The sequence below is a fragment of the Danio rerio genome, chromosome 11 (assembly GCF_052040795.2).
Source record: "Danio rerio strain M-AB ecotype USA chromosome 11, GRCz13ab, whole genome shotgun sequence".
Lineage (NCBI taxonomy): Eukaryota > Metazoa > Chordata > Actinopteri > Cypriniformes > Danionidae > Danio > Danio rerio.
In genome coordinates, this window is record NC_141031.1 from 40,035,303 (window position 1) to 40,139,545 (window position 104,243).

A 104,243-nucleotide genomic window follows, 5' to 3' on the forward strand; every position below is an offset into this window, starting at 1 on the left:
ACTGTTTTCACAGAAACAGCCATGCTGGGGGCAGTGGAGCAATGATGGATGGCCCAACTTGCCAGATTTCAGTTAGAGGTGTGCTTTAGACTGGGGTGGAGAAATGGAAATGCTGATGCTCTCTCTTTAGATGGCCTGTAAACAACACATTTGTCAGGCATATAGTAGATTAAGTGGCCCCCTGTGGTGTGCTGGGATATGTGCCATCTGAAGTGGTCCATGCCTATGGCCATACCTTTTTTTTACAGCATTCAAAGACCAGGAGGAAAGGCAGATCATTGCAAAGAGATCCAGTGAACCCAGGAAGATTTAATTGGCCCAATGACTGGCTGAAAGCACAGCTGCTGATCCAGTGATGTCACAATAATGTATGTTTATGTATAGAGGGGGATGACTTAGACCAGGAGTGGCCAGCCCTGTTCCTGGAGAGCCACCTTCCTGCAGATTTCAGTTGCTACCCATATCAAACACACCTGAACTAATTAATTAGGACCTGAACACCACATGATAATTACAGGCAGGTGTGTTTGATATGGGTTGCAACTGAAATCTGCAGGAAGGTGGCTCTCCAGGTACAGGGTTGGCCACCCCTGACTTAGACCAAAGGAACAAGTAGCAGAGGGTCGACCAATTCCAATTGTTGCTGCAACATTGGTGCCACTTCAGTGTGGATCAAAGATTGTTGTGAAGGGAGGTATGTGATCCAAAGACATTCAAAAATATTGTGCCTGGTCTCTGCAAAACCAAGTCCTGGAATAGGTGCACAACCATCCAGGATAGCCTACCTTGAAATGGAAAAAGCCCTGGGCTTGACTTGTTGCCATTTTTTTTGGACTGGGATGACAAGGACTGGAGAAGTGATTTCTTGAATGTGTTTAATGTATTCTGCATGAGACTAATAAAGTGAACACCCCTCTTGCATCTATACAATCGAAAAATCCTTTACAGATTGTCTCTGTTGACTTCCTAGTCATAAAAGACATACTAAGAAAGTCTCATACGACACCTAATAACCCAGCAGAGATGGTACAGGGCAACAATAATACACCCTGCCGTGCTAAAGGGCATGCCCTTATTTTTGGATGTTTGGACAATATGCCAAATTGCTCATGGACAAAGTTGGTCTGCCCCGAGGAGATAAGTCTTCAGGAACAGTTGGCTGATGTGCATTATCATCATAAAAGGTTAGTAACTGTCTAATAATCAAGCAAGAAAAGACCCTCAACTTCACCAAAATTCATAATAAATGGTGCATAGATGGGAACGAAATACAAATATTGTTATATCTCAACCTAAACTTGACATTCGGGTTTCTGTTGTAAATAAGGAACGTGCTGTTGGTGATGAGAGGGTTTTGGACCATAATATGTTAAGTCTTTGTATGTCTGAGGTAGCCTTGCACTTGCCGAATGAAGTAGAGGTGCAATCATCTTCTCTTAAGAATAATTCAAAGAACAGTAAGAATCTTACAGAAGGATGGATGAACTGCTTATTGTATGTACACTGCTGAAGCAACTCCACAAATTCTACAGGATGAATGGCCAGTTGGGGACTTGAGGTGGTCTGCATGGCCAGGAAGGGCCTGTTGCCTCATCTTTAGAGAATGTGAGGTATTTAAGTGGACATGTGTGGACACATTTAGAGTAGAGGTGGTGGATGTAAGCTGTGCCTCCCAGATGAGGGTTGGGCATGGTGGTGTCGTCCACGCTAATGTTTCCTTGTGCTGTGCCGGCAAGTGACATCAACACCTGAGTTGAGTTTGGAAGACCAAATCTATAAAGGGATTGGCCTGTTGAGGTTGTGGGAGGGGTTTTTCCTGTCTGATTGTGGGTGCTGCCAAGTTTCTTGCCAAGGCTACTGTGCCGGCATGTGGGCATATGAATGACTGGGAGGGATATTTTAAACTGCTGGAGATTTCCCAGGACTAAAGTTCGGCAGCCATTATTGACTGATGTATTGAATGATGCATCCCACATCCGGTAGCAAGTAAGAGGGCCAGCAGTAAATTGTTTGTTATAATTGCTGCGTGGTCGATACTGTGTAATATGTATATTGTATATAAAGGAGACTCATTTTGGGTATGATAACCAAGTACGCTTGGTCCTCTGGCACTTGTTTTGCGTTTGCATGTTTGTTTATGTGAGTAAAAGGCAGCGTGAGCGCAGATTGTTATCATTCTTACCTACAGGATACACCGTAGAGTGGCGATGGCTAGATATTTAGCTTAAATAGTATCAATTGTATGAATGGTTTTGCGTATTGTTAGTATATTGTTATTGGATTGATTAACATGTCTTACATGATTTTGGTGTTTGCTGTGTAATACAGTTGTGTATGTTGGTTATGTGAACAATTACTTTTAAGACTCCCATGTTGAATATCTCATAGTTGCCATTTTAATTGTCTTTTTAATCAACGTGCTACAATCCACCAGAATTATCTTCATGCAATATGAACAGTTTAGCTCCTACACACTTTTCTCCTCTTTTGACATTTTAACATTTGTGATCATTCTATAAAACTAAATTGATTTGTAGGAGTTTTTACGCTAATTAAAAATACATATTAATTGTAAGTCAATAAAGACAGTTCAATTGTAATAAGAAGCATTTAAAATACACACTTCCCCATTCCCTTACTGGTCAAGGCAAAACTATGCAAACAGATGTGTTTATTTTAAAATGATCATTCAAAAATCATTCTAATATGCTTATTTGCTGCTTTAGAAACATTTTTTAAATATGTTGAAAAGTCATAGCATACAGCGTTTTGTGTGTGAAATATAACAAAAGTCAACATTTATAAATATAACCATTATAAAGTAACATGCACCAAAATATTTTTCTAAAAGACACTAAAGACTCTTATTTTATATATATCCACAGCAACTATATTTCATTGTTTATAACTTAACATACATCCCATTGGCGGATTGTGTAATGTCAATTTAAAACTGTTCTCTTCAAAGTCACTCACCTCTGCAGAACCAGCTCGATTACCAATTAGCAATTCCATCCCGTCTGAAGCCATAATCCTTGCTTTGATTATATCTAGCAGTCTGTAAAAGTGTTTGTGGTACATTGTGATCTCATGGAAGATGAAAGGAAAAGGGGTTGGACAAACGACTGCCAATCACTGCAGTAGCGATGTAGGATTCGTTCTTTAGAGAGTCGGATCTTTTAACAGAATCAGTTTACAAAACCTGTTTGAACAATTCGCTTACCAACTGTCTAGCAGTTTTTGAAAACCGTTCTATTAACGATGATGATTCGTTCAAAGGAATCGATTCCATGATTTTGAATCCCTTCACTGCAGACCAGATACTTTGCCACAGATTTACCCTCAATCGTCTACAACATTAGAGCAAGGTTCGGGTTACACTTAATCCCATTAAAGGGGGAAAGTTCAGATTTAAATATTTAGAGTAGCCACGAACATGGAGTGTGTTTCTGCTCCCATCTAGTGGTGACTGAAGGAAACTCAGAATTCACGTTTATTGACAGGGCACCATCTCAGTCTCTGTGCAAAAGACATTTGTTTTAATGGGTAAGAGATAAGAAAATGTCTCTTCACAAAATGCTGTGAAGCAGTAGGCCTAATGTAGGCTTGTGGAATAACACTTGCTGGATTATTTAGCAGATTAAAAGATTATTTAATAAACTCTGCTACTCTTTCTATTATCGCTTCATCTCCTGATTCTCTTCTCTGGCTTTCTCTGTCAACTTCGTGGGTGATACAAGACTGTTTGGGAATCACACAGTAGCAGTGATTAGAGGTATTATTTACTCTTTTTTTTTTTTCTCTATTTTCTCACTTGTTTGTGACAAGTGAATGATGAAGTTGACAGAAATGTGTGTGTTTGTTTGTAAAATTGGTAATAAATCTGACATGAACAGTTGGATTTGATAACTTTCTTAAAATGTTGTTAATAGATTTACACTCTTGAAGTTTCCTTTGTACTTCTAATTCTATTATACAGTGCATCCGGAAAGTATTCATAACGCTTCACCTTTTTTGTTACAGCTTTATTCCAAAATGAATTGATTTGTTTCCTCAAAATACTACACACAATACGCCATAATGACAATGTGAAAATATATATTTTAAAATTGTTGCAATTTTATTAAAAATAAAAAACCTAAAAAAATCACATGTACATCAGTATTCACAGCCTTTGCTCAATACTTTGTTGATGCACCTTTGGTGGCAATTACAGCCTCAAGTCTTTTTAAATATGATGCCACAAGCTTGGCACACCTGTCTTTGGGAATTTTTGCCCATTCCTCTTTGCATTACCTCTCAACCTCTATCAGGTTGTATGGGAAGCAACGGTGTCCATCCATTTTCAGATCTCTCCAGAGATGTTCAATAGGATTTAGATCTGGGCTCTGGCTTGGCCACTCAAGCACATTCACCGAGTTGATGTGAAGCCACTCCATTGATATTTTTCCGGTGTGCTTTGGGTCGTTGTCCTGCTGGAAGATGAATTGTGGCCCCAGTCTGAGGTCAAGAGCACTCTGAAGCAGGTTTTCATTCAGGATGTCTTTGTACATTGCTGCATTCATTTTTGCCTCTCTCCTGACTAGTCTTCCAGTTCCTGCTGCTGAAAAACATCTCCACAGCCTGATGCTGCCACCACCATGCTTCCCTATAGGTATGGTATTAGCCTGGTGATGAGCGATGCCTGGTTTTCTCCAAACATAACGCCTGCCATTCACTCCAAAGAGTTAAATTTTAGTCTCATAGGACCAGAGAATTTAGTTTTTTTATGGTCTGAGAGTCCTGCAGATGCTTTTGACAAATTCCAGGTGGGGAGTGTCTTCTGTCTGGCCACTCTGCATACAGGCCTGATTGGTGGGTTGCTGCACAGATGGTTATCTTTCTGTAAGGTTCTCCTCTTTCCACAGAAGAACGCTGGAGCTCAGACAGAGTGACCATCGAGTTATTGATCACCTTCCTGACTAAGACCCTTTTCCCCTGATCACTCAGCTTAGATGGCCGGCCAGCTCTAGGAAGAGTCCTGGTGGTTCCACTTGTAGAACATCTTCCACTTGTAGATGATGGAGGCCACTGTGCAACTTTCAGAGCAGCAGAAATGTTGTTGTAACCTTCCCCAGCCTTGTGCCTTGAGACAATCCTGTCTCGGAGGTCTACAGACAATTTCTTTGTCTTCATGCTTGGTTTGTGCTTTAACATGCACTGTCAACCCTGGGACCTTATATAGACAGGTGTATACCACAGGTGAACTGCTGAAGCATCTCAAGAATGATCAGTGGAAACAGAATGTACCTGAGCTCAATTTAGAGCTTCACGGCAAAGTCTGCAAATACTGATGTACATGTGATTTTTCAGGTTTTTTATTTTTAATAAAAATTTAAGGTTTAGCAAATTTGCAACAATTTCAATGTCATTATTGGGAAATTGTGTGTAGAATTTTAAGGAATTTAATAAATTTAATCCATTTTGGAATAAGGCTGTAGCATAAAAAAATGTGGAAAAAGTGAAGCGCTATCAATACATTCAGGATGCATGCACTGTACAATGATTTATAACTTGTGCACAGAAAATGCTTTTTAAAAGCGGAAAAGGATTTATTAGATCAAAATGCTTTAAAATATTTACTAATATTTTTATATTAGTATTTAATATTTAATATAGTATTTAATATTTTATATAATATTTAATATTTACTAGTTACTAACAATATATATATATATATATATATATATATATATATATATATATATATATATATATATATATATATATATATATATATTAAGAACTATTTCCAAAAAGATTGTTTTAAGAACCATAAATAGTTGTTAAATGACATAGTGCTGTAAGAAATAAAAAAACTAACATTATATTTTTGGCAGTTTTTATTTTTGGGTGTTGTAAAACACCACATTTTACTGTTTAAGCTGTTTAAGACATTTTATATATTTGTTCAGTTTAAGTGATTTGGTATCCTATTTGTAGAAAGTGTCTGCCTTGGGACAGAGCAGAACAATTTAATTGTAGTAATTTTAGAGAGAGCACTGACAACAGTTCAATATGTCAAGTTCTTAAAGTACAGACTCATGACAGACTAATTAAATGCAGTATTAAAGAAGTGCAGTTTCTATAAATATAAAGAACCTCAAGACAAGATTTCTGACCCTCCCTACACACTTGTCTTTCTAAATCTTTAAATGACCAAGATTATCCTTTTTCTGTAATTCATCTAATGAATGACCTAGTGATTTTAACCATAATAGACTAATAGATTACAGCACACTGTAATGTTGAAGCACGTTTTCAGACTTGTTTACCTTTAATGTAGAGCATACATTAGAGTTCTATTTTTAATCCAGAATTAATCCAGTTGTTACTCTAATGAAAAATATGAGTAACATGTTACAGTACGGTTGTATTAGTTAATGTTAGTTGAATGCATGAACAAACGATGAACAAAATATTTATTAAAGTATTTTTTTATATTAGTTAACAATAGTTGACTCAGAGCCAATTACCTATTGTTAACAAGCATGAATTTGAACCATGCATCAGTATTTGTTGAACTATGATTATTACATGCTTTACTAGAATTACTCATTACTGGTTATTGTTAGTAAATAATGAAACTTTACTTACACTACAGGACAAAAGCCTTGTCTCCTATCCAAGTTTTAGAAACAACAATAACTTGACTTCTAGTTGATCATTGGGTATCAGAAATTTATTACCAAAATAAAATATGAGCATGCCTTGATTTTTGATTATTTAATTAGAACAGTAGGTCTGACTTTGCTTAGACAAAAGTCTTGACACTTAACAGAAATAATGTTCACTCTCAAGAAATAAAGGTACAGGAGCTGTCACAGGAGCAGTATCTTTTCACAAAATACATATTTGTACCCAAGGAGTCCACACTGGTACCTCAAAGGTACATATTACTGCCTAAATGTACCTTAAAAAGGTACCATTATGGACACTTCGGGTACAAATATGTACCTTTCGAAAAGGTACCGCCCCAGTAACAGCTCCTGTACATTTATTTGTACCAAAATCACTGTACATTACTGTGAACCAGCTCACTGTGTGAATTCACACACAGTATTTTACTATGAGGCGAGGCAGTGGCGCAGTAGGTAGTGCTGTCGCCTCACAGCAAGAAGGTCGCTGGTTCGAACCTTGGCACAGTTGGCGTTTCTGTGTGGAGTTTGCATGTTCTCCCTGCCTTCGCATGGGTTTCCTCCGGGTGCTCCGGTTTCCCCCACAGTCCAAAGACATGCGGTACAGGTGAATTGGGTAAGCTAAATTGTCCGTAGTGTATGAGTGTGTGTGAGTGTGTGGATGTTTCCCAGAGATGGGTTGTGGCTGGAAGGGGATCGGCTGCGTAAAACACTTGCTGGATAAGTTGGCGGTTTATTCCGCTGCGGCGACCCCAGATTAGTAAAGGGACAAAGCCGACAAGAAAATGAATGAATGGATTTTACAATGAAAATAATGCAATATAGCCTATAATTTACTGTAAATTTAAGATCTTTTTTTTTTTTACAGTGTGTCTGACTCCCATGAGCTTGGACGACTGCTTCTATACATATCTGCAACGACTCAAATAACTTATTATGAAGTCATCTGGGATGGGAAAGAAAGCGACTCCCAGAGTTCATCAAGATTCTTTGAATTAATCTTCAATGCCTCCTCCATCTTACCCCTGACATGCTCAATAATGTTCATTTCTGGTGACTGGGCTGGCCAATCCTGGAGTACCTTGACCTCTGAACTTTGATGTGGAGGCTGAAGTATGAAAAGGAGCGCTATCCTGCTGAAGAATTTGCCCTCTTCTGTGGTTTGTAATGTAACGGGCAGCACAAATGTCTTGATGCCTCAGGCTGTTGATGTTGCCATCCACTCTGCAGATCTTTCGCACGCCCCCATGCTGAATGTACACCCAAACCATGATTTTTCTTTCACCAAACTTGACTGATTTCTGTGAGAATCTTGGGTCTATACGGGTTCCAGGTCTTCTGCAGAATTTGTGATGATTGGGATGCAGTTCAACAAATGATTCAGCAGAAAAAATCGACCTTCTGCCACTTTTCCAAATGATCAACTGGGATGGACCATGGACGACAAGAATTTTGTCAGGTAGTGTATTTCAAAGTGGGATCAAATAATGAAAATTTCGTTCTTATAAATGAAATCTATATTAACTCTTATGATATAACTTAAACAATCACCTCTGACAGGAAAGTAGCGATCATGTATCCCCCCCTTTAAAATGGTTAAACTGATGATTTCACAGCAAACCCTCTGGCCTCATGAATGCATTATTACTGGAAGGGTTATTGCAGAGGGAATAAACACAACTCTCTCCAGTAGGTGGAACATTTTCTTTCAGGAGCAGAGGAAGAGGAGCAGGGGAGGGGTGAGAATAAAAAAAGCATCGTCATACAACATTCATTCACATTAAATATTCATCAGTCTTAACCAAGTCACGCGGCGACCGTGCATGGATATATATTGAGCCCACTAAAAGACATGCATGCAAAGTTGCTAGAAACTACTACAAACTTATGTATGCTAACATATGAGTCTAATACATCTGACGATTAGTTATGTCTCTGCAGGACAGTGACGCATCCCGGCCGGTCCGTCCTTCAGCCCGGCTCTTGGTCTCACGTCACGTAGGTTTTGGGCGGACCCAGCGTTCCGTGGGGTCCATGACGACCCGTATAGTGGAGGAGAAGGGGACCGCCTAAAAACAGACGCTTTTATTGGACACACAGTGTTGCTAGGTGCTGCAGGATGTCCGTAAGTGAGCATCAGCACTGGAACTATGAACGCTGTAATATAACCAGGGAGCAATCTTTAGGGAGGTGTCGGTGTGCCGTATTATCCGAGATGAGGAGAGCATTGCCGCAGTGAGCAAATAATCTCATCAACTGGCTGTGGATTTCATGTCCCTTACAGACGCTGACATTTATAAGAAGCAAGAAGGGTACTCGGCTTTGAAGCGGCTATGCGCGTGCTCGGTGAAAGTAGACGTCGGAGAGATCGTTCAACACAATGGTAATTCAAAAGGCAGATGCGCACTTTATAGTTTTGTGACGGATTGAACAACGTGACAAGCCCTGTCACCTGCCCGGCATGGTGAGTTTGATTCTGATATTAGTTTCGTAGTGAATAACAATGTTTTTAAAATGTTTTGAAGTAGCTGCACGTTTGCGCTATGCGTTTCTGATGTAAGGGAGCGTGCGTCGTACTTAAAAAAAGAAGTAATGTGTGTAATATTTGTACGTCTTTCATTTTGACTTTGTTTCTAATTGTATAAATAGTTGATTATAATTAATGTTAGCTTTTATATGTAAACGAGGATTCTGGCAGTGGGTCCTCAAATGATGCCGAACTGCGTCAGTACACACTGTCATTGCAGGTATGGCAAACAGTTTTAACATTTATTCTTTTTAAATTAAGTGACTATTATAGATCTAGTTTTATTTTCGCATGCCTTTTTAATGTAATAAAGACAAGCATCTTTTTAATTTCACTATACCCCTACTATTCTTTAATTCCAGTATAGTGAATAACATCTTCTATATACACTGTATATGCTGGGTTCCACACAATTCCTTTATGTTGTCCCAACACAAATCGATTAAGCTAACTTAATCGTCTAATATTAAGTGGACTGAACATGAAATAATTAAGTTGTCCCCCCCAAAAAAAAATTAGGAATTGTGTTGTTTCAACTTATTTTAATATGTAGTTTAAACGAGCAGCAAAGACATTGTTTTAGTGTACACCAGTAGTGGCTATTTAATCATTCACTTGTAATTGTTACTTTTTAAAATGAACTTTTCAGACATAATTATTGTCCCGTTGCTTGTAATATTTCAAGTTTTATAACTTCTATCCAGTAGTCAGTTTAACTAGTAAAAATTGTAGTGTAGGGTATAATGTAGCCATTGTGTCATATGAAAAAATCGTAAAATGGTTTTAACATTACTTCGATTTACAGTTGAAGTCAGAATTATTCGCCCCCCTGAATTATTAGCCCCTGTTAATTTTCCCCCCCCAATTTCTGTTTGATGGAGTGCAGATTTTTTCAACACATTTCTAAACATAATAGTTTTAATAACTCATCTCTAATAACTGATTTATTTTATTTTTGCCATGATGACAGTAAATAATATTTTACTTGATATTTTTGTAGACACTTCTATACAGCTTAAAGTGACATTTAAAGGCTTAACTAGGTTAATTAGGTTAACTAGGCAGGTTAGGGTAATTAGGCGAGTTATTGTATAACAATGGTTTGTTCTGTAGACTATCAAAAAATATATAGCTCAAAGGGTTAATAATTTTGAACTCAAAGTTTTTTAAAGGGTTAATAATTCTGACTTCAACTGTAAATACTGTATGTGTGTGTTTTAGGGTTAGATATTAACTTTTCCATTACTGTTGTAGACAACAAGGGCATTTTTTTTCAGTTTTATTATGATAGGACAAAAGAGAGAGAGAAGGAAAGGATCGGATAAGGACCTTGAGCCGGGAATCGGTTGTCGTGATCACGTTGGTTCTATATGTCAGCGCACAGTTTTTAACAATAATAATCAGTCTCTCTGCTGTTGGAAGGGCATAAACTGTGTACAGCACATGCCAAAGTAGTTGGTGGTTCATTCCGCTGTGGCAACCCCTGATAAATCAGAGATTAAGTCGAAGAATAATGAAGGAATAAATCAGTCTCTCCAGGATTTGTGAGTCCAATGGCTTTTGAGAACAAAAATATAATTATTTTACAAGATTTTTGTGTATCTTTAAAGCAGAACTCAAAAACAGAAACAAATAATGCTATAAATCTTGAGAAAAGCCTTCACAAAATCTATCATAATCTAGAAAAATGTCCCTGTAAATTCCTGTAGGGACTTTATTCTTTCATGTTAATAATTCTGAAAACTTTATCAATAAAACAATAACAATTATACACAGTTTACACACAAAAATAATTGCTCTTGATATCAAAAAAAAAAAATTACTTAAGAGCTTTGTGTGTAAAGAAAGATTTATCTGGCTTTACATATGATCATATTGGTCCATTTTAGTACTTTAAGCATATATAAGTTTAACAAAACTGTTTTATAATAACTAAAGCTGCAAAATATTTTTCGACAAGGTGGCTCAGTGGTTAGCTCTGTCACCTCACAGCAAGAATGTCACTGGTTCAAGTCCTGGCTGGACCAGTAATGCGTGGGTTTCCTCCGGGTGCTCTGGTTTTCCTCACAATCCAAAGACATGCGCTAGAGGTGAACCGAATAAACTAAATCGGCCGTAGTTTATGTGTGTGCATGTGAGAGTGTACGGGTGTATGTGTGTGCATGTGAGAGTGTACGGGTGTTTCCCAGTTCTGGGTTGCAGCTAAAAGGGCATCCGCTGTGTAAAACAAATGCTGGATAAGTTGGCTGTTCATTCCACTGTGGCGACCACTGATGAATAAAGGGACTAAGGAAAGTGAATGGATGAATATTTCAGCACTGTTGTTTATGATGAGAGCATTCGCCGGCATGCAGTCCTTCCGTGACCATGCACTCAACAAAACCCTGGTTTTCTGTGGTGAATGCATGTGATTGGATACTGCAATCTTAAGCTCATCACAGTATGTTTTTGGAAAGGCCGAGCATACATTGTGTGTTTTTTGCTGCTGTATGAGCTCATAATAAGCAATTTTTGAACCCATCAGGAGAAATTCAATGATGCTCATATGGTCATGTGAGAATTTTCAATCCCAGCTGAGTGACTCACAAGCTCCCAATCATTTTTAAACACGTCAAAAAAGTTTAGAAGTCACCTTGAATTTTTGAGGCGTGTGTGATTGAATGAGCCTACCTGTCAATCCACCTGAAGCTAATCAATCAAGAGGAACAACTCGCTGAACGCCTAACACTATTACTGTATATGCTATGCTTGACAGGGTCATCAGAGATGGTACAGCATGCTTTACAATTCACACACATGGGCTGACTAGTCATCCTGATTTTCTGGAGCTGAAAAAGAATCTGTATGTGTCGCAATCATGCACAGCTCATATCAATACTAAACTGTTATGGTGAGTAGAGTGAGACTTTTAAAGCAATAAAAACACTGTATTTCTCTGTTCCTGGTTTGGTTCAGATTTTTATGCAATGGACCATTTGCTAAGCCCCGCCCTCCTGAGATACTGTTGCTACGCCTGTCAAGCTTTCGTGCCTGGCACACTTTTTACTATGGCTGCGTCCGAAACCGCCTACTACTCAGTAGGTACTGCATTTGAATGTAAACGTACTACTCGGCCATTAGAAAAGTGCGTTCTATACAGTATGAATGTGAAAAGTATGAATGGAATTCAGATGTACTACATCCGCCATTTTGTCATGGTCACGCGACCTACCTGCGTCATTTGCGTCGCTTCACTCCCATTCATGAATTCGCTCACAGGGCATCATAAGATAGCACAGGGTGCATGGGATGCGCACTCCAGAATCTCGCCGGAAGTAGTAAGTCATCCGGGTACTTCTCGCATACTGATTTTCGAATTCTATGAATTCGGACATACTACTTGGCTCGCATACTGATTTTAGCGTACTATATAGTATGGAAGTATGCGGTTTCGGACGCAGCCTATGTGTATGCGCCGGTGTCAGACATTGCCAGGGATATAATGTAATTTTTGGCGAACAGGTGAGATATCCGAGAAAGCCAGACAAAGAAGGACAGCAGTATTCATTACAGGGGTATATTCACGACATAATAAGCAACCGATTAGAGAATAATTTAATCAAAGTTGAAGCTAGCTTAGCCTAGCCGCCTCATACGCTGACCATTCAACAGCTTAGCTCATGCTCAGCAGGAGAGATGAAATTTAAAAATGATCTAATAATAACTAGTTAAACCATGATTTCTCTATCTTTAGCCAAAAAGCCTGATAGATTACTTGTTGTGCAATGAAATATAGCCTTACTTACCGACATAGTTCATTCCTAGAAAGAACAGCCAGAAAGGGGAAACTGAGGCATTTGTAGTAGTAGTAGTAGTAGTAGCATCATTGACCCATAACAATGTATAGTAAGTTACCTATAACTGTCAGTATGTTTGTGTGCTCGTTATAAATTAATGAAAAACAGCTGCTGGTAAAGTATATTCATAGCAAGTGCTCAGTTTGTGATCATATTATATCTATTTTGTCCTGTTGATTTGTAATTTCAAATATTCATAGCTTGAAACAGATGGAAATATGAAGTTCATTAAAGTTAGCAACAGATTCGCAGATTCGTATTTTCCGAATCAATAACTCATGTCATTATAACCTATTCGCTATTAGGATGACTAAGTTACTATGGCGATGGCTTAAACGGAGCAGTGCTCATAATATGAAAGTGAAAAAAAAAGGAAAAGACCGCTGGGAAACATAACCTGCTTTGTATTTTTGTAGGAAACAGTGTAGATCTGTTTACGGTAAGAGGTGTGTGAGTTATTGCTGTCAGTCTATCACTGAATGTGTCAGGAATATCAAAACAAAACCAACTTAGCTCCGCTCCTTTAGCGCCCCTCACACAGTTTGATCCACGCTGGCATTTCTCCTCTTGGGTTTTTGGCTTTGAAAAGGGAAAAAATTCCACCATCCCGTCCAAACTTTAAGGATACTGGGTATCAAATTTGCACAATCCATATGCACTGGTTCGAAAGCTTGACAGAGCCCCTGCGCGTAGCTACAGTTGCTAAGCCACGATTGTTGGGTGGCGGTTTTTGGATGTGGCTTAGCGAAGGGTCAATTGCTTCAGAATTCGTCAGGTGATAAAATTGTGTCGTATATCACTGCATCCAGAAGATTTTCTCATAAACTCAGTCGTGATGTGTGCATGCACATACAGTACAATCCTCCTAACATCAAAATTTGCACTGTGTACATCTGCCTTAACCAAAAAAAAGCAAGTAATCAGATGGCCTAATTCGGCTTAAACTCAATTTCAGAGGTCACCACAGTGTAATAAACCACCAACTATTCCAGCATATGTTCCACAACCCAGTACTGGGAAACACCCATATACACTTAAAAAAAGTCGACACACAAAAGTAGACATGATTTGTTGCTGTTTTCAGACCAGCGCAACCCTAATTTTCATGTTTTGCACCACGTTCATTAAATAGCAAATCCATATGCGGACTCATGGGTGTGCCGGTCTTTCAGTTTATTCAAGACAATTTGCATTTGTATAACATATGTTATTATTATAAACTGTATTGTTTTTTTTATGCATTTTTATATTTGTTTTAATAAAAACAAGTTTAGATTTTTCCTCCTGTCAGGATTTGGAGATGTCTGCATCACCATATGGGGCATAAGAACAGGATGTGTGTTTGGATATAACTCAGTTTTTTGACCATACTTAATAGTTATTGTTCATTTTTACTAATTTGCTGGAGATTAGAACTGAACTTAGAAATCAGTTTTGGAACAAATCTTTGCGCTTAACAAATGAAATTAATTATATAGGCTAATGGAAGACTTCAGTGAAGTGTCTACAACATCGTTTCCTTATCCACAAAAGTAAAGGAATAAAGAGTAAAAGTAAAGTAAAGGGGTCGATTGAAGGAGGCTCGTTCTTTATCCTCGTGCTGCAGATGGTCTGTTTAACTGTTTTCTCGCCAGTGAAGCATTCAGTTTTTCCACTTACAAACTCTGCACTCTAAATAGTAAATGTGCCATGGCGCGACGCTACTGATTCTTAAAGGGAATGAGAGATAAGACTCTGATTGGTTTAATGCACGTTATGCTCAAAACACACCCATAACTCATTAAGACAATAAGCACAACTCTGTTAGACCATGCACCAGGGCCCAAAGCGTACTTCTCTGTCCTTAAAATAGCAAAAGTGTATTCGGTGCTTAAGACTTTGCACCTAGATCTTTAAAATCTGTGCTTAATTTGTGAATCGCGAGGTCCTAGAACAGATCAGGGTAAGGGATCCAGCATACTATCCAAGGATGTAGAGGTGTCATGCACAAAAGTGGTTGAAAGCTGGCCATTGGATAGCAGAGGGGTGTCGCGTATGAGGTAGTCGCGAACGTAAGATTTGAGCCGGGGCGGGGGTTGGTTGTCGAGGACAAAGTGAAGAGGGTTGGGGAGTCGCGGAACAAAGTGAAAGTGAACAGTGGACGGAGGAGGGCGGGTAAGTAGGGGGATCGGTAAAATGAGGTGCTGGATCAGATTTCAGAGGTGCCGGATCCGGGATGTTATGGCACAAATTAAGCCCTGGTTAAAATAGAGCCCAATGTATGCAAATCTGAAAGTAATGGTACACATGAAAATTATTTGTTTAGATATTTTGTTTACATGTATATTGTGCTAATGCATTTTTTGCTGCCTTATCAAGATATTGTGTGGACAGAATGTTCTAAAAACATAAAACATTCTAGTTAAATTAAGCTTTAGTTTGCTTTAATGAAGTTTAATGAATAAACTACTTGCCATATTGCAGGTGCATTCATTCAAGAAGGACCACGCAAACGGCTGAATGTCACTGATGAGTGTCCAGCGATTCACTGGTCATGGAAAACCTGACTGGATCCAGCGCTGAGCAGCAGCCTGTGGGCTCCACAGGTCCTTCTGTTCCCTCAAAAAAGACTGTAATTTATGAAAATGGTCATGCACATCCCACTCATACAGACCCTGCAGCTGCAGCACACAGAGGGGCCAGCGATCCAACTGCATACCCCCTATCAGATTACCGAGGCCTGGTCCGGCAGAGATTTATACGCAGAAGTTTGTGGTTCTCTGAGTCAGAGGATCAAGAACTCGAGGTTGCAGAGTGCGACATCACCAGCAGCCCTGTTAAAAGTGCACATATCGCCATCCAGAGGAGCTTTAACAAGGAGAGTCAAGTGGGACAGGCAGACGGTACAAACGAGAACTTGAGCAAAGAGCCAGAGACAAGTGAGACCGAGGAAAAGCAAGATGCTGAGCAGGCTGAAGCTGCGGGGAAAGCTGGGAGTGATGAGAACGAGGAAGAGGCTGAAATGAAGGCGGTTTCCACTTCTCCAGGTGGACGCTTTCTTAAGTTTGATATTGAGCTTGGCAGAGGCTCCTTCAAAACTGTTTATAAGGGCCTGGACACTGAGACCTGGGTGGAGGTGGCCTGGTGTGAACTTCAGGTAAGGATAATGCAATTATGACATATAGTGAACTGCCGTTTTATTCCTCGCAGTGTTTCATTGACTGCATAATAGGATTCCTGTTGGCCTCCTTTCAAATTCCCCAGATTTGTTGATATGCTGTATTTAATATCATAGCAAAAAAAGGTGTCAGTTTGACTCAGGGGAAGTTTATCCAAATATGAAAATAACACTATTAATTACTCACCATCATGCCGTTCCAAACCCCTGAGAAATTTGTTCATCTTTCATATATTTTAGGAATAAACTGAGAGCTCCATCATCCTCCACAGACAGCAAGGTTTCCAATTTGTTCAAAGGCCAGAAAGGTACCAAAACAGCCTTGGTTCATTGTTATAATGGAATATTACTTACTTACTTACTCCCAAGGCCATTTATATTAAAGTTGGTATTTAGCCACACCATATTGGTGTTAGCCCAGCTCTAAACCCCCAACCTAGAGGACCAGGACATACACTATGGAAAATTTAGCTTACCCATTTTACCTACAGCACATGTCTTTGGACTGTGGGAAAACAAGATCACCCGGAGGAAAAATTGGAATATTATCAAGCTAAATTAACAACTTTATTTAGCAGTTTCTTCTCCTCAGTGTCAGTATATTGCACATGTTCATGAGCACTGTGCAGTTATACAAAGCACAGATGGATCCGAGGTAATTCGTCAGATGTGCATCAAATCGAGATACATGAATGCACACACTACACTGACGAGAAAAAACTGTTGAAAAAAGTCTTTATTTTAGTTTAATGAGCACACAAATGTGTTCTCATGTCTTAAAAAATATTCTGATTGAACCACCGAAGGGGTTTTAAGGTTTCAATTTTTCTGAACTTTGAATGAGTTGGGCACTATTGCCGTCTATGGAGGATGAGGGAGCTGTCAGATTTCCAATCACTTTCATTGTCACACCGTCAGCAGCACGTGTGCTATGAGTGAAAAGCTTAGATTTCACCTAAATCATCTTAATTTTTGCTCCAAAGATTATTGAAACGTTGAAAAATTTGAAACGTTGTGATTAGCTAATCGCAAGAGGCTGTGAGAATAAATATATATGTAATATTTAATTCTTCCTGCCCAGAGCAAATGTGTGACTGCCGTCTGTGTGTGATAGTCTTACTAGCCAATTGAGTGAGCACACTTTCGGTCTGCCCAATCAGAATTGAGCAATCAAACTAAGCGGAACGCCCACGATAAAAACAAAACAAAAAAAACAAACAGGAAAGCACTGACAATTGGGATAATGCCGTCTTCTGCTTCAGAAGCATTAATTGACAAATTAAATCAAAGAAAAACAGGACATCGGTAATATGGGAATATTTTGATTTCAAAGTCAGACTCCAAACAAAAACAGGTCATTTTTAAAAGCTGCTGCAGAGTTGTTGCCACTGCTTACAGATTATTGACCTGAAGCTTGACTACTAAATTAAGTTGCAAATGGGAATCGCAATATCTTTCCGAAAAATCGCAATTCGATTTTTTCCCCCCAAATCGCACAGCCCTATTCAACACTGTTAGTGTGCAAGCATAATAATAAGCTTTAGATTTTCACTATATCAGTTATCCATAAGTTAACGCTAAAATGTTAAAAATATGTTGTTTATTATAATGAGCTATTAGCAAAGAAGTCTATATATTTTCTAAATTGATCCTGTTGCAATTCAGAATGCTTCCTTCTACAAGTTTCTCGGGTCATCTGATATGTCCTCTTCCTTTTATCAGCACTATTGATTGTAAAATGGGGAGATTGAATCACCGTGGGCCACTTCTATATCAGATTTCCTATGTTTAATAGTGTTTTCTTGTTGTTGTCTAGATTAATTCGAGGTTCAGCTGAGTTTACATTTTTTTCTAAAATATTCAGAGCTGATTATGAGATTGATTTTAATTGCATCATGCAAACAGCTTTGTGCTACTTCTAGTCTGTTAAAATTTTGAATACATATGAGAGCTTGCTCAAACATCCCAGTCGACATTAACAGACAAAGGCTGAAAGGTGTGGACGCAAACAAACTCTGGAGATCAGCAGAGCACACCCCTGGAGGATAAGTCCCCTCTGCATAGTGTCATGTGATAAGCCCTGGTCATGTTAGCTTACCTTCAGATATGATGCAACAGTGCAATGCTATCAAGCCATTTCTTTGTCAGTTTTGATAAATCCACATCATTTTATGCATATCATATTTAAGAATTAAAGGGCTCCTATTTTACCCCTTTTAAAAGATGTAAGATAAACCTTTGGCGTCTCTATCTGTAAAGTTTCAGCTCAATTTACCCAATAGATTATTTATTATACAATGCAGAATATGCCAATGTTTGGCTCAAAACAAGGTGTAGCTATATTTTTGTAGTCTGTGACTTTAAATGCAAATGAGCTGGTTCTCCGCGCCCACTGATCCCACATGCATGTTTGCTTCTCATGCATTACATCAGTCAGTGACAGAGATAGACATGGATAAAACGGAAATCCAACTCGTTAGTCTTAAATACGAAGTAAGTTTATTAGATGTATTTATGGTGGAGTTTATTCAAGCCTTTCTGAAATGATGAGTCACACACAAATGCTGTTACAAAGTTTGCAGAACACACACATTTATTTTTGGACTGTTTTTGCTTCTGTATATTGTTGCTCCAATATACGCTGTGAGGATTCCAGCAGTTATGAATTACATAGCGAATTTACTGTTTACTTTACTACAAACATGCACTGTAATAAAATACGTTTTAAACTTGTAATGCTTATTCGTGAGGTGCAGATAATCACAGAGAGTTGGAACATCTTTTAATGCCGGTTACTTGCTGTGGACATGTTTATATGTGTTACTAAGGAGATATGCTAATGTGCGCCTCTCAGTCAATTCGGTGCGGTAAAAACCACACTCCTGCATCACATTGTGGTGGGCCTCAGAATCACTGGAATTTGGATCCTATTTTAACAGGAAATTTTAGAAAAAAGACGGTGTATTTATCACTCCAGCATGACAGTGGGCACACTATACCTATACACAGTTCTGTTTAAACAGCTTACACAAGTTCATTTGACATCATATGTGCTAAGGCTGCACGATTCTGGCTAAAATAAGAATCACAATTTTTTTTTTTTGTTTAATCAAGATCACGATTTTCTCACGATTCTTTAGATGTAAAATAAAGGTGAATATGAGTAGGCTATTATTGTTATTTCTCAAAAAATATAATAAAACACTAAAGTAAGGGGTTTACTAAAGAAGACATCACTGGCGGGCATGTGCATGCCCTCTCGGTAGTAAACAAACAGCACTTCAGCTCGTGTGATTTTGCAGCTGTGAATACGTCATTACATTAAGACAGAAATTACATTTAGATGTGAATTATACCTTATAAATACAGTATGAAACACTTTTAACACCATTTGGAGGTGTCCATGTTGCTGAGCAACGTCAATAATACAATGTGAAGACTTGTGCGTCCGCCTTTACGCTTTTTTTTTTGACCTTGATAATATAATTAGCTGGTTGTATAAAAGCAGAATTAAGATCGTGTGTAGGGTCGAATCGAGGTTGTGATCTTTTTTTGATTAATCCTGCAGCCCTAATATGTGCCCTTTAATGCACATTAAAATGTTTCCCCTTTAATTAATCCACATAAACCTTATATTAAGAGATATACTGTAACTAGGACTACTAAGAAGATTATTTTCACTTCGGGTAGAAAATATAAATGTAGTGTTCGCATTCCTGGGCGACGCAGTGGCGTAGTAGGTAGTGCTGTCGCCTCACAGCAAGAAGGTTGCTGGTTCGATTCTTGGCTCAGTTGGCGTTTCTGTGTGGAGTTTGCATGTTCTCCCTGCATTCGCGCGGGTTTCTTCCGGGTGCTCCGGTTTCCCCTGCAGTCCAAAGACATGCGGTACAGGTGAATTGAGTAGGCAAAAATGTCCCTAGTGTATGAGTGTGTGTGTGGATGATTCCCACAGATGGGTTGCTGCGGCTGGAAGGGCATCCGCTACGTAAAAATGTGCTGGATAAGTTGGCGGTCCATTCCGCTGTGGCGACCCCGGATTAATAAAGGGACTAAGCCAACAAGAAAATGAATGAATGAATGAATGTTCGCTGTCCTTTAAAGGATGACTAGGCAGTTTTGATCTTTCTGTTTCCAGTCATATACATGAGGATGGATTGTTTTTTGCTTCAATGTGTGGGTGGTGGAGCATTATTATTACAGAAGGGAGTCCCATTTGGACTATAGAGGTTAATATTTTGAGATTTTTGCTTTGTTTCTCTAAATGAGTGACCTTTTATTGTATCTGAGAGAGCCTTACAGTATATATTACAGGCATTATCGGTGGCTTGCTGTTGGTTTTGGCTGGGATTTATCCTGCTTTATGATTCGAAAAATCACAAGGATGGAATTAGCAAGAAGCATACATTACGACTGCTGTGCGTAGCAGCTCAGCAAGCCAGAAATTTGCTGAGGCTTTCAAATTTGCGAGGAGGAGAAAGAGCAAGGATGAGACAGAGGAATGGGTCAGATGAGGTGAATACGACTGTGTGCACAGGAAAAATGGCTTCCCTTACTTCAAGCAGCAGCATTCTCAAGACAATAGAAAAGATATTCCTGATGGACCATTTTATGTACAGCTGAACACTCAACTTGATTTATCACTCATTCGTCAGATAGCATCAGCAGCTTACTGTCTGTATGAAACAAACCTGTTATCTTCAGCGGTCTCTGATTGAGTCTTCGTCTAATACAAGTGTCAGGAAAAGATCTTAGAGCCACACCCTGGCCATGCATAAAAACAAAAACCTCATTTCCTTTCGTGAGAGCTATCTAATTAGCATACTCCTAAAAATTAATAAATGGCATGGTGTTTTATTTGTGTTTTTCTATATTAGCTATATATTTTTGCTATAATTCAAATGGAGGACAGTTTAGGATAATATTATTTCAACCTATTATGAAAATGAAGAGGTTAGCATTGGTGGCATTGTTTTTTGGTAGTTTTCTAATGTACATGTTGCTTGGTAGAAATAACCTGGGAATCTGGTATCATGTTTGGTCTGACGTGCTTGTGGGTTATAGTGTAAATCATTTGGAAAATTAAGAATGGGGAGGTTGACTGAAATATATCTGTGTGTGTGTCTCTGAGTTCGAGAGGTATTGGATGGTGCAGTGTGGGGGTGAGTCTCGGAGGTTTTATGGGGTTGCACATCGCCTGCTGTGAGGGACAGAGATGATACAGATACTCTCTGTCAGCGTTTAGCAAATTTAGCAGCATGGACGAGGGCAGATGCAAAGGTATTGATTTAGTCAGCCTCTTGACCACAGCTACACATCAGCATGCGAACAACCCAAGACTGTAACTGTAGCATTATACACTAGTTTAAGTACAATTACAAGTGCTTTTTACGCTTTCTACCTGGTATAAAGGTGCATTTTCAGTGATCTGATCACAAGCTCTCTGTAAACATGCATTCAGCATGCTTTCATATAGGGCTGGGCGATAATTCGATATCGATAATTATCACGATATAAATTTTTTCGATAAAACGATAATGACAGTTCGATAATTGCTCGATAATATTTACTCACTATGCGTAACGTTGCGCAAGCATTTTGCAGTCTGCCCTTCCGGATGCCGCACGCTGTTCAAGTTTACAGCCATACAGTGTTAGTTGTACTTAAGAGAGTAAGAAAAAAAAGGGTAAAAAAGGTCAGAGCCACAGACAAGAAACGTCACTAGACATGAGCTACGTAGTTTTTTGCTATCCGACACAAAACAGCAACGTGCACTGCAAACTGCACAGACGACTCGTGTCATCAAAAGCAGGCAACACCACAAGCCTGTTTCACCTTATGAAGATGCTAAGAAATTACAGACCTAAACAAGTGCTGGAAAACCAGGGCAACTACCCAGCAGAGTCTCATGTCATCATTTTCGAAAGTCGTGCCTTAGGAGAAAAAACCCCAAAAAGACAGACGAAAGATATGACAGACAACACAATCTCAAACACATCCCAATGAACACTTGAAGCTTGCTCTACAGCAGTGGTCACCAAACTTGTTCCTGAAGGGCCGGTGTCCTGCAGATTTTAGCTCCAACCCTAATCAAACACATCTGAACAGGCTAATCAAGGTCTTAAATATACTTTAAACATTCAGGCAGGTGTGTTGAGGCAAGTTGAAGCTAAACCCTGCAGGGACACCGGCCCTTCTGGACCGAGATTGGTGACCCCTGCTCTACAGGCTGCATTAAGGATATTTACTCCACAACAGTTTCATATGTGACACTCCTGTATTCTTTCATCACACTCAACATCACTTTTATGGGAGGATGTGAATGAAGAAGATGAATGAATGATAACTAAAATTTTGATTGTAATTTCTGTGTTTTGGCACCTTGTTTTCTTTGGTGCATCTTAATGCCAGGTGTAAGTAAATCATCTTGGCTAACCACTTGTGTTCGGATCAATAAAAATGCATGTTAATATGGAATTAGAGCTTTGTGTTTTGCTGCAGGATGTTTGCTTTAATACTGCTTTCTGCATTGTACTCCATATCAAAGAGCTACAAAAACATTAATCACGCACAGTTTTCTGTGAGGAGCATGAATCTTTTCTCTTTCATGTTACATCAATAATGCTTTAGTAACTGTAATTTGGTTGTTTTATCCTTTGCCTGCTTTTGATCTTCCTGTTGACTTTCTTAGTCATAGCATATTCAGAGACATTTTCCCTATCCCCTGGACCTCAAAATACAATTAAACATATAGTCCGTACTTACAGTACAAAGCAGTTACATAGAATGTCAATAAATTATATAAAGAGATGGACTTTAATTGTTACAATGATTACTGTATTTGTTTATTAGTTGAGTCTGGAACCACAAAAACATTAATGCCTTCCCATTTCCATCCAAGGACCGAAAACTTTCCAAAGCAGAACGTCAGAGGTTTAAAGAGGAGGCAGAGATGCTAAAAGGCCTTCAGCATCCCAACATTGTGCGCTTCTATGACTTTTGGGAATCTCCTCTCAAAGGAAAGAAGTGCATTGTTTTAGTCACTGAACTGATGACATCTGGAACCCTGAAAACGTGAGTCACAAGATATGTTTAGGTTTGATTTGCTGTCTTCTACTCAAACCAGACCTGCTCTTTAGTATACATGCTTCTAAATGAATGCAGAATGTAATGAAGACACATTGGTCTCCCATTTGTTTGTGTTACTATTCAGGTATCTAAAGCGATTTAAGGTGATGAAACCTAAAGTTTTAAGAAGTTGGTGCAGACAGATCTTAAAAGGTCTTCACTTCCTCCATACGAGGACTCCTCCTATTATCCACCGGGACCTGAAATGTGACAATATCTTCATCACTGGTCCTACAGGCTCAGTCAAGATTGGAGATCTTGGCCTGGCCACACTAAAGAGAGCTTCCTTTGCCAAAAGTGTAATAGGTAACGTCAGGAGGGTGATAGGTTTATGATATTAGGCTATATTAAATATAATATTTGAAATGTTTAGACTCCAGAAATACAAAGGCTACATTATATATGTAGTAATTGATTCTCTCTTTTTATGTTTGCTTCCTCTTTTAGGCACACCAGAATTTATGGCCCCTGAGATGTACGAGGAGCACTACGATGAAGCTGTAGATGTATATGCATTTGGGATGTGCATGCTAGAAATGGCCACATCTGAATATCCATACTCAGAGTGCCAAAATGCAGCACAAATATATCGCAAAGTCACTAGCGTAAGCACTGACTCGGCGTTTATATTTTAAGAATGAAACTTTAAGTGAAAATGCAGTATCAGGTCTAACATAGAAGCGTCCTAATCATGAAACGTGTTTATACATGTTTTTTGTACATAAATTGTTCCATCTAGTTTAGTGGTGCATGTATCATGCAATTTCTTTCTCCTTTTATCAGTGACCTAGATAACAAATCTACTCATTGGTTGTTTTATTATGTCAACTTTTATAATTGCAATCAGGTACAAACAAATGATTGCCTTTAAAGAAATCACAGTTTTGGTGGTAATATTTGTGTGTTCCATATTTATTCATTTCATAGGGTGTGAAGCCAGCCAGTTTCTGTAAGGTGGCTGTGCCTGAAATAAAAGAAATCATTGGAGAGTGTATTTGCCATCGCTGGGAGGAAAGGTGAGTCCATCAGCTGAATAGTCCCCTGTCACATACCCATAAAGGTCAGAAGGCCCCTGCCCTTGTCTGATGTGCCACTTAACATATGACCAGACAATTGTTTCTTGTAATGCTGTGACTTCATGATATATTTACAGTAATTTGTATTTTAAGTAATAAAGCACTGCTAATGACTTATGTTGGCATTGATATGTGATTCTAGAGTTGTCTATTTCATGCATGCATTGTCAATCAGTGACATAGTTCATATAATTTGCTATAATACCAAAGCATTGTTGATAGTCCTTGTTTTGTAATTTAGGTGCATTACATGTGGCACCACCAGATTTATCAGCTCTTCACAAACAAAATTTCATTTTTTCCTCCAAAGGTACTCCATAAAGGACTTACTAAACCATGCATTTTTTGCTGAAGACACTGGGGTGAGAGTAGAGCTGGCTGAAGAGGATGATGGCAAAAAGTCTTCCATCGCTCTGAGGCTTTGGGTTGAAGACCAGAAGAAACTCAAGGGGAAATATAAAGACAGTGGTGCTATTGAGTTCAGCTTTGACCTGGAGACAGAAGTCCCGGAGTCAATCGCCCAGGAAATGGTGAACAAAAACAAATATATGCTTATAGTTTTTGATACGTGTTCTGAATGAAAAAGTTACATGATTTCTTCTTGCAGGTGGACTCTGGCTTCTTTTTAGAGATTGATGTGAAGATTGTGAGTAAGTCTATCCGTGACCGGGTGTCTCTAATAAAGTGGAGACGACAACGGATTGTCTCAGGATGTAATGGAAAAACCGAAGAGTGCAGCACTAAGACTGAGACACAGCATCTCCTTCAGGTGCCCTCCACGGGGCCACCAGTCGGTGGTACACCCAGTCTTCCATCCGAAACAGAGGAGGTACAGACTGAAGCAGTCAGCATGGTCTGCAGTGTCCCAACCAGTGAGACTACAGCTACACGTGAGAGACAATTAGGTGTTGTGTGAAAACTAGACTCAGCTGGTCAACAAAAGATATCCACATGAATGTTGACAAGATTAGTACAAAATGATTTGTACTGAAGTAGTCATGTAAATGTATCTAAACTAGGGGTGTCACGATTTCGATTTTTAATCGAAATCGATCGAAATTTATGCTCAATTCCGATTATCGAATCAAAAAATAGAATCGTCGATGCTGCCACGCCCCCATGTCACGTCAGCTTGGCTTGCCAAGCGGGAAAAAAAACAGGCTTGTTGAAGTGCTTGTTAAACTGCAGAAGCAGGAGACCCGTCGACAGAACTTAAACCCTCTCCTCTTTCAATGAAGTCGCCTGTGTGTAAGCATTTTGGATTTCCAGTGAGTTATGTTGACAACGTTCGTTATTTTTGCAAGCTCTGCTATGTACGTATTACGTACGGTTCGTCCGATAGACAACACCGGCATCGCGATCCTCCGCCCGCCCTCGTTACAAATCCGCTCGCGAAAAGTACACACTCAGGCCCTGTTTACACTGTCTTTGTTATTAAATGGCATTTTAGAACGACAACGATTTGACATCCACAGTGGCGTGTAGCATTTCTGAGCAGCCTTCCTTCCTCTCTACCTCTGAAAATGCACATCACGTGACCACACAGACGCACACACAGCCATGCGCTCGAGACAGCAGGTCCAGGCAGTCAGAGGACTGCTTCAATCTTTCACTCACTTGTACTTAGTCATTTTAGCGAACACCCCAGATACTGTTGGCTGGTTCCTGTTGGTTGTGCGTCTTTTTTACAGACGCCATTATAACGACACAGATCACTGCCTATTCACGAGTCCCGCAGAAAAAGTGATTGACAGGTGGTAATTATGTGTGTATCTTGCCTTTATTCATTTACTGTATGATTTGTTTATGGGTAAAACAAAGACCATGCAAGTCAGGTTACAAATAATTAATTGGTCATTAATTAATTATTCATAATCGAAAATCGAATCCTGCCTTTAGAATCGAAAATGTAATCGAATCGAGGATTTGGAGGATCGTGACACCCTTAATCTAAAGGTGCTTTTTCAACTGCATGGTATGATGCGGTTCAGTACGGCTCACTTTAGGAGCTTTTTTCTACTCTGTTTTGTACCCAGTACCTGGTACTTTTTAATACCACCATAGGTGAGGCCCATCCACTTTAAGCTGTACTAATCTGCAGTGGAAATGCAAAATGATCCGAACAAAACTGAAGCAAGCCGACGTTGCACTTAAATATATTATTTGCTACTTGTTTAACCATTCTTTTGCAATATTTACACAATTAAATCATGCAATAATTCCTTTGGTTTAATAACCTGAGTCTGCACTTTGTGTTGTTTGTCCTAAATAATGCAGCAGACAGCAGTGCAGGCTCAACAATGGTAACAGGAGCTTCGGGCAACCAAGACAGCACCTCTCAGCAGTCCCTTTCGGAGTCCATTTCCACTGCCCAAAGGGTCTTAAGCCCTCCAGCACAGCTTCTGACTCAGTTTCCACAGGCTGGCCTGCTGACATCTACTGCACATCTGCCTCTGGGGACTCAACAACAACCTGTTCTACAAATGCACCAAGGTGTCACTCAGCAAACAATAGACCATTTGTTCCATGGAGCCCAGCAACAACCTAGTCCTCGGCAACCCCAGGGAACCCAACAACAACAACCTAGTGCCCCACTGCACCAGGCTGCACAAGCACATGGATTGATGTCTCAAGCACCCCAGCAACAACCCACCGTTCAACTGCACCAGCAATATCAGCAGGCAACTCATCAGCTACATCAAGGGGCTTTTCAGCAATCCTCAGTACATCTGCATCAGAGCGCCTACCAGCAGTCACCTGTAAGTTTATTCCTAAATCATTGCAGTTAAAACTGTAGTAGAAAAGACCACCAAAGACCATTCTTTTCTCCTCTTAGCCTTTTAGTTTTTTATGTTTTGGCTGTCTGAATTTTTAAAATGTTTCTTTTTCTCACATTGTGACTGAACAAGCAGCGACATGGCAGTATTCCTGGTGACTCCCAAGGAATATTCTCTAATAACTTGGCGGGGACCAGGCGCAGCAGCACATCATTCCTCGACACATTACAGAGAAGGGCCGACCTACAAGATTTTTTAGAACGCCTTCATTATCAGGCATATAGCTGTCCCAAACCTGGAGCAAGTTCTAGATATAAAATAAATCAGTCGCAGTCTACAAGTGCCTTTGCAGGGTCTTCATCATTCACAAATGATGATCAGGAAACAGATATTTCTAAAGACATTGGAGACTTAGGACATAGATCAGAACAAGTAAAAATTCATTCTCAGTCAATGTCATTCGGTCGAAGGAATTCTGATATCCCCCCACATTACTGCCAGGCTTGTAGGGCAATGTTGCTGGGTGTAAGGTCAGGGGGTCGAGGGTCTCTTGGCCATGCTTCTTTCTCCCATATCCACCAAAATATGTCCACTGTATTCCCAGTTAAACCACCTTTGTCACCTGATCCGGCTCATCTATATTCAATTTATATGACTCAACAGTCTCCACATATCCCTCCAAAGCACGTTTCTGTTCCTAAGAACATATCAACTTCAATACCAGTTGAAGTCACCCCACCCTCTCCTGGACACGAAGGCCATCCTCCTGCTCAGGTTCCTGTCACAGGATTAAATCATACCACTGCCTTCTCCCCTGTCTATATAACAATACCCTCTCCAGTCCACACTTCTTCCAGACATACATCTATATCTTCTCCAGTTGATTTAGTCTCCCCCCTCTGGCCATCCTCTCCAGTGTCCCCTGTCTCCTTGATTGGGCCACATTCTCCTAGTTTGGGAGACAGCTCAGATTTGTCTCACCTTGATCGCTGTCTCCATCATATCATCAATCGTCGTACTAGCTCCCCTGTGCTAGCTGACAGGGCACAGCCTGGAGATGGCCACGGCGATTCTTCTATTAACAGGTTTCTTGGACTTCAGTTCCAAGCCAAAAGCTCTTTGTGTGTACCTCTATCACATCAGGAAACTTTTTCTGTGCAGGACAGTGAGGTTGGACCAGTTCTTGTGGTAGGTGAAAACAAAACGTGCAAGCTAAGATCCTAGCAAGAAAACGTAGAACAAAATATCGCTTTTGGCTCACCCATACTTTGCTTGGAGAAATGCAGCTTCCTGAATTTGTTGCATTAGATTTAAATGTAAATCCTTCCTAGTTCTAAGTCTATGTAGAATTTAAGAGTACATTTGTACTTTGTAGTTTCTGAACTAAGGGTGCTTTCACACCTGCCTTATTTTGTTCGATTGAATCGCACCAGAGTTCGTTTCCCCTTTTGGTACGGTTTGTTTGGGCAGGTGAGAATGCAGCAATCGTACTCGAGTGTGCACTAAAAGCGGATTAAATAAGCGTACCAAGACCTGCTTGAAGAGGTGGTCTCGTTACGCTTTCAAACAAACCCTGGATCGGTTCGTTTGTGGTGAGAATATGATTCGTACTAAAACAGGTCCAACCGCAAAAAGTACTGCGCGTTTTAGACTAATTCAGCTGCCGTAGGCCGATGCGCTGTGCATTATGGGATATGGAGTAAAAATATTTGTTGACAGTGCTTTACCAACAGAGAGGGGAAAACATTACCTGATGGATCGTTGGTAATATTTCCGCAAGATGACCATGTCGCAGTTTAGCTAAATTAATTCATGTCTCCTCGAGAAGTGATGAGCGATGCATAAACACTGTTTTCCAGCCGCGGCCGCGCTTAATTTTCGTAATGTATAGTTTGTCTAAAGCAGGGATACAATCAGCCAGCGCAGTCGTCCCTCCGGAGTAAAAGGTTTTGTTTACCTGCAGGAGTTCACTGGCATTTTCCCGCACGTAAATTCTGACCAATCAATAAGTAGTTTAGGAAATATGCTCAACAACATCTGGCCAATGAGAGATGTGGATTTTGTCAGATGACTGCATTTTGGTTCGTTTCAACTGGTTCAGACCAAAGCTAGCAGGGTGGCGTGAAAACGACCCAAAGATGGCAGAAAATGCAACAATGTATCATTTATTACCCTTGGTCCGGTCCAAATGAAGCGAACTACAGATGTGAAAGCACCCTAAACTGAACGAATTTCTCTAACCACTGCTATTTGCAAAAGAATAAGAAATAGGGCTGTTTTCAGTGGATTATTAAGTCCTTTTGAAGGACACAGTCTCTTGAAAGACTGCTAGAGGATGGCACAGCAAGCTGACTGAACAATAAATGACTGCTACTGCAACACTGCAAATTATCCTTGTCACCCTTTATGTGGTCCATTTTAGAGCAACATCCCCTGTGTGTAGAGCAAATCACTGCTCTGATGTTTGATATCATACATTTTCTCCTTTTCTTCCCTGTCAGTAGCTGATAATTTACCTGTCACATCAAACCCTGTGCTACAAATATCCTAAAGAACCGTTATTGGTTGAGAAGTGGTTAATTGCAACGGTTCCTGCATTAACATTTGTGTTTGTGCATGTCTTTTTCAGCCTTCTGCACAAACTGTTCCATCTAAGACTGTCTCTGCTCCAGCTACTCCTGTACCGCATGCCCGTCCACAAAGCATTCCTGCTTCTGCCCTTGTAGCACAGCAAAACCAGACAACTGTACCACTAGCCCAGGAGGTAAGTCTGCTGTAGATTTGCCGCCTAATAAATGAGGAGAGATGCATGCCTGTGGCTAGCAAAGAGATAGTTTATAGTGTAATTTAGTTCTTCCTTGTGTTTGTATTTCTCTCAGTTTCATCTCTATTTCCATCCTGAAGCTTTCCTGCCTCAGGTAGACTGTATAAACATCCTCAGTTTTTTTTAAATCTGAAAAAATTCTGGACAAATTTGGTTTTAGTCAAGCCATAATCGTATTAATTTATAAAATGTTCACTGAATAATACACAAATTCAGTTTAACCAACCACCAACCTAGTTGGAGGTAAATATATAACTACCAAAGTGTCTGGGAACAGTTGAATATGTGTTTATGAAATTAATAATTGTTTTTTTTTTCCTTTATCTGTTTGTCCATCCCAGACTTTATCAACTCTCCAGCCACTAATGCAGGCATCCACAGATGGTCAGTCTATTCCACAGCATCTATTACAGTCAGCATCTTCAATGCTCAGTACCCTACCTCCACAACCACAACTTAATATTCAGACACCACTTCTCCAGCCTCTACAAATTTCCACAAAGGTGAGTTTGTGAAAATGGGAAATTGGCATATTTGCACTACCAATTTTTCGGATTTCTGAAGTTTATTCTGTAGCCAGAGTGAAATCTGTTCAACCATAGATGAAACAGTTGATGGATTTTCCAAATTGTACCTGTAAATATGTACTGATTCCTAGCTTACCTCTGGCTGTTTATGTTTTTATGATTTTTGCTCTTTATTCTTCAGTTTCCTTCGACATATCCTCTTTTACCAGAAGGGGGCACATCTACAGGGACAGAACCTATATCTTTCTCCTCAGTCTCTTACTCTTCTCCTTATCCCACAAATGCTCCTCCTGCATCATCCCCCTACTACTCACCAAGCCCCATCAGCGCTCCCCTTCCCATAATACCCATGCAGAATGTACCTTGCATACTAGGATCAGGCACACCTGTATCCACCCCTCTCAATGTTCCCACCCCTATACCTCTCCTGGCTATGGCCCTCTCCCCACCCATGCCTCCACCAGAGCAACATCTGCAACAGATGTTCTCCCCAATTCCAACACCAGAAGGTGCCCTATACCAACCTCAACCCCAACCAACACAGCCCTCCCTTCCCCTTCCAAATCCAGCATCTCTCCCTCAGCAAGACCCGTCTATTCCTGAACCTTTTAAAGAGGTAAATTCTGTGCTTTCTTTCCTGCTTTGTGCAAGGATTGATTAATGTATGGTGAATGTGTGTCAGAATATTTCTATGATCACACAGGTGTTAAAGCACAGTAGTTATTTGGAAAGGGACAGCATAATGGCAATACATTAATCAAGATTGGTGCTTTAGTTAATTGTCACAGCAATCAATGATGCAGGATAATTAATATTATTATGAGACCCTTACAATTGAGGTTAAGGCTCTTCTTGCATAATGAAACACACCGTTTTTTTCACAGGAATACTCTCACCATGAGGAATTGCAGATCCTGGCTCCATCTCACACTGTTATGTCACAGATTCAGTCTCCTCCACAGGACAGTAAGTCAGATACAAAGTTTACCAATGTCCAAGCCTTTTCTGAGACAGTGGAGCATCCTCTGCAGTCTACTGGCATTCAGAGAGCATATGCTGTTCCTGAGAGTACTGGCACAGCTAGTGCAACTCAGCAAAGGGCAGAAACTTCTGCAATGCCCAAACTCCCAGCACCAGAGCCCTGCCCATTTCAACACAGCACTGAGGTAACATTCTTTATCGGACTATAAAGTAGTGATGGGTCGTTCATGAACGATTCGTTCTTTTTGAACGAATCTTCAATATGACTCGGGAACTACGAGTCCTCTCAAGGAGTGATTCGTTCATCCGCGCATGCACACATTTGTGCAGGTAGTATCGTTAATTTCAAGTCTTCATCACATTGGCAGAAGCCAATTATACGCGTTTAGAGCCGGAATAAGAATTGATCCGCTCACCTCTCGAGTCCTTGATCGGGTCTGAGTCACTCGTTCCTCACGGGCCAATCATATGCGTTTAGAGCCGGAAAAAGTATTGAAACGTTCATCTCTCGAGTCCTCTATCGGGTCTGAGTCACTCGTTCCTCACGGGCCAATCATATGCGTTTATAGCGGGAAAAAGAATTGATCCGATCATCTCTCGAGTCCTCTATCGGGTCTGAGTCACTCGTTCCTCACGGGCCAATCATATGCGTTTAGAGCCGGAAAAAGAATTGATCCGCTCATCTCTCGAGTCCTCTATCGGGTCTGAGTCACTCGTTCCTCACGAGCCAATCATATGCGTTTAGAGCCGGAAAAAGTATTAAAACGTTCATCTCTCGAGTCCTCTATCGGGTCTGAGTCACTCATTCCTCACGGGCCAATCATACGCATTTAGAGCCGGAAAAAGAATTGATCCATTCATCTCTCGAGTCATCTATTGGGTCTGAGTCACTCGTTCATCACGAGCCAATCATACGCGTTTAGAGCCGGAAAAAGAATTGATCCGTTCACCTCTCGAGTCCTCGATCGGGTCTGAGTCACTCGTTCCTCACGGGCCAATCATACGCGTTTAGAGCCGTAAAAAGTTTGTGCATTGATCAATTGATCATTGATCAAGACTGTGCATTGATTAAGATTATATGTGACTGTCAGTGTAACGTGAATGAACCCCTGACATTTGAAGACATGAAGAGGTGAGCTGAGCAAAGAGAAAAAAATGCCTTCATACACAAAAGAGCAGGTAAACATTCAATTATTATTTTCTCCTTGTTATATTCTACTTATGACTTATTTGTCGTGTAATCAACCTTTTGGGCTAGTTGTAGATGTGTTTGGAAGCAATTCGTAACATTTTAATAATATTTTGGCAAATTGAACCAAACGAACGAAATGACTCGAAAAAAGATTCGTTCATCTTGATGAACGAGACTCAAAGATCCGAGTCAGTAAAATGATCCAAACTTCCCATCACTACTATAAAGTGTTCATAAAACTAAGACAGTTATAGATCAATTATTTAAGTATTATATTTTCCTTACAGGCACCTGCATCTATTCCTCTCCATGCTTTTGTGTGCGACAGGTAGGTAGACGCTGGTTTGCTCTAAAAAGCTTGCAGACATCAAAGAAACATTATTGTGGTGCTTAAAGTTTTAAATGTAGTTTTATGTAAATGTTTAGCCTACCATCATGCTATGTTTCTTTTTATTCATGTGAATTATTTGACAGACAGCACTCAATGCATTACAACAGTAGCAGATTTCAAATTATTTTGACTTTTTAGCCTAAATCAAGATGCAGGATCTAGTAAAGAAATGAGTGACAGCTATGAAGGATCCACCGGTGGAGGAAAAGGTGATGGCAAACCCAGAAAGCATCACCGCAAATCTGCTCGCACACGTTCACGCCAAGAAAAAATTAACAAGCCAAAACTAAGCATGTTAAATGTAAGTATTAAACATCTTCTATTTAAATACAAATTTTGCGGTTATTTCCTAAATGTCCTTATATTTTCAGGTTAGTAATACGGGTGACAAGATGGTGGAATGCCAGTTGGAGACACACAATCATAAAATGGTGACTTTCAAGTTCGACCTAGATGGAGATGCGCCTGAAGAAATAGCCACTTATATGGTGAGGTTAATGTTCCACCCAGGTTTGTAGAGTATTAAGAAATATTACTGTGGTGCTTAAAGTTTTTAATTTAACTTGATGTACGTTTGGAGTCCACCATCAGATTTAGTTTCTCCTATTTGTGTATTAGGTGGAAAATGGTTTCATTCTACCAATAGAAAAGGAGATTTTCATAGATCAACTAAAAGACATTGTTGACAAGGCAGAGGATATTTTAAGTGAGGACATGGATGGAGAGAAGACATCAGAACTTGGGAAAGGACAGACACCTGGAGATAAAGGAAGAGAGGTAATTAAGGGAGCCTGTTAAAGGTTCAGACATCTTAAATTTGGAATTTAACCAACTAAATTCGGTCTCTTACTGTTACTCTCCAGACAATAAATGGACAGCAACCTGGGATTCCCCAGGCAGTTTATCAGCAAAATGGTAAACCTTCTTCCTAATTTAAAATACATGCACACCAAATGCTCGCTGATTTATTGTATCAGTATGCAAGCCTTTAGTACTGTATCTGTTCAAGTCCTCTGTTTAGTTCTGCACACAGGCAAGAGGTGGTTCATCATCTGCCCTGTAGAAGAAGCTCCTGCAGCAAGTCAGGATGGATGCTCAGATGGAGGTCCATCTACACAATCTCCATCTACAACAACAATAACTGAAGGAACAGCCACTGCTCAGCCTGTAGAGAGTGCATCAGTACAACCACCAGAACCCAGCACAGGATCTGCTTCCGCTTCTATGGGTAATGTCAGGTTACCCATTATGGGTAGTAATACTGCCTTGGGGTTGGTTTAAACAATTCAAACTTGATGCATCACAACACAATAATCTAGACCAGTGTTTCTCAACTGGTGGGTCACGACCCAAAAGTGGGTCGCGGGAACATTTTCAGTGGGTCGCAGAGTGTGTAGTCAAAAAAAACAACAAAAGTAAAAAAAATTTTACTTTTTTTTTTGCTTATACCGGACTTTTATTTTGAAATTAGTGCGCGACAACCCTACCGTTTGACATGTAAAAGTTCATTTAATTATACCAACAAATATGTTGAAGCGCAAGTTCGACCCAGAATATGTAAAGTATGTATTCACATATATTGACGACAAAAAAGACTTAAAGCCTCAGTGTCATGTAGTGAAGTGCTCTCATAAGAGAGCATGAAGCCTTCTAAATTAAGACGAAATTTAGAAAGACAACATGTTTTATTAACATGGTAAGTTCATGATAACTGAACATTTTCTTACCCTAACCACTGTTTACAGTATTTGTCGTTTTTACTTTGTAATATTTCTATAAATTTATCCATTTTTAAAAAAAATGACAGCAATAAAATATTTATTTGTAAGTCTCAGTGAATGTCTTATGATTTATCTGTCACTACTTGTGTATGTTAACAAATAAATACAAATGAATTATAATTCCTAAAATTGTATTATAGTTCCTAAAAATGTGGGTTGCGGCTCATTGACCATGTAAAAATGTGGGTCCCATGGCCAAACCAGTTGAGAACCCCTGATCTAGACCACATATGAGGTCATGCAGAAAAGACACTGTATGTTCATAGTGCTTATTTATTTAGCCTATCTGCTTCTGTTGTGAACTAGGAAACTTTAAGATAAATATAAATTATAAAAAGTATCTGCAATATTGTGAGAAACAATCATGAATATACTAATACAGCTGTTCTCCTTTCACTACACTAAAATGAGCATATATTCTTTATTTTTAAGAAAAGGTTGGCTACATTTTCTGCTTTGTTTCATTCTGCAGATTCAGAAACCTGTGCCACAGCGCCTCCATCTGGAGGAAGTGATCCCTATGGGGTCTGGAGCCCCCTCTCTTTGACAAATACTGATCCTCTTTCTCTGGCTGCTCTTTCCCAAGCTCCTCCTGCCCCGCAAGCAGCTATGATGCCAGCACAGCCTGCTTCACATTCAGAGGAGGGCCAAAATTTGGGCTCTACCCAGGTCAGTGTACAGCAGTCCCAGCCCTGCATAGATCCTCAAAGCTCTCTTTTTGTGGAAGAGACTCAAAGTGGCAGATTAGACTCGGTCTCCGCAATGCACACCGCTCAGCAAATGGCTGAAATTGCATGTGCTGCCTCATTGGTGGAGGACGTGCCCTGCTGTCCCTTGGTCATGCCGTTGTCCCTTGAAGTAAGCAGCGGGACGCAGAAGCCATCCACCGTAATGCCGCCACCATCACAAGACAGTACATCTGCTCGCGAACAACTCCAATCCATTACATCTAATCGAGCGGAGCGTGGCCTGCAACCTGTGGTGCTGCAGCAGCCTGTTTCCACTGTAAGTGGATCTAAGGCTCCTTCCCTGCCTCAGAGCCCTGCTCCTTCACAGCACCACTTTGTCCCTGGTGAGTCAGATGGAGAGGGGCGTAGCAGAGGAGGGTTTGTAGACAGCACTATCAAGACTCTGGATGAGAAATTGAGGAATTTATTGTACCAAGAGTACGCTCCGATGTACCCATCGGGAAGTGCAGCTGAAACTCCAGGATCTGGTACAGAGTATATCCAATCTCCACCAGGACCTGAGAGTGCCATGGGAGGGTCAGGAACCAGCACACCTAGTCTTATAGGAGAGGGACGATTCAGGGCAGGTGAACAGCTGGTAAGTTTAATCTCCAACTTTTAGTCTTGCATATTTCAGAACATCACAAGATTTTATTTATTAGGAATGATACTTCTTTTGTAAGTCAGCTGTCACCAACAGCTATTCCCTTGCTTACAGCATGTCTGGATAACAATTTTGAACTGATAAATGTTTTAAACTTCAGAACTTGAGTATGATGATGAATCATCACCAAAAAGTATTGCCTTTTTGTTTTGAAGCCACAGATCCCAGAGCGGGTAGACAGTTTAAGCGCTCTCAGCGACTCTGCAGTTGGAGGTTAGACAATATTTTGTCCTTTTATTTTCTTGATAAACACTATTTACAAACAGTATAAAAGCCATGTTTCTCTACAGTTACTGTGTCAAGGAGACATGTGATGCCACACTCTACATCTTGTTCTGGATCTAGAAATCGATATAAGGTATACTGTGCACAGCAATGGTTTGATTTCTGCTGGAAAAGGTTTAAAGACCTTTTATTAATCTTCAGTTGAATAATCTGAGAGCCACTTTGTGGTAACAACATAGTTGTTTGCAGTGTTGGGCAGTAGCATCGCCACAAGTAGTGACGCTACTAGCTTTGCTACATTTCTCAGTAGCTTTGCGGTAGCGTCGCTTCTTTCTAAATCAAGTAGCTTTTCAGTAGCGAAGCTATTTTATTAGTCAAGTAGCGCAGTAGCGTCCACAAAGCTACATTTACCAATCGTGGATCAATAAGTGAAGGCACAGACAATTACAGAGCTGTGAAGCCATTAACTGCGTCCCAAATGGCACACTATACACTGTGCACTCATGCACTATGTACTTATGCACTTACACACTCAACAGGATAGTATATGTATGTAGTGTCGTCCCAAATGGCACACTAATGTGTTTTTACTAAGCGGAAATTCAAACCGTTTCCCTGATGACGTTTGACGGTTGCCAAATCAGTGAAATAAACGACCGAATTATCAGATAATACCTGCCGTGAGTATTGCCGCATTCACCATCGGGAGGCGCTAAAATCACTCTCGTAGGAGAATTTTGCTTTCACCATCCAAAATAAATAAAGTTATTCAACATGTGCATCTGATAGCTCCGCCCCTTCCTCTACGTGAGCAAACCTGCGGTCGTTGAGTGCGTGAAGTGTCCATCATTACACACTTCATTTTAGCAGCTGAATGAGTGCATCATCCGGGTAATTAAAGTGCACTTATTATTTTTAGAGTTTTCAGTGTGAACGCACTACTTACACTATTTATACTACAAAATGGTGTAGAATAGTGCATAAGTATGCGATTTGGGACGCAGCTATTGTCTAGCCGATGAAAGTAAATCCATAGCTGCGTCCCAAATCGCATACTTATGCACTATTCTACGCCATTTTGTAGTATAAACAGTGTAAGTAGTGTGTTCACACTGAAAACTCTAAAAATCATAAGTGCACTTTAATTACCCGGATGATGCACTCATTCAGCCGCTAAAATGAAGTGTGTAATGATGGACACTTCACGCACTCAACGACCGCAGGTTTGCATACATAGCGGAAGGGGCGGAGCTATCGGACGCACATGTTGGATAACTTTATTTATTTTGGATGGTGAAAGCAAATTTCTCCAACGAGAGTGATTATAGCGCCTCCCGATGGTGAATGTGGCTATACTCATGGCAGGTATTATTTGATAATTCTGTTGTTTATTTCACTGATTTGGCAACCGTCAAACGTCATTAGGGAAACGGTTTGAATTTCCGCTTAGTAAAAAAACATTAGTGTGCCATTTGGGACACCACTTCATACATATACTATCCTGTTGAGTGTGTAAGTGCATAAGTACATAGTGCATGAGTGCATAGTGTATAGTGTGCCATTTGGGACGCAGCTAGTATGATGGCGAGCCGCGAGAAACATGATTTCTTCTTCTTTCTGTTTTATGGTGGTTGACAACAAACTTTTTGGTGCGTTACTGCCACCTCTGGTAGGTGACGTCGCAAACCAAATTAGGCTAGCACGAGAAACTTCCTTGATGGAAAGATGACTGAGGGAGAGCAATTATTTCTGAAGCAGGATTTTTCATGACCATACCTCGAGAAGTACATGTTAAGATGCAATAACTTAATTTCTGATGCTGTGCTCAAAAAATACTTCAGTAATTTATAGTAAGTACTACTATAAATTACTGCATTATGTAGTGTAATTTATTAATGAAGAGTTGTAAAATATATACAATATGCATAACACTTATGTCAAAATATTTCTCTTCACTATAAATTACTATAGTATTTTAAATGTGTAACACCTGCTTTTATTGGATTTTTTTGTTTTAGCTGTTATATACTATAATGTGTTTTTGTTTAGTACAGCATATTATTTACAGTAAATAACTGAACTGAATTATTATGCCTCATATGTTTCATTGACAGTTTTGATTACTAATATGATTGACTTGGATTTATTTGCTTCGATTAAAAAATAAAAATTGCAAAAATAGCTTAGATGTAGCTAAGCTACTTTTGCCATGTAGCTTTTAGCTTAGCTTGCTACATTTCCCAGGGGGAAGCATTTAGTGTAGTTATGCTACATTTTAGAGTAGCTTATAGCTTAGCTCACTACATATTTCAAGTAGCTTGCCCAACACTGGTTGTTTGTCATAGTAATGTATTAAGTCAATTCTTGTGAAATCAGCATTTTGTCTTCTTTTTTGATTTGATTTACTTTTCTGGATTAGATGGTGCCAAGCTCCACTGACATCTTGACAGGTCAAGGTCGAAAGCAGCGCAGCCTGAGCAGCACGGCATCTCCAGCACACCCTGGTGGATTTTTGGGAGAATGTACCATGTACGAAGAGCCGACTATGTCAGCTACTACAGTTGGCAGGTTCTCAGTGGTCAGCACAGAAGACGAGGTCACGCGTAGAAAGTACAGTAGCAGATATTCAGCTCCACCTGACTTTTATCTGGACGCTCCACCTCCACTGACCAAACGGGGGTCTTTGCCAAGGGCGCAGACCTCGACTTCAGCAGATGCCACAGTTTGCACACGATTTATGTCATCTGACTCTGGGGCAGAAAGCAGCCCTGCAAAAATGGCACCTACAACCCCATCCCGGCATGGCAGGTCTGAAAGGAGAGGAAGCGACCTCATGAAAAGGGCAGTGGCTTTTCTAAAGCGCTCTGGCCGCAGCAGTAGTGTGCAAAGCTCTGATTCACCAAGCCGGAAAGGAGGGGTGTATGGATCCTATGTCAGCAGTGACAATGACTCAGAGATGGAGGACTCAGATATTAAAAAGGAGCTTCAAAATCTAAGAGAAAAGTAAGTTTATCTGTGAGCCTGTTTTTTTGTTTGGTTTGTCTTTTGGATGAATACTAAAAGAAAAACAATGTTTGCATCCTCTACAGGCATATGAAGGAGATAAGTGAATTGGAGGCCCACCACAGAGAAGAGATTGAGCTTCTCTATGTCAGATTAGGAAAACCACCACCTCCAGGTCTATACATCCCACCCACAGTGCCCCCTGCTGGACGCAAGCGCAGGACCAGCAGGCACAAACTAAAAGCTGGCAAACTGCTCAGCCCTCTAGTACAACAACTGAGAAATGTTGCTTCTAAAACTGGTGACTCCAGCAAACCTAATGATTTAACCAAATCTGGTAAGAAACTATGACTCCGCTACTAAACACCTTAATGGATTAGTTTATCCGCTTGTTAAGTGGTGACATGTTTGTGACGGATGTAATACCATTTCCGGGTCCAAGCCGCCACTCATTTGAGTGGTGAAATCATTCGTTTATGATCACGTTTTATTCCTATCACACATTAAAGTTAATTTCATATAAAATCATAGTGTACACAACAATCTCTGGGCTTGCTGCATAACAAATACCAAAGTTTTAACAATTTATAAAAAATTAATCACTTTCTGGTCATCGGATATTAGGCATGGACATATATACTGCGATCGTGATTTTCGAAAGCCTTAAATCGCTTTGTAAACGTTTATTATTACCATTTCATGAGTCTCCGCATTCAGTTGAACAGAGCGCTTGGACCCGGAAGCAGCTTCGCGTGACGTCACACTTAACAAGCGGATAGGTTAGGGAAAGGGTTAGAAATTTTAGAGCTTCCTCTTTCTCCATAGACAGCAAGGTTCCTGACTCAAAGTCCAGAAAGGTACCAAAAATATAATTAAAACAGGCTATATGCCTTCAGCGGTTCAATCAGAATATCGTGAAGCTACAAAAATACTTCTGTGCACACACAAAACTAAAAAAAAATACTTTATTAAGTATCTTTTAACAAGTCTCTTCTCCTCATTGTCAGTATATCACACATAAACAACCAATGAACGAGTCCTTACTGTATAGAGAATGAGGGAGCTTTGCGATTTCACCTAAAATATCTTAATGTATGTTCCACAAACAAATGAAGGGTTGGAGGTTTGGAACGACATAAGGGTGAATAATTAATAACAGAATTTTATTTCTGAATGAACAGTTTAAAATTTGAAACCCTCCCAAAAACATCATAACAGCTAATATCTTTTTCAGCTGAGGCGGTCCCGAGCTTGAATGGATCTCCTGCCAGGGCATCCAACTTGTCTGATGGCAGGCCTTATTCTGGAACCGGGACTCTGCCTTGTTCTGTTTCTGAGCCAGTTCAGACCCAACAGCCCTGCTCTCTCAAAGGATCTCTGTCTTCCGACAATATCTACTATGGTGCACAGGGAGAAGGACCCGTGCCACGCAGCCAGCCTGCCCAAGGTGATAAAAATTCCAAATTTTCAGCATACACCTTGAGAGAAATATCCTTCAGGCAGTAAAATAAAGTTGCCATTGTACCAGACCTTGTATCCTGGCATTATCAATTGATCATTCACCTGCAAAAAACAAAACAAAAATATCGCATGGAATTTACTTTAATAATGATAACATTTAAATTTTAGACATGGATGTGTCTAATTTTCCCTAAATATTAATATATATATATAGTTTATATATTTTATTAAGAGTTTTTAGAATAATCATTTAGCTTTCAAGTAAATTCAATCGTAGTGATTCTTACTCTCTCACCTCTGTACTTGTGTCTGCAGGCTGGCCTCCTTCTCCCCAGGCGTCTGCGCAGGTCACCTATAAATCCAGTAGTAAACCACGCGCTAGATTCCTCAGTGGGCCAGTTTCTCTGTCCATCTGTTTGTATCTCTCTCCTTTCCGCCATTCTCCATATCATATGTTGGGAGTCTATCTTTCTCCCGCTCTCTTCTCTTGAATCTTTCTCCCACTTTCTTCTGCTCATCAGCATTCATGCTTGATCCTTGATCATATGTGATCATTCTGTTATTATTTGTATCATCAGTTTATCCTTAATTTTTTTATTTAATTCAGTTGTTTTTGATGGCGATGCTGTTATGCTTCTAAATACTTTAACACGCTGCACGGCTTCACAGTAATCTTGCTTTAATTATTCTCACTTTAAAGTTTTGCAAGCCCAAACCACCACTGTTATACCATTAATTATTTTCTGTTTCAGTATTTTAATATTTTGGCCTGTAATACCTTACATCTAATTCACGTTTATATTGCAGTTGTTATTTTTAAATGACACATTCCATGTATTTATGTGATTATGCACAGTGATTTTCAAAAAAGAACTAATCTGAATAATTTTTCTTTTGTGTAGGGTCAACACTTAAGCGCCTGTGTCTGGGTAAAGAACGTGGCAGCAGTAAATATTCTCTTTTCTAAATTACTGACCCTGTTAACGCATAATTCTAGAGCATTCACAGTGTAATTTCAGTTTAATAAGATATTCAGTATAATCAAACACGCTGTATGTTGTATTTCAGTTCATTCGTGATTGTTTCATAGGATCTGGAGCATCATCAGGTGCCTCGAATCAATCCCCTATGCCTCCTGGATCCACTCCTCCTCCTCACCAGCCTGTTGGCCTTGCCCAAGCACAGACAAACAACAGCAACAACAAAACAGATGCTTTCACTCAGCAGCTTCACCGACTGGTGGATAACTGGGCAGAAGGTGTGAGGGCTCCTTCACGCTCACGCTCCCTCAGTCTAAGACCACAGCAACTGACCAGAACCAGGATCTGGAGTGCAACAGAGGTGAAACTATTTAAAATAATCGATAAATGACGTAATATACATTTTGGTTACTCACTCTCATGACACTACAATTTTTTTCAGAATGTCTATCAATCAAATTGACACAGATGGAAGCTTGTTCCCACCAAAAAAAGAGTATGTTTACACTTGGTTTGGTTCCGTTAAAATAAAGGGGGCTTTCACACTTCATGGTTTCCGCTATATTCATTCTTCCATGGCGGGGCGACACGCCAAAATTGATCCTGCCACGGCTACATTACAGCTTCTCATTCAAAACATTGTCGTGTTTTTTTAAAGGGTCACGAAACACCCAACACACATTTTTTGAGCTGTTGACATGTGTCCCACACTACTATAAACACTATTAGGACACCTATATTTCACTAAAAAGTGTAAATTGGTTGTTTTTGCGTTATTTCAAGCAAATTCGTACTTCCGGTTTGAAACAAATTTTTGAAGCTGCGTCACGGCCATGACATAATAGCGTGTATTCCAGCGTGCAGACTGGACGTCTGTGCCAGAGTGTGTCTTATTACGTCTTTCAGTGTGATGCATTAATGCATGAGTAAGACTTGGTTCAAACCAATCAGCGCGCTCTATTGTGCAACTTCATTAATATTCATTACTGTCAGAGTGTAGACGGCAGAGACGCCACGTTGTGTTGGCAAAACAAGAGTGAAGTGTTGCTTTTATAGTTTGCTGCAGTTAAGTTTTGTTTTCATTTTCTCTCTGTTAGAGCTCAGCTGGCGTCACTTGTGGATTAACAGTGTACGCGATGCGCAACAACATTAGTTGTATTTTATTCGTATCAAACAAACTATTGCACCGAGTGTAAACAAGTTAGCACTAACAGTTACAACCAAACTATAACCTCGTGTTGGATTTTGTGACCGGAATAACACACGCGGATTTCTGACACTACCTGCCGTGTGCATCTAAGTTTCCGGGAAATGCTGAGTTTTTTTTTTCTCTCATTCGCCGTGCGGTATCAAACGTTCCATGAAAAATACACGCTTAGAGCAGCGCCTCGAATCAAATATCACGTTTGTCGGGAGGGACATGAATGAATTCCCTGAATGAAAGAGCCAAACTGCAGTTAAAGTCCAACATTTAATAATTTGGCAAATAATTCGACTACAGATGTCCATGTAAACACAGTCACATTGTCCGCTGTGGTTGTGTGTTTTGACTCTGAAATTCAGCGCGCCCAAATAGACACTCCCACACCAAGCCTCTTTTCTTCCTCCGACACTCCTCCCTAAACAGAGCTGGACAAGCCCAGTTTTCTGACTTTTTCCAAAGTAGAGGTGTGAAAACACACTGCTGAAACGAGGGGGTTTCATGGCCCTTTAAATAGCGGGTGATAATCGCATCAAAACGTAATAAGATAAGTGAATTATAACAGAACAAACTTTTCTGTAACCGCAGTAGTGCTGTGTGCTGTTTGTTTAACTCTTTAAGGTTACGTGCTGACTGACTGGCTGATGCGTGAAGCCAGCAAACACGATGTAAAGCCGTTTCACTGTACTTCAGGACACATTAATGTCGCTCTGTAGGTCTATTAGAGACTTTCATAAATATTCCTAGCAAATGTAATAAATGTTGGAGACATACTTGTTACATAAACGCACTGAATCACAGCGTTTATTTGAGAGTGCAAAAGAACATGCGCTTGAGCAGTGTATATTTGAGGGGGTGTTCAAGAAGTTTTGTGCATGAGCAAAAGAAATCAGCGCGCAAGCAAAGAGATTCACATGCTGCAGGCTATTACATAAATGCGATCTCGAATTGTAATTCTGCACTCACAACATTTGTCATTGAAATAACACCATAGGTAGTTAGTAGATCTGAGTAAAAAAGGCCTGCCGCCATAGCTGGAAAAAATCCTAGAGGAAACACTGCACTTGGTTCAATTGCCTGAACTGTACCCAAGTTTGATTGTCCCCCTTTGCCACCGTCTCGGTTGGTTTGTGTTCACATTGTCTTTTTTTCTTCTGAACTCTGGTATGCTTGCGTCATCAAACAGCTGTTTTGTGTACAGCGGTTGCTAGGTGACAGACACGAAAGCAAAGCACCAACATGGAAAGACGTCCGCATATCACGGTCATTCTGCTTTTACTCAAACGCACAGAAAGCGAATCGCGTCTATCTGCAGCAAAAATATTACAATCGTTCAGAACATCACGTGAAGCTGTTTTTAGAGGAGACAAGCAGACAGACATTATCACTGTGTTTGCACTGGCTCAGTCCTACCTGTCCCCAAAGTACAGTACGAGATACACAGACACACACATACACATGAATGAACATTATAAAAACGATAGTTTGTTGTAGTGTTGGCAGTTCATTCTGTTATTTGGTAGGATTGCATTCATACCAGAAGTGAATCGGACCAGAGTTTGCGTGAACTGTCCCCCAGAACACCTCTTTCAGGCAGACTCGGATATGGTTTGTGGATGCGCACCCGAGTTCAGAAGACAATTTCACACTAGCTAAACGTACCGTACTCTGACGTCAAACGAACCTAGGTGCAGACCAAAAGTGCTAGTGTGAAAGCACCTAAACTCTGGCTTGCTCTGTTAGACAATTCATTTGAATAAGTGTGAACATTATTGTCCAAACTTCTGGGAACCTAATAAGTTCACAGAAACTGCTGAAAAGATGAGTCTTGACCCGGTTTCAAACAAACTCTGGTGCAGTTTGACTGAAATATGAATCTTACACTGACCAAATATTTTTCAGCAAACCCAAAATTGGACAGAAGCATGTTGCACCATTTGTATGTGCGAAAGAACTGCTAGTGCTCTTTTGACTTATTTGGACAATTTATTATCAGCTGATTAAAAGATTACAGCATTATTTTATATGTTCATATAATGTCTTATTTGTTATATGCTCTTTTGTCTTAAAAGATATGCCATAATTGCCTTTTTTTTTAGGAATTTGGTCTACAGTGTGAACACTTTTTAAACCAGGACTAGACTAGGGCTGTGCGATATGGACAAAAGAAACCTATCACGATTTTAACAAACAGTGTGAATCTGAAACATATTTCCAAAGGAAAATAATTTGATCTTTTTCAAAGACCCTTAACATGTCTTTAAAAACGATAGGCTCTAAAACAGGCATAAGGCAAAAAAAAAAAAAAGGTGTAACAAATTGTCTCTAGAGCAAACCTATGGAAAAACAAATAAATAGACTACTGTGTGTGTCTATGTGTGCACGCACATCGTCAAACTCAAGTAAGGCTCTGATGTTCTGCTTGACCACATATCAGTATTTGCGTGTACTTTTCTACGAGTCCAGATTTTTTGCCATCCATAGATTACAGACCTCTTTGTGATGCTGCTGTGAAATAGGCCGGTCGCATATCGCGTCTTTTACATGCACAATTCCAATAGAGGCGTGCGCATATTAAAAGTGACACATGTGTGTATTCTAGGCTCACCCAGTTAAAAAAAGTCTTTTCAGACAAACTTTCAATTAAATTTTTCAGAATAACGCACCGTGAGTTACGTAACAAGAGCTGATCGAACAGCTTCATTCTCTGTATAGAACACACACATTTTAGTAGACTAATTACCTCAGACAAAAGCAGAACACCCAAACATAGTGCTTTTGAATTTTCTCCATAAATAAATCTTGTGTCTAAGCTGCAGCAATGTTTTGTTAGTTTGCACATTGAATATGCTGAAGGAAACTACGTTCCTCGTGCTTTCCACCCGCTTTTAGAGGCAATATATGATTGACTTACAAATTACCTGGTTCTTTGATAGATCAGCGTTCCTGTTTCCAAAGCAATCCCACACCACAGTCGTTGGCTTTCTTCTGTGCTGAACTCATCATGCAGCCTATTTGTCATGAAGCTTAGTCTCCTGTTTAGAAGTGCATGATACTGTTTGTACTTGCAAAGTTTCTTATAGTCAGTTAAATGTCTGTTGAAGGAGCAGTATCAACAGATATTTAGAAGACTGTCTACTAATACTCAAATGGACCATCAAAATAAAATGTTACCCACACTTTTTATATTGTATATTTATGTGTTCGCATATATTATATCTCAATATGTCATCTATTAACTATTATCTCAATATGTTATCAAGTCCAACAATTATGACGACCCCCCCCCCCCCAGATATAAACCCAGAATTGCAATTAAAATCAATATAATTTAAGGTTTTTGAGATAAAAAGTCACAATCTATTTAACTATGGTAAAAACAAGCTTCAGCGCTCAATGTCTCCCTTATGAACATGTTTAAAAAGGTTGGTGGTAATCAACAAAAAAACTGATGTTCGTGTTTTGTTTTTAGGTTCCAGGGTCAATGGAAAGATTGAATGCTTCCCGGCTGCCTCTTTCATGGCCACAGATTGATTTCCATGCCTCTGTGATGGTGACTGACACTTCACAAGTGCTCCAGCACAGTTTTATGGTGTCCAGTAACCCTTATGAAAAGATGCTTAACTCCACGCACTTTGACAAGGACCTTTGGCCAGCAATGACTGCCAATCTTAACCAAGAAGTCTTTGCTTTCTCTGCAGCGGACTCTCCATCCTGGACAGCACCTTCTTCCCCCAGCGAGGGTCCTAGTTCTAGAAATAGGACCATGTAGCTTTTCCATCAATGTACTTGTAATTGTAACTACAGTATGTCGCCAAAAATACTTTCTTCAGAATTTCTTTAGAGAGCCAGTTAGGCAATTCTGTCCATTGCAGTTTCTAGCATGTAGTCGTTTCCAATGCACATGTAGTAAATCCACAAGAACATGTAAATATTTAGGCCAACAATGTAGGCATTATTTGATTAATCAGTATTATTGTACATATCCATATAGCCTATGTAGCTAACCTGAACTTTGCATAGGCATACTGTATGTACAGAACATATATTTTTCATCGAAATCTGTTCAGCTTGCTTGTGTCTGTTGCAGAATCAACCTCCTTGAGCTGTACACATGTAAATGCTATAATGTAACATGCCCTTAAAATTGTGTAGATGTGTATAGACACTGTTTATACCTCTGTAAATATTAACTCTGTCTGCATATGTGCATAAACTGGACAAGTAAATGAAAGACTGAAGTTTAGGCAAATCAGTGGTTTGGGGTGAGTAGTATCACATCACGGGTGGGTGAAAACACTAGAGCAATGATCACGATCATGACATGACTGTGAATTTCTCACCGTGTAAAGCAGCGATCACTAACTTCCCAATGCAACACACACATTATCGCATGCTAGAAAAGGAACAGCCCCCAACTGCGATGAGAAACGAGAGAACTTTAACAGACTGTACATTTCAGGTAAACAAGCCTGCAAGAGTGCCTTGAACTGCAACTGCGAACTGTGCTGCATATAAGCCAATATACCAAGGGTAAAGTTCACTGCTATTTATAATTTTCTGATACTAATTACTACATTCATTTTTGCCCACTTACAGTTTATGATCCCTTCAACACTTCTACAAATACTGGTATAACTCAGTTATAAGTGTCTTTTTGTTTTGAATGTGTGTGCATTCATAATTATTACATCCTCGGAAAACAAAATGCATTGGCCTAAACCAAAACTGCGATGTGGTTTAGCTGTTGTTTTGAGTCTTATTTTGCAGTGAAGGAAATCTGGCTGCAGCATAGCCTCACAATGCCATCTCTGCGTGCAGTCTGTATTATTGCTAATACTGGATTTGACTATTTAGGGTGTTTTAATAGACACTGCCTAAAGCTTTGAAACATATAAGATTATGTCTATCCTATATTATTAGCAGTTGTGTTTTGAAATGCTGTCATTACTTGTATACAACATGTTCTAGAAACAGTTAGTGTTTTCAGATGGTATTCAAAAGTTGGAGGTAGACATACTGTACGTGACATTAAATCTCTCCATGTGACAGTTTTGTTTTGTGGTAAATGGTGCTATTATGTTTCTAAATAGCATTCCCACTCATGATATGGTGATTGTAAATCTTATTTTAGTTTATATTTATATTTTTTTGTAATTTAGCTATGTAGCAGTGAACCAGATATACTGAAATAAAATAGAACGGGCTAGTGATATTTGGGTCACAAAATATTATGAAGGCATTTTATTTGTTAATTTATTAGGTAAATATGAATACACTATGAACTTGCATAATGAGATTACTCTTCTGTAAGGCTATGTAGGCCAAAAATTGTGGTGGATCTCGAATCTGAGCCATTTAACTTGACTTTCATTTCTAGTTTCCTGCTTCCATTTGCAAATAAGTTATTTTTGGATGAGTGATTTTTGAAGAAATTCATCTTCAGAAATGTCAGCCTTGTACTTACAAACAAATAAGCGACGTGACATCGATGTAACGTTTCGAATCATCATAGAAAATATTGCATACCTTTACTGTATAACTTTTCCATACCACTATTTCAAAAGATTAAAGATACAATCAGCATTTGCATCGGCTGGTTCATTTTTGTGTTTGTGCAAATGCTATAATATAGTAATGCTCATAAGTTGCTCAGATGCTGATGCTGTCATTCCACTATTAAAATTACAATTCAGAATATAACATTTACCCTATTTACTATGGTTCCTTTCATATTTTTCGCACACATACAGTACTTTTTTGGTAATACTTTACAATAAGGTTTTATTGTTAATGTTAATAACCATCTTTTCTAATGTCGGTTAATGTTTTTCATTGTTAGTTCATGAACATGATTGTAGATTTTCAAGCATTAGAAATGTTGAATTATGATTAGTAAATGCTGTATAGTTCATTATTAGTTCATGTTAGACTATACATAAACTAATGTAACCAAGCATATTGTAAAGTGTATTATTGTAAACAAACCTTACCAGCATTTACTGTTTTTTTTTTAACAGGGTAGCAGTGGTCACTACCCTGTTAAAAAAAAAAAAAAACAGTAAATGCTGGTAAGGTTTGTTTTGAAGCTGGTATGCTGGTGTTGCTGGTCTCAATGCTGATTTTGCTGGTCTCAATGCTGGTCTTGCTAGTTTTAGTGCTGGTCTCAATGCTCATCTTTCCTGTCTCAATGCGGGTTTTGCTGGTCTCAATGCTGGTCAGGACCAGCACTGAAACCAGCAAGACCAGCACTGAAACCAGCAAGACCAGCATTAGAACCAGCAAGGCCAGCATTCAAAACATACCTTTGCATAGCCTATACTGTTTTTATTTCAGCTACTTGTCACGGGTGATTCACAGATTAAATTATGAAAAATCTGTATCAATATTGTTATTATTACTTTAGTTATTTTATCCATCTCAATAGATTGTGTTTTTTTTTATTAACTTACCTTAGTGCGTTACAAATAATAATTTCCTCAGATTTTTCGTGAGAACGTCCACTGAATTGCAGCAACATTACAATGCGTATGTTATTATACAATATGTTTTTTAACGTTTCATCGATTTCCATAACGTTAGAGAGAAATGAATACAAATAACATTACCGTGACAGGATTTTACTTCATTTAACTTTAAAACTCACAAAATCCATTTTTAAGCTTATATTACTTTTTAAAGTGTGAAATGTACGTATCAGCCACAAAAGTTTAGGCAAAATAATTAAATAGTCCCATTTACCTTCTGTTATTATTCGACCAACCGTTAATGGCCGCCGCAGTGTTCCTCAGACAAAGCATAATAAAAGCCCCTATATTTATAATTTGTTTCCATTTCATATTTATTACAAAATTGTCTGTTTAATATTAAATTCATTATTATTATTATTATTAATATTTAAAGAATGTTGTCCATTTCTTCAGAATTTCTTTCACGTTTGTATGTTTTAATATCTGCCATATAAGGGCATTTTAAGGGGGAAGTGTCTGTGCCTTGTTTTTCATAACCAATAGCTTCATTGCGCTTGCTAGAATGCCAGTGTTTAGTATTACTTTGCCATTTCATTTCAGGTCACCATGGACAAAGCTGCGCTGAGACTAACTTTATTTGGCCTTCTGTTCACCTGTGTCAACTTGGCTGCAGAAAAGGTAAAATCAATTAAGAAAAAATATATATTATTTGGAAATATAGGCTACTAATTTACATAACTCTACAAGCTGTTTTCTCAAATTTTGTAGATTAAATAGAAGTTAATTGTGAAAGGTAAACAGAATATGGACTAAAAGAAATCAATATTGGATATTGGATATTTTTGTAAAGAGTTTAGAATGAATTTAACCATTCGTTATTATTACTTAAAAGATCTACAGTAAGTATTGACTTGGTAAATAATGACAAATGCAGACTCAACATGTGTAAATAACAGATCATGTTTGAGGAGAAAGTCCACATAAGTGGGATTGTTTTTGTGTTCTGATGTCAATATGCTTAACTTGGGTTCTTGCTGTTATTGCATAATGAGCACTGATATTTGTTCACTTTAATGCAGAAAAAAATAGACATTTACAGCTTCCACATCAACTGTACAGTCACCGGCCGCTACGCAACCACAGTCATCACAAGTCGTGTGGCAAATGTTTTGAATAAGTCTCAAGAGGTCAATTTTGAAGTCCAAATACCCAAGAATGCCTTCATTAGTCAGTTCAGAATGTAAGTAAATGTACAATTAATGTATAAACTGTTAAAACATTCACCCAGTAGTGATACCAAACTTTCTACTCACCTGTAAACAGCCAAACTTATGTATCTAATATGAATGAAACTATTAACAAATATAGAACATTGATTAATAGCTATAATGTGACTATATTCTTATGACAGTATGACACTTAAATTTTAAGCTTTTATCACTATATAGAGCTATAAGGGTATAATATCAATAAAAACATTTTTGTTTGTTGCTTCACGTATATATAGATGTTCAGAGTAAACAAATGTTTAAAAAATTGCACTGCAAAAGGTTTAAAAAGTACAGTAAGTCACACTTTACAGTAAGCAATAGCCAATACTGGTTTCATTCATTTTTCTTTGGCTTAGTCCCTTTAATTACCCTTAATTAAGTTTGTTAGTTAAAAATTCATTCATAAATGTATTCACAGTATTTTGAAGTGGCCGCGATAATATTGCTCATGTTCATCATTATAATAAATTCTATTATTGAATATCAGCACCTTTCTAGTTCTGTCTTAAAATAATATTTCCTGCTTTTAAATGCTAATAAATCTTATTTTTGCTTAGGACCATCGATGGGAAGACATATGATGCAATTGTGAAGGAAAAAGAGGAAGCTCAGCAGGAATACAGTCAAGCCGTATCTCGAGGAGAAAGTGCTGGATTGGTCAGGTGCTTGTAATTTTAAAACAGTAGCATTTTGATAAATGCTATTGTTAAATGTTTTGTTATTATCAATTCCATGTTCATAGGTTTGATTCTTAGGCATGAACTGATTACAAACATGCAGGGTGCGAATTACAGTGGGGTTTTCAGGGTATTCCCCCCCTTAATTAATGCTTGATTCCCACTGAATGACTTCAAATAAAAAAATGAATGTGGAGTTATCCCTTTAAATAGTGAGAAATACTTTGGTCTTAATGCCTTAGTACAGTGACAGGGACTCTATACTGCTCAGTGAGCGCCGTCTTTCGGATTAGACGTTACACCAAGATCCTGACTCTCTGTGGTCGTTAAAAATCCCAGGATGTCCTTTGAAAAAGAGTAGGGGTTTCACCCCTGCATCCTGACCAAATTTACCCACTAGCCTCTGTCCATCACTCTGTCTCCTCTCCACCAATCAGCTGGTGTGTGGTGTGCGGTCTGGCGCAAAATGGCTGCCGTCGCGTCATCCAGGTGGATGGGTAAAGTCTAGATCGGATATGCGGCCGGCCGGAAGTGCGATATGCACATTAGTAAAGCAGCATTTTTTATGACACTGTATAACAATAATTAATATTTTTACAGTACTATGAGGGTTGGGTTTGGGGTTGGGGTGGGGGTAGGCGTTAAAAAATACATTTTATTGGGTAATTTAATAGATAACATAACTAATACTCGGTACAACTACAGTTTTTACATTACTGTGACGGTTGGGTTTAGGGTTGGGGTGGGGGTAGACGTTAATAAAATACAACAAATGAGAAATTTAATAAATAATAGAAATAATTCGCGTTAACTTCCGGCCGCAAACGTATCCGCTCTAGCAACAACCAGGTGGATGCTGCACACTGTTGGTGGATGAGGGGATTCCCCCCCATTGTGTCAAGCACTTTGAGTGGCCAAAAAAGCGCTATATAAATGTAAGGAATTATATTCATATCACAGTAAAACAAAATATTTCAATGTCAGATTTTACCAATATCATGCAGCTTGTCTGTAAAATATAATAAAATGAAAATATCATGAGTTTCTTTAATATATAATAAAAGTAATCAAGATCAATGAAATGGGCTCTGTTTGCAGTGCTGTTGGACGGACTTTAGAGGAATTTAAAACATCAGTGACAGTGGCTGCAAACAGTAAAGTAACCTTTGAGTTGACCTACGAGGAACTTTTAAAGCGCCGTCTTGGCAAATATGAGCTGCTCATCAACGCCCAACCAATGCAGCCGGTGGCGGACTTTAAGGTGAGAAACCATACAAATATGAGTTTATGTTGAGAATTCAGAAAAAAAGACTTGGAAAAGTAAAATTTGTGTCTTTCATGTGGGTTAGATTGACATACACATTCATGAGAGCGCTGGAATTTCACTCTTGGAGGTCAAAGGTGGTCTGAACACTAAGGATCTGGCGAATGCAGTCACTACCACCAGAGCACAGGAAGATGTAAAGAAATAAAAATGATATACATAAATAAAAAAACAAAAAGTTTGCTTGGCTGAAATTTGCTGTTGTTTTAGGCATGGGTGAAGTTCTACCCCACTCGTGACCAGCAAAAGGATTGTGACGACTGTACTAAAAATGGTCTCAATGGCAACCTGGTCATTATGTATGATGTTGAAAGAGTAAAACAAAGTGGAGATTTCAAGGTATGTAGTGCATTTAAATTCAATCTGAGATCCAGAAAAATGTGACTACAACAATATTTACACTAACAATCATTTTCAGAAAGCATTTGTTCAGACTATTTGTTAAATTTTTCTTGGTTTGTTTTAGTCTGGACCAAAAAACAAAAAAAATGTGTTTAAGATTACAGCAGGATTTACACTAACACTCATTTTTTAGAAAGCGTTTGTTCAGACTAGTTGTTCAATTTTCTTGGTTTGTTGTAGTTTGGACCAAAAAAAAAAACTAAATAATTGTCCAGTTTCCCAAATAGGGCTTAGTTTAAACCAGGTCTTCACCAAATTTTGTAATTAAGCAGCTTTTATAAAAACGATCTAGAAAACCACACTACTGGTACTGTATGTAATGAAATTTATTTATGTTTCTGCAATTTTTTTTTTACCTAAGATGCAGATTAGCCTTAAGTTTCTGAAAACAGGGTAATATGTTTAGTCATGGCTTAGATCTTCAAATATGCCTAGCCATATCACCCTGCATCCCAAGACTGGTTACTTACTGAAGCTAAGCAGGGCTGAGCCTGGTCAGTACCTGGATGGGAGACCACATGTAAAAAAAACTAGGGGTGTTAATGAGGCCAGCAGTGGGCACTCAATCTGCGTTCTGTATGAGTCCTAATGCCCCCGTAAAGTAAAGGAGACACTATATTGTCAGAGGGTGCTGTCTTTCGGATAAGACGTTGAATTGAGGTCCTGACTCTCTGTGGTCATTAAATCCAACCCAGGCTCATTCTGAAAACGTAGCCCTGTGGACGTTTCTGAAGACCGCAATTTACGTGGCCGGAGGTACGTATGGCTGCATTTAATTTTTCCAAGCGAATGCTACGGGGCGGTGTGATGCCACTTCTTTTCGCGCTCGCCAGCTGACGGCTCACCTCCGTGTGGAGGGCTTTCCCGCCACAACCAGTTTGTCCGGTTAGCTCGTCGTGTTAAGTCGGTGGAGTGAAGACCTGGAGGGGAGCCGGCCACGACGGTGGCAATGACTGGATTTGAGTCCGGGGAAGAGCAGTTCCAGAAATTAGGTAAGACAAAAACAGAACCCAAAAAATGAAGCGAACAAGTTCATAACAGGGTGAGAATGCGGTGAAATCCGAAAACGTGGTCAAAATCAGACAAGGGCTTTTCTTTTTCTTGATGGCTTTTGTAAATCGTTGCTTGGGTTTAGGAAAGGAGGAGGAGGAGGGTGGGTCGGCCGATTGGCTGGCCTTCCAGTCAATCGTTCAGTCATTCAGTCAGTCAGTCGGACAGACGGTCGCTCGACAGCATCCTCCGTCGGCTTTACGCGAGAACAGCCCTTGAACAGGATTCGCGAAAACAAAAACTGCACAAATACGTACCTCCCCCCCTGTTTTAAAACAAAAACTCACAAGGAAACAGCACCAAATTTAGCAACATCACAACTATGAAGAAATGAACTATTTTCATAGGTCTTGTTCCTCAATGTTCAATGCGTTCACATTTATTCAAATTATTTAAACTAACATAGCTTGTTTTAAATAAACTAACCTGGGGTGTCATGGTGGCGCAGAGGGTAGCATGATTGCCACTGGTTTGAGCCCCGGCTGGGTCAGTTGGCATTTCTGTGTGGCGTTTGCATGTTCTCCCTCTGTTGGGTGCTCCGGATTCCCCCACAGTCCAAAGACATGTGGTACAGGTGAATTAAATGAGGTAAATTGACAGTAGTGTATGTGTGTGAATGCAAGAGTGTCGGGGTGTTAACCAGTGTTGGGTTGCAGCTGGAAGAGCATCCGCTGCGTAAAACATATGCCGGATAAGTTGGCAGTTTATTCTGCTGTGGCGACCCCTGGTGAATAAAGGGACTAGGCTGGAAAAAAAAAATGAATGAATGAATAAACCAACCTGCCAGGTGTTAAACACATTCTGTGAATATACAAATTCTCCAAAAAGTCCCATGTTATGTTTTCTTTTTCAGGTAGCAAATGGCTACTTTGTCCACTACTTCGCACCTACAGATGTTCAACGAATTCCCAAAAACGTGGTATTTATTATTGATCAAAGTGGTTCTATGCAAGGCAATAAAATAGAGCAGGTAAATTTCCATTTCCTTTATTTCTCAATGTGTTTTACTTGCTGAATCATACAAACTACATTTATTTTTGGCATACAGTACACTAATGGATTTCCTGTAGCTAATATGAGCCCCAAATTTTAGACTCGAATGGCAATGCTGAGGATTTTGAGTGACCTTGCTAAAGATGACTACTTCGGGTTGATCACGTTCAGCAGTCACATTCAAGCCTGGAAACCAGAACTACTGAAAGCGACTGCAGAAAATGTGGAAGAAGCAAAGACATTTGTGAAGCAAATTAGGAGTGGAGGAGGTAAAGATATCACCATCAGCTAATTGAACAGAAGTGTCCTAGATTAATAAATGGAAATGTTTGGAGAAAATGCCTTTAAAGGAGAAAACAATAGACCAACTGAGACAATTCAGAGAACATTATTTCAGTGGTTTTATTATTTTTGCCTCTAAAGTGAATGAAAACAATCATTGGCATGTTAGAATTCCACCCCAATTGAATGAAATGATAATAATTTCACACATTTTCTTCCATTTCAGCTACAGACATAAATGGTGCTGTGCTAAATGCTGTAAACATGATCAACCAATTCAGACAAGAGGGATCCGCGTCCATCCTGATCCTGTTGACAGATGGAGACCCCACTTCAGGCACAAAATAACTGATTCATTTATATAGGCACTCTTGTATACAGATTAGGGTTCAGGTTAGGGCTGCGTTTTGAACATGGATGCAAACAAAACGAATGCAATACAACAAAAACATTTGGAAAACTCCATCTATTATACACTTCTACTGTGATTTACAATAGACAGACAACCTCTAAAATGTCATAAGGTGTAGCAATAATTGCTAACACTTTAGTTTAGGTCACAATTCAAAGTATTGACAAACCATTAACTAACACTGCTAGCTTAATAAACTACTCATTTGGATATTTAGTAATAGTAAGGTAGAAGTTGGGTTTAGGTTTTGGATTAGGGCTGCAGAATAAGATCATACTTACCCAATAATTTGTATACCAAAATACTCCTTTCAGATTTGTTTACATGAAGAATAATTTTGATGTGATTTAAGGATTATAGTTTAGACACAAAACAATCTTTAATTACCATTTTACAACCTTTATACTTTGATGCTGGCATCTAAAACACTGGATTTTACCTATTTGTCAGTAAATTGTTTATAATGATTTAAGATATAATGTAATGGAATAAAATAATTTATTATTTTATATATTTTTATAAGTACAAGTCAGAATTAACATCGTTTATGTTCATTTAAACATAAATACTGTATATCTGAATGACAATTATTACACCCATATTTCAACATTTCTTTCAAAAAAGTTATGCTTTCTATGTATATATATAATCACTTTTGTACATTTAATTTAACACAGACACCAAAATGTGTGCAGGATGACCAACTACATTAAATATTATAAATTAAGCAGTTTCTTTTTTTTATTATAATTATGCATAAAAACTATTAATTGTAATTTATTTATCTGTGCAAAAAGGTGTGACCAACCCAGTGACGATTCAGCAAAATGTGAAAACGGCCATCGGTGGAAAATATCCTCTGTACTGTTTGGGTTTCGGGTTTAATGTCCGCTTTGAGTTTCTGGAAAAGATGTCATTGGAAAATAACGGCGCTGCTCGCAGAATTTATGAGGATTCTGATGCGGATCTTCAACTGCAGGTCAGATATAAACAAAGAAACACTGTTATTTTAATGTAGTTTACACATTTGAATTGCTTTATAAAAAATGGTCTCTGCTCCAGCAACTTTTAATGTTGAAAAGTTTACAAATTGACTTTTATTTATGATATATTTAGTAGTTTGAAACAATATAATGTCAGTGTAACGGAAGCCAGCTATTTAGTGCTGTGCAGGTAAACCTCACTTCTCTGACCTCTAAAGGTGCTCTAGCGACAGATGCTAGAGGTCATTAGCCTCCTTGGTAGAGCAACTGACTCCTATGCGGAAGGTCGCCGGTTTGATCCAAGCTGGGAGCGGATTGGGTGATGTAGGACTGGTGGGGGTTACACCTGTATTGGTCAGATAAGATATGGTATAAAAACTCTAATGAACTCTAGTACTTTTTGCTATTCTACTGTTTTATTTCTGTGCACTTTGTTATTTATTATAATCTTTGTTGTTTCAAACTATTGAAAATATCAAGAAAAGTAACTTTGTTAAATTGTAAAGTTATATTTTTAATATCAAAAGTTGCAACCCAGGCTCATTATGGATACATACTGTACCTCCGTCTACATTTCTGGAGAGCATGAAAAACTTCTCAGAATGTACGTTTTTTGTTGTTGTTGCAGTTTTTGTTTTTGCGAATCCACCAGAGGGTGCTGTGTATGCTTTATCAGATCTTCAATTTCTCTCTCGAATGCCATTCGTGCCTGGTCTTCTCGCATAAATCAACCAGAGGCCGCTGTTGACTGACTGACTGACTCACCCACCCCCATCTCTAAACCCAACCAGCAGTGTTTTCAAAAGCAATGCAAAAAAAGAAAAAAGAAAAGCCCTCTCAGCTGCCTGCTTTTTTTTTTTAGTAGTTAGTAGTTTGTACTACTTTCTCACCCTGTTTTTTAGTTCTTTATTTAATTTTTTGGGCTTTTGTTTTACCTACTTTCTAAAACCGTTCTTTGCCGGACTTGAACCCCGCTGTCTTGGTCAACTCCACTGACTTGTGCGGCAAGCTACTGGGCAAACTGGTTACAGCGCTAAGCTGGTATCGCGAAAAGGAACAGAAGCAGGCAGTGTCATACTGCCCCGTTGCATTCATTTTAAAGACATAATGCAGCCATACGTACCTCTGGCTACATAATTCGCGCTCTCCAGAATTATAAACAGGGGCACGTATTCACAACGAACCTGTGTTTAAAAGTTGTTAGAGCTGAGATCAAGATCCCGTAAATCAATTTAAAATTGTAAAAATAAATAAAAGACTTATTCTGTTAATTACATACTAAACTGTTAATTAATGGATATTACTTACAGTGCCAATCTGGGTTTAAGTTCAGCTTTGGTCATTGTCCAGTTTGCTATTTGTTGTTACCAGCAGTACTGAACATCTTAACAAAACTACTAATACCAACACAGGCTCATTCTGAAAACATAGCCCTATATAAGTTTCTGGAGATCGCTAATTAGTCAGAAGTATGTATGGCTGCATTTCTTCTTAAAAACTAACTCTACGAGGCGGTATGACACCGTTTCTTTTATGGTTTACCTGCCTAACGCTTACCTGCATATGGACGGCTTTTCCAATGTGACCAGTTTGTCCAGTAGGCAGACATCAGCGAACTTGAGATGCAGAGCAAAGTTGACCGCAACGACGGGGTTCGAGTTCGGTGAAGAATAGTTTCAGAAAGCAGGTAAAACAAAAGCAGAAGCCAAAAAATAAAATAAAAAAAGTAAATAACTTAGTAAAATCTGAAACTGTGGTTAAAAAACAGGCGAGGGCTTTGAGTTTAGGGAAGTGGGTCGGCTGGTCAATCTGTGCTTTTTAAAACACTAATAGTGTTTAGGGAAGGGGAAGGGTGGGGGATTGGACAGTTGGTCAGTTGACAGCAGCCTTTCATGGATTTATGTACGATCTGCAGGTACGAATGGCATTTGCAAGAGAAATTTGAGAGCTGAAGAATCATACATTGAGGATTCGAGAAAACAAAAAACAAAAAAATTTAGCTCCTGAAATGTATTTTGCGCTCTCCAGAAATGTATATAGGGGTACGTAATCGGAATGAGCCTGGGTTGACTATTACTGCATAAATCCATATCTTTACTCATTTTATTTTTGTAGGGCTTTTATGAAGAAGTGGCCATTCCACTTTTGACCAATGTCCAGCTTAACTACCAAGGAGTGGCCAAAGTAACCCAAACCACTTTCAGCCAGTACTACAATGGATCTGAGATTGTGGTGGCCGGTTATATAACTGATAACAGTTTGGAAAGTTTGACGACTGAGGTCATTGCATTATCGGTAAGTTCACCACTTGTTGAATAACATTTAAAAGAATTGAGTCTGTCCAGAAAAAAAAATATCTGTAATTATTTACACAACCTCATGTTATTCCAGCTGTTATTCAGTTGTAAGATAGTTTTGTTAAGGTTTTTACCGAAAAGCACGTGTGAATAAAAAATAAATAAATATTTTCTGTTAAAATTCACGATTAGAAAGGGTCAATAAATAATTACAGGATTTTTTTTATTTATTTGATTATTGTACAATTTCTGGTTCTTTTATATTGTGCTTTTTAAAAAATTGGACTTATATTAGCTTCCAGTCATTTTTTTCTATGCCATTCAGACTAATTTAAACAGACAAGATATAAATTAATTTAATATGTTGAAGCCATTTAGACTTATTTAAGCTTCCATTCCACATTTCAAACCATTTTAACCTCATACAGTATACTGTAATTCCTGTAAGCCATGTGTTAAATATGCTAACAGTGTAGGGTAATATATGGTGGTCATGCAAAATAAATGTTAATGCTTATAAAACATGCTGACATTTAGAACAAATAACATACATTTACTCTATGACTTGTTTCAAAACATACAAAAAGCATGCTAGCAATAAAACATGTTAGCAGTGTACTATGATGTGGTAGTAAAATGTTGAACATGCTAGTAATGTGCTAAGACATGCTAGCAATATTTAGGAAATAGCTACGATCATCTACTGAAAATACTAAAATCAATGCTAGTAACATGGTTATTCATGTTAGTTCATTCATGTTTGCAAACCTGCATGTAATGTAGTAATATGCTTTAAGGAATTTTTAACCACCCTTCAAACATGCTAAATCATATTAGCATGTTTCAGGACTTAACAACATGCCTTGTTCTAAACAAATATGTATTGTCTACACTCTCATCATTAGCAATTATTGCTATTTTTTTTTTTTCATTCTGCAGTTTATGTACAGCACTTTTGGTCAGCTTTAGCTGTTTTAAAATTGCTCTACAAATTTATTAAACTGAACTTCAAGAGTTCACACTTAGCTGATGATTTACAATAAGCTTGCTTGGCATGCTGTCCCGGGAGAGAGCCAGGAGCTCAAGGAATCCTCAAGCCCAGGGCTCCCTCCCGTTCGTAGGGCGAGATGGAAGACTGAGCTCAGGTAGATCTCAAAAACTCCCCGGCTGATAAGGCTAAGGTGATTTCCTTTGAGAAGGAATAATAGTGATGCTGGGAGCTAGACTATAGTGCCCATTTGGCTTAGTTCACAAATTTAAACTATAAACTATTCGTCAACCATCAATGTATAGTTAATTAGCCATATTTGTGATTAGATTTTGATATTAGCATGTGCAGTATGAGAGGGACATTTCATTATTCTTTGGGGCCGCTGATGACATTAAAATCTTAATGGTTATAGACTAGGGATATAACGGTATCAGAATTTCACGGTACGGTAATACCTCGGTATGAATGTCACGGTACGGTATTTATTGAATCATTTACAGGAAAAAACAAAACTTATGAAAATACTCCAAAAAAGTGCAAAAAGTGTCAATGACATACAAATTAGTCATCTATCTGTAAGCGTTGAAACAGGAACTTCAATTTTAATAACAAAAAAATATTAAACCATGTAAAAAAATTAAGTTTCAATTTAGTATTGTTGAAAACTCATCACATTCAACATTTAATCACTCACTCACTTAGATAGAGATGGGTTTAAAGGAAAATTATCATATAAATATAATCTGGTAAAAGCTGGTATCTCTGGGCATTTACAATGTCCCCTGCAACAGAAAAAAAACCCTCTCATTTGGGACTAAGGTTTCTGGGACAAGAGAGATATGACTTGGCCCAGGTTGACAGCAGTGGGTAACGTTGTGCATTGTCTTTCCCCCACTTGAGAGGAAAAACCATGAGTGAGATAGAGGTCTCATGTCTGCATCAATCTGAACAGTGTGCTGTGTTTCTGCAGTCACCATGACTGATTATTAGTCCTATTCCCCAACTTGCAGGCACGTGCACACACAGGGCTCAACCTGTGCAGTGCACATGCCCTTTTTAGTCTTGGATAGAAAGTTCCCTTCCAAAATGATCAAAAGTGCCCCCGCGGCGCGACATACCCTCCGTCCCGCTTTACAGTACGAACGCGACAACACAGCTGATCAGAACACGCGCTACAACACAGCTGATAAGAACTCGCGCGACAACACCGCTATTCAGTACGCGTGCGGCGACAACACCCGCTTTAGGGTTTTCCAACTCTTTTTCATCCCCGCTTCTAGCAGAACACTCCATTTCCGCATTACTGGATCTGTAGCGACAACAGACCGCAAAGGATTATGGCCAAGCCTGGGCTGATGGGAATTGTAGTTTCCGGTACCTCCCGTTCGCTTCATTCGCCTGAGCAAATTATCTTAGAAGACCTATAGTTTTACCGAGTCATGCGACTACGGTAATATCGAAAAAAATTAATATTGCGGTATGACGGTATTTACAATACCGTTACATCCCTATTATAGACAGATTTTACAACATATGATAGAAAATTTATAAAAAAACTATATTATTATTATAGCCTTCTTGGTATTGGTTGAACCCCCTAATTCCCTGGGGTCCTAAGTGGCTGCTTACCTCGCTTATTGGTTAAGTTTGCCCCTGAACACAGGGGAAACCTATGCAGACATGAGAGAACATGCAAACTATGTACAGAAACGCCAACCGGCTCAGCAAGGACCAGAGCTAGTGGTGTTCTTGCTGTGGGACAACAGTGCTAACCACTGGGCTGCCGTGCCAATCAATCCAGATGAAAAGGGGGAACAAAAGGGAAAGAAGGGGGGTTTCTTCTAGATAAAAATACTTGTGGAATGAAGAATGTGGCTATTTATAGTGACTTAGGAATCATATGATTGGAGGATCATGATTAGCTAATGCAGGACCGGCTGTGGTCAATCATAAGCACATGATCCTCTCGAAATTAGTTTATAAATAAACTTCACTAAGAAATATGCTAGAAACATGCTAGAGATAAAACATGCTAGCAATCAACTAGAATGTGCTAGCAGTGTGCTAAGATATGCTAGAAAGGCGTGCATAGCAATCATCAAAGTTTCAACTTTTGACCTTTATTTTCTTTCCAGAAAAGCACTAAGGTGGTATATAATGACAGTGTACTCACAGACGATTTAAAAAATGACGGACTTGAACACGGCAACTACATTAGTAGATTATGGGCCTTTCTCACAGTGAAGCAGTTACTGGCGAAAACGTAACTATTCGTACATATTCAATCATGCACAAATTGCAGCATTGCAGAGTTTTCATGGTTTCCTTTTCTACCTCAGCATGCTCCTAAAAGGCCAGGAAAAAGACAACGCAAAGAAAGAAGCCCTTGATCTTTCTCTCAAGTACAAATTTGTCACACCACTTACATCGATGGTGGTCACCAAGCCTCAGGGAGACGAAGTGCAGGTTGCGGTCAAACCCAATGAAGAAAAGAGACATTCATCAGGTGAACTGTGTTAGATGGAAATAAAAAGCAAAAAAACATTGCAGGATACTAATGAATATTACGCAATCCAGCAAAGATGCACACAGTCATTAATTTGGCTCTTAGCTAAAACGTTTGTCGTTGCATTATTTCATAAATTATGGAGTGCGGACATTTGGTCATTAACACCAAACTCAGGAAGAGCGCTGTAATTTATATTTGATTGAATATTATGCCATGAAATCTTACTAATGAGTAATGTTTCTCATGTTTAGGAAGGAAACAAACGTCCAAGGACAGCACTAGAGTGCATTTAGCAGCCAGTCCAGGTATAAGCTATATTTGTATTTTTCCTGTATTTCCAAACACTCATCGAAAGGCTTATTTATAAACAACACAAACAGTTTAAAGTGTTTAAAACTGTCGTTCAAATTTTTATATGAACAAGATTGAAAAAGAAATTGAGCAAATGTGATTAATTCATCAACTTTTCATTCATCACACTCTAAAAAAATGTTGAGTTATTTATTTAACCCAATGGTTGAGTTAAACATATTTGGTGCTTTGCTGGGTTATTTTTTTAACCTTTATTAGGTTATTTATTAACAGCTCAACCAGTTAAGTATATATTTGGTGCTTTGTTGGGTTATTTTAAACCTTTATTTAGTTATAATAACTCAACCAGCTGGGTTAAAAATTTGAATTTCAACAATCAACTGATTTAACGGACACAAAACAGCTGTATTATGCACGCGTAATGTTGCTTTTGCGTTATAAAGTTTAAGCAATAACGCAATAATTTTGTTATATTTTAACAGATTACCTCCGTGTCATGCGTTTCATCATCCAAAACCATCTTTTAGAAGCGTTTAGATGTGGTTTACATTTACATTTTACATTTAGTCATTTAGCAGACGCTTTTATCCAAAGCGACTTACAAATGAGGACAAGGAAGCAATTTACACAACCAAGAGCAACAATGAATAAGTGCTATAGGCAAGTTTCAGGTCTGTAAAGTCTAAGAAGGGAAGTATTAGTAGTATTAGTTTTTATTTTTTATTTTTTATTTTTTTGGTACAGTTAGTGTGATATTCAGAGAGGCAATTGCAGATTGGGAAGTGTAGTGGAGACTAAATAGTTGGGTTTTTAGTCGTTTCTTGAAAGTAGCGGTTTAAATGTATTGCACATTGTGGACACTGCGTGAAGCTGCTGCAGGTGCTGGACAGTCTCCATGTCTCCACGGCACACAGCTCCATGTTCTGCACACGATTTTCTGCTTGCACAGTTTATAACTGTCTGCACTTTGTTGTTCATTGTTTGTGATTCTTGATTTATTTTAACAAAAGTGTCTGGAACTAAAATGTAATGGAAATTAAGCATTTTCAATATTTTTGAAAGCTGTATGTTATGTATTTATCCAGCCATAATTATAAAATTAATAGTAGTACTAGTAGTAATAGTAATGCTAGAATGAAAAAAAAAAAACATTTAATTAAAATAAAATAACCCATAGTTGGGAAGGTGCTGTAATAACCTATAGTTGGGTTATATATTGGGGTATTTTTAACCCAGCTGTTTTAACAGAGCATCCAGAAAAACATACTATATTCATTCATTCATTTTCCTCCTGCATAGTCCTTTATTTATCAGGGGTTACCACAGCGGAATGAACCGCCAACTATTCTGGCATATGTTTTTAAGCATCTGATATCCTTCCAACTGCAACCCAGTACTAGAAAGCACCCATACACTCTCGCATTCACACACACACTCACTCATACTACGCTCGATTTCATTCAGTCAGTCATTTTCCTTCAGCTTAGTCTCTATTTCAGAGGTCACCATAGCGGAATTAACCGCCAGCTTTTCCAGCGTAGGTTTACACAGCAGATGCCCTTTCAGCTGCAACCCATTGCTGGAAAACACCCATAAACACTCATTTTCACATTTATATACTACAGCCAATGTATTCAGTTCACCTATAGCGCATGTCTTTGGACTGTGGTGAAAAGCAAAGCACCCGGAGGAAACCCACGCCAACACGGGGAGAACATGCAAACTCCTCACGGAAATGTCAACTGGCCTAGCCAGGACTCAAAGCAGCAACTTTCTTGCTGTGAGGCGACAGTGCTAACCACTGTGCTGCCCAAAACATATTACAATTAACAAAAAATATGGAGCACAATTGTTTACAGCACTGAAAGAAGTAAGAAACGTGTCTCATTATCAATTAATACACAGGTTTAAGAAAAGGGGGTCATTAATGAATGATTTACACGTCATTTTGCAACCCATTAAGGGTAAGTTTAGATGAAAACTTCATATTCATAAACAGCATATTTATTCATTAATGCATTCTCTTGTCGGCTTAGTCCCTTTATTAATCCGGGGTCGCCACAGCGGAATGAACCGCCAACTTATCCAGCACATTTTTACGCAGCGGATGCCCTTCCAGCCGCAACCCATCTCTGGGAAACATCCACATACACATTCACACACACACACACACACACACACACACACACACACACACACACACACACACACACACACACACACACACACACTCATACACTACGGATACACTACATTTAGCCTACCCAATTCACCGGTACCGCATGCCTTTGGACTGTGGGGGAAACCAGAGCACCCAGAGGAAACCCACGCGAATGCAGGGAGAACATGCAAACTTTACACAGAAACACCACCTTAGCCGAGGATCGAACCAGCGACCCAGCGACCTTCTTGCTGTGAGGTGACAGCACTACCTACTGCGCCACTGCGTCACCAAACAGCATATTAGAATTGTTTAAATCTTAGGGATGGCACGGTGGTTCAGTGGTTAGCACTGTCACCTTACAGCAAGAAGGTTGCTGCTTCGAGTCCTGACTGAACCAGATTGCATTTCTGTATGGAGTTTGCATGTTCTCCCCGTGTTCACGTGGGTTTCCTCCGGGTGCTCCGGTTTCCCCCACAGCACCAAGACATGCGGTACAAGTGAATTTGGTAAACAAAATTGGACTCAATGTATGAGTGTGTGTATAAATGTAAGTGTACGCGTGTAAGCCTGATTTGATTTCCGTGATCATCACAACTCACCCCACTGAGCATGATTTCCGCGTCAAATCCCCAACATCAGCCCCCCTAATGATGCCTAAAAAATCAGCTTTGTCTAAGCAGCAATAACATCCATTTTAAATATCTTAAAATAGTACATAATAATAATAGTCTCACTCTATTATTGTTTTTATGGTATTTTCATAATGAATGCGACATTGCAGTGCACAACACAGTTTTCTCAACACATTTCTCAATTGTACAAACTACAGTACAGAATAGAGTTGTAAAATGCACTTTTTTCATCTATAGCAATGCATTGTTTTCATTAGTTGGATGGTAATGTCTGCCTTTACTTTTCTACAGATAATATGCATTATTTTAAGACCCCTACAAGGCATCACCATGGTACTGTACATCACTTCCATTTCTGCTGCTTTAATTTGCCACATTGAAATCTCCACTCTGAGTTGTCTAATTTTGGTCTCATTATAGGTAGCAGAAACAAAATCACCTCACAAAGACCCATTCAACATAGTCAGTTTGAGAAATCTGTGTGTTTATTAATGATAATGAGCATTGAATTAAATATTACAGGTGTTGTACTAAATCAGTTTTTTTATTCTAGGTTTCAGAAAGATTCCAATATTTGCACCTGATTATCATGACTTATTTGATGCTGGTACAACTTTACTTTATATTAACTGCCAATATGTACAGTTGAAGTCAAAACTATTCGCCATCTTGTGAATTTTGTTTACTTTTTCCAATATTTCCCAAATGATGTTTAACAAAGCGAGGAATTTTTCACAGTATTTCCAATAATATTTTTTCTTCTGGAGAAAGGCTTATTTGTTTTATTTCGGCTAGAATACAAGCAGCTTTTAATAAAAAAAATAAAAAAAAACATTTTAAGGTCAATATTATTAGCCTCCTTAAGCAATATTTTAATAATGCTGACTTCAACTGTATATTTGTATAATAAATATATATCATTTATTGTATTTCATTTATTGATTTTATTTCTTTTTGCTCAGAATTAGGTATGTGGTACCAATTACCAAAAACAACTCAGAAACCTCTGGCAACCTCTCCTCCATGTACGTGGGATTTATTCATTTCATACATTGTTTTGTACGGTTACATCATATTGTGCTTTTCTTCCTCTCCTTTCTATCCTGCAGGGAAGAGCATTAGGATCTTGAAATCTTCTGGTAATGCTCAGCCTATTTGTTATGACGTTCCTTTTGCTCTGAATGTCAGACTTCAACAGAATGACCCAACAGGTGAGATATCCACCATTGTACCAGAGCTTAGTTTAATAAACAGTGATATTTTCTTTTATGCACATTCTAATTACACTGTTTGTCTTTACGCTTCAGAATTCTATATGAATGGGGAGCTTGAGGCGATGGGAGGGAAAGGTTTCAAACAAATTGACATTTCTTACAAAACAAATCACCAGCTTCGGCTCAGCGCTACTAAAATTGACTACTCTTATGGGTCGGAGTCAATGACGTTTTCTTGGGATCAAGAACTCACCCACCATGAGACAGAACAGTAATATTTCAACTATGAACAAATGCATATATTGTTTGCATATATTGTGCATGTATATATTGTCTGGCAACCCTCTTTATTTTTATTAATATTATTAAGAGTAAATTATTTTAATTACTATAAGTCCTATTAGCACAGAGTGAAAAGTATGTATTATAGATTTCATCACACCAATGGACTGTAATGTTGTGTTTTTTAAAGGAATAGTTCACTTAGAACTAACAATTGGACAAGATTTTGATGACTTTTTCTCAGTAAAACACAAAATATGACTTTTAGATGAAACTGAGTTCTTTGGTTGCTTATAAAATCCATGTCAATAGTTCCAGGCAACCTTTGAGAGTTAAAAACAATGTTTACAGGCTAAACAAAATTAATACTGACAACTACAGCAGGGAAAATAAGTATTGAACACGTCACTATTTTCCTCAGAAAACATAATTCTAAAGGTGCTGTTGACTTGAAATTTCCCCTGAGGTTGGTAACAACCAAAGAAATCCATATATGCAAAGAAAACAAATCGAATTAGTTTACAAATTACAAAAAAGTAATGTGTAAAAAAATTAAATGACGCTAGGAAAAAGTATTGAACACATGAAAAAAAAATAAAAAATACTAATACCACTAATACTTCCCTTCTTAGACTTTACAGACCTGAAACTTGCCTATAGCACTTATTCATTGTTGCTCTTAGTTGTATAAATTGCTTCCTTGTCCTCATTTGTAAGTCGCTTTGGATAAAAGCGTCTGCTAAATGACTAAATGTAAATGTAAATACATGAAGAAAACAAGGTGTAGAAATGCAGTGAAAGCCCAGACAGCGGCTGAAATCTCTCAGTATTTCTTCATCAACCCGCTGCCCTTACTCATTGTAAGTGAATATTAGCGGTTTCAGTCCAACATCTACATTAGCAGGATGATGAAGATGAAACCAGGGTGGACATTTCAGCAAGACAACGATCCAAAACACAGTCAAGGAAACTCTCAAATGTTTTCAGAGAAAGAAAATCAAGCTGTAGATTGGCCCAGCCGATCACCTGACTTGAATCCAATATAAAATACATATTAAAGATCAGATTTGATAGACGAGACCCACAAAACCATCAAGATATTTTACACTCTATTGAAGTCCGTGAAAAACTCACACCATGTGAGAAATGCATGTGACTTGATTCTCCACCTGAGAGGCAACTTTAAGTCTACTTTTTTGACTCTCAAAGTGCTAGAAGTCATTGACTTCTTTGTTATGAATTGCCACGAACCATGTTTTCAGCCACAAATTCTATGAAAAAAGTAGAATAGGCTTCTAGGAAAATGATTGCAATATTATTCCTGTTTTTTTTGCTATAGTTATAAAATAACACTGTGGTTATTATAACTAATAATAACAATTGTCTTTACTCTGTCCGCAGTGTATCTCTGGTTCTGAGGAGTAATGAAATGGACATTACGATGGGAAACATGCGCATTGTCATTCTTCTTCATAAAGAAGATGGTAGTGTTTTTCTCTGGCCTGCAGTTCTTCAACAGCCAAAAGATGTCAGTTCATCTGGCATTTTAGGTAAGAGAGTCACTAATCAAGCATTTACAGTAGAAGTCAGCTTTATTAGCCCTCCTGAATTATTAACCCCCCTGTATAGTTTTTTTCCACAATTTCTGTTTAACGGAGAGAAGATTTTTTCAACACATTTCTAAACGTAATAGTTTTAATAACTCATTTCTAATAACTGACTGATCTTTGCCATGATGACAGTAAATAATATTTGACTAGATATTTTTCAAGATACTTGTATTTAGCTTAAAGTGACATTTAAAGGTCAAGCTAGGTTAATTAGGTTAACTAATCAAGTTAGGGTAATTAGGCAAGTCATTGTATAACAATGGTCTGTTCTGTAGAAAATTAAGGGGGCAAATAATATTGATCTTAAATGGTTTTAAAATATTAAAAACTGCTTTCTTTCTAGCTAAAATAAAACATAAAAAGAATTTTTCCAAAAGAAAAAATATTATAGAAGATACTGTGAAAATTTCATTGCTCTGTTAAACATCATTTGGGAAATATTTGAAAAAGAAATCAAAAATTCACAGGAGGGCAAATAATTTTGACTTCAACTGTATATGTAGTGTATCAACCCATTAATTGTATGTTTGCATAAAAACAAGACCGTGTCAAACTCATAACCAATCACATGGATATATGAAAGTAATTGCTGTATTGTGCATGTTTATGCATGCAAGGCGGAATATAGTACATTTACAGTATGGTCATTTTGTTAAAATGACAAAAAGGTAAAGAAACTGTTCATGTTTCCACATACAGTATGGTGCTGTTTTCTGGCATTTGGTTTGTATTTACTCATTTCTATAGACTGAACACATGCTACACATGCACACAATGTCACTGTTTTCACAAAATCACATTTTTGTGGTTTACTTTTAAAGGATAATGGCATAGTTTTCAAAACATGCACTTTGAAATCAGTTAAAACTAAAAACTAAAGTTTTTAATATTTAGTTTAAAGAGGACCTATTATGCCCCTTTTTTAGAAGATTTAAAATAAGCGTTTGGTGTCCCTAGAGTGTGTTTGTGAAGATACAGTTCAAAATAGCTCACAAATAATGTTTTCTAACTCCTTGAAATTTCCCCTTTTAGTCTTTGATCATAATTGTGTCATTTTGGTGACTGTTTCTTGAAACTCAAATTAAATTGTGCTCCCAGACTTATTTTAAAAAGTGGGTGGAGCAACAAATGCCTATGCATTATCATAGGTGCAGATTAAAAACAGGACTAATGTTATCTCTGTGAAAAACTGAAACTAGATGTCTAAAGAAGTGGCTCAAAAGAAGGCAGTCTATCAGTGTTCATTGGTGGATCCTAAAATTTATAATGCCTCTTAGTTTTTATTATTGGTCACACTTTACAATAAGGTTCATTAGTTAATGTTAATTAATGCATTTACTAACATGAACAAACAATGACAAATACATTGACTACTGTATTTGTTCATGTAAGTTAACGTTAGTTAATGTAAATACAGTGGTTCATTGTTTATTCATGTTAACTCATGGTGCATTAACTAATGTTAACAAGCATGGACTTGGATGTTAATAATGCATTAGTAAATGTTTAATTATGATCAATAAATGCTGTACATGTGTTGTTCATGATTAGTTCATGTTAGTAAATGCATTAACTAATGAAACTTATTGTAAAGTGTTACCTTATTATTATCTTTAGGAGGCAGTGTGGAACTCTAATGGTGGATAGCTGCTTCTCACTCAGGTCTGTTTATGCTAATGAGGGAGAGATCAATCACTCATGAGTGGGGCTTTCCCCCAGTGATGACACGAACAAAGGGAGAATGTCAATCAAAGTGTTTTTGCAGACTGTTTTTATCAAGTGTGATCATAAAAAAAGGAATTATTTTTTTACCATTAGAGGCTGACTATATTCACACTATTACCACACAACTGTGTTTAAACCCCCTATAATTTTTACATAACAAAAATTTGCACCTTTAAATTATTGTCATGTCATTGTACCTTATATCTTCTCTTTGTTGGCCTGTTAATGATGATATTGTGGGTATTTTACACCTGCACTAGTAACACTGGTCTGTAAATAAACTTTTAAGGAGAAGCTGAGGTTTCATATGAGGTGATTCTGGGATTGCAAACATCAATGCTGAAGCTGAAGGACCAGGTAGTGAAGGCATCTTGGTAAGTAATAAATAAATAAATACAAAAATAAATATCGGGTGAAAATTAAGTAGCCTATAGGCATTAAACATTTTTATAAAATTCAAACTGTAATTGTCAAAAGGTTATAACAACATTTGTTTTTATGTTACTTTCGCTTATTTAAATAACTTAATCATGATTTAACATATTTTTGCTAGTTATGCACATTTTACCTTGATGCTTTAAGTGAGTTTAATTGATGTACATGGAAGTGACTAAAAGGTAATTTGATTTAACTTAAAAATTTAAGGCAGCAAAACATATTTATAGTGTACATTACTAACTATTAATAACCCTGGCTCATTCTGGAAACGTAGCCCCGCGGACGTTTCTGGAGACTGTGAAATACATCCCGGGAGGTACGTATTTGTGCAGTTTTTGTTTTCGCAAATCCAGGAAAGGCTGCTGTGCGCGATTTTTTTCGTGTCTCGAACACCCTTCGCGAGCACGCGCCGTTCACGCCATCCTCCTTCTTCCCTAAACCCAAGCAACGATTTACAAAAGGCGTCCAGAAAAATAAATGCTTGTTCGCTTTATTTTTTGGATTCTGTTTTTTTGTCTTACCTGATTTTTGGAACTGCTCTTCCCTGGACTCGAACCCGGTCACCGAACGTGGCCGGCTCCTGCTCCTCCTGGGCTCCGCTCACCGACGTAACCTGACGAGCTAACCGGACAAACTGGTTGCGGTGGGAAAGCCCTCCACACTGAGGAGGTGAGCCGTCAGCCGGCGAGCGCGAAGAGGAGCGGTGTCACACTGCCCCATACTGTAGTGTTCGCTTGAAAAAACGAAATGCAGCCATACGTCCCTCCGGCCACGTAAATCGCTGTCTCCAGAAACATCCACGGGGCTACGTTTTCTAAGCTTGAGTTGATTAAGCATAAGTGAGAATTGGTCCCCATACTAAAGATTTAATAGCACATCATAAAGCTCTCTAAATGTTTAAAAGACCACTTTCCCCCTTTATTTCTAGTAAATTATCAAAGCATAAGATGAATATTAAAATGTACAGCAGCACAATAGCGTCTTAAAGAAACAAATATTAGACATAAAACAATGGGATATTTAGTCTACACTCTCAGAAAAAAAGGTATACGGTTTATAAATAATGTTCCTTATGTTAAGAAACAGTTTGGTACCTTTGTCAAAAAGTTATATGGTACAGAAAAGACCTCTTATCAGACGTTCTGTACCTTTAATAGTACAATTGAAATGAAGATACACAATTATTATCATAAAAAGGTACAAAAGTGATGGACAACTCCTTTATTACAATATCTATGAAAATAAATATTTCTGAAGAGGCAAAGTGAATTTATGAATAATTTCCATATTAAAACATGAAGCATCATTTAAAAGCAAATGTTTAAAGAAACTCATAAACATTAATTATTAAGTTCCATAAAACAAAACAACTGATAAAACCAAACTATAGGTATTGTAAACTAAACATTTAAGGCATTTTTAATAAACATTTGGTAAGCATGTTCTGATAAATACATTTTCATTATTATTATTTACACCTTTTGGCTTTTGTTTTCCATTACGCACGTAAGCTGGCAAAAGTCCTGCATATGCAAAGTGTTCATGTTTCTATTTCTATTTTAAAATCAAGTAAATTAAATGAACTTTTAAGTGATTAGAAAGGTGTTGTGTGAAAATTAGAGTGATTATTAGATTATTTTTCTCACAATGATGCATCTTGTACATTGTCTTGTTGTCTTTTGGGAGAAGCCTGTGTCATTTGCTATCAAAAATAAATAAATAAATAAATAAATAAATAAATAAATAAATAAATAAATAAAATCACTGGTTGATTAAAATTAACTTTAAGTAGAAAAACTATTGTGAATGGGAGTATGTGTTTCTGTAACATTTTTGTGAAAAGTGTTGTGAAATGTTGAGCAAAATATATATATTTTGATTAATGCTAAAGTATTTTTTATTCTTTATTGTAAATGGAAAAGGTGCATTTACACAAAAAGAAATTTACAAAAAAAATAATATATATATTTGATGTTTTATATTTACTGAAAATAAATTGACACATGTTGGGTATAGCAAAATACCTTTAAATAGTTCTTGAAGGAACACATTTGACATTGTTTAAAGTACAAAGTGTCTTGTCCTGTGGTGGTACCTCAATGAATCACATTTGTACATTTCATGAAGGTACAATATTGTATATGCAGGTTTTAAAAACTAAAGGTACATTTTGGTTTCCCATGGTACAAATCAAGTCCCTAAAAGTACAAACTACAATAGTACAAATGTGTTTCTTTGTCTTAAGGTACAAAAAAGGCTCTGCCCCAATGACAAGGGTTTGTACCTTCTTTGTTATAACATTATACCCCTTTTCTGAGAGTGTATTATAACTTAAGTGGCCAAAAGTATGCTTGGTATTACTATACTGTTGTTATGATTATTCGTGAAATGACACAAAACATTATACTATGGTATTATGCATACATTATAATGAAGTAGGAATACCCTTAATGCATTACAAATAAAGTCTCCATAGAAAGTGTTACTGAAATCTCTTATAATCACCAAGTCTAAGTTGATTTTTATTAAAAATATATTTATTTTCAATTTTAAATTTTTTTTACATGACTTTAACCTAGCACAATTCTTCAGAAATTTGGTGCTCAGTTATTTAAACCTTCAAATTACAGTGGACATAAAGAGGAACTTCCATAAACCGCCATTTTTGCATGAATTTCTTATATAATATATTTAAAGTAGGTGTCCTCTGTTTATTTTAGGGTGACAATGAAGGACTACAGGCTTCCTGCTGCTCCTGTCATTGGATGTTGGCTTGTCCCGTTTGAAGCTGTCACACAGAAGACGATCTCTGATTTTGCCATCACTCAGCCGTAGATTCAGCACAACTTACTACATCATTCGTATCAAGAATTATCATCTGACCTAGTATCTAGTCTGTATTATGGTCACTGTTAATGTTTAAAAAGCTGTGAAATCTGCAGCATGCCTTAATAATGTGAAAAATATCACATTAATATGATATAAAATCTAACATTGCCTATAATTTTTTTGCTTTAAATGTTTTTGCTGGTCGTTCAAACTACTCATTTAAAAAGGGCTGATTCAACACAATTATTAAAAGTTTTGGGGGTCATTGTTTTATGTTCAATCCACTTAAATTTGCTAGTTATGGTAATCGATTTATGTTGGGAAAACATAAAGAAATTGTGGAAACCCAGCATTTTTACAGAGTGGGATGCAGGAATCAAGTGTTGCTTTTTAATTGTATCTGTCAGACTGTATCTTTGAATGTTTATGAATGTTTTCATTGCCCAAACATATGTAACTGGGCTTAATCTTGCAAATGTGATAATACAGCAATTAGCATTACCTATAAAAGTAGTCATGTATACACAAAGTAACATTTTAATTGGTGCTGCTGATATGATTTTTAAAAATATGCATGTTTTGTGGTTCTGTCTGAAAATAAAAGCTTAGCACCAAACATCTAATGCAGAGCGTTTTCAAATTATTTAGATGATTCACAGTTGAAGTCGAATGTAAGTTGAAATGTTTTTTCTTTTTCAAAAATTTCTTAAGTGAAATTTATTGGAGCAAAGAAATGTTCACAGTATTTCCTATGATATTTTTTCTTCTAGTCCTATCTGCTTTATTTTGTCATGGAGGAGTGGAGAGCAAGAGACCCCAGTGACAGATGAGTCTCCGCAATGCTCTCGTGGGCCAGCCTGAAAACCCGCCAGTGACCTACTCACACCTGCAGCTTCTCAATGATGGACATGCAGTGTTCTCCAGCCTCCAGCGCCTAGACTCTGCAAAAGAAGTTTGGCCAGAGGAGAAATGGTCACCTGGTTTCTCTTGAGGTTTTTCTTCCCTTTTACATCAATTGGTAAAGTTTTGTTCCTCGCCACTGGCTTGCTTGGTTTGGGACTTGTGAAGCTGCGCATCAATGGATTTGCTCTTCAGTGTTTGGACTTTCAGCAGTGAAAATTAAACCACACTGAACTGAACTAAACTGAACTTCAACTCTGAAAACTGGACTGATACAGTTTCAGTTTACTAGAACTTCTATGTTAGGCTGCTTTGGAACAATCTACATTGTAAAAGCGCTGTAGAAATAAAGATGAACTGAACTGAATTTTATTTCGACTAGAATAAAAGCTTTTAAAATGTTTACATTTTATAAAACCATTTAAATGTCAATATTATTATCCCTCTTAAGCAATATTTATTTTTAGTTGTCTACAAAACAAACCATAGTAATACAATGATTTGCCTAATTACCCTAACCTGCCTAATTAACCCAGTTACATCTTAAATGTCACTTTAAGTGGTATAGAAGTATCTTGAAAGATATTTAGTAAATATTATGTGCTGTCATCATGGAAAACATAAAAGTGAGTTAAAAATCAGTTATCAGAAATGAGTTATTAAAACTATTCTGTTTAAAAAAGTGTTGAAAAAATCTTCTTTTCTTTATACAGAAATTGAGAAAAAATTTACAGGAGGGCTAATAATTTTGACTTCAACTATGTTTTTTTTTTTAAAGCATGCCTCATTATTGATTTCTGTGGGGTTCAAGAGCCTCTGATTGTAAACAGAAGGGGAGTTTTCTCCAGCGGGTCAATGATAGCCAATAGAATGACGTGGACATGAGTTTAAAAGCAGTGTGTGTTTCGAGTTGTGTTTTCTGTCATGGTCATGATGGATCGAGTTGCTTTCAGACTGATTCTCTTTGGTGCTTTTCTCATCTCAGCCACTTCAGCTCCAGTTGAGAAGGTGAGGGTCAAATTTAAATGAGGGTGCAAAAGTGATTGATTTAAAGTAGAAGTAAATCAATTTTAATATAATAAAAAAATTATATTTCTGAAAAATCCTGTTTTATTAGAACATTTCTTATAACTTTTTCACATTGTGCTAACATTGATTGTTATTTATTTATTTATTTATTTATTTATTTATTTATTTATTTATTTATTTAACCAGGAATGTCCCATTGAGATACAATATCTATTCTACCAGGGAGTACTGATCCAGACAAGATTGTTCAGAAATATCTATTAGGCTGCAAATCAGGATGTCATAAAAATACATTTCTTAAGGATCATGTGGCATTGAAATCAGGAGAAATGGATTCTGAAGATTCAGCTTTGCATTATTTTTTAATGATATTTAAATTGTATGTCTACAGTCAAGTCCAAAAATATGCATATCCCTGGCAAATTTCTACTTAAAGTTAATTTTAATCAACCAGTGATTTTATTTATTTATTTATTTATTTATTTATTTATTTATTTATTTATTTATTTATTTTTGATAGCAAATGACACAGGCTTCTCCCAAAAGACAACAAGACAATGTACAAGATGCATCATTGTGAGAAAAATATATATATTGCTGTACATATTTCTCAGTTTTGATTTACATAAAAAAAAGATTTCTGAAGGATCATGTAGCATTGAAATCGGGAGAAAAGGATTCTGAAAATTCAGCTTTGCATCATATAAAAAAATACATTTTTAATAATGTTTAAATGGTATGTGTACAGTCAAGCCTGAAATTATTCATATCCCTGGCAAACCTTGATTTAAAGTTTCAACCAGTGATTTAATTCATTTATTTATTTTTAATTTTATTTTATTGTATTTTTGACAGAAATTGACACAGGTTTCTCCCAAAAGATAATAATTAGACAATGTGCATCATTTTGAAATGAATATAATATAAATATATATTACATTTTTAATAATATTTAAATGGTATGTATACAATCAAGCCTGAATTTATGCATATCCGTGGTACAATTTTACTTTAATCAAACCATGATTTTATTTTATTTATTTATTTATTTATTTATTTACTTATTTTTTTACAGGAAATGACACAAAATATAGTAAGACAATGTACAAGATTCAAATCATTGAGGAAAAAAAAAAAATTTCCTCAGATATGACTTACACTTGAACAAAATCTTTAATTGAGAATTTGCCTGGGGTATCGATAATTTCATGCTTGACTATATATAATTTGAACATTTCAGTAATATTTCACAAAATGTCTTCTGTTTTCAATAAAATAAGAGCAGTGATATTTATAGATTTAGTATTATTTGGCTTGCGATATACTCTGTCGAGATAGATAGCACTGTAATTCAATTTAGTCGTCAATAATCCCATGATTGATGTAAAGAAATGTTGTCTCGGTTAACAAACAGAGCTATCTATTGCCCAACAGTTTACACTGAGATGTACACATCAAAACTTATTTGCCTTTTAGTCCAAAGGCCTGTTATTTTCAAGCTGTAAATATTTGAGCAGTCCCACATAAAAAAGGAGGAGTACACATGCTCCAACCAATCACATGTTATACAGCATGAGCATACTTTAATATGTGCTGTTTATGTTTTTACAGAAACAAAATGTGGATATATACAGTTTCTATATTAACTCCACGGTGTCCAGTCGCTACGCCACAACAATCATCACAAGCCGTGTGGCAAATAAACTGAGTGAGCCTCAAGAGATCCAGTTTGAGGTCAAGATTCCCAAGAATGCCTTCATCAGCAAGTTCAGAATGTGGGTAAACATGAGTACTGTTTTATACTGTAAGTAGAGATAAAGAGATGTTGTTTAGCTAGTGGGCCTCATGTCAGGTCAATCGGATAATGTAAGGCAAGTATATTTATATAGCACATTTCATACACAATGGTCATTCAAAGTGCTTTAGATTAACAAGAATAACAGAAACAAGTATTAGAAATTAAATTATTATTATTATAATATTATATTAATATAATATATATTATTAAATTATTATTAAATAAAAACCGCAAAGAATAAAAATGTTTAAAAACAGATTAAAATGTGTTAAAACCAGCCTGATCTCACGAGAAAACGTAAGTATTTTACGTTTTGCCAGTTTGGTGGCTAATTCGTACGAATTCGTACGAGTTCAGTCGTACGAAATGGTACGATTTTAAAAAGGAGGTGTGGCACCTGACCCCACCCCTAACCCCAACCGTCATTGGGGGGTAAGCAAATCGTACTAAATTGTACGAATTAGATCGTACGAATTCATACGAATTAGCCTCTAAATGAAAAAGTTATGAATTGCTGTGAGATTGTGTTGGTTAAAACAGGTTTTAAAGGAATAAAAAAGAAAAGAAAGACATAATAGTGCAATCTGTGGGACGTAGCACAGTGCTCATTCAGTAAATGCACAGCTAAACAGATGTGTTTTCAGTCTTGATTTAAATGTGCCTAATGTTGGAGCACATCTGATCATTTCTGGAAGCTGATTCCAGCATGGGGGCGTAGTAGCTGATTCACCCTGCTTTGAATGAACTCTTGGACTTTCTCATTTCTTTACTTGATCCTAATGACCTGAGTGGTCTGTTAGATTTGTATTCAGTGAGCATATCTGTAATGTATTGAGGTCTGAGGCCATTTTATAGACAAGTAATAATACTTTAAAATCTACTCTGAATGTAGCTGGGGGCTGTTGTAAAGACCTGAGGACAGATGTGATGTGCTTTGATTTACCTGGTTCTGGTCAGAATCCTGGCCGCAGCGTTCTGGATGAGCTGCAACTGTCTGACTGTCTTTTTGGGAAGGCCAGTGAGGAGTCCATTACAGTAATCCACCCTGCTGCTGATAAAAGCATGAACGAATTTGTAGCCAGGAAAACAACCAGCATGTACTTTTTGAAGTGTTTGAAGAAATAATATCTTCAAAATTGGTTAAAAAACATTCACTTTTAAAAAAATATTGATTTTTATTGACAGTGCTGGTTCTTAGACCCTTTAAATTTGATAAAATCCATTGCAGAAAAAGGTAAACTTTTCTTAAAACATGAAAAACCTTGTTATATTTAAATGTTGCTATGTTTATCTATTATATCTATTTGTTATATTATATCTATATTTATTATTTTAGGGCGTGATTACTGAAAGTTAATTTAGCAAAGTCAAAATAGTTCTTCTATAAAAATTGTTGCAAAAAATTTATTTTAAAAATGTTTATGATTCCATGAAGAATATATATATACATTGTTCTTTTAAAAAATCATCACTGAAAATTTTTTCAGCTTTAACTTTCATAAAGACTCTCCAGTACATAAAGTTTATGTTTTGTAAAAAATTTATATACACTACCTGACAAAAGTCAATCGATCCCAGTTCTAGCTGATCATTTGGAAAAGTGTCAGAAGGTCGATTTTTCTGATGAATCATCTGTTGAACAGCATTCCAATCATCACAAATACGGCAGAAGACCTACTGGAACCTGCATGGGTCCAAGATTCCCACAGAAATCAGTCAAGTTTGATGAAGGAATAATCATGGTTTGGGGTTATATTCAGTATGGGGGGCGTGTAAAAGATCTGCAGAGTGGATGGCAACATCAACAGCCTGAGGTATTAAGACATTTGTGCTGCCCATTACATTACAAACCACAAGAGAGGGCAAATTCTTCAGCAGGATAGCGCTCCTTCTCATACTTCAGCCTCCACATCAAAATTCCTGAAAAAAAGAAGGTCAAGGTGCTCCAGGATTGGCCAGCTGTTACCAAACATGAACATTATTGAGCATGTCTGGGGTAAGATGGAGGAGGAGGCATTGAAGATGAATCCAAAGTCTAAATGAACTCTGGGAGTCCTGCAAGACTTAAACTTTGTCTAAGCAAAGCCAGAACTTACTGTCCTTATTAAAAATCAAGGCATGATCATATTTCATTTTGGTAAAATAGGTGTAATCTAGAGGTCTTTACCTTTCATATAAGCCACTTCTGATACCAAATGATCGACTAGAAGTCAAGCTATTATTTGTTGCTCCTAAAACTTGGATAGACGACAAGACTTATGTTTATTGTTGAATTTTTACACACTGAGAAAGTTCATTTAGGAACCAAGAATGGTTCTTCTAAAGCATTACTGCAAATAAAACCAAAAAATATATTATGAACTATTATATTATTGTGACTGTAGTAAAGGGATAGTTCATGCAAAAATTTAAATTTACTCACTATTTACTCTTTCTCAAGTGCTTTCAAACCTTTATTCTGTTAAACACAAAATAAGAAGAAAGCTGAAAACTTTGATATCAATAGTAAGAAATCAAAGGAAGTCATTGGTTTCCAGCTTTCTTTAAGATATCTTTTTTTGTGCTCAACAAAAAATTTTTTGTGCTCAACAAATTTTTTTTTGTGTTCAACAAAAGAAAAGAAAGGTTTAAATCAAGAGAAGGGATAGTAAACGATGACAGATTTTTCTTGTCTGGGTGATCTATACCTTCAATTAAGATTGACATCTTGTCATTTTCTCCATAGGATCATTGAGGGGAAGACATATGATGGAGTTGTGAAGAAAAAAGAGGAAGCTCAGCAGCAATACAATAAAGCAGTGTCTCGAGGAGAAAGCGCTGGACTGATCAAGTACTAGACTTTTTAAAACCCAAATAGGTCTAACGGCATGCATTTTTAGAATGATTAGAAATGTCTTGGGGTTAATTTCTATTTCAGATCTGTTGGACGGACTTTGGAGGACTTTAAAACATCAGTGACAGTGGCTGCAAACAGTAAAGTAACCTTTGAGTTGACCTACGAGGAACTTTTAAAGCGCCGTCTTGGCAAATATGAGCTGCTCATCAACGCCCAACCAATGCAGCCGGTGGCGGACTTCAAAGTATGAAACAAAACAAAACAATTAATAAATTAGGTATTTAAATTAACAAAAAAATGATATTTGTCTCACATTAGATAGATGTGCACATTCAAGAGAATCCAGGAATTTCCTTCTTGGAGGTGAAAGGAGATTTGAACACCGGTGATCTGGCCAGCGCTGTCAAAACTACAAGAGCAGATAAAGATGTAAGAGTTTAAAAAGTGGGGTCAAATCGCTGGTTTAAAGTTCTGTTTACACTCCTATGCCTCAACAGATGACCAAAACATTTGTTTTAGGCGTGGGTGACCTTCTATCCCACTCGAGACCAACAGACCAAGTGTACAAACTGTGCAGAAAATGGGCTGAACGGAGATTTGATAATAACATATGATGTCAACAGAGGAAATCCTAAAGGAGAAGTCCAGGTATGTTATAAATCTCCTAAACAACATTAGGGAGAATAAAAATATAAAAGGAAAAATATCTCTAAATGTACTAGGTATGTATTTAAATGAAATGTTGATATTTGTTGATTCTAGATCTGGTAACATTTGTTGCAACTTTCAATGTGTTTTTGTCTGTGTGACTTGTATTCCTTAAGTTTTGGGGAACAAATATCCCCATAAGTATAGCAATAATATTAGATGCTGACCTTGTATGTGCACTTTTTTTTGTCTCCATGAGCAAAATGGCTCATAAATCACACAGTATGAAGTATTTTGAAAAAAACATGGGCTCTATTTTAACAATCTAGGCACAAAGTCTAAAGCACATTGTCAAAAGCATTAAGGGCGTAATTGAATCCACTTTTGCTATTTTAAGGACAGAAAAATACACTGCCACCAAAAGCGGACAAAAAAAAAGTGTACCGAGACCTCCTTGAAGAGGAGCTTTCAAACGAACCCTGGAGAGGTTAAATTTTAGTGAGAATATGATCCGAACTAAAAGTATTGCGCCTTTTAGACTAATCCAGTTGCCGCAGGCCGATGCGCTCTGCATTATGGAATGTGGAGGAAAAATATTTGTTGACAGCGATGTATACAAACTATATAGTATACTATGAGTAGGGATACAATCAGCCAGCAGTCGTAGCTCCATAATCAAAAGCGACATTTTGTGTCTGCCTGTTTGTTTACTTGCAGAGTTTCATTGGCATTTCCTGCCCGTTAATTTTGACCAATCGATAAGCAGTTTAGAAAATACATTCCATAACATCTAGCCAATGCGTGATGTGGATTTTGTCAGATGACTATATTTTAATTCTCCTTTTTAAAATCGTACATTTTCGTACGACTGAACTCGTACAAATTTATACGAATTAGCCACCAAACTGACAAGACATAAAATACTTGCACTTCCTCGTGAGATCAGGCTGGAACTACAGATGTGAAAGCACCCTAAGAGTCAGTTGCGTCACGGCATGGCGCATTTGCTATTTACATGGCGGACTTTGTAGATTTAAAAACTAAACGCTTCACTAGCGAGAAAACAGTTAAACAGCATCTGCAGTGAGAGGATAAAGAATGAGCCTCCTCCATTCGGCCTCTTTACTTCCTCTTTATTGTTACTCTTTACTTTACTCCTTTACTTTCTCGGATAAGGAAACGGTGTTGTATGCACTCCACTGAAGACATCCATTAGCCTACATATTTAATTTTGTTTGAGTGCAAAGATTTGTTTCAAAACTATTTCTAAATTCCGTAACATTTTAATTCTTACATTTTGTAAGGATGTTTGTGTATTGTTGTACATCCTGTGTGTATAAAACAATGTGTGCACAAAACGTGAAAATTAGGATTGTGCTGGTCTGAAAATAGCAACAAATCGCACCAAACACATCTTGCGCCTTATTGCGCAGGGTTTATGATAGGGCTCTATGTCTATGGGAAGTCTCCATTAAGATTCATATGTTGTGATTTAAGGGGTGGCTCAGTGGTTAAAACTGTTGCCTCACAGCAAAAAGGTCGCTGGTTCAAGTCCTGGCTGGACCACTTGGAGTTTCTGTGTGGAGTTTGCATGTTCTCCCTGTGTTTACATGAGTTTTCTCTGTGTGCTCTGGTATAAGCACAATCCAAAGACATGAAGTATAGGTAAATTGGGTAAACAAAATTGGCCTTAGCGTATGAGGCAATGAATGTTAAAAGCTATGGGTGTTTCCCTATACTGGGTTGCAGCAGGAAGGGCATCTGCTGCGTAAAACATATGCTGAAATAGTTGGAGGTTCATTCCACTTTGGTGACCCCTGATAAATAAGGGACTAAGCTGAAGGAAAATGAATGTTGTGATGTAAAACCAGGTTTTTTTTTTTCAAATCTTGATTTATTATCCATTCGAAAGTTAAAATAAGTAGTTTGGTCTAAAAATTTACATTAAAATGTCTGAAGCCATTTCTGTTTTAAATTTAGAAAAAATATATAATCAGGAAGTTTGCTGAACAAAACCAAAAAGGTGTTTTTATTGATATCTAATTATAATTTGCAACTCCAGAGGAAATTAGCATTTGCTGTAGAAGTTGCTGTAATAAAAGTATATGATCTTCACTATTCTTTTCTCTCAGATATCGAATGGCTACTTCGTCCACTACTTTGCACCTTCTGATGTTCCACGTATTCCCAAAAATGTGGTGTTTATCATTGACCGGAGTGGCTCAATGCACGGCAGAAAAATACGTCAGGTAAATGAACGCATTTCAGCCAGTTGAACCAAACAAGCTCTTGATGAACTCTTGCATCCTTCTCAATTTCCATGTCAAGTGGAGAATGCAATCATAACTTCCACATTCTGACAAAAGAGTGTGTTTTTTCAGACTCGTTCGGCACTGTTGACGATTTTGAATGATCTAGATGAGGATGACCACTTTGGATTGATCACCTTTGACGCTGAAATTGACTTTTGGAAACGGGAACTCCTTCAAGCTACCAAGGCAAACCGGGAGAACGCAGAATCTTTTGTGAAACGGATCCAAGATAGAGGAGGTGAGCTGCTGAAGTAAAATAAAGAGCAACTAAGTTGTAACTAATAATTGCTGCGTTTCCATTACCCTTCATGTTATGCAAAATTATATAGCAAATTTAAAATATGCCTAATGGAAACACATACAATTGAATTGATTCTAGCATCAAAGTCAAATAGGAATAATTGTCACATGATTACATTTTTAAGATATCACTATAAGTTTATTTGTAGAAAATTGGATACCCCTTGGGAATCAAAATGATTATCTGCTTATCTGAAACTTTGTTTTACAACCTTTCAGAAACACCTCACATGTAGTTGCATTTAAATAAAGACATAATATTCTTTCATTCATTCAATTTCCTTTGGCTGAGTCCCTTTATTTATCATGGGTCGCCACAGCAGAATAAACCGCCAACTATCCCACCATATGTTCTACGCAGCGGATGCCCTTCCATCCACAACCCAGTATTGGGAAACACCAATACATTCTCATTCATACTCATACACTACAGCCTATTTAGCTTATTCAATTCACCAGTAATGCATGTCTTTGGACTGTCGGGAAAACCGGAGCACCCGGAGGAAACCCATGCCAACACAGGGAGAACATGCAAACTCCACACAGAAATACCAACGGGCCCAGCCAGGATTTGAACCAGCAGCCTTCTTGCTGTGAGGCGACAGTGCTGACCAATGAGCCACCATGCTGCCCTAGGCATAATATGTGTTTTAATAAATAATGAATACAAATAAATTAGCCATTAATAGATAACAAATGTTCATCTCTGCTGGTTGCCATTCTAAGGGATGTAAACAATAACAATGGTCTCAACGTATTTCCTGTTTCCTATTTTTAATTTCCGAAGGTTACCAAAATCCAAAAAGGTCCACATATTGATAAATATTGATATGATAGCTATTTTGGCGTTTAAGTTATCATTGAATTGCCTTTTTTTCTACAGTTTTGAAACAGTTTGACATGGTTTAAATGTATAAACCGACATCATGATTTTTGAAAATGACATTCACGTTTTGCGTAAAATTAGTTAAACATTGTCATTTTTCACAAATCTTTGTACAAACCTGTAATGGAAACCACTTTACTGATACAACTATGTTTTTTTTAATCTCTCTTTAGCCACAAACATAAATGATGCCGTTCTAGCAGGAGTGGACATGATCAATCGAAATCCACGAAAAGGAACGGCCTCCATCCTGATCCTGTTGACTGATGGAGATCCCACTGCAGGCACAGATTCACACTGACAAACACAAGCTCAAAGTCTTTTACTGTAGCACTACCCAGATAGCATATGTACGTCTGCAAGATGTATTTTAAAAATAATTCAGTCTTGGAAAAATCTGCTATGTTCAAAGGTGTGATAAACATCTTAAAAAGGTCTGCTGAGGGAACATGCTAAATTTAAAACATCTAGAAAACGTTTTAAGCATCTGCAGAAATTAACATCTAATAGACATTTGCAGATGAGGAAATGCTTGAATGCATGTTACAGATGTAATCACAAACATCAAAGCAACCCAGGCTCATTCTGATTATGTACCGCTATATACATTTCTAGAGACTTCTACGTTTTTTTTGTAGTTTTTGTTTTTGGAAATCCACTAAAGGCTGATGTGTGAGGCTTTTTCAGATCTCAAATTTCTCATACGAGTGCGATTCACGCCTGCTGTTCTCACGTAATTCCACCAGAGGCTGACCAACCGATTGATCCCACCACCTTTCCTAAACTCAACCGATAGTGTTTCTCAAAAGCAATCCAGAAAAAGAGAAGCCCTCATGGCCGCCTGAGTTTTTACCACATTTTCAGATTTTACCAGATTTCCACCCTGGTATTTACTTGTTTGATTTATTTTTTGGCTTTTGTTTTACTTGCTTTCTGCAACCGCTCTTCACCGGACTTAAACCTTGTCGTCACAGTCAACTCCGCTCTAATCCTTCTCAAACCCTCCAATGTACATGACGAGCCGCTGAACAAACTGGTAAAAGTGGAAGAGCGGTCCATACAGAGATAATCGGTCAGCTGGTAAGCGTGAAAAGGAAAGGCATCATACTGCACCATAGCGTTTGTTTTAAAAACCATACGTAGCTCTGGCTACATAATTTGTGATCTTCAGAAATGTATATAGGGCTACGTTTTCAGGATGAGCCTACTGTATGTTGCATCAAATAGATGTCTCTGTGATGTACAGGTCTTGCCTCCTTGTTAGAGCAACCAACTCCCATACAAAGAATCACTGGTTCGATCCCAGCTCGGACCGGGTTGGGTGCAGTAGTACCGGTGAAATACATGTGGGAGCTCGTTCGTGTTTTTGAACTAATGAAGACAGCAGAAGTCAATGATTTATTTAAATTATTTAGCCTGACATGTTTACTGCTCCAAAATATTCAAAATGTTTCTCAAAATAAAATATATTGGCTGTATCTGAAATTGCCTAATACTCAGTAGGTACTGCATTTGAGGTTGAATGTACTACTTGACCGATAAAAAAGTATCTTCTATAAAGTATTAGTGTCAGTAATTTGAATGGAGCTCCGAAGTACTACAGATCTAATCATCATGTGTCCTACCCGCTTCTCTCCCATTCATGAATTCTCTCGCTGTGCATCATGGGATAGCGTAGGGTCCATCAGATGTGCACTTTGGAATCTTGCCGGAAGTAATGGGTCATCCGGGTACTTCTCGCAAACTGTTTTTCGAATTAGAATTCAGACATACTACTTGGCTTGCAGACTCTTTTTAGCATACTATATTGTATGGAAGTATGTGATTTCGGAAACAGCCATCGTGTCCAAATCGGAAAAAAGCTTTTGTTTTTTACCCAGACATTTAAAATTAATTTATTTTACTCCAGTATTCATAATACCGTGAAACCCTGATGTTTTTATCTAAGGTTATCATACCGTTAGAATCTTATACCGGCCCATGCCTAGCTACATCAGTCAAAAATCTAATTAAAACATAGGGGTTTGGATGGGATGTGTAAAAATCTAGTTGGGAGGAGTTTGAAGACAAAAACCTGACAAATGTCTTGAAATACAGTATCTGTATTAATTAGTTGTGGTTACTGTAGTATAAGTAAAATTATTGACTCTGGTCCATTGAGTTAACTGAAAATTTATTCATCCTTTGGCCTAGTCCCCTATTTATCAGGGGTTGTCACAGTGTAATAAACGGAAGCCCTTCCAGATGCAACCCAGTACTGGGAAACACCCATACACTCTCACATTCTCACACACACATATATTCTACAGCGAATTTAGCTTATTCAATTCACCTCTAGCGCATGTCTTTGGTTTGGGGGGGAAACCCACACGAACACAGAAAGAACATGCAAAAACTCCACACAGAAATACCAACTGGCCCAGCCGGGACTCAAACCAGCGACCTTTTTGCTGTGAGCTAACCACTCAGCCACCGTGCCGCCCTTACAATGGAACATATTTACAAAAATTTTCTAATACTTCAATGGGTCTGAGTCATTTATTTCTTACTGTACATAGTATTCCAATCTAATTAGCAGGCCTATGCTTAGACCTTATTAAAGTAGCTGTCTTACCAGTAAATCAGGACCAATTTAGTTCCTGTGTGTAAAAGACAGAATTACAGAATTGTGCCCACTGCTTTCAGATCACTCATAATAATGATATTCATACATGTAGTGAAATACTTTTCCTCTCTAACAGGTGAAACCAACATAGAGAAGATAATGGCCAATGTGAAAGAGGCAATTGGGTCAAAGTTTCCCCTCTATTGTCTTGGTTTTGGATACGATGTTAACTTTGACTTCCTGACAAAGATGTCACTTGAAAATAATGCAGTTGCTCGCAGGATTTACGAGGATTCAGACGCTGATATACAGCTTCAGGTGGACTATAGAGAATCAGCTGGAGATACATCCTGTTAACTATTTGAGTGTATGTAAATCCTTTATTTTACTTTTTTTTTTAAGGGCTTCTATGATGAAGTTGCCGTCCCTCTCCTCACTGATATTCAGCTTAGCTACGCAGGAGGGAAACACCTTACCAAGTCCAGCTTTGGCCTGTACTTCAATGGCTCTGAGATTGTGGTGTCAGGACAAATTACAGACAACAGTGTGGAGACTTTCACAACTGAAGTCATCGCAGTTTCAGTAAGATCATCATCATCATCTCGTTAAAGTTGCAGTACACTGAAAATGTGAAACTTCTGTGTCTTTCATTCAAAGTCCATCTTTATATTGGATTAAATGGAAGCATTATGGTTTATGATTTTAACCTGTTTTATTTAATTTTACTTTAAAGCCAAAAAAAAAAGACTAACCCTCATTTGTTTTTCTCAAAGTAGTATTTTTACTTTAAACCAGCAGGTTGATCCAAAGCAAAACTCTACGTGAAGTTTTATAAACTAATTTTGAGAGTAGCATGTGATTTGATTGATGATTATAGCCTAAGCATTGTCACCCTGCAGCCCAAGAATGGTTACTAAATGAAGCCAAGCAGGGCTGAGCCTGGTTAGTACTTGGATGGGAGACCACATGGGAAAACTAGGTTGCTGTTGGTCTGTGTGAGTCCTAATGCCCCAAGTAGTGGGCGCCGTCTTTTGAATGAGATGTTAAACCGAGGTCTTGACTCTCTGTGGTAATTAAAAATCCCATGGCACATCTTGTAAAGAGTAAGGGTGTAACCCAGGTGTCCTTACCAATTCTCTTCATCAATCCTTACCCATCATGGCCTCCCAATCATCCCCATTCCCTCCACTGTCTCTCCGCTTGACCCATAGCTGATGTGTGGTGAGCGCACTGGCGCTGTTGTCCTGTGGCTGCCGTTGCACCAACCAAGTGGATGCTGCACAATGGTGGTGGTGTGAAGAGACCCCCCCTCATGATTTTGAAGCACTTTGGGTGTATGGCCATACATGATAAATGCTCTATAAATACACATTACATTACATCGTGATTGGTCTCTCATATGTAATCATCAATAAACCAATCAGATTAAACAAAGCCTAAAATAAACAGCCCTTTTCACCTCACTTCCCTTATCTTTGTTTTTGAAGAATTCCCCCATCAACCCCATCTCCCCCTTTTCTCCTTTACCAGGGGAGCTCTCGAGAACTACCTGATCTCAGACCCTCTAACATGCTAAATGACCAGGCAGGAGCCCTAAACCCAATTATCTTTCAGCTCAGGGTTCTCTCCTGGGTTAGCATGCCAACCCTGCAATTAGTATCAAGCAAAATCTAAGTGTGAACTCTTGAATTTGTTGTAAGTAGGGATCAAATGATTTTGTTATCCACCCCTTTTCTAGTTGTAAGGGGGAAAAAATGTTGTACATTGTTGTACCAAAGTTTAAAAAAAAAAAATACAAACATATATATATATATATATATATATATATATATATATATATATATATATATATATATATATATATATATATATATATATATATATACAATATTTACTTTGTGTGAATGACATTTTTTCTGAATATTTTAACCAAAGTTAAGTTATGCTTTGTGGAAAAACTATTTTTTTTTTCACAATTTTTTCAGTTTTTTAAACTTTTTTTTTTTGCTGTTACAAATTACAGTATTTTTAAGTTGGTTCAAAGTACATATATTTTTCAGGATAGAATGCATTTACAATATTTTAAATCGGTATCTACATAGATGTTACGTGGCTTAGTTTATAAGTTTAAATATTCTCCATATTACAAAGCCATTTAAAACCTTACAATTTACCCCTAAGAACGAAAAGTCTTATTTGATCATATTTGGAATGGTCATGACTCATGAATATTAATGAGCTCTTATGGATACGCTTAATGAAAACACACACAAATATAGCGAGATGTACTCTGAAATTGACACATGGAAAATAATAATACTTAAGTTGTCACATGGTATTTTGTTTTTTGTATAAATTTGTTCTTTGTTTAAACTGTGGTTAATTGATTTGCCAGCACAAGTTACCACACATAACATTGTGTACAAGCTGTTTTAGTGACATTGTTTTGCAGCTGAACTTTTACTGTTTGTTTTAACATACCTTATAATGTTCCTTCATGATTTTGTTCATCAAAATATAAGGCCATTATTACTGTATCTACCATTGATCAGGCTATTTTCACATGACTACAAATTTTAGGAACAATGAAATATGGGACAAGAAATTTTTTAAGTAAGTTTGAACATTTAAAATAGAGTTCAAATACGGGATCGTCCTTCCGGTTACTTAGGCTTCCACAACCGTATAAAACAGGGGTGCCCAAACTCGGTCCTGAAGGGCAGGTGTCCTGCAAAGTTCAGTTCCAACCCCAATCAGACACACCTGGGCTAGCTAATCAAGCACTTACTAGATTTTTAGAAACATCCATGAAGGTGTGTTGAGGCAAGTTGGAGCTGAAATCTGCAGGACACCGGCCCTCCAGGACCAAGTTTGGGCACCCCTGGTCTAAAGACATGAGATATAGGTAAATTGGACTAACTAAATTGGTCATAGCATATGTGTGTATGGGTGTTTCCCAGTACTGGGTTGTGGCTGGAAGGCCATCCGCTGCATAAAACAAATGCCAGAATAGTTGGCAGTTCATTCCACAGTGGCGACCCCTTGATAAACAGGGACTAAGCCTAAGGAAAATGAATGAATGGGAGAGTCTCTGGAAAAACAAGAGTCACACAAAATTTAACATAATATACTCATGACAGCATTCCTGATTCAGCCATTTTATTTCTGAGCAGAAAGGCAATAATGTGATGTATCAAGACACTGTAATGATGAAAGACGCCAGTGACGTCAAACCCGAGAATGAAGATTTCATGCAGCGACTTTGGGCCTACCTTACAGTGAAGCAGCTCCTGGAAAGACAGTATGTTTATGACAATTATATAAAATTCTCTGTTTAAGATGTACACTGAAGGCATTTATCTGTCTTAGGGTGCTTCTCAAAGGAAAAGAGCAAGAGGATGAAAAGGAACAAGCTCTTCAACTCTCCCTGAAATACCAGTTTGTCACTCCTCTTACCTCTATGGTTGTTACTAAGCCACAGGAAGGTGAAGTGGATGTTGCAGACAAACCCAAAGAGGGTGGAGAATCACCCAGATATCCAGGTGAGAAGAAGTTATATGAACATTTTCAAGCCTGAATACAACTAAATACACTCTCAATACTGTAATAAAGGTGCCAGGATTAACATTTGAGTTAAAAATGTGAATGACATAAATAATTTTCTCTGTGTTTTTAAAATTAGCAAGTCAACCCCGTCTGGTACCTTATGGTCGAAGTGGAAGTAAGTGTAAAATGATAAAACTAGAATTATTGCTTTGAATTTAAAGTAGAGAGCTGTCTTATGTATTGCAGACTGGAGTGAAATGGCTTTAATAAATATACTTAAATATATTTAATAAATATATATAAATAAACATAAATATATATATATATATATATATACATACATACATATATATGTGTGTGTATATATGTATATGTGTGTGTGTATATATATATGTGAATATATATATATATATATATATATATATATATATATATATATATATATATATATATATATATATATGTATATATATATATATATGTATATACAAACACACACACACACACACACACACACATATATATATATATATATATATATATATATATATATATATATGTATGTATGTATGTATGTATACACAGTGTATCCGGAAAGTATTCATAGCACTTCACTTTTTCCATATTTTTTTCATGTTACACCCTTCTTCCAAAATAGATTAAATTCATTTATTTCCTCAAAATTCTACACACAAAAAATTGACACTATTAAATTGTTGCAAATTTATTAAAAATAAAAAGCTGGAAAATCCCATGTACAGAAGTATTCACAGCCTTTGCCCAGTACTTTGTTGATGTACCTTTGGCAGCAATTACAGTCTCAAGTCTTTTTGAATATGATGCCACAAGCTTGGCACACCTGTCTTTGGGAATTTTTGCCCATTTTTGCGGCAAAGGCTGTCAATACTTCTGTACATGTGATCTTTCAGGTTTTTTATTTTAAATAAATTTGCAACAATCAAAAAAAAAACTTTGTTTACATTGTCATTATGGGGTACTGTGTGTAGAATTGTAAAGGAATAAATTAATTTAATCCATTTTGGAAAAAGGCTGTAACATAAAAAATGTGGAAAAAGTGAAACGCTATCAATGCTTTTTAGATGCACTGTATGTATGTTCAGTATATATATATATATATAAAATAAATGTAAAAAATAAATGAGTATACCCTCTTTTGAAAAGGTCAGTAAATATAAATACATTTTGGAGCATTTAAACAATACAATTTTATTAAATTAATAGTGTGGTCACTAAACATTTGTAGTACTAAAAAGGACATTTAGTGCAAAAACACTATTTTGTTTTAGGATTTTGAAATGAAAACCAGATGGGTTTAAGTCAAAATTACAAAACAAATAATTAAAGTAATAACTGTAAACAAAAATCTTTTTGATAGACTTTTTGTTTTTGATAGATAGTCAACTTTACACTGCTGATTTAAGATGGCTAAGCAGGTCTGTGTCAGCTTGGAATTCAGTGTGAAGACCCTACAAGTGTGCTGCATTAAACTGTTAGTGTAAAGGCACATTTTAATAAGTTTATGCCATTTTAGGTTTGGTTTCTGTGCCATCTTTGCTGTATAAAGATGATTATAGATACTTTTTCTTTGCATGCTGACTTTAGCTGCATCTGCATTGATTTGTTTTATTTGTTTTATGAAACAGCACCAGGATTTAGTCACCACCACTATACCACTAACTCGGGTCAACCTGGTTTGCATGCTCTACCTGGACTGCCTGGTCCACCTGGTCCACCCGATGCAAGTATCAGTTATGGAAGATTTTCTGGTATGCACACACATTTTGAAAGAAAACTAATTAATAGACCTACTGTATGATCTACTGTACGCTATAATTATGCAACAAAAACCCATTTTTTTTTAGGTGGATCAAATCGCGCGTTTCTTCAGGAAGGTAATAGCTTCATGTCTTTTCTGGTCAGTGTTTGTCATCAAATATTTTAAAACCAATAGCAAAAAAAAAGAAAACAGCAGCAGTCATGTACATATCATGCGTCCCTTGTCTAATTAGCAATTATTAAATGAGTGTAAGCTATTACATTTTCTAAGTAATGTAAAAAAAAACCTTTATTGTGTGTAAAATGACTAAACTTTCATCTTTTCTAGCTTCTGTTGTTCCTAAAGGTATGTATTTAATTTTTTTAACAACAACAACAACTACTACAACAACAGTTATAATGATAATAATAATAATAATTCAGTGTCAGCCTAAAGAAATAAGCTGTTCTATGACTTGCGGTGATTTCTTGCAAGTGTGTTTATAAACTTTTTTTAATGTTTAATTTTAGTTAATTTGCTTTATTAACGTCTAAATCAATAGTAGTCAAAATGAACTTATTAAATAAGGCATAATGTATAAAAAAATAAAAAATATTTTGAAATATATTTTAATGTGGAAAAGAAATGATGGAAATGAAATGCTAATTATATGAAAATCTTTGTTTTTATAATCTAGACACTTTTTCTTTTCTAGGTTTTTTCGACCAACATGGTACGTATGACAATGTTGCTGTAATAATAACAATAATTATAGAAATAATAATTATACAATTTCAGTCTGAAATCAGCTGTTGTTTGACTTTCAGTGACAACCTCACAATATTTATTAAGAATGTGTTTATAATAGCATTCGCAATGCTTTGTTGTTAATATGCTCAATATGTCAAAATCAATAGTTGTCAAACTGAAAAAGTCAAATAAGGCATTATATATATACACAAATCAACCACAATGTTTGAAATTATAATCTAGAGAAAAAAGATCATCTTGTGTTTATATTGTTTAAACCTTTTCTTTCCTAGATGTTGTTGCTCATAGTGGTGGGTATGACAGTGTAGCTGTAATAATAATAATAACAACGACAACAATAGAGTGGAGGAACTATGATGTCACCTTGTAGGCTAATCGGCTGCTAGCATAAAACTGGTTTCCTCGATAAAATCCCTATAGGTTTTTCTCATAGGCTTTTCAAAGATTGCAAATAATAAGCTCTGTGTTCAAAAACTGTTTATTACGCTTACACGGATAATCTTCACATGAAAATACAACTTTTAGCACTTTTGGATCTTAAATACAAACGGATGAAAAGCTGACATTAGGCTATAAACGGACTACAGTACCTTGTGACGTCAGCACCACCCTGCTACAGACAACTTTTCAAGCATATTTTTAGAAATATGGTCCATGACAAAGTTTTACTCTCTCGGTTTATTATATTATAATCCACGCTATATATTATAAACAAATAAATACACAAAAACACATAGACCTACATGCCTTTTGGATCGTTTTTTTATGTGGGAAAAACAGCCCGCTTACCTTAATAACAGACGACAGAAATGAGGCTTGAAGGAAATGTCTAAATGCCTGCAAGTTCCATCATGGACACAGAAAAAGATTCTATATTCTATTTATGTCACGAAGTACAGCGAAAAGCAGCCCATACTGTCACATATGCTATACATTTTAAGGAGGAGTGTAAATACTGCAGTTATGACAGACTTAAATGTGTTCAGATGAAGAAAAAAAAGACGAAAAATGTATTGATCTCGTTAAAATGACATAGGTATTGTGATGGGCTGAAGAATCACACGACAAGAGAATACAAGTAATAATAATAATACATTTTATTTAAAGGCACCTTTCTAGCAACTCAAGGACACCGTACAATCAACAAGAGCAATAAAACAACAAGAGAAATAATAAAATATACAGAGCAATAGTGCAGATAAAATTAAGTATTAAAAGCCATCTTAAATAAGTGGGTTTTGAGTTTTGATTTGAATAGTGTAAGGGAGTCAATATTTCTGATGGCAGGTGGTAATGAGCATAGTCGCAGAGCAGAGCGGCTAAATGCTCTGTTGCCCATAGTTGAAAGGCGAGAAGAGGGAACAGACAAGTGGAGGGAGGAAGAAGATCGCAGGGTGCAAGAAGGAACAGAAATGTGGATGAGGGCAGACAAATATGGAGGGGCGAGATTGTGGATGGCTTTGAATGTTAACATCAAGATTTTAAAGTCAATTCGAAAATGAACAGGTTACCAATGGGGTGATGTGATGAGAAGAAGGGGTTCTGGTGATGATACGGGCAGCTGAGTTCTAAGTTTAGATCCCAGAGGGTAGATTTATTTACAAAGGTGCATGAGTGCAAGATCCAAAGGGGTGCTCCAGCGGGTGATGTTCTTTCATCTGTGGGGTGCTCAGTGTCTGTGAGATGGGTCTAGGAACCCGATCCGTCACCAACTGCTGTCTGGAGGTAAGAAAGGGAGAATAGGTGTTACTGCTCTGTTTCCTTCGTATGCTTCTCCCTTTCTCATTCTTTCGGTGTGGCTTATGTAGCCGGTCTTGGATGAGTTGCAGCTGGTGCTGATTAGTTAGGACCGAGAGGGCCCAGGTGTTCCTCGTTCCTCTCCAGGACGACGCTGATAGCTCCATGGGATGCTCGTCACAGTATGTTTACACATTTATTTATACGTTTGCATTACTGAGAGCAGGGAAGAGAGAGGCTGCACTGGTAAGCAGAATCTCCATAATATTGCTTAATTAAGATAAAGGATCAACAGATTAATGTCTTGACGGTGTTTACAGGTGAAGGCATTATCCACACACAGTAAGAATTCCTAATTAGAAAAATACTACTAACTGTAAAATACTATTCATAAAAATACTTAAATCACAGACAAATCCAAATGCCAACGCAAATGGGCTGCGCTCCAGACAAGACCAGATCAATAATGTATAATGTCTCCGACACGGCCTGTAGTCCCATTTGGCAACTTGATAGCAACCGTCTTTTTAAAGAAGCGTAAGTGATTAAAACAACAATATAAGGTATAAATGAAGTGTTTTATGTCATAGAATATAACGTGAAAGTATCTTGAGTTTGTGTCAGCCACGAACCTTATTTAAGCAATTTAACTGAAATGCCATTCAAAATGTCCATTGGCTTTGGGACGAGGGAACCAGATCTGCTAAAATGCTAACTCGCTTCCGGGTTTTTACATAGGAATTGACGTCATAGTTCATCCACTTTGTTTAATTTCAGCCTGAAATCAGCTGTTGTTTGACTTTCATTGTTAAAACCTCACACTGTTTCTTGATAATGTGTTTATAATAGCACTTACAATGCTTTATTTTTTTAATTGCTTCATTAATATCAAAACCAATTGTAATTGAACAACCCACGCTCATTCTAAAAACGTAGGATATTCGTGCACATTTCTGAAGACCGCAAAATATGTCCCAGGAGGTACTTATTTTTCCAGTTTTTGTTTTCGCGAATCCGCGAGAGGCCGCTGTGTGCGCTTATTTCGCATTTCAAATGTCTCTTTGTGCCTTTCGCTCCTGCGCTGTTCTTGGGTAAACCCACCAGAGGCCGTTGTCGACCGACTAAATGATTAACTGGCCGACCGACCTATCGACTGACCCACCTTACTTCTTCCCTAAAACCAACCAATTTTACAGATTGATCCGCCCACCCACGTACTTCCATAAACCCAACTGACGGTTTAAAAAGCCATCCAGTAAAAGAAAAGCCCTCGTCTGATTTTTACCACGTTTTCAGATTTTACCAGATTCTCACTATGTAGTTCACTTGTCTATTTTATTTTTTGGATTCTGTTTTTGTCTTAACTAATTTCTTGAACCGCTCTTCCCTGGACTTGAACCAAGTCATCGTCGTAGTCAACTTCGCTCTGAGTCTAAAGTCCGCCGACGTACACGACAAGCTAACTGGATAAACAGGTTGTGGTGGAAAAGCCTTTCACACAGAGGTAAGCGGTCAGCCGGTAAGTGCTAAAAGGAACAGCGTCATACTGCTCCGTAGCGTTCACTTAAAAAAAATTAAATGCAGCCATACGTACCTCCTGCTCAATAATTTACAGTCTCCAGAAACGTCAATGGGACCATTTTTTCAGAATGGGCCCGTGTTGCAGTTAAATTGGAAAAAAAAATCAGCAATGTTTGAAAAGAAAATGATTGAAATCTAACACTAGTTTTGTCAAAGTAATTATTGTGGAATATTTAGGAATTAATCATTGTATTTTTGAGAAATACCGCTACACTAATTTAGTTCATCTTAATTACTGATGACTGCATGCTGTTAAGCTATTTCAAAATGAGTGCTTTGCTCAATAGCTGCTTTTACTGAACTGTATTATAAAAACTTTTTTAATTACAAATTTAATTTGTTTTAAAAACAAACCTCTCCTCTTTTTTAGATCTTTTATTGAGTTCTGCTGGTAAGTAGACTTGTTTCAGGTAAATGTACCCTAGCTGTGGGGATAGTTCACCCAAAAATGAATATTTACTCACTGTTTACTCACCCTCAATTGGTTCCAAGCCTTTATTAGTTTCTTGATTCTGTTGAACACATAAAAAGGTATTTTGAAGGCCTGTAACCATTGACTTCCATAGTAGGAGAGGCCAATACTATGGAAGTCAATGGTTACAGGTTTCCAGAATTTTTCAAAATTTCCCCCTTTGTGTTCAACATATGAAAGAAACTCATAAATGAAATTGAAACGATGAAATTATGAGTAAATTATGACAGAATTTTCATTCTTTGGGTGAACTATCCCTTTAAGTCTCATTTAAATGCTTAAACTCTCTCTTGGCCTTAGTGATATTGCCCACACATATGCCAAGGAGAACTTTGCCAAAGGCTACAAGTGTTGCTGGTCTTGTGCCAGGTATGTAAACATCTCTCAAATAAAACTATTTATTATGCCATTTTATAAAACACGGTTCCACATTTGATTGTTTTCCAACAGTTAGTCGGTTCCTACTTCCTGCTGTTGGTCAGTCTAAGCCGCTTTGTTTTGACGTTCCTGTTCCAAACAAACTCAAACTCTTAGAAGATTCAGCTTCAGGTTATTACTACACATTTACTCCATAATACATGCATTTATGGTTTGCTATCATTTGGATTTTGCATATTTACTGTGTCGGTTTACTGATTTCTAGAGTTCTCTATGAATGGAGAGTCCACACATAGGCACAATGGATTCCGAAGGATTGCTTTACATTACAAATCAAACCATGACCTGGTAATAGACAAAAGGTCTATTAAATATAACGACGGCCAGAATAATGTCGAGTTCTTATGGGACCAGGAACTGACCCAACACAACGCAGAGGGGTAAATGTTCTGTCTTTTCTTCTTAACATGCAATAACTTGATTTGAGGCTAAATGAACTCTTTAACAGTTTGTATAGTAATATTTTTAATGTAGCGAAGACTAAGCAGATTTGTTTTATAATTATCATGCATTCTTAAGATTTCCTTCTGAACAATTTCTTTGTTTAAATCTTGTTCTTAACACCAAGGTTTCGTTTTAAAGTAGATATTATATTGGTATTCGTTTTAAATTAGCTATTGGGCGTTGAATGAATTGTCCTCACCAATATCCACCGATTATTGAAATGTCTCCACCAATCATTTCAATTGATTGGATGAATATATCTTCATATATAGATATATGAAAGGAAACAAGTGTGGAATATTACAATTCCAATAAAATACTTATGAAAATGTAAACTGTAAAGACAAAAATATCCACAACACTGCACAAGGGTAAAAGCTGAAAAGTATAATAACTTTCAGTTTCGTTTTTAGTCCATTAATTGAACATTATGCTAATCATTAATGCTGCCTTTTCATGCAGTTTAAATCACAATAGTAAATGTACAGTTGAAGTCAGAATTATTAGACCAATTTTTATTATTTAAATTGTGTTAAATTGTTTCCAGACATCACTCAAAGCTAATTTTATGTTTTTTGTATTTAATCATAGCCTATGGACCAAAGATTAACAAGGTGGATATCACGGCTGTTAAAGGCTTATTATATGTCATGGATAAATAAATGATCAGAAACTGATTTCATTGTGATGCTTTATTAGTATTACTGACACATAAAACTCCCGACCCTACAAATTTTATGATAGGCATAGAACAAACTCTGATATCCATTGCTCATACCAATAACCCACATACTCGTGATTACGTAATATGAATTGATTTGGCCAGTAGTGTTTAAAAGCAGAAAACATAACAAGAAAAGTATTTTCTACCCAAGCTAAACTTTAAAAACAGGACAAAATATTAAAGTTTTTATGTGTTTGACATTTTGCTTAAACATTTCAATTTAAACTGGGACATCTTTGTCCTGAGAATCACTTGTTTTTTGTACCTAGAGTAAATCAGATGTATGAAAGGAGGGTGGAATGTTAAAAAACCATTAAATTACTGCCAACATTTATGCTGTTTGAATCAGCACACCCAAAATTGTTTGAATTATAAATTAAAAAGACAGAAATGTACATAAGGATGCACACAGGTTAAAGCTGAAAAGTATTATAAATGACAATTTTAGTCTTTTTCTGTTATGCTTATTGAAGGCAATTAGTTAAACATTGTACTGAGCATTAATATGGTCATTCTTCAGTTTAGATAAATTATATGCAATGTTTTACTAATTTATTTTTGATTTTTTTTAATTTACAAACAAATCAAAGCAAAAACACATTCAAATGAAAGCATAAAAACAAAAAGACATACAATATAAGTACCAAGGCCACTGTATACAATCTTATTTACATTCATAAGTATTTATGTTTGATCAGATCCTGCCATATGAAGCTCTGTTAAGGATTACATATCAAAGATCGAAAAGCTCTTGAGGGGAGATTCCAGCTACATATAAACAAAACCACCACAATAATATTCATTCATTCATTTCATTTTCGGCTTAGTCCCTTAATTAATCAGGGGTTGCCACAGCAGAATGAACCGCCAACTTATCCAGCACATGTTTTACGCAGCGGATGCCCTTCCAGCTGCAACTCATCACTGGGAAACACCCATACACTCTCATTCACACTCATACACTACGGACAATTTAGCCTACCCAATTCACCTATAGTGCATGACTTTGGACTGTGGGAGAAACTAGAGAACAGAAATGCCAACTGACCCAGCCGAGGCCCGAACCAGCGACCTTCTTGCTGTGAGGCGACCCAACAATAACATTAAAACATCATATTTCTTTTTTCAACCACTTTCCCCAATATAAAGAAATTTTATAGGACTGTTGTCTTAAGGGTCAGTACTTCCATATCATACACCTCTTTTACAATATCATGCAAGAAGATTGCTGGTTCGAGTCCCGGCTGGGCCAGTTGGCATTTTTGTGTGAAGTTTGCATGTTCTCCCCATATAGGAGTGGGTTTCCTCCGGCTGCTCCAGTTTCCCCCACAGTCCAAAGACATGGTGAATTGAATAAACTAAATTCGTCGTATTGTATGTGTGTGCATGTGAGAGTGTATGGGTGTTCCCAGTACTGGGCTACAGCTAGAAGGGCATCCGCTGTGTAAAACATATGCTGGATAAGTTGGCGGTTCATTCCGCTGTGGTGACCCCTGATTAATAAAGGGAATAAGTCAAAGAAAAATGAAGGAATGAATGTCTTAAGGGTCAGTACTTCCACTTCTTTTACAATATCATGCCATTCAAATACAGATGGAGGGTCTTCCTTGAGCCATTTCTTTGTAATGTCCTTTTAACTAGTTGTTAGCAGTGTATTTAGTAGATGTGTATCATTTTTTGGTATTTTTTTAAGAACAAATTCCCTAAAATTACATTTCAGATTCAATCCCATTTTTCCATTTATCTCTTTATTCAGATCTTGCCAATATTTGTGAATAGTATTACAATCCCAAAAGGTGTAATATTTTACTAATGGAATAAATTGTTTGTGATATAATCCTTCATAATCAAAGAACTAGAATTCACTTCTCAGTTTCTGTGTGTCAACAGTGTGTTTCTGATTCTGCAAAGCAATGAACTGGACATTACCATGGGAAATATCCGCATTGTGGTTCTTCTTCACAAGATAAATGGTCAGGTGTTTCTGTGGCCTGCTGTTCGACAACAACCAAAAGATGTCGTTTTGGCAGGGATTTTAGGTATGAGAGCTTCCCTGCGTAAATATTCAAAGTATTCAAAGTAAATATTCAAAGTAGCCAATTCAAGATGTATTTAGGAATTGTCATGTCACTTTCATCCGCTTATCCGGGGCCGGGTCACGGGGGCAGCAGGCTTAGAAGAAAACTTTAGACTTCCCTCTCCCCAGACACTTCCTCCAGCTCCTCCGGGGGGATCTCAAGGCGTTCCCAGGCCAGCCGAGAGACATAGTCCCTCCAGAGTGTTTTGGGTCTTCCCCGAGGCCTCCTCCCGGTGGGACATGCCTGGAACACCTCCCTAAGTAGGCATCCAGGACGCATCTGAAACGGATGCCCGAGCCACCTCAGCTGACTTCTTTCGATGTGGAGGAGCAGCGGCTCTACTCCGAGCTCCTTCTGGGTGACAGAGCTCCTCACCCTGTCTATAAGGGTGTGCCCTTCCACCCTGCAAAGGAAACTCATTTTGGCCGCTTGAATCTGAGATCTTGTCCTTTCGGTCATGACCCAAAGCTCATGACCATAGGTGAGAGTAGGACTGTAGATTCATCGGTAAATTGAGAGTTTTGCCTTTCGGCTCAGCTCCTTCTTTTCCACCATGGACCAGTACATCGACCGCATTACTGCTGTTGCTGCACTGATACGCCTGTCGATCTCACGTTCCATCCTTCCCTCACTCGTGAACAAAACCCCAAGATACTTGAACTCCTCCTCTTGGGGTAAGGACTTTCCTCCAACCTGGAGATGGCAAGCCACCTTTTTCCGGTGGAGCAGCCTGGCCTCGGACTTGGAGGTGCTGATTCTCATCCCAGCCGCGTCACACTTAGCAGCAAATCACCACAGTGCATGCTGAAGGTCCATGTTTGATGAAGCCAACAGAACAACATCATCTGCGAATAACAGGGAGGAAATCTTGTGGTCCCGAACCGAATCGCCTCCAGCCTAAGGCTGCGCTTTGAAATTCTGTCCATAACAATTATAAGTGAAGTTTCATAAACTAATTTCGAGAGGAGCACGTGATATGATTGTGCACCGCTGGCCACTCATCCGTAATCAGTAATAATCCAATCAGAATGATCCTAGCTTAGTATAAATGGATCACTTTCTTCCCATTGCACTATCTTCATTTTGGAAGAATCCCCCCTTCCACCCCATCTCCTCCTTTTTCTCCCCTTCTAAAGGGGGAGCGATCGAGACCTACCTGATCTCGGTTCTCCTGATATGCTTCTAGACCGGGCGGGAGCCCTGGGCTCAAATATCTCCGAGCTCAGGGTTCTCTCCCGGGACAGCATGCCAAACCTGCTATAAGTGCCAAGCATATCTAAGTGGGAACTCTTGAAACAGAATTGGTGACAAAGGGCAGCCCTGCCGGAGTCCAACATGCACTGGAAACAAGTCTAACTTATTTCCAGCAATGCGAAGCAAACTCCTACTCTGTTCATGCAGGGGCAAGACAGCCCTTAACAAAGCGCCTCTTACCCCATACTCCCACAGCACCCTCCACAAAATGCCATGAGGGACACGGTTGAATGCCTTCTCCAAATCCACAAAACACATGTGGACTGGTTGAGCATACTCCCATGAACCCTCGAGCACCCTGGTGAAGGTATAGAGCTGGTCCAATGTGCCACGGCCCAAACAAAAACCACCTTGTTCCTCCTAAGTCCTAGGTTCTGGCCAGATCCTCCTCTCCAGTACCCTGGCATAGACTTTCCCAGGGAGGCTGAGGAGTGTGATTCCCCCTATTGTTGGAGCACACCCTCCGGTCCCCTTTTTTAAAAAATGGGAACCACCACCGCGGTTCCCCAGTTCAGAGGTACTGTCCCCGACCTCCATGCGGCATTGTAGAGACGTGTCAGCCAAGATAGCCCCACAATATCCAGTGACCTAAGATACACTGGGTGAATCTCATCTACCCCCGCTGCTTTGCCACTGTGTGTTATTTAATTGTCAATTGTAATCTTCCCACCTTTCTTTATTTAAAAAAAACTATATGGTGCATTTTTTGTGAACGACGATGAAAGCGCAACTCTCACAGAGTGCAATTTAATGTTATTAATGTTCATAATATCTTAACATGAATGGATATTCCACTGAATTCAGGTAAATCAAAATGACCAATTCGCATTGCAGAATAAGCATCCAAAAATATCATATCGCTGGCTAAGAGTATCAATATTATTTTGTATCGTGATGAAACAATCAACACAAAATGGAGCACTTTAAATGTATCAGCAGTTTCCCGTTGAATGACATATTGTTCTGTTGCTGTTCTGTAATTATTAAATCCCAAACAATGTGAATATTTGTAGGGAAATCTGATGCTTCATATGATGAGATTCAAGGATCACAACCGCCGAGTTTGAAGATAAATAACCAGGAAGTGAAGGCAGACTTGTAAGTGATGAAAAATAAACACCCTGCTGCTGTTTTCTTCTATATATGTATACTATAAATGTCTATGTCTGCAGGGAGGATGTCAAAGACTACAGGCTTCTTTCAGCTCCGGTTATCAGATGTTGGCTGGTCTCGTTCCAGGCTGTGATGGGGGGAGATGTTTCTGAATTCACTGTAACTAAGATGTAGAGTTCAATGAAAGACCAGGACAGTGCAGAAAGACAATGTGTTAGAACGAGAGCTTTCTACACTTTGTTTGATGTGCGCTTTGGGATTGCAATTTGATCAAATAAATATTTCTTTCCATTAAACTCTGATGTCATACTATGATATAAAATATGTATAATACAGACCTATCTGCAATTCAATTGAACACAATCAAAGTCTGAATTAATATAATACAATTCTGAATATAACAATTCAGAACATGTTATTTTAAAAGCCATAAAAAGCCATACTTTCAAGGCTTATATAATAGTAATCAAATTATTTAAATACAGTATGTTTGGAAATTAGAAATATAAAGCAGTAAATGTCTATAAGGATTTTTTTGCAATCTGTAAACTATTTAAAATAAATTAATATTGACATTTTTTTCTGATGTTATTTCTGGTGTCATTACCCATAGAAAGTACATTGTCAATATTGTCTTTTAATTTTACAAACATTTCCCTAACAAAAATCTAACCCAGGCTCATTCTGAAAATGTACCGCTATGTACATTTCTTCAGAGCGCCAAATTTGTCCCAGGGGGTACATATTTGCGAATCCATCGGAGGCAGCTGTGTACGCTTTTTGAGATTTCAAATTTGTCTCGCGAGTGCCATTCACGCCTGCTGTTCTTGCCTAAATCCACCAGAGGTCACTATCGACTGAATGAGTGACTGACCGATCGACCAACACAATCTCACGGCAATTCGTAACTTTTTCATTTAGTGGCTAATTCGTATGAATTTGTACGATATAATTCGTACAATTTATGAATTAGCCAATAAACTGGCAAAACGTA

The 104,243-nt window shown here is 37.8% G+C and overlaps 3 protein-coding genes and 1 long non-coding RNA gene across 68 annotated transcripts; 3 read left to right on the forward strand and 1 right to left on the reverse strand.

Annotated features, from left to right (window-relative positions):
- Nucleotides 1-8,684: 8,684 nt before the first annotated feature.
- On the forward strand, nucleotides 8,685-48,722 carry wnk2 (WNK lysine deficient protein kinase 2). 47 transcript variants are annotated; one of them, XM_087274040.1, is made up of 32 exons: nucleotides 8,685-9,141; nucleotides 11,960-12,094; nucleotides 15,504-16,176; nucleotides 23,096-23,268; nucleotides 23,408-23,628; nucleotides 23,770-23,927; nucleotides 24,250-24,338; nucleotides 24,709-24,928; nucleotides 25,006-25,288; nucleotides 26,676-27,157; nucleotides 27,308-28,363; nucleotides 29,805-29,939; nucleotides 30,055-30,093; nucleotides 30,341-30,502; nucleotides 30,708-31,142; nucleotides 31,411-31,692; nucleotides 32,987-33,027; nucleotides 33,229-33,391; nucleotides 33,462-33,578; nucleotides 33,709-33,867; nucleotides 33,954-34,005; nucleotides 34,112-34,318; nucleotides 35,344-36,197; nucleotides 36,419-36,476; nucleotides 36,554-36,621; nucleotides 38,908-39,491; nucleotides 39,578-39,828; nucleotides 40,726-40,938; nucleotides 41,268-41,366; nucleotides 41,855-41,899; nucleotides 42,043-42,293; nucleotides 46,606-48,722. In XM_087274040.1, exons 3-32 carry the CDS (start codon nucleotides 15,574-15,576, stop codon nucleotides 46,903-46,905), a joined length of 7,800 nt encoding a protein of 2,599 aa, XP_087130166.1. In that variant the 5' UTR covers nucleotides 8,685-9,141; nucleotides 11,960-12,094; nucleotides 15,504-15,573; the 3' UTR covers nucleotides 46,906-48,722. The 47 variants fall into 47 exon arrangements, with proteins under 47 accessions (XP_087130166.1, XP_087130194.1, XP_087130172.1 ...); XM_087274068.1 differs by lacking the exon at nucleotides 27,308-28,363 and adding an exon at nucleotides 42,375-42,428; XM_087274046.1 differs by lacking the exon at nucleotides 11,960-12,094 and adding an exon at nucleotides 42,375-42,428.
- LOC147834884 (uncharacterized) lies at nucleotides 40,636-42,716 on the reverse strand. The gene is made up of 2 exons (XR_015503040.1): nucleotides 41,248-42,716; nucleotides 40,636-41,054 (listed from the first exon to the last, which is right to left on the reverse strand). It is a non-coding gene; the product is annotated as an uncharacterized LOC147834884 (long non-coding RNA).
- Nucleotides 48,723-50,191: 1,469 nt separating the features above from the next.
- On the forward strand, nucleotides 50,192-74,618 carry itih3b.1 (inter-alpha-trypsin inhibitor heavy chain 3b, tandem duplicate 1). Its single transcript, NM_001033104.1, is given in 23 exon segments — nucleotides 50,192-50,281; nucleotides 50,683-50,843; nucleotides 51,432-51,536; nucleotides 52,650-52,812; nucleotides 52,901-53,011; nucleotides 53,086-53,214; nucleotides 55,181-55,297; nucleotides 55,421-55,589; nucleotides 55,829-55,939; nucleotides 56,812-56,993; nucleotides 59,113-59,292; nucleotides 62,421-62,548; nucleotides 62,625-62,791; nucleotides 63,046-63,099; nucleotides 66,194-66,235; nucleotides 66,323-66,364; nucleotides 66,456-66,509; nucleotides 66,865-66,927; nucleotides 67,012-67,113; nucleotides 67,210-67,387; nucleotides 68,800-68,948; nucleotides 71,023-71,107; nucleotides 73,892-74,618. Coding segments are annotated over 23 exon segments (2,679 nt in total). The 5' UTR covers nucleotides 50,192-50,209; the 3' UTR covers nucleotides 74,007-74,618.
- Nucleotides 74,619-75,819: 1,201 nt separating this feature from the next.
- itih3b.2 (inter-alpha-trypsin inhibitor heavy chain 3b, tandem duplicate 2) lies at nucleotides 75,820-103,828 on the forward strand. Of its 19 annotated transcripts, none has more exon segments than NM_001441590.2 (25): nucleotides 75,820-75,908; nucleotides 77,541-77,704; nucleotides 80,453-80,557; nucleotides 80,645-80,807; nucleotides 80,882-80,992; nucleotides 81,083-81,211; nucleotides 83,344-83,460; nucleotides 83,593-83,761; nucleotides 84,883-84,993; nucleotides 87,451-87,632; nucleotides 87,717-87,896; nucleotides 90,488-90,615; nucleotides 90,684-90,856; nucleotides 90,997-91,035; nucleotides 92,525-92,647; nucleotides 92,744-92,773; nucleotides 92,986-93,003; nucleotides 93,335-93,370; nucleotides 97,097-97,117; nucleotides 97,499-97,567; nucleotides 97,649-97,747; nucleotides 97,842-98,016; nucleotides 100,695-100,843; nucleotides 103,150-103,234; nucleotides 103,309-103,828. In NM_001441590.2, coding segments are annotated over 25 exon segments (2,769 nt in total). In that variant the 5' UTR covers nucleotides 75,820-75,830; the 3' UTR covers nucleotides 103,424-103,828.
- The last annotated feature ends 415 nt before the right edge of the window (nucleotides 103,829-104,243 follow it).

Bases quoted from the DNA above. Each gene is read 5' to 3' on its own strand.
- wnk2 (XM_087274040.1), top strand. From the start codon at position 15,574: ATGGAAAACCTGACTGGATCCAGCGCTGAGCAGCAGCCTGTGGGCTCC. The intron at 31,693-32,986 runs GTAACATTCTTT...TTTTCCTTACAG, and splicing joins CATTTCAACACAGCACTGAG to GCACCTGCATCTATTCCTCT. The intron at 34,006-34,111 runs GTAAACCTTCTT...TCCTCTGTTTAG, and splicing joins GGCAGTTTATCAGCAAAATG to TTCTGCACACAGGCAAGAGG.